Source organism: Triplophysa dalaica, chromosome 4 (assembly GCF_015846415.1).
Source record: "Triplophysa dalaica isolate WHDGS20190420 chromosome 4, ASM1584641v1, whole genome shotgun sequence".
NCBI classification, from domain to species: domain Eukaryota; kingdom Metazoa; phylum Chordata; class Actinopteri; order Cypriniformes; family Nemacheilidae; genus Triplophysa; species Triplophysa dalaica.
The window spans coordinates 24,573,272-24,714,438 of record NC_079545.1 but is presented as its reverse complement, the minus strand read 5'-3'; the positions used below and the strand labels follow the sequence as shown (position 1 = coordinate 24,714,438).

The 141,167-nt window shown below is 38.4% G+C and overlaps 12 protein-coding genes across 40 annotated transcripts; 5 read left to right on the top strand and 7 right to left on the bottom strand.

The window, feature by feature from the left end:
• Positions 1–2,106: 2,106 nt before the first annotated feature.
• On the top strand, positions 2,107–9,340 carry pias2 (protein inhibitor of activated STAT, 2). Its single transcript, XM_056745066.1, has 14 exons — positions 2,107–2,490; positions 3,690–4,143; positions 4,617–4,704; positions 4,791–4,841; positions 4,918–5,008; positions 5,197–5,331; positions 5,441–5,546; positions 5,755–5,828; positions 5,949–6,109; positions 6,551–6,684; positions 7,987–8,149; positions 8,273–8,412; positions 8,509–8,546; positions 8,685–9,340. The coding sequence occupies exons 2-14, from the start codon at positions 3,693–3,695 to the stop codon at positions 8,862–8,864; spliced, it is 1,812 nt and encodes a 603-aa protein (XP_056601044.1). The 5' UTR covers positions 2,107–2,490; positions 3,690–3,692; the 3' UTR covers positions 8,865–9,340.
• Positions 9,341–9,969: 629 nt separating this feature from the next.
• Positions 9,970–18,852, bottom strand: eef2l2 (eukaryotic translation elongation factor 2, like 2). Its single transcript, XM_056745061.1, has 15 exons — positions 18,722–18,852; positions 17,562–17,776; positions 17,211–17,392; positions 16,823–17,034; positions 15,958–16,145; positions 15,165–15,270; positions 14,967–15,080; positions 14,665–14,803; positions 14,389–14,584; positions 14,043–14,301; positions 13,862–13,969; positions 13,440–13,793; positions 13,148–13,330; positions 11,245–11,377; positions 9,970–10,519 (listed from the first exon to the last, which is right to left on the bottom strand). The coding sequence occupies exons 1-15, from the start codon at positions 18,722–18,724 to the stop codon at positions 10,326–10,328; spliced, it is 2,586 nt and encodes an 861-aa protein (XP_056601039.1). The 5' UTR covers positions 18,725–18,852; the 3' UTR covers positions 9,970–10,325.
• On the top strand, positions 18,040–25,691 carry fancg (FA complementation group G). 4 transcript variants are annotated; one of them, XM_056745063.1, is made up of 15 exons: positions 18,040–18,796; positions 19,416–19,462; positions 19,559–19,643; positions 19,746–19,871; positions 19,951–20,141; positions 20,243–20,384; positions 20,626–20,756; positions 21,010–21,156; positions 21,630–21,784; positions 21,929–21,995; positions 22,091–22,422; positions 23,104–23,144; positions 23,298–23,465; positions 23,608–23,722; positions 25,277–25,691. In XM_056745063.1, exons 1-15 carry the CDS (start codon positions 18,733–18,735, stop codon positions 25,383–25,385), a joined length of 1,920 nt encoding a protein of 639 aa, XP_056601041.1. In that variant the 5' UTR covers positions 18,040–18,732; the 3' UTR covers positions 25,386–25,691. The 4 variants fall into 4 exon arrangements, with proteins under 4 accessions (XP_056601041.1, XP_056601040.1, XP_056601043.1 ...); XM_056745062.1 differs by having other exon boundaries at positions 23,286–23,465; XM_056745065.1 differs by lacking the exon at positions 18,040–18,796 and having other exon boundaries at positions 18,905–19,462.
• A 450-nt stretch (positions 25,692–26,141) lies between these two features.
• On the top strand, positions 26,142–35,314 carry vcp (valosin containing protein). Its single transcript, XM_056746547.1, is given in 18 exon segments — positions 26,142–26,298; positions 27,626–27,737; positions 27,818–27,990; positions 28,151–28,293; positions 31,324–31,454; positions 31,611–31,742; positions 31,830–31,932; positions 32,034–32,167; positions 32,261–32,396; positions 32,544–32,656; positions 32,743–32,791; positions 32,794–32,906; positions 33,021–33,143; positions 33,248–33,460; positions 33,551–33,859; positions 33,939–34,094; positions 34,498–34,652; positions 34,736–35,314. Coding segments are annotated over 18 exon segments (2,418 nt in total). The 5' UTR covers positions 26,142–26,281; the 3' UTR covers positions 34,842–35,314.
• Positions 35,315–41,615: 6,301 nt separating this feature from the next.
• Positions 41,616–62,068, bottom strand: dnajb5 (DnaJ heat shock protein family (Hsp40) member B5). The gene is made up of 5 exons (XM_056747029.1): positions 59,645–62,068; positions 58,514–58,607; positions 56,481–56,736; positions 51,944–52,581; positions 41,616–43,921 (listed from the first exon to the last, which is right to left on the bottom strand). The coding sequence occupies exons 3-5, from the start codon at positions 56,689–56,691 to the stop codon at positions 43,688–43,690; spliced, it is 1,083 nt and encodes a 360-aa protein (XP_056603007.1). The 5' UTR covers positions 56,692–56,736; positions 58,514–58,607; positions 59,645–62,068; the 3' UTR covers positions 41,616–43,687.
• A 2,733-nt stretch (positions 62,069–64,801) lies between these two features.
• On the bottom strand, positions 64,802–85,569 carry epg5 (ectopic P-granules autophagy protein 5 homolog (C. elegans)). Of its 4 annotated transcripts, none has more exons than XM_056745827.1 (46): positions 85,446–85,569; positions 85,263–85,312; positions 85,039–85,154; positions 84,097–84,954; positions 83,637–83,880; positions 83,098–83,228; positions 82,745–82,852; positions 82,555–82,628; positions 82,263–82,374; positions 80,574–80,688; positions 80,238–80,388; positions 79,805–79,966; positions 79,156–79,313; positions 78,609–78,763; positions 78,106–78,246; positions 77,743–77,904; positions 77,314–77,436; positions 76,908–77,173; positions 76,446–76,586; positions 75,543–75,684; positions 75,055–75,252; positions 74,855–74,965; positions 74,616–74,738; positions 74,332–74,498; positions 73,426–73,656; positions 73,140–73,263; positions 72,824–72,971; positions 72,330–72,501; positions 71,744–71,906; positions 71,205–71,347; positions 70,967–71,123; positions 70,630–70,824; positions 70,022–70,235; positions 69,681–69,802; positions 69,397–69,604; positions 69,239–69,314; positions 69,047–69,150; positions 68,729–68,904; positions 68,390–68,575; positions 68,105–68,314; positions 67,859–68,003; positions 67,521–67,763; positions 67,060–67,279; positions 66,661–66,876; positions 66,405–66,519; positions 64,802–66,155 (listed from the first exon to the last, which is right to left on the bottom strand). In XM_056745827.1, the coding sequence occupies exons 3-46, from the start codon at positions 85,090–85,092 to the stop codon at positions 65,973–65,975; spliced, it is 7,647 nt and encodes a 2,548-aa protein (XP_056601805.1). In that variant the 5' UTR covers positions 85,093–85,154; positions 85,263–85,312; positions 85,446–85,569; the 3' UTR covers positions 64,802–65,972. The 4 variants fall into 4 exon arrangements, with proteins under 4 accessions (XP_056601805.1, XP_056601804.1, XP_056601806.1 ...); XM_056745826.1 differs by having other exon boundaries at positions 85,039–85,142; XM_056745828.1 differs by lacking the exon at positions 85,263–85,312 and having other exon boundaries at positions 85,039–85,142; positions 85,446–85,542.
• Positions 85,570–85,855: 286 nt separating this feature from the next.
• On the bottom strand, positions 85,856–89,979 carry riok2 (RIO kinase 2 (yeast)). Its single transcript, XM_056746166.1, has 10 exons — positions 89,835–89,979; positions 89,296–89,434; positions 89,082–89,198; positions 88,808–88,983; positions 88,536–88,624; positions 88,201–88,392; positions 88,032–88,124; positions 86,719–87,150; positions 86,416–86,488; positions 85,856–86,247 (listed from the first exon to the last, which is right to left on the bottom strand). The coding sequence occupies exons 1-10, from the start codon at positions 89,898–89,900 to the stop codon at positions 86,086–86,088; spliced, it is 1,539 nt and encodes a 512-aa protein (XP_056602144.1). The 5' UTR covers positions 89,901–89,979; the 3' UTR covers positions 85,856–86,085.
• Positions 89,980–91,184: 1,205 nt separating this feature from the next.
• On the bottom strand, positions 91,185–112,988 carry atxn2 (ataxin 2). 12 transcript variants are annotated; one of them, XM_056745255.1, is made up of 25 exons: positions 112,493–112,988; positions 108,046–108,079; positions 107,849–107,908; positions 107,258–107,329; positions 106,829–106,979; positions 104,172–104,201; positions 102,252–102,376; positions 102,052–102,143; positions 101,444–101,632; positions 101,219–101,364; positions 100,183–100,398; positions 98,662–98,841; positions 98,405–98,578; positions 98,157–98,252; positions 97,598–97,668; positions 97,162–97,517; positions 96,910–96,976; positions 96,522–96,662; positions 95,367–95,384; positions 94,241–94,310; positions 93,525–93,718; positions 93,044–93,170; positions 92,310–92,686; positions 92,013–92,187; positions 91,185–91,883 (listed from the first exon to the last, which is right to left on the bottom strand). In XM_056745255.1, exons 1-25 carry the CDS (start codon positions 112,606–112,608, stop codon positions 91,855–91,857), a joined length of 3,306 nt encoding a protein of 1,101 aa, XP_056601233.1. In that variant the 5' UTR covers positions 112,609–112,988; the 3' UTR covers positions 91,185–91,854. The 12 variants fall into 12 exon arrangements, with proteins under 12 accessions (XP_056601233.1, XP_056601239.1, XP_056601234.1 ...); XM_056745261.1 differs by having other exon boundaries at positions 93,068–93,170; XM_056745256.1 differs by having other exon boundaries at positions 94,247–94,310.
• A 296-nt stretch (positions 112,989–113,284) lies between these two features.
• cfap251 (cilia and flagella associated protein 251) lies at positions 113,285–122,587 on the top strand. 8 transcript variants are annotated; one of them, XR_008906489.1, is made up of 22 exons: positions 113,285–113,614; positions 113,702–114,050; positions 114,747–114,887; positions 115,092–115,201; positions 115,385–115,490; positions 115,808–115,888; positions 116,014–116,091; positions 116,204–116,248; positions 116,341–116,543; positions 116,886–117,074; positions 117,496–117,746; positions 117,962–118,110; positions 118,326–118,499; positions 118,765–118,949; positions 119,913–120,027; positions 120,193–120,356; positions 120,473–120,563; positions 120,679–120,822; positions 121,510–121,530; positions 121,638–121,738; positions 122,021–122,095; positions 122,302–122,364. XR_008906489.1 is itself a non-coding variant. In XM_056746060.1 (21 exons), the coding sequence occupies exons 2-21, from the start codon at positions 113,775–113,777 to the stop codon at positions 122,415–122,417; spliced, it is 2,922 nt and encodes a 973-aa protein (XP_056602038.1). In that variant the 5' UTR covers positions 113,287–113,614; positions 113,702–113,774; the 3' UTR covers positions 122,418–122,587. The 8 variants fall into 8 exon arrangements, 6 of the variants coding, with proteins under 6 accessions (XP_056602043.1, XP_056602042.1, XP_056602038.1 ...); XR_008906490.1 differs by lacking the exon at positions 121,510–121,530; XM_056746060.1 differs by having other exon boundaries at positions 113,287–113,614; positions 121,510–121,738; positions 122,302–122,587.
• A 207-nt stretch (positions 122,588–122,794) lies between these two features.
• On the top strand, positions 122,795–126,243 carry bcl7a (BAF chromatin remodeling complex subunit BCL7A). 2 transcript variants are annotated; one of them, XM_056746071.1, is made up of 6 exons: positions 122,795–122,965; positions 123,783–123,864; positions 124,056–124,155; positions 124,498–124,665; positions 124,756–124,853; positions 124,950–126,243. In XM_056746071.1, the coding sequence occupies exons 1-6, from the start codon at positions 122,874–122,876 to the stop codon at positions 125,013–125,015; spliced, it is 606 nt and encodes a 201-aa protein (XP_056602049.1). In that variant the 5' UTR covers positions 122,795–122,873; the 3' UTR covers positions 125,016–126,243. The 2 variants fall into 2 exon arrangements, with proteins under 2 accessions (XP_056602049.1, XP_056602048.1); XM_056746070.1 differs by having other exon boundaries at positions 122,842–122,965; positions 123,695–123,864.
• A 50-nt stretch (positions 126,244–126,293) lies between these two features.
• Positions 126,294–128,571, bottom strand: alkbh2 (alkB homolog 2, alpha-ketoglutarate dependent dioxygenase). 3 transcript variants are annotated; one of them, XM_056746066.1, is made up of 4 exons: positions 127,686–128,571; positions 127,284–127,538; positions 126,937–127,135; positions 126,294–126,831 (listed from the first exon to the last, which is right to left on the bottom strand). In XM_056746066.1, exons 1-4 carry the CDS (start codon positions 127,921–127,923, stop codon positions 126,504–126,506), a joined length of 1,020 nt encoding a protein of 339 aa, XP_056602044.1. In that variant the 5' UTR covers positions 127,924–128,571; the 3' UTR covers positions 126,294–126,503. The 3 variants fall into 3 exon arrangements, with proteins under 3 accessions (XP_056602044.1, XP_056602045.1, XP_056602047.1); XM_056746067.1 differs by having other exon boundaries at positions 127,284–127,579; positions 127,686–128,570; XM_056746069.1 differs by having other exon boundaries at positions 127,284–128,570.
• Positions 128,572–133,910: 5,339 nt separating this feature from the next.
• Positions 133,911–138,249, bottom strand: si:dkey-65b12.12 (uncharacterized). Of its 2 annotated transcripts, none has more exons than XM_056746803.1 (8): positions 138,154–138,249; positions 137,068–137,439; positions 136,885–136,986; positions 136,565–136,594; positions 136,125–136,169; positions 135,093–135,128; positions 134,690–134,734; positions 133,911–133,998 (listed from the first exon to the last, which is right to left on the bottom strand). In XM_056746803.1, the coding sequence occupies exons 1-8, from the start codon at positions 138,215–138,217 to the stop codon at positions 133,952–133,954; spliced, it is 741 nt and encodes a 246-aa protein (XP_056602781.1). In that variant the 5' UTR covers positions 138,218–138,249; the 3' UTR covers positions 133,911–133,951. The 2 variants fall into 2 exon arrangements, with proteins under 2 accessions (XP_056602781.1, XP_056602782.1); XM_056746804.1 differs by having other exon boundaries at positions 137,068–137,346; positions 138,154–138,244.
• Positions 138,250–141,167: the final 2,918 nt, after the last annotated feature.

The following is a 141,167-nucleotide window of genomic DNA, read 5'->3' as shown; positions in this document are numbered from 1 at the left end:
TTAGATATATTTTGATTTTAAAATTAACCAGTGACTTCCTGTTTGATTCTCCGTTTGTTACTATGTTAGAGGACATTTCTGTTAATGGTTATAAATAAAGTGTTACCACGTGACACAACAAGTGCGTAAAGTAAATAATATTTAAAGTTCGGTCTTAGCTCTGACTACTGAATTCTGCACCTCACAAAAACATCACAACATATTGTTCAATTTGTTGTTTACTTTATAGTGATTGAAGAGTACATGACTAACGCATGAAGCATATATCCAGGGCTAAATGAGATTATAATAATTTATTATAATATCAAATGTTGAATTTGAAGTTTAATATTACAGTTGCCCTGTATTCAAACATATGTATTCACATTGGATGACGCAGGAAATACACTCTATTTAAAAGTATTTTGTATGTAATGCATGTATTTAACTGTATGTTTGTCCAAGTCAGCATTGTAGCTCTATAAATAAAGGCACGTTTAACAACAGAGCAACTGTATCGCTACATGAGATACCTGAACCAGTCAAAATGAAACATCCGGATGTCTCCAATACTGCCTTATTTTATAAAAGATCCAACGCAATGTGACCAGTCATCTACATACATAAGACGATATATCAAATGTGCATGCTGGCTGGAGTTTAAAGGGGTCATAAATTGTATAAGTTGCACATAAATGTATTAGACACGTAAAATTGTTAAAATTAAAGTGTCGGAACAAAATATGCATTCTATCTAAAAGTGAATGCTCACCCTGACCTGCCTGAAACGCCTCGTGTAACCACACCCCCAAAAATCGACGTCAGTTCTTGGTATGAGTTGACTAAGACCGCCCAAATGTATAGCAAAAGGTGGGCGTACAGGTCATTACAATTGCTTTGAAACCTGATAATCCAAATATGGTAAGAGGCGTTACATTTCCGTCACACGCTTGCAGTATTCGACCAATCACTATGCACTGGCCATTCATAGCACACCCCGCTTTTCAGAGCGATGAGCTTTGGACGAAATCCGCGCGTTTCCGAGAGGCAGGGCAAAGAGGAGAACAAACAGATGTATGTGGAAAATACAGCGTTTTTGAACATTATTCGTTTCAGTAGATGTCAATGTCCAACTTCTTATTGTTAGAAACAAAGTTGTTTTTTACGATCTTGGTTAAAAACTCATGCCCGCGCGGTCCCTGTGAAATAATTTAGACACTGCACTTTGACATTATGCTGTTTTAAATGACATAAAAGTATTATAACGTCTTTTAAATGCATTCAAGCTAACCTGGTAACTAGGATGAAGCGGCGACCCGGAAGTATACGCGCATACGCAAGGCATAATGGGTAATTTCGCGCAACGCGAAAAAGGTGGATAACAAATACTTTTTTCTCTCAGAAAAAAAATTCATTTTGCATAGCTGTTGAGAACGTAAAGCAGATATTCAAATGAGTTCTTATTAACACAACACAATTTACAGAATACAAAACAAAACCTAAAGAGATTTACATTAATGATTTAGTCATACAAATAAAATGCAACAGCCAAAAACAAGCTAAAATAAAAAAATCCATCTCATAAATATTTACACTTATAAATGTCTACACTTATGAAATTTAAACTCCAGGCTTTTCATACTTACCATTCTTTTATAGCTACCAAAATAAAGCTGTTGAAATGAAGACCTGCATGTTCAACTGTAAATCTAAACAATTAGGAGGAAATTAGAGGAGAGGAAAATCTTATTTATTGGCCCTCAGCCCCACCTGCTGGACGATAAATCCTAAATTTATAAATGTCTGAATATCAAGTTGTTAATAATAATGACATGGCACATCCATGTTGCAATACTACATATTGTAAGCAAAATTCATGATTTATTATATAATAATTGTTTTAGTTTGGTGATGGGTCAGCATACACCAAACGCTTAAAATAATTTATAACAAAGCGTGTGTACAAGTACAACTATATGCATTTGATAAGGCAAGATATTTATGAATAAAAAATCATGTAAACCGCTATATAATGCTAAATTAAAAATATGTTTTGTATTACGTTACGACCCCTTTAACCCGCTTCGTGTCACGTGAGCCGACATCTCCGGACTTGGCAGCATGAGCGCAGCCAGAAAATGGCGGATATTGAGGAGTTACGGGTAGGGGGAAGTGTGATGATAGCTGGCTACTTCTTTGCGTCTTTAACATCCTGAATTTATTTTACAGTAACATTACCAGTTTTGTTATGGTACATTTTCGACCGATTCGGTGCCCCTTGTTTAGTTTAATAATGATTAAAGATGAAATGTCCCATCACTCTTTTAGACTGATAGTTGTTAGCCTGCTAGCTACCAACAAACGTTAGCTCCTCTTTTAGCTCTGAAGCAGCAACACAAATATTGAAGATTGGCTTCGACATGTCACCGAGACTGCTCTTATATTCCTCTTTCAATGCATGAAAATGCTTTATTGTAATACCTAACTGAGCTTGACAACTGCTCGCAGCAGGTAAAAAGTTTTTTTACGTTACAATTTCTTCACTGCTCGATTTGTTGTGGCTGGTCTTTTGTTAGCTAATTTAGCATCCTACTAGACCGCACTGTAAAGGAGTTTGTACCCACATATATAATTTTGTTTATACCGTTTACCTGCGATGTATACTCGTTTTTCAGACGTGTAAGTTATGTATTAATGCTAATGTAGCCCTTGACGTTTTACATAAATTCACGATTTACACATTAAAGAGTGGCACGTTAGGAATGTTGTTTACAATCCAGCAAAGACCAAATTGATTATTGACCCTCTTCTCACTACATTTCTCTCTAGATGACGAGGATGTTAATACATAAACCGTCTTTCTACAATGCAAAATAATGCATAACACTGCTGAAAATAATTCAGTGTGTTTTGTGTCCTGTTATACATGCATATACACGAGTGAGTTATGCTGTGTTTTAAAGGTTTTAGTGCTTGTATAGAAACACCACTCTTTTTTTGAATCCAACTTTTAAAAATATTTCAGCAAACATCTGTTTTGTCCTTCGTGATGGTCTTAATGCTCATATCTAATGGGTCTTGGAATTATTCTCAACATTTTAGATGCTTTTCGGTCACGTGATTTGTTAAGGATTTGTAAAGAAAAAAGGATTAACACCTTAGAACAATCAATCATGGACCATATTATGAAGGGTCAGTTGTGATGTTCCTATTTCTCTTGTTTTACTGTCTGACATGGGATTTTGGGTGGCTTGTTTTTCTACAGGTTTTCATCATACTGATGTCAGTATTTGGTACTGGCAAGTACACATGTGAAGTCTATAAGTTTTAAAGCATTTTTTGGTTTTAGTCAGCTAAATGGTTTGGTTTTAGTCGGCTTTGCATTTACTTTAGAATTCATACTTGTATTCAATGTGTCTCATGTACAGCTGCTTTGTAACAATGAACATTGTAAAAAGCGCTATATAAATAAAGTTGAGTTGAGTTAAATGAATTGTCACATCCGTAAGGCTATATTCCTCATAAATAAAAAAGTTTTGTTAAAGATCCATCCCTTGGCATTTTGTCGGTTAATTTTGCTTCTAGGTTGCTCATTTTATTCACAGAAATCCTGCAAAATTTTTGTCTCTTAAACACATGCATCCTTTTTTGTCACGTGTATAATGCATAAATCTTTCCCTCTTTTAAAATAGAAAACTCTTGTTTTGCAGAATATGGTATCAAGTTTCCGTGTGTCAGAGCTCCAGGAACTGTTAGGTTTTGCTGAAAGGAATAAGAGCGCTCGCAAGCATGAACTTTTGCTGAGGGCTTTGCATTTACTGAGGAGTGGTTGTAGTCCTGCCGTGCAGATCAAAATAAAGGAACTTTATCGTCGGAGATACCCCAGGACATTTGATGGTCTTGCAGACTTGGCAGCTCTTAATTCGAGCATAAAATCCTATTTTCAAGCAGACGACGGCGCCACGGTTGTAGGCTCTGATCTTACTTCTCACACAGCCCATTCGGACCGGGTGAGCTGTGATTCATCCCTCTTTCATGAATCAAAGCCCATGATGAATATGCAGCAGCCCACGTCACTTATGGCACCTGTCCATCCAGACGTACAGATGAAGTCCCTTCCGTTTTATGATGTACTGGATGTCTTGATTAAACCTTCAAGTTTAGGTAATTTTATAACAAATTCTTAATTTTTCCACTGTTACATGGTGTGCATTATGAATGTTAAAGAGACTGTCCTGTGATAACTAACTCACTCTTAAGTTGTTCTAAAACTGTTTTTGTTTCTTTGTTTTGCTGAACACAGAAGATATTTTGAAGAATGTGGAAAACCAAACAGTTCTCGGGCACTACCATAGTAGTTTTTCCCCTACTATGGTAGTCAATGGAGGCCAAAAACCGTTTGGTTACTAAGATTCTTCCAAATGTCTTTCTCTGTGTTCAGCAGAACAACAAACTGTATTCACATTTGGAACAACTTGAGGGTGAATAAATTATGACAGAATTTGTGGGTGAACCATCCCTTTAAATGGTTTTATATTGAGCCATGAATTTAGCTTATTTCTAAGAAGAAGGTTTTCTAAAGGGAGTTTGGTTATGAGTAGGGTGGAGTAGTCATGTAGTTGTTTTATGTTTTAAAGGGGCCTGTGCTACTCAAAGGTTTTATCAGGAGAAATACTTTATATTTGCTCTGACTCCACAGCAAGTGAGAGAAGTTTGCATTTCTCGGTAAGAAGTTGATTTTGATAAAAAATTATAATATTAATCTATTCCTTGTAAACCTTGGTTGAATTTGATCTTATTGTTTTACATAGGGACTTTCTCCCAGGTGGCAGAAGAGACTACATGGTTCAAATCCAACTACGGTAAGATCCAAAAGAATGTTCTGTATTCTTTTTGCGGGTCTCAAAATTGCTTTAAATTGCTTCTTTTATATGCTAGGTTTTGCCTGTCAGAGACCAGCTGTCCACAAGAGGACAACTTCCCGAACAGCCTGTGCATCAAAGTCAATGGAAAATTGTTTCCTCTGCCTGTACGTACTCCTGTTGTAACTAAACTTCAGTAAGCCTGTTTCATGTTTTTCCAACCTAAAATAGCATGACAATGAATGCACACACATAACAGTTACAGGATAAACATGTTATAGTTAAACATTGGACATTTAATAATGCTGTTGTTACTGCGTTCAAATATAATTGATATGATATGGTTTTCACACAGGGCTTTGCACCTCCCCCTAAAAATGGTGTGGAGCAAAAAAGACCAGGCAGACCCCTAAACATCACATCGCTGGTCAGGTTATCATCCGCTGTACCCAATCAAATATCCGTCACGTGGGCACCTGATATAGGAAAGGTTTGTGCAGTGCAGGTTGTACCTCTTTTTCAAGCATTGAAGTTTCACACCTACCAATGTCAGTTTTATCCGTCGAATGTCTTTTTTTTAAGTCTTTTGTTTTCTGTAGACGTACTCTATGTCGGTTTACTTGGTGCGACAGCTGACCTCGCCACTGTTACTGCAGCGATTGAAAATGAAGGGCATCAGGAACCCTGACCACTCTAGAGCTTTAAGTAAAGCAATTTTTTATTTTTCAGTAGAGAGAAATGGCCTTGTCTTTTTTGCTAATATGAACATTGTCAGAAAGTAAACATTTCTGTAATTTTTTTGTATAATCATTGTGCATGCCATGAATTCTAGAACATGTTCCTTCGTCACATTTGTAAGATAAAAAAATCGTCTGAATGGATTTATTAAATCCACACTCACTTTCTATAACAGTTAAAGAAAAGCTTACTGCGGACCCTGACAGTGAAGTTGCTACAACCAGTTTACGAGTCTCACTTATGTGCCCAGTAAGTCATCACTTATATCTGACTTTAAAGATGTTTTTTATTTAGTATAGTAGTTTAATAATGTTTGTTTGTGTTAAGTGTGTTGTTTTGCATAACTTAATAGTCTCCTCCTTTGTATAGCTTGGCAAGATGCGCCTAACAGTGCCCTGTCGAGCTGTCACCTGTTCGCACCTGCAGTGCTTTGACGCTGCTCTATACTTGCAAATGAATGAGAAGAAGCCCACCTGGATCTGTCCTGTCTGTGACAAGAAGGCCACATACGAGAGTTTGATTATAGATGGGTGAGTTTGTTTTCACTCTGGCCTAAGGGACTTAGTCAACTATAATAACAGTTTTTACTTAATTTTTTATTTATTTAGTTTTATAGAGTTTTATGAATATAGACTTCAGATTTATTTAAAGTGATAGTTAGTTCACCCCAAAATAAAAAAAATTACTCAACCTCATTTTCAAACCTTTCTTCCGCAGAACACATAAGGAGATATTTTGAAGAATGTTGTTAACTGGCCCGCTGTTCGTTTACCAACTTTCTCAAAATATATTTTTCTGTGTTCTGTGGAAGAAAGAAATCCTACAGGTTTGAAATGACAAGAGGGTGAGGAAATGATGACTGAACTTTCATTTTTGGGTGAACTATTCCTTTTACCCTGGCTAATTTTGAACTAGGGTTAAAGCAGCGTGAAAAGCCATTTAGAATAAACTAGGCACTTTCTACTCTTTAGGCTCTTTATGGAAATACTCAACGACTGCACAGATGTTGATGAAATCAAGTTTCAAGAGGATGGAACTTGGTGTCCTATGAGACCAAAGAAGGAGGCATTGAATGTGTCATCTCCATGTATCCCAAAAATCGATTGTAAGTTTGATACAGTACTGAAAATGAGGACTCATTTAAACTAGGGATGGGCATTTAAAACAAAAATACAATATTCGAAGATCGATGAGAACCATTCGAAAATTAGTAGAATTTCGCACCTACACAGAAACGGAGAGAGAGAGAGACCATTTACGCTTTAAATCTGTGATGACACACTGCTTTATGTATTATGGAATGTCAATCTTACATCAAGCTATACATTAAGATAACGTGCTGAAACATTAATATATTAACAACCGAATGACGGCACTTATTAACAGTACGTCATCAGCATCAACCGCTCATAATGCTAGGACATTTCCTTGTAAAATATTAGCATGTACATTTATACCAGCTAAAAAACTTTGTGATTCATCAAGGAAAATAAATTTAAGCCATAAAGATTTTAGATCAGACTTTAAACACGGTTAAACATGTCTACCGAATGACGGCATTTATTAACAGTCCGGAACGATTTCACAAATAAACAGCTCAAAAGGCTTCCATTTCTATTGTCATGAAAAAGTTTTTCCAATCTGGCAGTGATCGTTTTTCTAGACGGAACAGTCAACTCGGGCTGTACAAACTCCATAAGCTTTATAAAACCCTCTCTTTCGAAAAAGCCGATCGGAAGCATATCCTTAGCGATCATCTTAGTAATTAGAGCTGTTATTTGCTCTGGCATCCAAATTGGTTGGTCTGGCCATAAAACTAGCAACTAATTGTTGACCTTTGAATGTACCTGCTGGGTGCTTCACCCTCGAATGATTGTGCATCGTAGTTGTTGTTAAGCCAGCTTTGCATTGCAGAGTTTGCACTGCACTTTATTCTCATTAATTTTATTAAAGGACCCCCACACAGAACTCATTTTTAGCATCGTCTGAATTTACCGTATCCGTTATTCCACGAGGGTCTACAGTGTGCGTAAGTTTGTTAACAAATCTTGTGAGAAAATGTTTTCCTCTACTGTCTCTTGACTGACAGCCTTAAGGTTTTATGTGCGTCGTTATTGGCAGCGCCACCCTTTGGTTACATGAACGTGTTACGTGTGAAAACGCGCCGATTTTTTTAAGATCGCACACACTATTCGAAATTCTTTAATTAAATAAACTTATCGAATATTCAAAATTCATGACTCATCCCTAATTTAAACAAAATTCATATTTTGTTCTTGCAGCTAATGACAGAATGTTGGGAATCTGTCAGGATATTTATTTTCTGTTAAATGACTGTTAAATTAATCTCGTGTATTTCATTGTAAGTTGAATCTCTTACAATTATTTTATGATTCATGACTCTCAGGCGCTGTCTCAGTGCGACAGAGTGCAATGGTGCCGAGCAGTACAAAAAAAGCAGACATTATCGACCTGACACTAGAGAGCTCGTCTGATGATGACGAGAGTGATCCTCCTTTAAAAAAGCGTTGTGTCTATATGTCCAAAGCTGAGGAGATGCACAACACAGGGTTTGTGGACATTTGTTTAATTCAAAAACATTGTCTTGACAAATGTTTATTTGCAGTTCCACCTTCAATATGTCATAAGTGCCATTAGTTACGATGTGTTATTTTAATACTTATCTTTTTTAGGGTTTTGACTTATCAGCCATCAACTGTTCGTGTGCCAAATGTCCAGAAACTGGACACCTCATACCTGACCTCCTCAATAGCAGATTACTCGGTTCCATTCCACCATTCAACCTTATCCACTATTCCCACAGATATGCAAAGTATGTGTCTATCTTATCTTCCATCTAGTAAGATATGCTCTTGGTCATGCTCAAGATTCTACATTAACGTGTTTTCTCATATTTGCCTCCCAAAAGGTCTTGATTTATTTTCTCTGATTCAAGGGGACCCCCAGGTATGCATGAGATATTGTTGCATTGAATGTTTAGTTTCCATTGTGTCGTCAGTACATATTCTCCATTATTTTATTGGCTACATACAGGTCTTACGGTTAAGCAACATGACCATTAGTTTGTCTGTTTTTTTTCGGCAGCATTACCGGCCTCCCATATTTTTAGACAGCCTTTCCAGCAGCCTTCAGGGTGCCAGCACCAGCCTGGTTTCCTCTTCACCTCAGTATGAGACGGCGACTCATAGCAGCAGCTCTAGTCACGAGATGGGGGTCATCACCGGAGGATCTTCAGGCCTTTCAGACATTATATCCTTAGACTGAATCTTTGGGGTTCATTTTTATTGACCAGAATTAACCCAATCACCAAACAAACCACCCTTTGAATCAAGTAAACTGAGCTGCATTTTTATATTGGACTCAGAATTGCTTAGACAAGGACCTAGAAAAGGACTGCAGTGAAAATCTCTGAGGAATATGACTGGATCAGCAGTGATGCTTTTTTTAATTCAGCCCTGACACAAGCCGTTTTTCACAAGCCAAAAGCTATCTCACAATAAAGACTCACATTAATTAGCTTTGTGATTGGAGGAATAGAGCAAAGCAAACAGGGAGTAAATGAGCAGATGGAAATGTTGGGCACCCAGCGACAGCTCTGTTGTGCGTGTTGTGTCTGCAGAAACAAATGCAGATTTTCAGCGGCAGCTCATTTTATGTTGTCCTATTCTATTTCAACAGTGCAATTATTTTTTGTTAAAATTTCAAACTTCGTTTGCAGCAATAAATCCTGTTGTATAGTATATGATGTTTACTCGGTAACTTGTGTAATATGAAGGCAAATGTCAGTTTTTAAAACGGAATCACTTTATTGTGTTTTTATAAATTTGTGATATAATTATTTAAGGGCCATCAGGTTGCTGGAAGCTGTACGCCATTTTTGAATTTGTACTTTTCTGTGGAAGTGTTTCGTTTCGTTTTTGCACCATGACTTAAGTTAACATTCTAATTTTAATGATTTTTAGTCAGCTAAAAAAAGTGAAATGACCTATTCTTAGGCCGTTCATTGAACTTCTAAAATTATGCCTCAAAGTTTATAGTTTTGATATGGGATGGGATCAGCACAATATTGTTTTTGCTAGTGGCTATTCACTTAATTGAATATTTACTTAAATTGAATAAATCTCCCATATAGTCCTACTGAATGGGAGCCATACAATATACTGTGTTATTTTAAAAGCGTGTAAATGGTTCTGTTACACAGGTAGCAGTTCACCTATGTTTCATAAATTGTATGTACTATTTTGAACAAAGGTATCTCATTTCACGATGTAAAAAAGAAAATGGATATTCTGTTAATGTTGATACAGTGCTTTATTTCCTCTCCAAGTCAGGAGTTTATATAATGGATATATCACTCCATAGATGGTGGCACAGGTCATTTTTTTAATTATTTGCCAAAAGGAGGATTTTGGAGGATACTTCTTATGACATATACACCAATCCCAAGTGATTAGATCATTATTTCAAGTTCATCTGAAAATATATATTTTTAAAGGTTAATGATTACCAAGTGCTGATTATTCTTGTTTTACTGAATTGACTGTATTTTTTTATTACATTTGGAAACATTCACACAAATCTAACGTGCTTGGATTTTATTTCCTGCAGACTCTGCAGCTTTGAAAATTCACATTAAGCTCTACCCATGTTTTGTGTAATCATTATTCAAATCATCACTCTGACGTTATTTAACATTGTAAGATAAATAGCGCAATCCAGAGAAAATTAGAGTTTGTCGAGGAAGTTGTCCAATGCTGGGATGCCCTCTTTCAGACCTTTACGCTTACGGGTCTCAGTGACAACTTGGGCAGGTTTGCTGTTCACGTCGTATGGATCACCTGGCAATATCTGCCAGTGATCAAACACACACTGAGGAAATGCTTGACCACCTGTGTTAGACCTCAGGTCTGCTGTGAAACCTGTACGGGAAACAAAAAAAGCAAAATCGGACTGAATCTTTGTTTTAAATGTACAAATGTGACCCTGGACAACTAAACCGGTCTAATGTGTAGAATTTTTACATCATCTGAATAATTAAGCTTTTCATTGTTGTATGGTTTGTTAGGTTCGGATAATATTTGACCAAGATCGAACTATTTAAAACTCTGGAATCTGAGGGTGCAAAAAAATAAAATGCTGAGTAAATCGCCTATAAAATTGTCGAAATGAAATCCTTAGCATAGCATACTACTCACATAAAGTTTTGATATATATTTATGGTAGGTATATTACAAAATATCTTCATTGAACACGATCTTTACTTAAAGGGGTGCTGCAACGATGTGTCATGCATTCTGACTGCTTTACAATGTTAAACGTGCTGTCTTCTCATGGTCGACTTCTCAAAAAACGAGTATGGTGAATAATGTAGTATTTCTGTGCTCAATACACTCCCCCAGCAATCGTTCAGATTTCGGAAAGTTTTTTTCGAACATATAAAACTGTTTTGTAACAATTTTTCATAGTCCCTTATTGGACAATTCTCCCGGAAAAGCAAGTGGCAGCATGGAGAGCAGGAGAAGGAGCATGCGCAGATGTTACTTTCACTTGTGTGCAGGAGAGAGAGAGAGAATATACCCATACATTTGACCCATACAATGTTATCTCGTCATATCGGACAAAGTATTTTGAAGATTAAGCTTACCAAATGATTCATTTACAGGCAGAAATGCCTTCACAACAAATATAGGTGTTCCAGCCACTTGAGCCTCCTCAAAGACATGACCTCTTTTTCTGTTCAGCACACCGTAGATGCCACCAACAACCTGCTCTGGACACTGAAAGGGCAAAGAAAATATTTCAGTACCATCAATTAGGGGCTATAGCCACTACTTTTTCTGTTGGTATTATTATTAGGGCCCAAGCCCTGAAGGTCCAAATACGATCTTTGGACAAAACCGCATAGAATTGATGCTCGAGAATTGAGATTCACGCTGCAAACTTTTCAAAGTTGACCGAAAAATGGATCTTAGGCCGTATCTCAAACATTTGTCGATCTATCGGTACGAAACTTGGTACGCTTCATCGACATCTCGGACTGGGGGTCCTTGCCAAAATGGGAAACAGAGATTTGAATTTTTTTATTTTTGCTTGTAACATGAATTGTTTGTCAGAAAACAGAGATCTCCAGATTCCTCGTGTCATGCCAGATTAACGATTATGATTCTGTCACGATTGGATGATCGGCCTGTACGCCATTTAGAAATGTGTCATTAATCGTGATATATTTTGAACTGTATGATATATCGGCACCAAATTTGACACCGAATTACAGTCCATCACATTACCTTGAAGTTAAGACAGCGACACCTAGCATTCATGAGATATGACGCTTTTTATATAATTTCTTATAACTCTTGAAGGCTTTGTCTGAAATTTGATTTCTTTTTATCATTATTTCTCTTGGTCCGTGCCGATCCATTGATGCATAATTTGTCATTTTCTAACCCTAATTTATTGTCAAAAAACTGTTTATATTCGCTGCTCATATTACAAAAGTGGTCTTTTTTTTAAGCTCAGCTCGTATGATCTTTAAACTGATCCGTAAGGGAAAGGCCAAACAGATTTTTTCAAGAAAAACCTCTGCAAAGTTGACTGTGCCTGTGTCTTTCTCGTATTGCACTATTCTGACTGGATGTAACGTGTTTTGGGTTACTATGCAATATTATCTTGTTGAGTTCCTTCCCACAATACAATTTATTTCTGTTAATTTTGCACTACGCTCTCGATTCAGCCCCTTTGGGGATTGACACATGTCAATGATCGAAGCTATCAAAGCTCTCCATGGGATGCTGGGTCAAGCACATCAACTGAGTGGCACACCTGATAAACAGCAACTTCTGGTCCAAAAGGTTGAGGGTTTGAAGCTTGTGTTGTGCCTTTCTTTACATTACAATTTAAGTGTGCTATATTGGCATGGCAAAAAGTACAATCGAATTGGCAAAGCTTTTTAAGCTGGGCTGCGTGTAAATACTACAAGTAAACAAATGAAAAAAAAGTTAATTTTAGTAATGAAATAAAATAGTATAAAATAAAGTGTGATGTTTGTAGTGCAACTTAAAGAGGTTTATGATATATGTAGCATAGCGGATGGCAGGCTGAGTGAACTACGTCAACCGAGTGGCTCATCAAATAAAGCACACGCTTCAAGACTGCAAGGTCACGGGTCTGATTCCTGAGAGGCAACGTGTGTTGCTTGTATTTATGAAGTGTACATAGTGATTACGTTCTCGACTGTTCTTTAAAAGTATCTGTTTTTCACGTACATACTGTTCTTGTGGCTGTGTGCTCTCATAGCTGCAACTTTGGTTATTGTTCCCTGGTGGAACTGGTGTGGGCTTGCTGTGGGTACACTAGGGGAAGTGTGCGCATCTTGTGGGTACACTGGCGGAAGTGTGGGCTGGGTATTGGCATACTAGGGGAAGTGTTGGCACACCAGAGGGAAGTTTGAGCAAGGTGTAGGCACACTGGGGGAAGTGTGAGCTGGGTGTGGGTTCACAGCTATATTATATTTAAATTGTGTTTCTGTTCAAAGAAGTCTGATATACCTGAATCTCGACCAGGTAAATGGGTTCCATGAGTCTTGGCTGTGCGGTGAGAACCGAAGCATACAGAACTCGACGGGCTGTGGGAATGATCTGACCGCCACCTCTGTGGATAGCATCGGCATGAAGGGTGACATCATGAATGTCAAACCGGACTGCTCGCATGTTCTCTTCACACAGTGCACCCTGGTGAGTTTACAAAAAATATCAAATCTTCAAAAACTTATAATAAAGTGGATCATAATCGAAACTGAACTATGTAGGAATGTCCTACTAATCACAATACAATACACACTTCTTTAGTTGCCCATTGGAAACCAGCCACAGCGCTGTCCTTAATCTCATTCAGGTACTGAACTCCCTTAGTGATGTCCACAAGGAGGTTGGGTCCCGTGCCATCCGGTCCGAAACACCATATCTTACGTGCCTCGGTAACCTCCCACTCATATTTTTCAGCCAGGTAGCGAGCTCTCTGTTTGATCTCCTGTCGTGAGGACACGTCACCCTTATCGATGTCCTCAGCCAAGCCGTCTGGGAAAGGTCGAGCTTTCATGTATAGACGATTGTGCTTGTTGGGGGACTTGGACAAGCAAACCTGGTCCGATTCATCACTGACTGTTTCACGATATGACACGACTGGGTCGGATTTCTGTCGAAAATTAGCTGTTAGTGGAATCACCAGCACTCATCATTGAGGTCATCAAAACCCTACTGTACCTTCAGAGGGATGCCAGCGTGATCTTCTTCTAGATCTTTTAGGCAAATTTCCAGATGCAACTCCCCGGCGCCTGCAACTATATGCTCCCCAGATTCTTCAATGATACACTAGCAAAAGGCAAGTAATGTTAAAAGCACACATTTATATTAGTTATAGGCTAACCCACCCAAGGAATATTACCTGAACCATGGGATCAGATTTAGCCAGACGTTTGAGCCCTTCCACCAGCTTTGGCAGATCAGCTGGGTTCTTGGCCTCCACAGCAACTCTCACAACAGGACTAACGCTGAACTTCATGACACGCATGTTGTGAGCATTTTCAAAGGTGGTAATGGTGCCAGTCTTAATCAGGTACTGATCGACCCCAACCAAGCCGGCAATGTTGCCGCATGGCACATCTTCAATGGGCTCAGTGTACCGACCCATCATCAGAATAGTTCTGAGGAGAACATAACAGGACTACTAATGATCATATGATCAAACCACACAATTTGATTTGCTAATAGTTTAACGGATGGCAACAAACCTTTGGATTGGTTTTAAGAACAAGTCTTCTTTCTTTCCTGGCGTGAAGTTTGGGCCCATGATGCGCACCTTCTGCCCTGTAGCAACAACACCAGAGAAGACACGACCGAAAGCATAGAATCTACCCTTGTCAGTGGTTGGCACCATCTTGGAGATATACATCACGAGAGGAGCTTTGGGATCACAGTTCTTTATACCTGAAAGTTCAGAGGAGGTTGACAAATGATGCCAACACGGCAACCTTGAAATTTGAACACTTTGCAATGTTGGGACTAACCCATAGCAGCCTCATCATCTCCAGGACCCTCGTACAGCAGTTCACAGCGGTATCTCTGGGCTGTAACGGGAGAAGGAAGATGGATGGTAATCATCTGCAGTAGAGCATCACCTGCTGGTAACCAGCGGCGCATCACAGCCTGGAAACATGGGACAACCTTGGGTCAGTCACAACAGCACTGACTTGTTTTCTCTTTGAGTTTCAGAATTATGGAAGATTATCAAAAGGCGATTATTTTTTGAGGTTTAAACTATTTTATGGCTTCTTCCATGGTAAGTGCAAGTTATTTTGAATGGTTCTACCTTAAGTAAAGGTTTTCCCTCTTTTTCTTTGTCATCAGCATCAAGTTTTACTTCCAGCTTCTCAATCAATTTCTGGGTCTCTTCTTTCTTAAAGTTCATAATGGCATCAAAAACCTGTGGATAAGATTAAACTGGAAGTATTATTTCAAATGCATTTTCTACTAATGAGGCAGTACAAGATATGATATCAACAAACACCTTAAAGATTGGATCCAGGACAAGCTGGCAGAAAGTACGTGGCAGCTTTTTGCCATCCGCATTGGTTGCTGATTTGCTGAATTTCCCACAGGCTGGATCAAAGTACCTGAAAAAGATGATTTACTGTTTCAAGTACATGTACGATTTCATGTACATAGACACGATTAATATTTGATATCACATTTGTAAATTGTATCTTCTACCATCTACAGTCGTGGCTAAAATTATAGGCACTTACATAAATTTTGAGTTTTGCAAAGTTTGCTTCCGTAGATTTGTAGATTATTTTTCCACATGTTTCTACGGTATACTGGATATCTTAAGTTAGCATATTTTAATGTTAAGGTTTAAAGGTGTCTATTGGCAAAAGCATAATATATGCACAGAGGAATCCATGACTGATAAGGATATTTTTTGTCTTTTTACTGCTTCAAGATGATCAAGATTTTTGGGCTTCTGCTTGTCCACTCACTTTTTGAGGACTGACCAGGTTCTCTATATGGGATTGTCTTTTGGGGAGTTTTTTTTTGTGCAATTATTGAAAATGCGTTGTATCACTCTGCGTAATAATCTTTAAACAGTGTGAATTAACATCACAATAGCTTAAACCTATCCAGGCTACCCAAAAAGGAAAATTCTGTCATCATTTACTCTCCCTGAGTGATGATGTCCCAGAACTGAAAATTGCTAACATTCTTCCAAATATCTTTCTCTGTGTTTATTGGAGAATGCACTGAAACTGCAAATACTTCTGGCCATGACTGTACTATATTTTAGAACGCAAGATACTTACTTATCTCCCCAAAGTTTTTTCATCATCTCCTCCACTTTCTTAGCCCGTTCTTCTGAAGGAAGATCTGCTTTTTTCTTATCTCCTTTGGCAGCAAACTTAGCCACATACATTTCAGCAAACTGCTTGAGAGTAAAAGCCCAGCCATGGAGGCCTGACCCAAATCCTACAGTCCCAACCACAGGATCCACCTAGGGTACACCCCGAAACCAGAAATAACCTTCAGTCAAAGTTTATTTTTCCTTAAACTGTGGTAAATCAAATCTCTTAATGGGGTCATATGATGCCAACGAATGTTTTTCTGTGTCTTTGGTGTGTTATAAGTTGTAAATGCACGAATTAGACACGTAAAATTGCACATTTAAAGTGTCGGAACAAAAGATGCATTCTATCTAAAAGCGAATGCTCACCCAGACCTGCCTGAAACGCCTCGTGTAACCACACCCCCACAAATCTACGTCAGTTCATGGTATGAGTTGTCTAAGACCACCCAAATGTATACACAAGAGGTGGGCATACCTGTCAGTACAATTGCTTTGAAACCTGATGTTCCAAATATGGTAAGAAGCATTACATTACAGTCACAAGCTTGTAATATTCGACCAATCACTACCCACTGGTTAACTGGCCAATCATAGCACCCCTTGCTTTTTAGAGTGATGAGCTTTGTTAAAAATCTGCGTGTTTCAGAGAGGCGGAGCAAAGAAGATATACAAACATGCACAGTATGTGGCAAATTCAGCATTCGTTAACCTTAAATCATATGTACACATTGCATTACATCTAAAACGATCAATAATATTCGTTTTAGCCGTGTCATATGACTTCTTTAAATGTACTGTAGATGTCGTCCGGAATGATCAATTACCATAATGTTTCCCATTGGTCCATGTTCTCCTTCACCGTAGGTTGAGATGATGACATTAACGTTCTCCACTATCCGCTGGAAAGTTTGGAAAAGCTCATCGGGCTTAAGCTGTAGCTCAAGGAGGGCACGGTCCATCTTATTCATCATCAAGACAGGCTTGATGCGCTCTGCAATGGCTTGACGCAAGACGGTCTCAGTCTGCACACACACACCTGTGGATAGAGCAAATCGTAAATCATTTGGTTATTTTGTGCCTTGAATAGTCATATTAGAAAAACATCTCATTCATGTCTGTAAATATATTGCATGCTTTATCTACTGAAATTTTGAATTTGACATTCTGAAATAAGACTTTTTGAGAATAATATGCATGCCAGCTTTGCCTTACCTGATACACAGTCTACCACTACAAGGGCACCATCTGTAACTCTAAGAGCAGCTGTAACCTCAGAAGAGAAGTCAACGTGTCCTGGTGAGTCGATCAGGTTTATAAGAAATCCAGGACCATCCTTGCTCTGCTTAATGAAGGCCAAATCATTTTCATCGAGCTCATAATACAGAGAAATAGCGCTGTGGGGGGATACACATAACATTTGAATGTGCACATTTGCTCATCTATTTTGCATGCTATTTAACTATTCAATAATAATAATCAATAAACATATTGTTTTCAAATTAATTTCCACTACACAAGAGTACAGTATAATGTTATTTTCACTATTAAAACAGGAATACGTACGTGGACTTTATGGTGATGCATCTCTCCTGTTCATCTTTTCTGGTGTCAGTGAATCTTGTCTCTCCTGCACGAGCAGATGCGATAATACCAGCTTTGCAGACCAAGGAATCAGTCAGAGTAGATTTACCATGGTCCACGTGTGCGATCACAGACATGTTCCTGATGTTGGACTTTTTGTCCATGATCTCCCGTATCTGGTTTACTGTGAAGTTCACCTGAGGGACAAAATCAAGTTTATCAAGTGTTGTTTGTGAAACAAATGATAGAGTTTGTGTATGGGGGAATATATGAAATGTCATGCTCGTAACAAATGGATGCCTTCAGCTCAAAGGATACTAAAAGTGACAGGGTTTAACTTCTCAATACAGTGTTAATACTTCAAATATGCCCAACAACCTCACAGCAATTAAATAATGTTTTTAATGCTTAAGATGTACCATAACTGCGTAGCTACTGTGCGCTGCAACATCTTCAGCACCAACAGCGCTGCCCAGTGACACACTTAGCCAAAAACACGCTTGTTTTGACCGATAACAAGTGCTGGGTATTTCGACCATCAAAACAAATAACACGCTTGGTCATTCTAACCATCCATCGCCCTTCAGAGTGACGGTTCAATGCGCACTAAACTTTAATAACCGCCTAGAACAGTGGGCGTTAACGCGCTATTTATAACTGCGTAATGTTATTTCAATATGCCCGTGTGTCCTGGGCCATATCCCTAAAATAACGCATCTTACCGACGGTTAGAAACACAGATCGCATTAACCGCATTCGGCTTTGCATCGCGTTCTTGTCATATAGCAAACTTACAGAATTCGTGACATTTTTATTACGACCCTCCTTCAAATCAAACAAGCTCTATATGTGCGCCAATATTTCAGTGCGCCAATATTTCAGTGCGTCACTCCATTACGTTACCTGACGAGGTTATTATAGAGACGTATTAAAATGCTCAGAGTTAAATCTATAAGTTCCATGTTGACGTAAACTCGAGAATCGTCTAGGCAGGTTGTCATTACGTCATATAATAACAACACAAGATAAAACAAATGGCTGGAAAATGCGGAGGTACAGACTCGAATGTAGGAAAACAATTTAATATAATAGTTGAGTCGTTATAATACATCCTGGCTGATTGTCATGGAGAAATGTCGTACCATTTTGGCGAATGCAGGCTCCCCTAGGACGGCCTCGTCTGCGGTCGGTGGTGCTCTCCGGTGGAAGACTTGGGGGTAAAGACTGAGAGACAATATGACGTAGAATCTTAGTTTATGCTGCTACGGATAGCACTGCGGAGTCATGTGGAAGAAGTAATATGGCCTCAGATGACCTCAATACAGTGATGTGGAGGAATTAAGATTTATTCCTAAATAAATCCACTACTGGTGACATTTATGATCTGTAGAATAAAAAATATTTTAATATTATAACTATGACAGAAAAGGAAAAACGGTTCGTCTTGTTTAGAATTAGCATAAATGACTTATTTTATTTGTATATTTCCTCAATAACAAATTCAATAAAAAATTCTAATTTGTTGAAGGAGTCGCTATTGAATAAGTTTAAATGTTTTTAATTATACATTACAAAAATCACGACATAGCTTTGCTTGTCTTGCGAAGACTATTGCGTTAATATTCATATTTCCAGTGTGTCAGACGTTATGTATTTTCATTTTTTGTAATACATCCTGAACAGCAGATGGCGCCGTATCATCAAACAATTGTTTTAACGCAGCGGAGGGAAAGTTCGAATTACACAGAGGAAGCGGTTGATTTATACATTAGAAATAATGTTTTTATTTCGGTTTCTGAAAGCTGAACTTTGACATGTCTGTCTCTCCGTGTTTAGTTGACAGATGGACAGAAGAGAACAACGCCATAATTGTCAGGTGGAAGGTAACGTTACTGTAATAAAATAAATAATAATTGTTAAATAGTTTGACGCTGTTATGTGAACGTTACTTTACGATCAAACACTCATTTCTATTTAAGCAATATGAACGAGAACTTCAACCGATGCAGGATGTTTGGAAACGATGCTATTCAGAAAGCTTTAAACTGCTTCGGAAAATTCAAGGTACTATCCTGTTACTTTTGATTTATTTTGTGTAATATTTATTATTATTAAGTTAGTGTGTTACTGTGAGAAACGCATACGATCGCTTGTGCGTGTACACAGGTATACCAGCAGCTTCAGAACGACTCAAACTTGAAATGACAGTCTCATACAACACGTTTTTATTCTCTCTGAGTCTCACCCACCCAAGTGAGATAGAGAAGAATCTCACCTGCACTTTATTAAGAGGTGATGCCCAACATCTTTCATTTGTTTTTTATTCAGTATTGTGGGTCATAATCTTGCTTTATAATCATTATTTCCCCAGTATTGGAGGCTGCTGGATCTCAGGTCCTCAGCTCTGATCCGTTTAAGTTGTGGCAGGTTGGTCTGCAGACTTTCGGCACATCGGTCTATGCACCGTATCTCCACAAGCTTCTGTTGATCCAGTGGATGTTATGGCTAATGGAGGGTCAGCTAGAGAGAATTCTTACTCTTCTGGCACAGACAAATCACAAGGTAATTATACTTCTAAGTGGCTGAATGTGACTAGAATTCAGACAATGGGATTTTGGAACGTGTTAGACTGCTGTTTGCTTATCATTCTTGTGTCCTCGTAGGGAGAGCTTTTAGCACCTGTGAATCTACAGACAGAGATCAGAAACCTTGCACTGAGCATGGAGGAGGATTCCTTGCTAATGGTTGCCAGGGCTGCAAGAGACCTCAAGGATCTTTTGCACATCTGCACTGTTATTGCTCATGGTACAGTATGTCTGAAGATATTACATAAACAACAGTTTAATAATACTTTCACTATATTGAAAAGGTCAAGTTTATATACATACCCAGAAATTCTAAACAGTACAACTTAAGTTACTTCAAAATTTACTATATAATAAAACTCTTTATTTAAAAAAGATCAAATATACTTGCACTGCACTTATATTATCTTTATGCTTAATCATTGTTCAAGACAAACAATAAGCTGCGTTTGTTGGTTTAGGGGTGGAACAGATGAACAAGGAGAAATATTCGGAGGCTCTTGAAGCTTTTCAGGAGGCTAAAGACCTGCCAAGTCCCAGAAGACTCATGGCACAGATCCACACTCTTACAGGCCAAAGTTTGTCTAAGCTGGTACAAAGCTGTTATAAGATTTTCCCCATCCATTAAAACCGTTACGATAGCAAGAAAGATTAAACTTAACAACCCTCTAGAAAAAGGACGGGTTAGTTAAAACTTTTTCTAGAGGGTTGTTTAGTGATGTAATTAGATGTAATTATAAGATTGTTTGCTACAAATGATTCATTTTCCTAGATCAAGATTTAAACTCTTTATATCTTGAGTTTTCTGGACACTCTTAACTTCTCTTTTTATTGTGTCCTTGCAGGATCAGCCCCATTGTGCTCTTCACTTTTATAGGAAGGCTTTGGAAGTAGACGTTTCTTGCCACAGTGCGCTCTATCAAAGTGCACTGGTATTCAGAAAGCTTTGTAATCCAAAAGCAGAAATAGAGGCGCTACGTCTTCTTTATTCTGTAAGTGTTTCAGTACACAAGGATGCTTCACATGGTTACTTCAAACTACAATTAATTAATTTACACATTGTATATATAGTGTTGTTTTTAAAGGGATGGTTCACCCAAAAATAAAATTTCTGTCATGAATTACTCACTCTATAGTTGTTCCAAACCTGTATAAATCTTTTTGTTTGGTTGAACACAGAAAGATATTTGGACGAATGCTTGTAACCAAACAGTTCTTGGACCCCATTGACCACCATTGACAATGACAATGGAAGTTGAAAGTGCCCCGGAACTGTTTGCTATCCTACATTCTTCAAAATATCTTCTTTTGTGTTCGACAGAAAATATGGTAGTCAATGGGGTCCAATAACTGTTTGGTAATAAGCATTCTTCCAAATATATTTCCGAAGTGTTCTTCAGAACTACGACATTTATACAGATTTACATGTATGGTTAATTAATATTTTTTCTCTCTTTGTGTACAGGCTGTACAGCAACAGTCTGATAAATGTCCATCTAGTGCTTCACTGGTCTCTCCAGATTTACTGCTGGGAGGGGAACAGATGACCTTTATTAACAGAGTCCCCTCCCCCTCTCTGATTTTGTACACTTTGGCACATGCATGTGTCCTCAATGGCTGGCAAGTACACCGACAAGGCCAATTGCAGGACTTGACAGTTGAAAACGAATAAAGCATCTGCATTTTTCACTACTCTGCCTCACTGATACAACATGATAAAAACACGTACTTATTTTCTTTTAACCTGTATTATGTCTCAATCAGTTTTTCAGATGGTGTTGAGTATTATCTGGATCTCTTGGCATCATTTCAATCGGACAGCAAAGATCTTGTAAGTTTATAGAATGTATTGCTAGTTCAAGCACCTTAAACAGTGTATCTATCTAGTCATATGAGACTGATTCTTAAACTGTCTGTGTATTGCAGGTACCTACAGGGGTTGGCACTTCTTTTCCCAGAATCCCAGTGGTCTACCTTGAAGCCGGATTTGCTTTGTTAAAAGCTCAGAAATATAGGGAGGTTCTTGTGATCTGTGAAGAGGTCATTACCAGTACTGTGGACTTCATCCCTGACAGACTGCTGCTTGATCTGCACATGGAAAATCAGCAAACAGGTGGACCAACAGCTGTGAGTCCAGATTCTAATGCTGTGTTAGAAAATGTGGACTTTGTGTCATGGGCTGGTGCAGCCCATCTTCTTCAAGCACAAACTTACTGGAAGCTGAAGGATACCAAAGAGGCAATTACAAATTTTACAAGGTACAAAATGATAAAGGTTTACCTTTGCATTCATTCATTTAGAACATTGGTTCTCAACCAGGGGGGTGCAGAGGAACTGCAGGTGGGGCGTGACGGTTCCCCGAATACCCCAACCTTTTAAACTCTATCGATTTCAGAATAAGTGCAAGTCTTGTGGCGTGTTAATAAAGTGCCATGTCATACATTTATGAACTTGGACAGCTGTTAATGATGTAAAGCGCTATTTTTGACAGGCACATGACACCACACATTCAAAATCACTGAAACAGATTAATGTCTAAAAACACTACAATTTTGTAATGGTTTCAATGCAAAAAGCTAATGGTTCACAATGGAATTTAAATGGAAACCATTAATTTCTGTGATGGTTTCTTTGTTTTTATCACCAGGGTATGTTACATTTATAATCTGATCAATCTGTCATATACATGATGCTTCTTTATATATACAGTATATATAAACTATATCTAACATATTTTACACATTATCTTATCTATCCTCAATGTACAGAATGGGGGAGGCGTTCTTTAAATGGTTTACAGGGGGGCGCGACCATGAAAAGGTTTTAGAACCACTGATTTAGCAGATGCTTTTATCCAAAGGAACCTACAAATAAGAGAGCATTTACATTTTGTCAATGATCTTACAATAACGTTTATTTTGTTTTTTCTTTCCTTTCAGAGCTATCAATCAACTTGTGAAGGTGTTTATAACGCAGAAAGGCAAGATTATTATTTTTTTTGAATATGGGGACTTCATCTTCTATGTATGATTGAATATGGAAGATGCAGAAAGCCTCTTTTTATTGGGGACGCAGTTATATTGCATGCTTGCCTCATTGTCTATTTACTCACATATTCTAGTTAAACCTACAGACTGGAAACAAAGAAATCTTGGAAACACTGAAGAAATGGTCAATAGAATGTTGACTTTAGAAGCAGCAAAAGGACAATCTCTAGCTGGTAGGGGGCTTTGCTTCCTGGAAAAAGGTCAATTGAAAGAGGCATTGAGAGATCTTCATCTCAGTCTACAGATTTTTCCAGGTATGTAAAAACAGCTGGATCTGCTTTTACTAGTTAAAAAAAAGACTTTTTATAGCCAAGTCAGAGATATTCAAAGGTACAATCATTATCACATCTGTTTTAATTGCCTTAATAAATTGCATCTGGAATCAAATTCTACTAGGTTGCAGGAACACTGAGATGTGGCTTACTGAAGTCTTATGGAGGCTTGATCGCAGAGAAGAAGCTTCAGTACACTGGAGAGAGAGCTATAATTCTACAGATACCACTAAGTCAAAGTAAGCTATCTGACAAGTCATATAGCTAGTTTACTTAAGTCCCAATATATGTTATATCGTACATATTATACATGTATATACAGTGCCTTGCAAAATAATTCATCCTCCTTCATTTTATTCACATTTTGCTGCTGCCTTTAAATTATTATTTTTCATTAATCTATTCTCCATGCAGAATGATTACAAAACAAAAGACAGCTTTGAAAATGTATTGAAAAAAAAACGAAAATATGTACATTGCATAATGTCCTTAACTGAGAAGATGATTAAAGCAGCATCTGCATTTGGCAATTTTCTGCCATTCTTCTCCTCGGATCCTCTCAAACTCTGTAAGGTTGGATGGAGATCATCAGTAGACAGACATTTTCAGGTTTATGTAGAGATGGTATGTAGAGGTTTCAAGCTCAAGCACTAGCTGGGCCACTCAAGGACATGGACAGAGTTGTCCATAAGCCACTCTTGCATTGTTTTAGGTGTGTGTTTAGGATCAATGTCATGTTGGAGAATGAACCTTCTGCCTTGTCTGAAGTTCTTAACGTACTAGGCTAGGTCATCATCATCATCTTTTTTTTTGTGCCGTTGAGCTTTTCTTCTATTCACACAAATGGCCCTGTAGCTGAAAAACACCCTCACATATGATGCTTTTCCACCACCACTTTACAGTTGAGAAGGTTTTGCGCAGGTGTTGAGTAGTGCCTGGTTTTCTCCAGACGTGATGCATGAAACTGAGATTCATCAGACCAGAGAATCTTGTTTCTGAATGTTTGAAAGATTTGTTGAAGTACGTTTTCACTTGTCTTCACTGAGCAAAGGCTTGAGTCTGACCACTCGTCCATAAAGCCCAGATTGGAGGAGCATTGCAGTGATGTTTGTCCTTGCAAGTTTCTACCATCTCCATATTAGATCATGGAGTTCAACCGGAGTGATCATCAGCTTCTTGGTCACCGCTCTAACCAAGACCCTTCCCTATGGATGGCTCAGTTTGAACAGGAGGTCAGCTCAAGTAAGAAATCTGGTGGTTCCAAACCTCTTTCTTTAGGATTATTGGAGGCTGGATGCTTCTGGGAACCTTCAATACATCTTTTTTTCAGAATTCTTCCCCAGATCTGTGTCTTGGTGCAATCCTGTCTCAGAGCTCTACTGGCAGTTCTTTTGACCTCATGTCCTGGTTTTTACTTTGACATGCATTTATAGCTGTTGCACCTTTTATTGAGAGGTATGTGCCGCTCCAAATATATTTATTCAATTAAATTTGCCACAGGTTAATACCACTCGAAGTGTAGAAACATTTCAAGTGTCCCAGAAAAGCAATGAATACTAATATTTATGCAATGTACTTATTTCAGATTTTTTATAAATTTGCAAAGTTGTCACAAACCTTTTTTTGTTTGGTAAGTACTGTGCATGGAGTGTAGATTAATGGGATATTTTTAATTTATTTAAAGTAGGATAAGTCAGCAACATAACAAAATGTGAATAAAATGAAGGGGGATGCATACTTTTGCAAGGCACTGTATATGGTATATAGATGAATGTTCTTTTGTTGTGTTTCAGAAACCTACCACTATATTTGCAAGCATGGCAAGATGATTCAGCTTTTGACTTCTGTGGCCTTAAGAAGAAAATAGAGGAGCACGTTCAAGCCGGCAATGTAATAACATAGGGAAACAAGATGATGCTTTATAAAATAGTCCTTGTTTGGGTGTTGTGATATAGTATAAAGTATCTTTTAATTTCTGTTTTATTCAGTAACTATGTACGTTGCTTTTGTTAATTGCTTTGACATTTTTTCAACCAGTGTCAGTTATATATCATTCCATTCTTGGTTTGAACTTTGGTTAAAGCATATATGTTTGTCTGAATAAATTAATGTCTGTCATAGTGTAAATCATCTATCACATTGTATATAATGAGAATAAACACCATTCATAATCTTAAATTAAATTTATACATTAAAAGGGTGTTTCAAGGAAATCCTACAACATTGTTATATGGTTTGGTGCATATGTGTCTAATGTACATACATGTACATTTAAACATAATATTAACACTTACTTTAGCATTCATCATATCAGACTAGTTTGTTTCAATTATTTCACACTATTACCTAGAAAAACGTGTCTTTTGTTGTCCATTAGCGATTGACAAAATATTGGGCAACAAGGCCTATTTGGCAAAGCTTGTCAGTAGCATAATGACACTCCAACTCAGCTGAGCAACAGTTAACCAGACTGCCTGAGCCAATCGTAAAGAGACTATTCACAACGCAGCAGAAAATAAACCAATCAATGTGAATGCTGAAAGCCACTCAGACCAATGATGGCTAAGCTCTTGCGCGTTCGCCACGTGATTGGCCATACGACGAGCGCAAAAAAGATGCGAGGCGTCCTCTAATTGGTTCAGCATTCCATGGGCGAGGAAACTTTTTTCCCCGCAGAGTTGATGTTAGCAAGCTAATCCAGTGCAGAGGTAAAAGCTACTGTGAAGGTTGGAGACGGTCACTCTAAAGAGCTACTCAGTTCCATTCACTATTTATATCTTTTTTGTGGGAGAAGCAATATGGCTTCGGGTGGAGAGTAAGTATAATATTTGTCATTTCGTGTTTAAATTAAGTATGGACGTTTTGTTGTCTGTTGAGTGGAAGTTAGCTTTAAAGCTAAGTGACATGAGCGCATCGTAAATGGCGATCGGTAAAACGAGTTAGTTTTAATGTTGTGTGTTTGTCCTCGGATGGTATATGTAAAATGAAGTAATATAACTTAGATTTAGTTTGATATTCGGGTTCTCGCCGCCTAGTAAAACTTTTAATTGAGTTTAAAGGAAACTGCTTGATCAGGTGTGTTTAGCATTTGAGCTAACCCGACTGAGTCATTCTCCTCAGATGATGGAGGCTTTCGGCCCACCGGCATCACAGGTTAACGTACTGCCCGAAAATACACATTGTCAAACGAACAGTATGCTACATAAACAATTACATAAACAAACCCGCATTTAATTCTTTACAAAAGTAAACTGTGTAATAAATAACAGCGTGAGGTTAAGCGTCAACCCGGCTTTGTGTAAATTTGAGTAGCAACAGATGACTCGTCAAACCCGTGATTTTGGCACTTTAACCATGAAGCGCAAAACATCACACAAGATGCGACATTAACATGTTATATATAAATGTGTATATCTGCCGGTTCCTTTGCATTCATAATTTACAAACTGCTTGTACTGCAGCGTTTTTTGTTTCACATGTCACAGCAGCATTTGCTGTGTCATTGGGCCAGTGTAGACGGCTAACTGCTAGTAGCTCACACGACACCGAGTGGAAAATAACACGTACATCCATCTAGTTAAACAATATATGCGCAATTTGTATGGCGAAAACAAACAATTTTATAAGGAAGCTAATTGTAGAGTTCAGTCATACTACTCGTAGTGCGTACTGTCGTTTAGCTACGAGGATATTGTGTTCGCTAACCTACGCAAGCGCAGTTGTCGTCTCGGTTTTGACGTTTGTTTGATAACCTTTCAATAACGCACTTTTGTACACGTGTCTGTCAAAAAATATGTATGTTCTATCATACGTTATATTCCAATAGCTCCGCTACACTGAGGCCTTGCTACCGGCCCCATCCTGGCCTAAATCTAACGGATCGTTACGTCTATCCGGTGTTTTGTAGAAAGCTCAAGACTAGAGTAACTTGAGCTCGGCTTTTACAAATTTGCATTATGGCCAGAAGTGCACTTATCGTCTCGATCCCTTAATTCTTTGAGAACAGACAGGCTAATACAAGTTTATTTTCTGTCAAGTGTTATTTAATCTGTAATGTACCTTTCTTTGTTGTTCAGTGATACTGGTAATATTACACGGCTCTTATATGGACATTAAAGTGTTGTTTCTCAATCTCCACACAGATCCAAAAACGATGATCTTTCCACTGCCATCCTAAAGCAGAAGCACAGGCCGAATAGGTTGATTGTTGATGAGTCCATCAATGAAGACAACAGTGTAGTGTCTCTCTCTCAGGTACAGTCCTCACATGTGACGAAAAATTACATTTTGTCCATCATCTGTCCCTTGTGGTAATCACATTTATGCTCTTTTAGGCAAAGATGGATGAGCTGCAGCTCTTTAGAGGAGACACAGTTCTGTTGAAGGGCAAGAAGAGACGGGAGACAGTCTGCATTGTCTTGTCTGATGACACCTGCTCTGATGAGAAGGTGCGCATGAACAGGGTGGTCCGCAACAACCTACGTGTGCGCCTTGGTGATGTCATCAGGTGGGCTATATGAACTCTATTTACACTTCAGTAATTATCCCAACAAAATTATTCTAGCTGTTTGTATCCGATTAGAAAGATCTGACTTTCTGGATAATGTTTTGTTAAAGAAACCTTTTATGGTCAAAAAGTGCATTGTTTATTTTGTTTTGGCTTTCAGCATTCAGCCATGCCCAGATGTGAAATATGGAAAGCGCATTCATGTTCTGCCCATCGATGACACAGTTGAAGGCATCACTGGTAACCTGTTTGAGGTCTATCTCAAGCCCTACTTTCTGGAGGCTTACCGCCCTATCCGTAAAGGTAAATCATTTCACAGCTTTTTGTTAGACGTGAGTACAAGTTTAACAATGCTTTGAATATAGTTTGAGCTTTAAAATACAAACTTTAAAGCATTTCTGTCGAGCAGTGAAGTTGGCTTCAAAAAGTTCACAAACATCTGTGTGCAACCTCAAACCTTTTGTGTTTAATTTAGATAGAATTGTGGAAGTTGGTGATGGACCGAGATTGTAATTCTGAGCTGAAACCGATACTGAAAATTCAGGGTGCCAATAACCAAAACTTAAAAAGACTTTAATACACTTGTAGAAATACCATTTTCATGTTAAAGTGTAAAACACAATTGGACCAAAAGTATTTAAAACGATGCTACATTTTTAGAGTTTTAGAGAACCTGTATTAATTGCATAAGGGTAGACGGGTTAAAACTTAGTAAAACTTGTTATTATATATTTATGCTACACAATCATTTTAATGAAAACTGTTAAACGTAAACGTGCTAGAAATGAGCATTACAGCAATGTCTCCACGCCCCAGAATGATATTGTAATTAACCATCCGAGCACGCTTTCATCATTACGATGTGAATGCTTTGAAGTGAACCTAAACAAAGTGATCTCTCCAAGCACGACGGAATCTATCATAATCTTCAGTTTGTGGCTTATTGGTTGTGTTTTACTCCATGTGCGCACTGCACAGACAGATCCGCTTATGATATCATAGAAGCATAATGAGCAGTTTACTCCTGTATCCCTCTCGTATGACTAAATCACCTTGCATACTCTATTATCACAAAGCCGATTGTTACACACTGCATTGCACTATGTTTGACAAACCCAATAGTACTTTAGGCTGCAGTGATGCATACCCGCACGTGTAAATGCGATGACGGTGACCGTTGAATCTCAGGGTAGAATTTTAACAGTCTCGTAATTTATCATACATTCAGTTCCATGCTCTGGGTGCAGTTCGTTTGGGACAGTGTGTGTAGGTCCTAAAATTATCAGTGTTAAAAATGTTGGTACATCCCTAATGGAAATCTTACTTAAGCTTTAGATAATGCACTTAAGGGATTGATATAATCAATTAGGGGTGTCACAATATACTGATGTTGACAAGAACCATGATATATAAAAAACTATGATTATTGATATTGTGTTAAATCTACATATTGTAATGCTGGAAATTATTCAGCATCCATTCAAAATTCTGCCATTTGTCACAATGGTTGCAATCTCTCTCTCCCTCAATACACGTGTATGACGAGAGTGATTTGTTGACCAATTAAGACAAAATTAGGGGTGTAACGATACTTCGGAGCGATGAAAAAAAAAAGTTACGATGCACATCGAAGAGAGAGGTGGGGATATTTTATTAAAGGATGTTGACACGGACCAATTATAAATGCAACACTTTTGTTTTTGTCCTCATTTTCTATGTACACAAAAGGCCTATTTCTCAAATATTGTTGACAAATCTCTTCTCCTTTGGCGAGTTAATCCATCCACCTCACAGGTGTGGCATATCAAGATGCAGGTTAGACAGCAAGATTATTGCACAGGTGTGCCTAAACTGGGCACAACAAAGGTCTACTCTAAAATGTGCAGTTTTACTGTACTGGGGGTCCAATAACCAGTCAGTATCTGGTGTGACCACCATTTGCCTCACCCAGTGCAACACATCTCCTTCGCATAGAGTAGATAGATGTTGGTCCACTCCTCTTCAATGGCTGTGTGAAGTTGCTGGATATTGACAGGAACTGGAACATCATAAACGCAGATCCAGAGCATAACAAACATGCTCAATGGGTGACATGTCCGCTGAGTTTGAGGCCATGCAAGAACTGGGATTTTTTTCAGCTTCCAAGAATTGTGTACAGATCCTTGCAACATGGGGCCCTGCATTATCATGCTGCAGTAGCTGTCGGGTGGCCGCTCTCAGATGATCTTGGAGGTGAAGATGCTAGATGTGGAGGTCCTGGGCTTTGTGGTTACAGTGGTCTGCGGTTGTGAGGCCGGTTGGATGTAGTGCCAAATTCCATGAAACGCCTTTGGAGACGGTTTATGGTCTTGAAATGAACATTCAATTCACAGGCAACAGATCTGGTGGACATTCCTGCAGTCAGAATGCCAATTGCACACTCCCTCAAAATTCGCACCATCTGTGGCATTGTGCTGTGTGATGAAACTTCACATTTTAGAGTGGCCTTTTATTGTGGCCAGCCTAAGGCATACCTGTGCAAAAATAGTCCTGTCTAATCTGCATCTTGATAATCCATTCACCTCCCAGGTGTGGCATATCTCGGCAAAGGAGAAGTACTCACTAGCACACATTTGAGAACAATATTTGAGAGAAGTAGGCCTTTTGTGTACATACAAAAAGTCTTAGATCTTTGAGTTCAGCTCATGAAAAATGACAAGTGTTGCGTTTAAGATTTTGGTCAGTGTTATTCTATTCATTGAGCTGTCAAGATGCAACTAACTCTGCGCCAGCGCATCACGTGTGCTTATCTCACAAATGCGGTTGAGGTATAAGTCTCTGGGAGAAGGGGAAGCAGAAGACCCAATCTGTGACTCTGCGTGGTTTACAAAGCATCTTATTTTCCTTCTCAATCGGTGGTAAAACGCAGCAAACTTGAAGTGTGACTGCGGTTACTGATGTTAATATTTTAAAAATAAATGTTATCTTGATATTTTGAACAAAATTAAAAAATGAAACCAATTCAAATGTTTCATATCGTAAACTCTGCATAGAGATATGTACCGAATCGTGAGCTGAGTGTATCATTACACTCATAGACAAACAGAAAGTGAAAGAGAAATTTCACTGAGCTCATATTTCTTTTTAAAAAAATGCAATAAATATTGTAATAAAACCGCAAAGATGTCTGACCATGATAACCATGCAGGGAATTAATGTGCCGCTAATTTTTTTGCTTTCGCTCCTGAAAATTTCAGTCAGGGGCTACAGTGCTCAAAGTAAAAAGAAGTTAGTCTGGAGCCCTGGATATCGTCACAGCCCTATTAACAATATTGTGCCCCTTGATTTCCGTAGGTGACATTTTTCTGGTGAGAGGTGGCATGCGTGCTGTGGAGTTCAAAGTGGTGGAGACTGACCCCAGCCCATACTGTATTGTGGCCCCAGACACGGTTATCCACTGTGAGGGAGAGCCCATCAAGAGAGAGGTATGTGGATTATGGGATATTAATCGTTTCCTACAACTGTGGTCTTTAGGAAAAATAGGCCTTGAGTATAGGTTTTTTCTGTTGAGCTGACATTGATTTATGGAGTAAAGTTTGAGGCAGTTTGTGATTCTTTTATGTTTTGAATCTTGATTTCAGGATGAGGAAGAGTCTCTGAATGAAGTGGGTTATGATGACATAGGAGGTGTAAGGAAACAGCTCGCCCAGATTAAAGAAATGGTGGAGCTTCCTTTGAGACACCCAGCTCTCTTCAAGGCTATTGGAGTCAAGGTAATGATCAAGAACTGTGGGATTGTATATTAAGATATACATTTGTAGTTAGAGGTGCATATAAGAACATCATGTCCTGTTGTTCAGCCTCCCCGTGGAATTCTGCTGTATGGACCCCCTGGAACTGGAAAGACTCTTATTGCTCGTGCCGTGGCTAATGAAACTGGAGCATTCTTCTTCCTCATCAATGGTGCGGATGAAAGATCACATTTGATCATATTTTAATAACATTTTAGGGGTTCTTGCTTTTTTTGTGTATGATCCTGATGTTGGTTCCTGTTATGTTCCTAGGCCCAGAAATTATGAGCAAACTGGCAGGAGAATCTGAAAGCAATCTGCGTAAAGCTTTTGAAGAAGCAGAGAAGAACGCTCCAGCCATCATTTTCATTGATGAACTCGATGCCATTGCACCCAAAAGAGAGAAGGTAAGATGTTTTAGATTCTAGTGCAATCTTTTCCCAAAATGGTTGTTTGAATTGCAAGGGTTGTTTCATATAAATGGATCTCCATTTTGTCAGACTCATGGTGAGGTGGAGAGGCGTATTGTGTCTCAACTGCTCACTCTGATGGACGGGCTGAAGCAGAGGGCTCATGTCATCGTCATGGCAGCCACTAACAGACCAAACAGCATCGACCCAGCTCTCAGGCGATTTGGTAAGATCACTTCTTTCAATTGTTCCTCTGTAAGGGATTCTGAACACAATATTAGACCTTTGAGTCTTTTTGACCAATAAGTATCACGTTTGTCATTTGTCCCTGTACTGGAAATGTTTTATACTGATGTGGTTGCTCTGATTTCAGGGCGCTTTGACAGAGAGGTGGACATCGGCATTCCAGATGCTACTGGGAGACTTGAGATCCTTCAGATCCACACCAAAAACATGAAGCTTGCTGATGATGTTGATCTTGAGCAGGTATGTTTCTGAGAACATTTGTATGTCAACTGATCCCTGTGCATTTACATATGATTCAGAGTTTTTACTCCTGATTTTTGGTTCAGGTGGCAAATGAGACCCATGGCCATGTGGGTGCTGATCTGGCTGCCCTTTGCTCGAGGCTGCCCTGCAAGCCATCCGTAAGAAAATGGACCTTATTGATCTGGAGGATGAGACCATTGATGCTGAGGTCATGAACTCCTTGGCTGTTACTATGGATGACTTTAGGGTGAGCAATCTGCATCTCAACATGCATTTAACTGTGACTTGTACCTCTTACACCTAAAGTTGGGAGCAAGTAGTGTTCAAATATTTTGCTTATGCGTTCTCTTCTACCTAAAAGTGGGCGCTTAGCCAGAGCAACCCCTCTGCCCTGCGTGAGACTATTGTGGAGGTGCCCAACATCACTTGGGAGGATATTGGGGGTCTTGATGATGTCAAGAGAGAGCTGCAGGAGCTTGTGCAGGTACTGGGGACGAAGAACTCAAATTCATAATGTGCTTGAATGGCTTCGTTTTCAAACTTTGTCTATGCTGACTCTCAATTTGCCTCATCTTTCTACCCTTTAAGTACCCAGTGGAGCATCCAGAAAAATTCCTCAAGTTTGGCATGACCCCATCCAAGGGTGTGCTGTTCTACGGGCCACCAGGTTGCGGTAAAACCCTGCTGGCCAAGGCCATCGCCAACGAGTGCCAGGCCAACTTCATCTCAATCAAGGGACCAGAACTTCTCACCATGTGGTTTGGAGAGTCAGAGGCTAATGTCAGAGAGATCTTTGACAAGGTATTTCTTTTCTTCCACCAGCTGTTTCTAAAGGCAGTCCAGGTTCTAGTTTCACTTGGATGTGTCCTCACTGTCCGCTTTGTCCTCCAGGCTCGTCAAGCTGCCCCATGTGTGCTGTTCTTTGATGAACTGGACTCCATCGCTAAGGCTCGTGGTGGAAATGTTGGTGACGGAGGCGGTGCCGCTGACAGAGTCATTAACCAGATTCTCACAGAAATGGACGGTATGTCCAGCAAGAAGAACGTCTTCATCATCGGTGCTACCAACAGACCAGACATCATTGACCCTGCCATCCTCAGGCCTGGCCGACTGGACCAGCTCATCTACATCCCACTGCCCGATGAGAAGTCCCGCATTGCGATTCTCAAAGCCAACCTCAGGAAGTCTCCAATCGCTAAGGTGAGCACGACTCGGATCCATGTCTGTTTTCTAAAATAAGTTGCAGTGATTTAATTGCATTTGTGTTTTCATTTTGTAGGATGTGGACGTGGACTTTTTAGCCAAGATGACCAATGGCTTTTCAGGTGCTGACTTGACTGAGATTTGTCAGAGAGCCTGTAAACTGGCAATCCGTGAGTCCATTGAGAATGAGATCAGACGGGAACGTGAGAGGCAGACCAACCCTTCTGCAATGGTGAGATTTGATGGTTTGGTTCTCACTTTTCAGGCACTACTGAGACATCTAAATGCAAGTCTAAGTATGTTGCTGAGCATAGGTTGAATAAGCTGGAGAGTCATTGGCCTAATGTTTGGGGGTAAAATCTGTTGTTGTCACTTTGATTATTGAGTTCAGGCGGATACAAAAAGCCGTATTTTAAATTTGCCAATTCCAGCACATATGTTTTTGTGCCTCCGCTGTCATTGGGGAAGATTTTACATGTTCATCACAAAGTAGATGAATAAGAGACCCAGTGTAAGAGACCCAATTATCAGAACCGCTGATAATTTGGATTACTTCACATGGGTTGATGTGTTTTTCATAAACTGCAATGGCAGGATTAGTCTATTCCTCTTCTTGATGACTGTTGCTTCTTCAGGAGGTGGAGGAGGATGACCCTGTGCCTGAGATCAGGAAGGATCATTTTGAGGAGGCCATGCGCTTTGCTCGCCGCTCCGTCAGTGACAATGACATCCGCAAATATGAGATGTTCGCACAGACCCTGCAACAAAGCAGAGGCTTTGGCAGTTTCAGGTGAGAGCTCTCATTTAATGCCAACTCTCATTGGTTTTCACAGCAAGCATTCAGTATTTAAAATGGCCTTCGTTTATTTTTAGATTCCCAACCAGTAACCAAGGAGGAACTGGACCAAGTCAGGGTTCCACTGGCAGTGGAGGAGGCAACATCTTCAATGAGGACAACGATGATGACCTTTATGGATAAATGTGACCGTGTGGTTTACCCTCAAAGGCCTCTCTTCATACTGGCCATCGTGTACAAAAGACAAAAAATAAAAAATTCCACTTTTTAGGACTGTGCTTTTTTTTTTTTCGCTTATGTCCATTCCCTCTGTTTTTTATTCGCCTCTTATTCCCCCTCTGTCCACCTCCCTTGTTGATAGAGAAAAGCATGTTGCTGCTTGTGTTTTGCTCTGGATTGTGAAAGGATAATTTCAGAGAACTTTGATCTTAACATTCTGTGGGTGGGGTTGCATTTAAAATGAAAACATACACAATATTTGAGGAATTCATTAACTTTTCACAACCTGTTTGAGCAGCTTTAGTGTTGGGTTTAATGCTAGGCTATTGGAAGGATTCAAAAACGAAAAGAAATTGCTAATGAATTCATTTTTTTATGAATGTAGCATATAATGTATTACAAGTTTGAAAAATGTTAAATAAAATTCACGAAATGGACCCAACTTTGTAATTGCGTGTTTACATTTGTCTACGATCCCAAATGAAAGATATTGAGAATTTGACTTGGTTGTTTCTTTAAAAATGTAATTTTCACAGTTGTACTCTCTTGGTTGGCAACGTTCTATTTTATTAAATCTATATCAACTGTATGTTTAAAACGTGTCTATAAAAGTACATTCAACTATTGAACTTGTTTTTTAAGCAATTTTTTCTGAGTTTTTTACAGTTTTTAATTGTATGTTAACATGTCGTAAAAAAAGGAAAATGTGGATGGTAGGCCGCTCTCCAAACCTTTCCATCTTTCTGTAAAGTGGACAAAAAAATTTAGGTCAATATACTGCAATATTTCTTTTGAAAGAATTCTTAGTTACTTCTATAGTCGGAATGATCAGCCTCATGTTCCTTTTAAAGGTTTCAAACTTCATCAGATTATTTAAAATCAAACATCTGTGTGCCAGGAAGAAAACGGACAAAATCTTTTAGAATAATGATTAAAAGTCCATTAAACCAAATCCATTTTTACATGCGTTTTAGACCATCGTTTGTGTGCTTCACACCTGTCTGTGATAGATTTTGTTATAAATAGATTTTTATTTTAAATAAAATATAAAAATCATCATGCCTTTTGGTGAAATTCAAATGTTAACATGTCATGTGATTTGTATTTTAGTCATCTATAATGTACTAATAACTGCTGCCAAAGTGTACATTTTAATTTCACTAAATGAGCTCAAAATATTGTCAAAAATCTCTTAAACACGTTTTGCTTCAATGCACATTATGGTGGTTCAACCTTGACACAGAAGAAAATAAATGGTTGAAGTTTTAACATTTTTTTATTTGTGCACAAAGGTTTCATAAAATTAAGGTTGAACCGTTGCAGTCGCATGAATATTTGAACAATGTCTATTTTAATGCACTAACTTTCTAAACCGTGAGAGTAACATACATGCGATGTAGCATGAGAGTGAGAGTTCATGATTAAATGAACTAATCCTTTATTTCTTGTCTGTCTGTCTGTCATTACTGTCCTGCAGGGGTCTCTGCAGGTATTGCTTATCTTCTGTTGACTTTCTATATCTAATACATGATCATAATGATGATTGACCTCCATGCACAAGTGTCTCTCAAGCTTTATTTAAACCTTCGGATTTAAATCCTAGATCATACTGGTGCTGGTGCTTGAGTCATAAAGGATAAGTATCAACGTTGTAATTGGTCTGCAATTTCAACCTTCCTCAATATTTTGCTTGATCCTGGATGGCGTGACGCTTTTGGGGATGCCAATGACACCTCTCTGTACATGCCATCTATGAGACAATAATAACATTATGAGACAACAATAATAATAATAACATAAAACTGCCATAGTTTTGCACCAGGCGTGAACCCTTTCTCACCTGATGATGACATGTGCGGGAGTATAATTGTTGTGCCTGGCCATATCCAACACCCTTGGATCAAGCAGTAAGGCTTCTCCAGGTGTACATCAAGGCCGATCAGGAGAACCCAGAGGACTAATGGCTGTTACTCCCAGCCCTCGACTCCAAAAGTGAGTCTTGATCATTTATTAACAATAATAATAACAACAACTACATGATTAAAATTAATGAATTATTAATAAATAAACAGCATACTACAATTACCTTAATTTATTAATAATAATATTATATTGTGTAAAATAAACAGTACATGAATAGAATATAACAATTCATTTAATAATAATTATTATTATGAAGGTTTCATAAAATAAAGGTTGAACCATTGTAGTCACATGCCTATTTTAATGCTCTAACAATGTGTCTACAGCGGCCGCGGTGCGGCGGGTGTGGACAGAATTTTGTCATGATAATGGGTTCTAATGCGTTCTATTGTCTCTTGTCGCGTTGTATCGCGCCGTGTAGACACGGTGTAACTTTCTGCCCCGTGAGAGTGGTAGTTGCATTGCTGTGTTTGGGGGTCAGAAAGTTTTCAGAGTTAATTAAAAATATCTTAATATTATATAATAATGAAATAAAACTAAAAAATACTTTAAACGTCTTTCTCAATGCAAATGACAGTTGCATCTGATTCAGAATAAAGAAACCCTAAACAAGTTACTGTGTTGTATTTATGTACATTTATATGTTGTCCTAACACCTCTCAAATTCTAAAGGATGAACACAAGCAAAAAGATTTTATGTGTTTATGTGTCAGGTGATAACTGGCGATAACTGCAGGCATAAAGTACCCTGGAGAAACAAACCAGCAGTACACAGCATGGAAAGAACATGCAGAAAAGCTGAGAGTATGCGGCGAAAAACAAAACTTGAAGTTCACTATAACATCTATTAAGACAGTCTGCATGCCTTCAATGTTGACTTAGGCAAAACTAGACAGAACTTTTTCTCTAACATTATAAACGGCAAAATAAATTTCTTTTAAAAAATAAAAAATCTTTTTGCAACTGTAGAGAGACTAACAAATCCCCCGTGTCAAGTTCCCATGGAAATGCTGTCTGATGACAAATGCAATGAATTTGCAAGTTTTTTCCTTTTGAGAAGATCAATAATATCAGAATGGGAATCAGTAAAGCTCCATGCGGCAGCCAGGTCAGTCTGAGTTCAGTACATCAGAAATTAGTAACTCTGTCTGAATTTCAGACAATTGATCCCAAAAACTGGAGGAAACGGTACAGCATCTTATGGAAGCAGATCTCCTAAAAATAGTAAATACCTCACTGCTCTCAAAGTCTCATAGTCCCTAAAAACTGCAGTTGTCAAACCTCTACTGAAAAGAGCAATCTAGACAAAACCTTACTGACTATCTACAGACCAATATCAAATCTTCCTTTTATAGGCAAGATCATTGAAAAGGTTGTCTTTTATCAGCTGACCAAATTCTTGAACTCAAATAGCTACCTGGACAATTATCAGTCTGGTTTCCGTCAGCATCATAGCACAGAGACAGTTCTGATAAAGATAATAAATTATATTCAATTAAATTCTGATTCAGGCAAAATATCAGTTCTGGTTTTACTAGATCTCAGTTCTGCATTTGACACGGTAGATCACACCATACTCCTACATAGGCTGGAAAACTGGGTAGGGATTTCTGGGTTTGTACTTAAATGGTTTGGGTCATACCTTAAAGGGAGAGGTTACTATGTGAACATAGGGAACCACAAATCTGACTGGACACTCATGACTTGTGGTGTTCCACAGGGCTCAATTCTTGCTCTGCTCCTCTTCAATTTGCATATGCTCCCAATTGGCCAAATAATGAAAGAGTACCAAATTGCCTACCACAGCTATGCAGATGACACTCAGATCTACCTATCCCTCTCACCCAATGACTACAAGCCTATTGACTCTCTTTGCCAATGCATTGATGAAATTAACAGCTGGATGTGTCAAAACTTCCTTCAGTTAAATAAAAACAAAACTGAAGTCATTGTTTTTGGTAACAAGAATGAAACTAATAAGGTAAACTCATACCTTGACTTAAGAGGTATAAAGACACAAAGTAAGGTCAAAATCTTGGTGTCATTTTAGAGGTGTACTCCTTACAGGTCTTCCCAAAAAGACCATCAGACAGCTGCAGCTCATACAGAACGCTGCTGCCAGGATTCTGACCAGAACCAAAAAATCTGAGCATATCACTCCAACTGCACTTCTAGTTCTAATTTATATTTCTTTTGCTCTTATTCTTTATATATATACAGTACACTCACATTTTTTATCAATTTTATAGATATTTTTATATATTATATATATATATAAATATATATTGATTTATATAAAGTATTGATTTACAGAATGCATGAAACATCATTGCCGGGCCGTTTTAAAAGAATATGCATGTTAACCAACACATATTCCACACAATAATCTTTCCGTACTTTAAATTTTGTTAAATCTTTTCTTTTGACAAAATTGACATCAATAAACAAAAATCTGAGTTACAGTGAGAAAAGTTAAATCATTATAATACTGGAAATAAGACATCTTACCTTTGAAAATACTTCAGCATACAGATTTAAACAGACAGTGTCAGAGCTTGTACTCACTTTAGGGCAAAATCTTTGTTTACTCATTTGCTTAAAAGACAGAAACCAACATGTCAATCTCAAAGAAGATTGTTTTAAATTAAACTAATACATTTTGGAACGAAATTCTACACTGTAAAAATGTCTGTGAATATCAATGGCAAAATACTTTTATGTTTTAAAACGGTTTAATCATGTTAATTTACATTCATTTATCCGTAAATTAATTGATAATAAAATGAGAGAATTTAACCATAAATCTGTTTACGGCACTCAACAGTCAACAGCTGTGGTAAAGCAAAGAAGTGCAATCCCAGTTCATTTTAATCTGGATTGACATTTAAACTAAGTAATATGAAACTATATAACATAAAACACTGCCACTTGTTGTTTTCATAAAAAAATACATTATTTAATTTGTGAGTGTAAGTATAAGAGATTCGCACAAGAAATGGGCTACACAAGCAAATAATTAGGTCAAAAAAAGCACAAGCAAGAAAGCACTCCAGTACAATAAATGACTGTAAAATAAAACAATCCATGCTCAGCTTTACTTGGGTCAAAAAATATAATTTAGACCTCTCACTATTGTTTTCATGCTAAACAGAAATGAATGTCATTGTTGCTCATCACTGTGGCATTATAGGGGAAATGGAGTTAATGAAATGGCATGGTTTGGGAAGTGGCATGTGTTTATTCTGGCTGTAATCACAATGTACTCAAAACAGTTAAACAAAGTCAAAGTCTGACATGCTCAACTCAGCTGTCGGGTCTCTCCCGTCGGTCAAATATAGACAGAGCAAATTATTCCTGTCTTTCTCACGACTCTTCAGGGAGTTTTGTCAACGCAACATGTGTGACTCAAGGTCCACTCCACTAGCCTTATGTGGTCAGGCAGACTTGTTGTGTTAGTCATCTTACAGAGGGGAAGACACCCAGAAGAACATTCCTGATTGTAGAGACACTGGTGCTCTAATAATACTCCTGGCTCATTACAGTTGTATATCATTTGTTTAGGTGTTTTCACATTATTAGTTTGCATTTAAATAAAGGTATGTAATGTTATATTACACAGAACTCAAGCTGTAATATGATTTCATATAAATCAGATTCTTTACTGCTTGTAAAGTTTTGAAACATGTGGGTCAAACATTTTAAATCAAAAAACACCATGAACCCCCAAAAAATGCTTCATAGAAACAATGCTAATTTTTATATTTGATTTTATATTAAACTCCTCAAAGTATGTATGTGTGATTCATAGAATCATTCAAAGTGCATTTTTAATGTGGTTTAATAGTGGTCTCAGAACTTTAGATCCTAGATATGTTGAACTCTATGTAAAACTTTCTCAAATTGCAGTCACTGTCAGATATTCATTTAGATGAAGACAATGAAGATATTGGAGATGTCATGCATGAGACAGAGATCACAGTTAGTCACATCAAGAGATGCAATACCCCGTTAAATGTTTTATTAGGCATTTTAAATCAAAAGAGATTTTATACTATGTTCTCAGTGCATCTATCAGATCGATGTTATAAAGAAATTTACCCAATATTTCTTCAGTTTGCTTAATTATAAAACACATGAAAAGCAATTCTTTTAGCATTAAAGAAAGATGAACTACTTTCGGCAAAGGAGGACGGCAAACAGTTCTGGGACACTTTTGACTACCATTATTTTTTCCTACAATAGTACTCAGTGGGTGTTGAGATTTGTTTGTTTATAAGCCTTATTCCAAATTCAACTTCATCAGAACAAATAAATGTATACACATTTGTAACAACTCGAAGGTGAGTAAATGATGACAGAATTTTCGTTTTTGTGTGAAGTATCCCTTTAACTGTGAGGTTAAAATTTGCAACCAACGGCTCACCTTATCCCTCCACGTTGAAGCGCTACAGTGGCTGACAAAGAATTAAGATGTCGTCACGTTTTCTCTTCGTTGGCGAAGGAGATAACATATTTACGAAACGCTCTTTAGAGTAGTTTGTCCATTAGGGCTACTATAGATACTATAGGGGAATTCAGTGCATGTAGATTGAAACAGATCATTCTAAGTTAATTAAAACTTTGTGTAAGGTCTTTATACAGCTCACATTGGACCTTTAAATAAAAATCCTTAAAAAAGGATCTTGCAGTTTTTTAGTTTTCAGTGTTTGAGAGTCAGAGTTTGCTCCACTGTGCCTTTTTTTACAGCCGACAGTGTGAGGTCGATATTTCTTCAGCCTGAAACACAACACACCTTATTATCTTTTTTGTCAAGATTTGTGGTTTATTTCTCATTCTTGTAAACCTTTTATAAAGAACCTAAAAATATACTGTTACATGGAAGATTCCACAGGCATTCATACCTTCATACATTATTCCATTGCCAGCACAGAAGATTCAGAATCACAATAAACTAACACACTGTTTGCTTTCTGCATCGCTTAATCCTAACTGTGGGCACTGAGCTAAATTCAATACTTTCTCATACAATACACACGATGGACAGTGACAAAAATGAGACATTTCAAATCTGACATTCTTATTCAAACAAAAGTACCCAAACCTTTAAAAGCCATGTGTGTATAATGGTATAACAATCAAGGACATAACAAATCAGTCATAAAAACACCTACTTGAAACTTTTTGGCAACCACAGTAATGATAAAATTACCATGTTGTGGGAATCAGTTGTGATTGTATATAAGCGATACCCGGGTGCCACCTTGGAAAAGGCAAATTACAGTTTATTCGTAGAAAATTAGCTTTTTAAACAGAATAGTACATCTCAAATCTACTGAATATGAGTATTTGTCACTAAAGTACAAGAGACTAAGTGTAAATGCAGCATATTGAAAGTGTCGTATTCAAAAGCTGGAAATTTTAAAACTGTAAATCAGTCTTAAACATTTAAAAAACAATTGATAATAGTCCTCATTCAACAGCGAAGATCTCTAAGCATAAACATGTATCTTTCCACATCAGAGTTATCTGTTCGCAGCACTGAGACATATATGTGTCACAGATCTTCAAACAGTTCAGTCAACATACACAGATCCTTCATTTACAAAGTTAGCATTCTCTCTACACACACGGGGTGGTGTGTATGCAAATTTGTATGATTTTTTTAATAGCTTTTCAAAGATTTTTAAAGTAAAAAAATACAATTCTGCTGAATACTCATTGTGGCTGCTGTAACATTTCAGAAGGTAAACAAAAGTACTGATAAAGTATCACATTTGACGTGATTTATATTAATACTGTATGTAATATAGATATAAATATATTAATATTTCAAGTCTCCTTAAGCCATACAATAGCATTGCTGGAGGAACAGACCTGGCTTATAAAGCGGCACTGAAGAAGGTCGATACGGAGTTATTTTAGTTATCTAAAAGAAACACATATTTGTGGGATTTGAGACAAATTTGAGCAAAATATGACTTGTTCTGCTTATGCGAGGCCAAGTGTGGTCTTTATCTCTCTTTAAGAGTTTTGTGAATTGTGAGACACAACGTCCTCAATATTCTAAATAATTATTTTAAATTCGGTCCATACACAGATATTGTTTGGCTTAAGGAGAGGTCCTGAAGACTGGAGTCATGTGAACAACTCTGATGTTACAGTACCTTTTCAAGGTTTATCACTATCCTTTTCATCTAGTATGAAACAATTGTTTGGAGATTTGCGGCTAAAGCATCTTCATGTTTACAAAGCCATAAGAAAAAACATTAAATTACAGATTTTTGTATTTTAGGGTAAATTATCCCCATAAAGATGGCTACTGCATTACATTATTGAGGGTAAACTAAAAGCAATTGAAAATATCTCAACAGTTTGAGTTGTAATACTACACACTTGTAACATTACAACTATAATGAAATTAAGAGGTTGATTTGAGCCACATTAAGGCACTCAACATTTCTGTGATCTCAAAATCTTTGAGAAAAGGGCAGCACCTGGTAATACGAAAGTGACCAGAAAAGCACCTGTAGACTTCTGAGGTGTGTCAGGGAGAGGAAATCTATCAAGTGATAGTTATCAAACAAGTTATGCTATGCTGGTGCTCACGTATCCCCAAAACAACACTTTAGTTTTTAATTTAGATACTTCAATGAGTGTATAGATATTACAATGGAAAGTACTTCAATCGGCTACAAAACAATGAAGATCCAAATCCAGAATAAATAACATGTGATCGTTGGATTGTCCATCCCAAACACAGAGCCAAAAATATCGACCTTTCATCCAACAAATGAGTCATTTTGTCTTTCTTGCATCCTTTTGCTTTCAACCGAAAGGAAACAATTTGATTATTCCTAAAGTATGGAAGGGAATCCACAGAAATTCCTCTAAGACTGGGGTAGATGCTGTTTGATGATCTCTCTGGACTGGGGTGGTATTCTGTCTGGGAATCGCACCTGGAACTCCACTATTAAATCCCCGCGCTGTGATGGGTTTTTGGGGAAAGGCAGACCTTCTCCACGCAGTCTTTTCACTGTACCTGGTTTGATGATATCGCTGCAGGGCAATGTGATCATTCGGTTGTCAATGGTGGGAATGTTCACCGTGCAGCCACATAACGCCTATGAAAAGAACGAACACAAATTTACGCGAATTATTGAAAAAATTATGATTCTGTTTCACAGAAATGAATGACATCAAGTACATTTTGCGTTCATAGTAGGACTGGTTATTTACAAAATGTATATTTACAGACATAAATATAATATATTTATATAACAAAGCATTCCAGAGTGCTTTCTAATAATACGTTGTCACTAACATATTTGATATTAGTTTTACATTGCAATGTCCAGTGTTATGCTGGAAAGGGGGTCGCTGAGTATACTTAAAGCTAATTTTGGCCACAGTTCTCCTTTTACAAAGGTTAAGACACTGAAAATTGTTAGGAGTCTTAAGGATTGTACCAGCAAACTAAAATTACATTCCAGATAAAACATTTATATTTATTTACTTTTCCAGACAAATGAGACACACAGCAAACTGAAGTTAACAACAACTATAATATTGAGCTGCAAAACAACAGAAATGCAGTAGACCACTTGGGGGCAGATGCTCAAATGATCTCCACAATATGCCTGAATGAATTTCTACAAAATAATGTTTTTTCTCTGTGCAATATGCATCAGATGATCTGTGGCACAGACTGTGGACTTAAATTACTTCTTTTCATTAAGACAATAAATTTAAGTTTCTCACTGATACAAAACCTGGATATTAAACAGGTTTTGTATTCAGGTTTAAATGTATTCATTTAAAATGTAAAAGAATTTGGTTTAAAATTGATATAGCCATTGCATGTGAGCTTATGATGCAGAACGTGTTTCATGAACTTTCTGTGAATACTAAGCACAAACATTCCCAGGCAGCTTTGCTTGGCAGCTGCCACAGGGGACAAGAAAATGTGTTAGCAATGAGATCAGCTTCTTCCTACAGACAGCAGCAGTGGGGGCACTGGGGTGGAGGCAGCAGGATTTATGGAAACAAGGCACTACCTGATACTCTCATAAACAGTTGACCACGACACCTCAACTCAACCCAATCCTGAACTTTAGCTTATGATGTTGTTACCCAAACAATTAGTTTGACAGTTTGTAACAGTTTGTTTCTCATTCCAGAGTTACATGAAACCGCAAATGGTTTGCGGTTAATGTTGATGAGCTAATTTTCTACCTGGAACCAACAAAGTGTATTAACGTTTTACCCCTTCAGTCCCACAGTCCCACTGAAACATGAGGAAAAAATGTTCACTGAATTGCCATGGTTTGTCAGTATAGTGGCATAAAATGAGCTGCATAACAAACCAAGACTTTTGGCTGCTAACACAATACTATTAAAAATATTCCAATTAATTATTTCTTTATTTATTAAATTAAACATTTTTCAATAAAGTGTTCAAAGCAGCTTTACATTAAAAAGACAACTCAGAAATCAGGAAAACTATTAAATATAAACATGCATAAAGAATATGTCACAGATACATATAAACATACAGACCTTCCTTTATTCATATTTTAAATCATTAGTTAACCAATCAGAACCATGGAGTAACACAAATTGTAACTGTTGGAATAATGTTGTTACTACAAGCATTCAAAATAAATGAACTAGTCAATGTTTTATTTTATCATCTTCAGAGTTGTCCTCCTTTGCTATCCATCCATTTTCTACCGCTTATCCGGGGCCGGGTCGCGGGGGCAGCAGTCTAAGCAGGGATGCCCAGACTTCCCTCTCCATAGACACTTCCTCCAGCTCTTCCGGGGGGACACCGAGGCGTTCCCAGGCCAGCCGGGAGACATAGTCCCTCCAGCGTGTCCTAGATCTTCCTCGGGGTCTCCTCCGGGTGGGAAATGCCCGGAACACCTTCCCGGGAAGGCGTCCAGGGGGCATCCGGAAAAGATGCCCGAGCTACCTCAGCTGGCCCCTCTCGACGTGGAGGAGCAGCGGATCTTCTCTGAGCTCCTCCCGAGTGACCTCCTCCTTTGCTAGATATTTATAAATCATATACTTGGCATTTCATCATCCAGCTTCTTGAGTTCTCAATCTGGGAAGCTTTTTAAGAAGTATTGAAGGAATATTAATCTATGCTACAATCTTATTGGCTGCTATTTAGTCATTATTTGGTCCAAGTATGTCAAAAATAGTTTTACTAATGAATACAATTAATATGTTGGCACAGTCATATTATTACTACAAAATAATTTTTAAACATTGAAACAAACACCTTCAGATTATGAAATCGTGAGAAACATTTTTATCAAGTGATCCTGAACTTTAACCGATAGCAATAAACCCCCCAAAGAAGGGTTACAGTGTATTTTAGAACAGCTGAGGGCGTTTTTAAAAGCCCCTTAGCTGTAACAAAAAGCACTGTCTGTTACCCAGTGCTTCGCAGGGCTTATTGATATTTAGGCTATGTAATGTGGTCAGATATTATAAATCGGGGGTATTTTATAGCGTCCTAGAACTTGGCTCAGCAAATCAGAATCAAGGACCAGAACTGATCATTATATAAATGTATTTCAATACTAACTATACTAAAACCAAACTGAGCTAACGACAGCTGTACAGACTACAGCTTTCCTGTAGCTCAGTGGTAATAGCAAGGTTGTGGGTTCAAACCCAGGGGATTGCAAATACCTGCAAAGAAGTGTCTGCCAAATGCTTAAATGTAAATGTAATGTACAAAAAGTAATGGCAGTGCTATTGTCATGCCCTTGGTCTGATTGACTTCTGTTGTTATTCCCTCATGTGTATGTGTTTTGAAAGTTCCCCATGTGCGCGTCTCTGAACCCCCTCCTTGTAATTCCATACATTACCTTGTTTACGCATACCGGCCACACATTAAGTTCTCACCTGCTCCTTGTTTGGTTAATTGCTCCTCCCTCTATCTTACCACCCCGTGTTCTCTCGTCCTTTGTCAGATCATTGTGTGTTGTTGCACTACATGTTGCTCCCTTGGTAATTCCTAGTTAAGTCTAAATCTTGTCACAGCCCAGTCTTAGTCCTGTCTATCCTAGTAGTTATTCTTTCCCCCAACAATCTCGTCTCAGACTCCATCACTATAGTCTCTTGTTTTTCCTGTCTACTCCTATCTGCTCTAAAAGGGCTCGCCTGCTGACCCTCGTCCCTCAGCCAGAGAATTTACGGCCACCTGCTGTCTCATCCTACCGGGCTCCCACCTCCACCCTGCCGCATCGCTGTGACATTGGTGCGTCACTCCGGTCTCTCCTGTCTAACCAGGGCCTTAATTGGTCTCAGTCTCTCTGTCCAGCTGGTTGGTCACAGCCTCACTGTTCTGCTCTACCGCTGGTTTGGCTCTACTGCAGCACTGGAGTTCATCTGACTTTTACTTCCATATGATTATCTGTTTACTGACTTCCTAATGTGTGATCTCGGTCTGAGTAAAGATTGCTGATTTTCCCCACAGTTGAGTCCGTTCTCATTCATGACAGAATGATCTGAGTGTACTATGGACTCAGTGGGGGCGGATTCGTTCGGCACTCCAGCAACAGGGTCGGACACCAGGCTTCGCGTTTGAACATCAATGCTCAGGAAATTGGAGCCCTCACTGCTCAAGTCTTTGAACTCTTGGTTCAGAGCTTGGGAGTGGGCTGTGGCAGTTTGGAACGCCAAGGCATTCTTGTTGTGCAGTTTGGGGTGTGGCAGTTTGCAACGCCAATGCGTTCTTGTTGTGCGTCCTTCAAGAATTTTCGGCAGGAGATGTCGAGACTCTTCGATCGCTCGGCCCGGGGAGAAGAGGCGGCAGCCAGGTTGTAATGGCTGACTCAGGGCAGGACTTCGGTGATGGACTTCGCCATGGGATTCTGCACCCTGGCGGCTTCCTGCGAGTGGAATGAACCCGCTGAGCCATCCGTCAGCATTTTTGGTCGCCTACTTTCGCCAATGTCAGACTGTTTGTATTAGCCTGCTCTACTTGTGCCCAGTGCAAGCCTGCCCATTGTCCCTCTTCTGGTCTGCTCCACACCCATGCTACCCATACCTTTTCGCCATTGGTCTCACATTGCATTGGATTTTGTAACCGGGCTACCTCCGTCCAATGGCCACACTGTTATCCTCACAGTGGTGGATTGCTTCTCCAAAGCGGTGCACTTTATCCTCTTGCTCAAACTCCCTTCAGCCCAGGAGATGTCTAATGGTGGATCACGTATTCCGGCTCCATGGTTTGCAGATCGACCTGGTTTCTGATTGAGGTCCCCAGTTTATCTTCCGGTTCTGGAAAGAATTCTGTAGACAAATCGGGGCAACAGCGAGTTTGTCTTTAGATTTTCACCTGCAGACCAATGGGCTAATCAGGATCTCAAACGTGCATCCCACAACCTGACGTCTTGGGAGCCAACAACTCTCTTAGGTCAAATATGCAGACAACTCTCTCCCCATCTTTGCATTATGTTTGTCCTCATTTGAATGCTATATTGGTTACTTATCGCTTTTGTTTTCCCTCTCAGGAACTCGATGTGAGGTCCCTTCTAGCCTTGCTTTCCTCCGAAGGTGTCGCCGCATCTGGAAGAGTGCCAGGGAGCTTCTGCCCCGGATCTCAGTAAGGACTAAAGCAGCGGCCGACCGTCACCGGACTCCTCCCCCAGCCTATGTGTGTGGTCAGCGGGTATGGCTCTCCACCAAGGATCTGCCTCTCCAGGTGCCTTCTAGGAAGCTGGCTCAAAGATTCATTGGTCCATACCACATCACAGAGGTGGTTAATCCGGTGGTGGTCCGGCTCAAACTTCCTCCCACCCTCGTTTGAGTTCTACCTGTATTTCATGTCTCCGGGGTTAAACCAGTGTTCTCGTCCCATCTCAACCCCTCCAGCGATTGTCCCGCCCCCCCCCCCTCATCTTGTGGATCGTTCCCCGGTTTACATTGTTAAGAGACTCTTGGACGTTCTGGAGGGTTTCCAGTATTTAGTGGACTGGGAAGGTGCTGGGTTCCACTCGTGATGTGTTGGACCGGTCGTTGATCCAGGATCTCCACCGGAGAGACGAAGTGAGCCTCCTCCTAGGTTGCCTGGTGGCACCTCTGGGGGGGTACTGTCATGCCCAGGGTCTGATCAGGTGACTTCTGTTGTTGATCCCTTGTGTGTGTGTTTATACAGTTCCTCATGTGCGAGTCTCTGCCCCGCCCTCCTTGTCATCCCATACATTACCTCGTTTATGACTGGCCCTTCTCATTCATGACAGCTATATCCACTAAATATAATTTCTGCCCCACAGACAGACAATATTCTATTCTGTTACCCTCTGTGTAAATTTGTGATTTAAGTAAAGTCATATAACTGAAGTCTCCCAACTCACAACATACAAGCATTTATTATGTAAACAGGTAGGACCTTCAGTTATCATCAGCATACAGATCTTTCTGTTGTAATAATCTATGGTCATTAGCATAAGGATAATAAAGATATTTTAATAAGAGCAGGGCATTGAGTGTGGCCTTAAACGAAAACCAATATTAAAAAAGGGCTCGAGGAAAGTCCAGATCCACTCTTAATCTGTCCTGGGAATGTGTCTACAATAAGCAACAAGATTAAAATTTGTGGGGCTTGTTGCCATCAGTATGCATGAGATGCTACCAGATGGCAAATCAGTTTGTGATGTTCACTGGCACCTATCAAGTTTCATTCTGGGCATCTAATGACTGAGACATTTAAAAAGTAAACCACTGATCTGACAACATCCCGGGACCTTAAATGGTGTAGAAACCATTTTTAACCAAGATTAACCAGATTAACAGATGACATGCTAATGGAGATCTATTTTAGGATAGAATAACCAAATACTGTTTAAGGTAAAGGACCCTACTGTAGACACATTCCTTAAAACAGCTGACATCACAAACTGACCTTGCTTTCAAAGTAATATCACAGAAATCAAGAAAATATACCACTAACATTATCACTAATAATGACAGAGGCTCTCTGAAACGCATCAAGTTTACTCATTAAGTCTATTTCTGGTGACAGTCTGAGACTGTCAATATAGAGTATTTACTGACAGTGGTTTTCTAGGTAACTACTAGACAAAAAGCAGTATATGCAGTTAGTAATAATCCTTAGTGGTTCAGTTCATTAAAATTCAATTGCATTTAGTCTACATCCATAAAATCAATAAATAATTGCCCTGATATAAATGCATCGTGTAACACCAAATCGGCCAGATACCTTAAAGGTATATGAAATCACATTTTTAACACAAGGTTTTGTTATATAAGAGGGAATCGTATTCACGCGAACATCATGTACGTGTTAGAACTGAAAACGCCCTTGTTACTGAGATTACGTCTGTTATTGACACCAGGCCCAGCGAACGGCAGATTCTGGAATGCACCTATCTATGACGACATTGATAGGTTGAACACTGCCTCCATAGAAAAATATCAACGACTACTTCTCTAGCCCCGCCCACTGGTTCGCGCATGACAATTCTGAAGTGTCGCGGAACTAGATAGAGCGAGCGAGCAATAAACAAACATGCCTTTAAAGATAGCTAAATACTGTACCACCCCTGGTTGTGGAAGAATACAGTCCCTGCATAACCAGTGTAGAAAATAGACTATTACTTATTGATTCTGATGTTTTTGAATGTAAAAATTCAAACTCATTTAACAGTAGAAAACAATAAACAAGCCCAGTTCATGAGACCTTTAACCCTGTGCTCCAGATCTACATCCCCTCCCGTCATCTTCGGTCTGAAAATGAGTTACGCCTGGTTGTTCCATCACAGTGAGGCACCAAATCGCTTGCAAATACCTTTACTTATTCAGTTCCCTTTTGGTGGAAAGAACTACCGGCCTCCATCCGAACTGCAGCATCCTTAACAAGTTAAAAAAAACAGCTCAAAAACATACCTGTTCTGCATTTATTTTAATAACTAATAACTCTGTATGTCTGTCTGTCTGCCAAAAAAATTAAAATACTTGTTCATTCTCTCCTTTGCTTACTCCAGCTTTAATCCTCCTAGTAGCGTGGCCTTGTACACTAACGGTACTTGTTTAGCGTGTTGACAAAATGTTTATATGCTCTCCTACTTGTAAGTCGTTTTGCATAAAAGCGTCTGCCAAATTAATAAATGTAAATGTATGCCTTCAAACACAAACAGTCTAGCATGCTCCTATTGAATCATGTAAAGTGTAGAGATTTCCATTCTTATAGTTATAGTTCACCCAAAAATGTCATCAGGAAAACTTGCATTCTGTATTAAATGTGCAACTGAATATGCTACACTTACAATTTTTACATGACAATTTTATCTACTGTTCGACTCTTCAATGCAGGTTCAGAGCACGCCTTCTAAAAGCAAAGACATTGTGCTTGGCGTATGACACTGTATTATGACATTCCTGAGCTCTCACACTGAAGTGGGAGTGAGTAAATCAGTATCGACTTTGAGGCGTGGAGGGAGTGGAACTCTACAGTTACTAGATGTGTCCGTGCCCTATCAAGACAGCCAACAAATTTGGGTATACTGTCTCCATATTATTGATCTGTATTATTAATATCCATTCATAATTTATTGTCTATGCGTAGTTGACAAATATACTGTAAATGTGACAGCAAAAATGCTGAAAACTGTAGTATATTATTTTATATTAATAATTAAGAGAGATTTATCTTGAATGTTAGTTTGTTTTCTACATTTTTGCTATGTTAAACCATTGGACACATGTACAGTATATTTGTCAAGTACCATATATTTAATTTACATTAAGTCATATTAAATATTATAATATTAATTATATATGGAAAAATAGTACTGAAAAATGTAGCGGCTAAGGAGGTTAACAAGGTTGGCATTTATTTATTTGAGGACCTATAATTCACCATTAAATCCATGTTAATGATGGCACAAAGGCCAAAGGGTGGTCCGGTGTTGAGACTCCGGTAAACCTGTCTAATCTAAGTCTGGGTCTGTCTATTCTTAGGATACGGCAGCCAACTGATAAAACAACCAGGTCTGCTTGACCACCAGTCAGAGACTGTCAGGGGTAGGAATATGGAAAGTCCACAGTTTCAAATAAATGCATGACAATGTATGCTGAAAATGCAAACAAAATTTCAAATCACATACCTCCTTAAGACTGATCTTGACTGTGTAAATCATGTTGGAGCCATCTCTTCTGAAAAGTGGGTGGCCCTTGTCTTTAAGCACAAATGCAATATCAGCAGGAATGTTCTCCGGCGTCTCATCACCCTCTTTGGGAAAAGTGATCTTGGTCCCCTCCTTCCAACCTCTCTTGATGACAATATTAAGGATCTTGTCCTCTGTCCTCATTGTCCTTCTGTCCGGGTTCAGTCGTCGCCGAGTGATTCTCATCCTCTTGGTACATCCGTGGAAGATCTCCTCCAGGGACACTTTAAGCTCGTGTACCACCGGAGGGTCCTGCACTTTCCTCCTGCCACCATGCAAAGGCTCTGTGCGATGCCTTCGACCTCCACCATGATGAAAACCGTTGATGCCATTGAAGCCAAAGTGGCTGAAGGAACTGAATGGATCGTCGTCTCCATCCAAGTCAATGTCCATGTCATGATCGGCATGATCTGCAAAGCCATTTGTGCTTCCCCGCTGACGCCCAGGGCCAAAGAAAATATCAAAAGGGTTGGAGCCTCCAAAGAAAGAAGCAAAGGTGGCATGTGGGTCTCCGTGGAAGGTGTAGTGGTATGTAGTCCCCTGGCCACTTGAGGAGCCTGTCCCACCTGTTTTCAAACCTGGGTGGATAAAAGAGAGAGGTCAATGTAAAATGGATTTTATATGGATTAAGTTGCAGTTATTTGAGATTTTGCTCATCTGCAACACACTGATGAGAATATTCTGATATAGTATCACTGAAGGCCAGAGTTTGCTATTTTTGAAGGTTTTTCAAAATCTTTAACAAAGTTTTACGACTATTAGCCTAAGGCTGACTCAGTGGTCTACGAAATGTATATTTATTACTGAAGCGGCCTTAAAGACTCAAATTATTAATCAATTACATTTGTATAAATGTGGGACATTAACATATACATTATTATTTAAATTAATAATAGAAAATGAATTGTTTAACTAAATTGATGAATTATGGTAACAACCCAACATAGGCTCACCATAAAATTTTTATTTCGAAGTCCAGATCACCAATTACCAAGTAATAACCGACTCCATATGTAGCATTTGATTTAATATTCAGCATTTTGAGGCGCAAAGCTCAACCAAAAACCTGCCAAGTCTCGCCCTCTGGTTTTGGAAGAAATACACTGGAAAGAACATTCAGCTCTAATTCTTGGGAACAGAAGATAATGTCTTCTCGTAAGCAAGGATTTAAATACACAATTAAATTCAGCGAATCTAGGACAAAACTAATATGAGTGGGCTTATACCACAGAGGACCTGAGTAAACTTTCATCACAGGGAAGAAAACAACATTTTTCTTTTTGCATTGTGAAAAAGTCTTAAAACATGACCGTTACAACAACTTGCTCTTCCTGTATTTCAGAAATGAAAGGCAATTAGAAGGAAACATAAATTGTCCTGTCTTGTTGTATACATTAACACCTCTTTGTTATGATGGATGATTGAGAGCTTGTAATAAATGCACTCCTTCTAAAGATCATGACACAAGTTGACTCATCAAACCTTAAATCTTCTGTCCTTGCTCGGCAAACTTGTAGGAAACATCTTAAAAGATTTAGTTATTTAAAAGACGCCCTTATCTAAAGCGTTCAAGGAGCAATGAGCAATATGTCAAACAGGAGCAATAATACAAAGTTACTAATTTCCACAAAAGCTAGACTAATACCTGTTGAGAATGAGAGAGGGTTAGTTTCTTTTCTCATTTGTCCATCAAGTATTCAGAGAAGAGATGGGTTTTAAGTAGTTTTTTTAATGTTGTGAGAGATGTGGTTGACCGGACTGAATTAGGAAGAATTTTCCACCAGGACGGAGTTGTGAAGGAGAATGAGCAGGAAAGCGATTTACTGCCCTTTTGCGAAGGTATTACAAGACACATCTCGTTTGCTGCACGCAGGGATTTTGATGGGGAGTAGGAGTGTAGGAGGGTGAGAAAGTATGCCGGTGCAGATCCAGTGATAGTCCTGTAGGCAAGCATTAGTGACTTGAATCGGATACGGGCTTCAACCGGTAGCCAGTGGAGCAAGATGAAAAGGGGTGTCATATGAGCCCTTTTGGGCTTTCGGAAGACGAGGCGTGCTGCTGCATTTTGCATGCTGTAATGCTAGGTATACTGTAATGATACAGTGGTATCGTCTGGGTGAAATGAGATATAAATCTTGGTGTCAGCATTACAGTGATAGGAGGAGCTATGTGCCCATATGATGGGTCCCAAGGATGTTGTGTATGGAAAAAGGCAGCGGTCCAAGCACCGATCCCTGAGGGACCTCAGTGATCATGTGGTGAGCAGTGGACAGTGAGCCCCTCCATGACAGCCTTAAGGATCTACTGGAGAGGTAGCATTTGAACCAGCGAAGAGGAGTGATTGAGATTCCTAGAGATGACAGGATTGCTAGCAGTATCTTACAAAACATGCTTCTGACTCCTTTTTTCCTTAAAAAAAATATGTGTCATGTGAAAGTAACAGCTCCATTTAGCTCACAACTTAGATCCTGAAGTTGTGTTTTAAAGTCGCTTGAGCAATGAACACATCAATATTTGACAAACAACAGTTGGGCTTCACCGATGCGTCAGAAGCTTGTGTTAGATTGCAGTTCCATATCAAACATGTCCTCAATGAAATTATTCCAGGTATAAGGTATTCCAGCTTTCAACCAGCTATACTCACACCTCTAATTAACCGTACATCAGATCGTTTGTGAAAGCACTTCGTAGCAAAGATCTGAGCTGAAACAAAGACTACTGGATGACAGACTAACTGTTACACGGAAAATGATAATTGCAATGGATACATATTTCTAGAAACATCAATTGTTCGATTTACATTCATGCATGTGGCACGCAGATTATTTTAGTTTTAAAGGAACAGTTCACCCAGAAATTTAAATAAGAATAATTTGTTAAAGCGGCCCTGCAACGATGTGTCATGCATTCTAACACTTCTTTACAATGTTAAACGTGCTGACTTCTCATAGTCAACTTGTCAAAAAAATAGTAGGCCGTATTACGTAGTATTTCTGTGCTCCCTCACTCCCTCAACGATCGTACAGGTAAAACTGTTTCGCAACAACTTTTTTTAGTCACTTATTGGACAATTCTCCCGGCAAAGCACGCGGCACGGCCACAGGAGAGCAGGAGACGGAGCATGCGCAGACATCACTTTCACTTGTAAGCAGTAGAGAGAGAGAGAGAGATCATATGTTTGTGAAGTTCAGGTGTTTGTTTGTTCACTGCATTTGGGTGATGAATGTAATATAAACAGTGGATATAACGCTCGATTTGGAGATCGTTTGAAACTGATGGATGGAGCGGTCCGAGTGCTTAAAGATGCGGTTCGCACGACGGTTCGCGAATCGGACAAGGGCACGACTCATTTGAGTGATTCAGAGTTGACTCCCTTTTTTCCAAGCCAATAACTTTGCTATTCATTCATATTCGGCCTTACAACTTGGCAGACTGCTTACATTCACACTTGGCAACATTACACACTGCATGAATTATAATTGACATGATCTCATAATATGAACTCATGCAAAGTTGTTCCAAATCTGTATAAATGTCTTTGTTCTGATGAACAAATGCTTGTAACCAAACAGATCTCATCCCCCATTGATATTTTCCCTACCATGGCAGTAAATAGGGGATAAAATCTGTTTGGTTACTGACAATCTTCCAAATATCTTCCTTTGTGTTCAGCTGAACAAGGCCCTTTATACAGGTTTGGAACGACCTGAGGGTTCGTTTGATTTTTGGGTGAACTAACCCTTTAAGCAACCTAAAGTACATTCATACATTTATATTAGTTTGCCTTTCCTGGAAACTCAAACCTATACATTCTGCATTTCTAGCACCTTGCTTTATCAGTTCCATGTTTTCAAAATTCAGGACCAATACTGGTAATGATGGAACTGTCATTTGTATTCCATCTAAAGATAGCTTTATTATGCTGGCATCTAGCCTGGAGCTGGTATCAGTGGGAACATTTGAAATCCCTCATTGTCTCAACAGACAACATGGTTGCCGTGTTTATAAGCTTCGCATTTGATGTTGAAACTTTTCTGCATCACCTTTCAGCGTTGTTTTGATTGATATGAAAAAGCAGAAGTGGTGCAACTGCATTGACACCGTGTTCCCTCAACAGTGGTCCAGCCATGTGAACAATAACAAAAATCATTTTAAGATCTGTCCTATCTTCTATAAACAGAACAGCACTTGAGTATACGGAGTCTCGTTGTTCTTAGCATTTGTAATGTTTTCTTAGTGACATAAGGTCTGGAGACTGAACAGAAGCGTGCAGTATTTTACAAACACACTACTAAAAGACACTTTGTTTTGTGTTTCCAAAGTCAAAAAGCCACATCACACTGACTATACAATAAAAAGATGATAAATTACTGTTGCCCACACAAAAGATTGAGCCCACAGGGTGAGTCAGATAATTTAATAAGATACTGAAATCTTTGGCTGCGGTTCTCGTGTAGGTTAAATCTACCAAACTCACCATCCTCCCCGTATTGGTCATAAATGACTCTCTTCTTTGGGTCACTCAGAACCTCATACGCCTCAGCTATCTCCTTAAACTTGTCTTCAGCGTTAGGATCCTTGTTTTTGTCTGGATGAAACTTCAATGCCATTTTCCTGTAGGCCTTTTTGATTTCATCTTCATTAGACCCTGACGGAATGCCTAGGATCTTATAGTAATCCTTCCCCATGGCTTTGATTTACAGATAGAATCCTTCGAGGACCACCCAAGCTTTCTGCAGAACAAAGGAGAAAAGAAGCAAGGTAAATAAATAAATCACGAAATACATCTGGGTGATATTTAAGATTTTGCTGTCAAATGGATAGATTGATTTGAGCATTGTGATAAAAATGATCTTAAAGGAATAATTCACCCCAAAATGATAATTCAGTCATTAAATCACCCCCTTATTGTCATTTCAAAAATGTATGACCTTCTTATTCCTGCACAACACAAAAGAAGATCTTTTGAAGAATGTTGGTAACCGAACATTGACTGGTTGGTACCCATTGACATTGCATTAGTTTTGTCGCCACACAATAGAAGCAAATTGGAGCCGCCATTGTTCTGTTCCCAGCATTCTTCACATTATCTTCTTCTGTGTTCTGTAAACGAAAGTAAGTCACAAAGGTTTGAACGACAAGGGGTTGAGTAAATGTGACAGTACTTTCATTTTTAGGTGAACTGTCCCTTCAAATAAGAGTCCGACCCACAACATTGCAACATTGGTGTAATATGAATAAAACAGCAGATTTAGAGCTATGTGTTGTACAGCACTGCCTGTATAAACTGACCAGATCAGAACTAACGTATATTAAGATTTAAATCAATATTAATACAGCTCTTGGTCTGGCCAACAGTCAATCCGTGTCGATTATATTGAGATGGCATTTTGCCTGCTCTACCCAGATAGAGATGGCGAATCCCTACACTGCAGGATTATACAATCAGAAATAATTAAAGAATGGTAGAAACCAAGATAGCCTATATGAGATTTTGAATGCATGCGAGTTCAAAAATATCAGATGGATGTGAAAACGAAAACTAAATGTATTGCGTTGAGAGAAGCTTATAATCAACTGAGCCTGTCGTTCGGGCGGCAGTGCAGACAGCTGATCTAGAACACTGTACACAATATTACCGTTAAACACTTATCTTACAATAAATGTACTTGCATTTAGTCTTTTTCTTTGCCGTTCCTTTATTCCAATAACATCTCATTCCGTGAAAATCACGATCAGAAAGCTTCATTGACGTATAATGCCCATGTATCAATATTTGCAGAAAAATGATGACGGTTTGCCGCATCCGACAGGAAATCCTCATCGCTGAATCAAAGCCTCCGAGATCCCCCGGTATTCCTCTCCGGTATTTAATGATGTCACGATGCCCATCAATGGTCAAAATAACGGAGCGAGATGCTGACTGAACGACATCCAACCGACGCCGGTTCAGAGACGCTACCGCTACGTTTGACCTTATTCTGTATTTTCCGCATAAAATACGTTTATTTTACAATGTCGCGGGCATTACCAGTGTATACACATAACCAAACATTAGAAAGACATGCAGACGAGCTTTCTGAAGAAAACCAACAGACCAATGTATGTGGGAATAAACCACATCCCTGACACATGCAGGAATGAAATGATTGTCCCAAAACCTGGTGAGCATTTCCAATAAATATTTTAATGTCAAATGCTGAAAAAATGTAGGCTCTATGTAGTAGTTATTACGTTCTCAATTACCGAAATAGTATTAATTATCGGTGGGTTTATGGCTGCTGTCTAGTTCAGATATAACATATCGGTGCGTAATGAAGTTGCCAAATTCTCTAAGCGGAGCGACAACTATTGGCTAACCGGCAAACGCGGAGCTTTTTGTGTTTAACTGCCACCTAACCCTCAAATTCCTGCCGTGAAATGAAAATGATTAAGACCGACAATCTCACTTTTGATATCAGGTTTTATAAGTGCTTTTAAAGCCGAACAGAATAGAAAACAGAAGCTTACCGTGTGAAAGTATCCTTTTGCGTCTGCCGGTTAGAGCCGCATGACATTCTACTCCATTCCTTTAGACACGCCCAGTAATTTTATGACCCGCCCCCTATTTGAAAATAAATCAGGATTCAAGCCACATCTCGAGATTGATCATTTCCTCCGTTTCATAATCTTCTTTTTACGTTTTATTAATTAACAAAATGCATATGTATACATATGAAGCGTTTGGTTCCAAAATGAGATTTGTAAGAATTTTCTAAAAAAAATATGCCTTTTATTTTTAAAATCATGTTTTATTGTGTTAGTTAACTGCATTGTTTTTAGTTATTCTGACTTAAATCCATACCAACCAACTGCAGTTTGATTGGATTTAATTGGAATGCACAGTACAAAAAATGAAGGAAAAAAGACGGATCTCATTTTGGAAACAAACTCTTCATGTGTATGTCGTTCGTTTTACTTAAGTGTGAGCTACAAAGAGCAAATGGAGATGTATCATACACTTCATCTATGTCAGAGATGAGGAGAGATGAGAGAGCACACGGAGCACTAATAACTTTCGAGAGCATAATTACTTTATTGAAGGCATCAAGCATCAGACACCATTAGCATCACTTGGATATCTGTATAGTTCTTGCAAAATTATCAGTTCTGCTGTACATACATATGAGTAATACATCTCTTGGTTCTGAAAGAATAAATGAATTCTTCATCTTCATTAAATACCTGTAATTATCAGCACGACACAATATTTTTACCTATGATAACTGTAACTTGTAACAATTGCAATAATTATAAATTGAAATGCAATTTTCTTTCATTAAAGGCGTAGTTCACCTTCAAGATAAAAATTCTGTCACCATTTACTCACCCTTTTTTCAAAAACCTGTGTGATTTTCTTTCTTTAGCATAACACAAAAGAAGATATTGTGAAAAACTTTGGAAACCAAAAACCATTGAAGTCTATTGTATGGACACAAAACCAATGCATTCAATGGGGACTAACGTCAGGAACAGCTGAAAGCACACGTATGCAAAAACCACCCGTCTCTCTCTCTCTCTCTCTCTGTTTCAGTTTAGGATAATAGTTATATACTTCAAATGATATATATATATAAATATATCATTTTAAGGAATACGTACTTGGAATTACTTGTGAGTCCGGATCTGTAGACAGCATCACATGGGGTTGGCTGGAGTATCTTTGACTGTGACCACAGGTGGTGAAGAAAATGTTAGGTGGAAAGCCCTAATATGGAGATGGACTGGTTGTGTTTTATGCAAATGACTAAACTTGTGCAAGCGGCCGCTCATTTAGAATACTCCAAATTCAGTAACATTAGGATGAGGTTAAGAACAAATTGTGTGTGTAAGTAATGACATAATTTTAATTTTAAATGTGAACTATCCCTTTAAGAATAAAATCTTGAGCACATTGGCACTATGTTGTCACAAAGTTACATAAAACAAACATTACTAACACTACAACAATATTAACAATTATAATAAAAAATAAGAGATGGTAATAGATAGAAAAACTGTTCACTGTTGAATTAACCTATAAGAATCGTTTAGAAAGAATATTGCTGGTTTTAAATAAATTAAGCTCATTCAAGCGCCCATATTTCTATAACAAAAAAAAGACCTTTGGTTAGAAAAAAATGTGCACAAAATTTTAGCCACAGAGAAGGTCATTAAGTGCAATTAAGTTTCTTACTGACCTCAGTGTAGTTATAGCCAATATACCTTCCCATCACACCAATACCAGCTTAATAGTATCTTGTGGCTACTTTTAAAACAAGGTCATGGGTTTAAAGCCTATACTGGTCAACTATATATGTACATAAAATGCACTCTAAGTAGATTATGCATTAATGTAATGTTAAAAGAGCAAGCAACAGCAGAGACTAATTAAGTAGATGAATAGAGGGAGGGAAGTAAAGCAATACCCACAGTGACATGCAGGCCCAATGTGCTGTTTGCAAAGAACACATAATAACTCTCCATTACTTATGCCCCCATCCACCTCCCAGCAGGCCCTCCTCACACATACAGAGCTGAGAAATCATGTCTGAAGGGATAAGTGGACTCGATACAGCTGTCTGGCCCTGGATCAGTTGTAATATTAGCACAGCAGGGGAGCAGATTCTACACTGATCTCTGGGATCCCGCTCCTCTGAGGTCACTCTTCAGTCTTCTACATTTAGCCTCCTTTATGTGTGATGTATTCGTGAGGATTGTTATATAAGCTTACACCCAAGGCAAACGTTGATTTTTTTACTATTTGAATGGATTACAACATGCTTTTTTGCAGTTGAAAATAGGTTGATTTATAGAATGTTATGCAATGTTATGATCATTGATGAGTTCTGGACTGCTTTTACTCGTAATTGTAATCATAAGAGAATTATTATTTTAATATAAAAGATTTTGTTGATTTTTCGTTTGTAACTTTGGTACGGGTCATGTTAGGGGAGAGTTATGAATGTAAGATATGAAGAGATTTAGAGTCCCATATCAAATCCAAATTCAATCCACAGCATTTTTTTGTATATTGCAATGTAGACTAACTTTTTTTTAAAACAAAGAGTTTTCTAATTATTAATATGCAGTTAAATATTTCAGGAAAATAAGATTCTTCACATGTTACTCTTAAGTTAGCTCACCTCTTCAAATAGCCAGATATGAAGAGAGGAATGAAAGAGGTGAACTGTTGAGAACAAGTGTACCTGAGTCACCAGAGTACATGAGTGTGGAGGAGGAATCCAAATGAATGACTCACGAAAGACAGGAGCATGTTCTCCCCTCCCACAGGAGGCAACTTAAATGCAGTGCCTGCTGCTTTACTGATATTTATTTAACCCCTACAACACCATATGTGAAGAGTTTTGTTTCAGTTAAGAGGTCAAAGAGAAGAAATGGACATGACACTTGTGGATTCATAAGGCTGGTCAAGCTCATTATAAATAAGTGTTTCTTGTAGACCTTATAAGTTTAGGATTTCCCCGAAAACCTAGGTAGAGCAGATAACTTGTGTCTCTATGGAAACCATCTCTACAGTCTGCACTTCTACTGTCCATCTACCTCTTTGGCTCTCTAAATCACTAAACAAATAGATGAACTAATAAATAAATAAAATCCCACTCACATGTCTGAGTGGTAGCATTAAAAAAGGTTTCTCTCTTCAATTTTTTGAGAGCACCTATAATGTATGTGATAAAACAGTGAAAACATTTTCATAAGGGGAGAGAAAAAAAACTTAGACAAAATGTACCTCAACACCAGACAGCCTAATGGTTGCTATGACAACTGGACATAGAGCTAGACAGAGTGTCTGTCTCTCTTTGGACCATGTCTCTGTTAATCTTTCCATTTGATTCAATTAAGCAAAGCTATCACACAAGAACAACACTCTATGAATATAGAACAATATAAATTAAATGTGTATTTTATCAGTGAGATTAGAGATGAAAGTTAATTGTATTGATGACGTTCAGCTCATCTCAGTCAACGAAAGCCAAGCTTTGACCCACAAAAGTTTGTGTCCGGTCCTTTTCTAAATACAAATTTTTTAATTTATATATTTTTTTAAAAAGCTAAATGTTTTTATGTCGTGATAATTATTTATAAATATAATACAATGTATAATACAATACAATGTAATTCGGTTTGGATAAAAGCGTCTGCCAAATGCATAAATGTAAATGTATTTATTTGTAAAAAAATATTTGGTTGAACAACACAAAGAAAGACAAATACATTTGTACGAATGCTTGTAACAAAAGTTCTCGGAGCTCATTGACCCAAAATGATAATGGTAGTCAAAAATGCCCCAGAACTGTGTAGGGTCTACATTCTTTAAAATCTCTACTTACATGTGTTCAAAAGAAGCAACAAATATTATGTAAGTATTTTTTCTACTATGGTAGTCAATGGGATCCAAGAAACGTTTGGTTATAAGCATTCTTTCAAATACCTTTCTCTGTGTTCATCAGAACAAAGAAATGTATACAGGTTTCGAAGGAAAGGAAATTATGAAAAAAAAATTTTTTGGGGTGAACTGTGCCTTTAAAAAAGCTTTTCAAAATTCAAATATGAAAATGCAATTAATCATCAGGGGATTCTATTAATTCTATGAATCTCCAGTCATCAAATAATGGAGAAATACCCCGAATTTAAAGTTCTGCTTTGTGGGGGATTTAAAAAAAATGAATGAGTGCTGTTAGCTTTTTTGGAACTGGTAAAACAAAGTGATTACACAACTATCTGGCAATAAATACATGATGTACATAGTATGTGGGCAGCAGAATATCTGTCTCAGAACACATGTACATAGCATGTGTTCTGTGCCTTGCATATTTGTTCCGAGGGTGTTCCCCACATTTAATAGATCTCAAAAGCCAGAGTCACTGCATTTATATGTTGTTACTTTGTTTAATTTTCTTGTGACTTCTTCATGCCATACTTATTAGGTCATTTTGCTCGGGTTCTATAGAAACTAATGTCAAGTTACTTAGACAACTATTAAAAGAAAATCACTAATGACAAGTGGTGGACAGCTCGTATAGTGCAAGTGGAAATTTTGAGCCATATTTTCATTCAATGGTAAATGACTGCCAGGGTTTTCTCCCTCTGTTAAAACAGTATGATGACTAATATGCACTGGTCATGTTGACATGGGTCAACAGGGACTAACAAGGTTGCAATGCTCTCTGTGAACCTTTGTTCACAACATTCAAGCACAGAGGTTTTAGAAGGAAGATTTTATATATTATTAGGACTTCTCAGACATAATGGAAATATGGCAACTAAAAAGATTAAAAGATATCCATCACTAACAACTGTCAGTTAATCTCCATTAATCATGCATGTGCTTCATTAGTTGTGTATTGCAAATAGGATCTCCCGTCTAAGTGTAATGTACAGTGAGCGCTTGCCCAGTTTTCAACACGGATTTATTGTTTCTTTATAATATTCTGTTCTGTTTTTACCATGGTAAATACAAACTGTATTCTTTAGATGCTTTTGTCTAAAGCAACTTAAAATGTACAAAGAAAGATACTTGGAAGAATGTCACTAGATCTCATCCCCTATTCAATGCCATAGTAGGGAATGAAAACTATGGGAGTCAATGGGGGAAGAGACCTGTAACTGACATTCTTCTAAATATCTTCCTTTCTGTTTAGCAAAACACATACATTTATTCAGGAACAACCTGAGGGTGAGTAAATTATGACAGAATTTCCATTTTTGGGTGAACTATCCCTTTAATTAGTTCTTCAACACTGAGCCAAGATGTGAGGCTACCGCTCATTCCATTCCATTCCATGTTTTTTATTAGAATCTTAAAATAACTATAATCTTATTGTTTCACTTAAAAATCGCTAAAAATAACTAAATAAAAAATAACTAAATATGGTAGACTGTAGGAGAAGTGTCAAAATCCAAGCTGACACTTTATAAGATACTTCCCAAGTTGAAGATACACAGTCATCTTACCATAAGTTTCCATCTGTTTGTTTAAAGAAAACAACTTCACTGGGTATTAACACATATTAGATCAGTCTTTACAGGTTTTAAAATTTTAATTACTCTACAGAACTTTTTGTTTTGTATCACTATTGGGTGTGAAGGATCACAGATCCTCCAGTATGTCTTTTTTACTATGACGTGACAGAACATGAAAACAGCCTAACATATAAAGAAACACTTAAATACCACCTCTCAGTCTCCCATCTGCTGTCTGGGTACCCTGATAACACTCCTGCTGTAGCGTTGATTAAAGTGGATGAGATTTCCATGGCAACCACCAAAGCCTGGGATGTGGTATATTGTTTGGTCACGTCTAAGAACCCTTCATCATTAACTCACCTGTTATTCTTTTATATTCAACAGTGGCCACAAAAGTATCTGAATGCTTAAGACACACACATACACAATTCTTCTGGTTTTAGGATTTGTTGATCTTTGTAATCATTTACATATCCATCTACAAGACAGGTAAGTTGACAGTGTGTTTTGAAGAGTAATTATGGCACAAGAGAAACACACACACCTCACACACAAACAAACATATTGACAAGATATCTTAAGGCAAGTTCTATACAATAATAGTCTGTCCAGTATACATTTATACAACGTGTCCAGGTTGTTCCAAAGTACTTGATTTTTTTCCATTTTTAATTAGGCCTCGTATCATGGCATTGAACAACATTTTTCTTTATGTATTGGGGAAGCCTCTACCCAGTGTTTCAAACAATGAAACTAAGTATTATGGAAACAAATAAAATGTTTTAAAAATGTGTGAAAAAAGACTTTATAAAAGCATGCAAAAATGGCCAGAAGGCTTTAGTTATTAAGCCAGTTAAAATTACAACCAAATATGCTAGGAAACACATTATACAAAGAAGAATATTTTCTTTTAGAATTTAAAGGAATTCTAGAGTAATTTTACAAAGGGGTAAAGGAATGTGTAATGTCAGAAATGTACAAGTTTTTATGGAGGTCATTTGCTTTGTACTGACAAGCATAATAACACTAATAAGTGCACTTAATAGGCACATCTCATATTGTAGCAGGAAACATTATTTGAACAGATCAAAAAAAATTACCCATCCTATTCCATCCACATGATGAAGTGAGAAAGAGGCTCAGGAATTCACTAAATAGGATAAAGTATATGGCCGATCACTATTGGTTTAATTGCATGGGCTCATAACAAATGTACTTTTAATAAAAACACAGTGAACCTCAAGTCGTCACAGTAAAATTGTTTATGATATCTATAATTATTGTAAATTCACCAGCATATTTGTTGTGCAAATCAATAGAAGCATGTGATGAGGTGTGCACACTGAAACTCACTGATAAAACATCACCAAAATTCCCACATCATGCATACTCATAAGCACATTACAACAATAACCCTCCCACTGCGGAAAGATGCTCGATTTGTGCCTGATAGGCTGATAACTGAATCTAACCACTTATCTTTACATGATAGAGTACTGACTGACTGACAGAAACGACTATGGTACTTTCCGTGTTTATGACCATCTTTACCAGCAAAAATGATATAAATATATGCAGTGAGCATTAAAATATAATGACACTGTCAATTCTGTGGACATGTTCGCTGTGTTATCGTTGCGTGTAAAAACCTGTTGTTTGGAACTTTTTAAGAGAAAAAAGAGGGACAAAAATTATATGGATTTGATATGGGAGGACAGAAAATGAGATGAAACTAAACTTTTAATCTTATGTTCTGCTCTGGATTGACTGCTGCATTATCGTATAAGATGATTTTAAAATCACATTCTGTTCAAGCTTCAGCCTGTTACCAGATTCTGGCAGATTGATTGACACGTCACTGCATTTATTTCCGACCAAAGAGCAGCATTCTCTCTCCGGGAGATCTTTGGTGGGTTTCACGGTGCCTGTCCCTTTCACTGACCTCGTTGTTAGTTTCCATCTAACGGATGATGTCCAGGTAATGAAGGTTGGCGTAGAGCGTGTTTACCAGCAGGGTTAGTAGGTGGTTGCTGTCACGCAGGCAGTGACCCGGGTACCTGATGAACTGGCAGGCTTGACTCACAGCTTCTTGCAGTTCTGAATACTGTTTATTACTGGGCATGGCCTCCAACACAGCTAAAGCCTGAAGACAGAGAGTCGTCATTTAAAATTATAAATATTCTAAAAAAAATATATATATATATATATATACAGCTAAAGTCAGAAACAAGAGAATTACACAATTACAAAATTACACAATTTTTTAGAAGATTTTATTTTTATGTTTTCATTGAGATAATTATTTCATCGTTTACATGCCAAACCTGACTTTCTTCTGCAGAAAACAAAAGAAGATACTTCAACGAACATGTTAACTAAACCAAATTCTTACCTGTTGGGCTTTAGATGAGAGCTGCAGCTCCGTGCCTGGACGAAGACGCAGCTGAGTTTCTGAGGGCACCTGCACCAGGAGAAATGCCGACATGCTGCGTGCAACAACTCGAAACCTGAAGCGAAGTTTGAACAATGTGAGACACGCAATCCTCTCATGTGCTTTAATTGAAGATGAATGTCATACATCTGATTTATTAGTTCTCTTAAACCGGACATCAAGCCAAATTTGTAGTTTTTAAAAAAACCTCTATTACCTGCTAGAAAGTGGAGATTTCTTCCCCAGGCCGATGGCACCCAGGATACCAGAGTTCAGTCTTTCCTCACCAAGCTGGGCCAGACGGTTCTGGAACGCCATTAAGGTGATAATCAAAGTGTCAAGCTCACAAGTGTCCTCTTGATCCACTTGGATCTGAAGAAGCTCCAAGACCTTATGCCACCACAAAAACAGCTTTGCCTCATCCGCCGGACCACTGTAGAAACGGAGAAGATAAACGATTTATTAAATACTTAATCTGACGAGAAATCATTCTAGAAGATTTGCTTCTGTGAGTCCTTCAACATCTAAAACAACTCAGTAGTATTAGTAAGTGTGATTATGTGTTCTTGCGTGTGTGGTTCTTCACAACTTTGAAAGGAATATTGCAGCCTGTTACCCTGGGAAGCCCTGGTTGATCCATGTGTTCAGCAGCACTAAGGTCTTCTTCTCATTGAGGAGAGTTTGCTCCAAGTTCAGCCTCTGGAGGATGTATATGTACAAAGTGAGGTAACTGCCCAGATTCAAGCTTTCCTGGATGAAGTCCTCAACAGTCAGCTCAGGAACCTGCAGAGATACCAGGATAGGCCCCCAGCCAGAATACTGATCAGTACATCCACCTTAGAGAAGAGACGCAAGATATTAGGATAATGGTTGAGCTAGATGCTAGCAAAACCAAGACCATGTGTTTGATTTACAGGGAATGCACATGACAATATGCTTGATGCACTTATTTTGGTTATATTTTGGATCAAGTCCATTTACATTGATGTAATTTATTCCTCTTCTGGACATTTAAAATTCCCAAATGGTTACACCAATAAATGACTAAGTACAGGACCAGTATTGCACTATTATTACCATCAGCGAAGTAGGACAGAATACAGGCCTCTGTGGTGCGAGCCATATGACGCACTGAGGCAAGGCATCTACACGCAGCCGTGAGCAGTGGGAGAACCAAAGGACCCCGAGCTCGCTTTTCCACCCAAGAGTGCAGTTTAGTCCCGAGTCCCTCTGCTGTAGAGATCCCAGCTTCATTCAGTAGAGTCAGCAGTTCAGCAAACAGATTGCAGATGGCCATATGTCGCTGCTGGGGGTCTGTCTCTGAATGAGGGACAAAACAGATTCAGATGTTATTTACTGATAACTTCTGTACTGCAGCTTTTTAATCGTGAATAGTAATGAACAAGTTTTCTCACCAGGGGGGTTAAAAAGGACAATGCACTCGAGTAATCTCTCCATTTCAGTCTCTAAAGATGCCAGACTGATGTTCCCATTCTGATCCAGAGAGGTCAGGAACTGCACCATGAGATGAAGGAAGGCTTGGCACTTTGAAGTCATGTCCTAAGAGTGACATCACACATAGCAGATGTGTTCAAATGTTCACCGTTTTTTATTTGAAATGTATCGGAAAATCTTATACCAAACCAAAATGTTCAGCCAACCTTGTGATGTAACGGCTGTGCGGTCATTTCAAATCCAGCAGCCATTCTAAGCAATCTGATGACTTGTTGTGAAGAAGTGTCACGACTGAGAACAAGGGATGCTGGGTAATGTGTGCTAACGTAGAGTGTGACGTTTTGATAAGCAGGAAAATCCACTAAGTGCCAGGGCAGAGAAACTGACTGGCTGAGCAGATTTAAGACAGACGACTCCTGCACAGAGGTGAAACAAGAGATTATTACCTATAGGTAGTCTTGAAGACGTGTCGCAGATCACTGACCACTCACAGGTTTGTTGAGGGGAAGATCCTCTTTTGCCAGGAACACCATCAGATAGAGGAGGGAGACCACCATGGTCTGAGCCGATGGGCTGGGATGGGGGCTGTGAGCATCAATCAATGCACTGACCCAGTTCACCTCACAAAGCAACTCTCCCATAAACAGGAAACAGCTCTTTGGGCTTCCCCTCTCAACCTGAACAGCATGACACGAATTAAATACTGAAATTTGTTAAAATTCCAAGTTCAATACTGTAATACGATTAATTGATTCTATTCACATACCATGCAATATACATGAGACATAGCAGAATGCGATCAATTTAAGTATATTTCAAGGTTTCCTCACATTGAAAAACTGGTTCATTAATGTTTGATCGGGATGGAGGTCCTTCCATGGCAAACGGCTGTACTCGGTGTGGTAGGTGTACAACAGGTACTCTGGCATCTTTGGAGAGGTGCATGTCTCACAGTAATGCATGAGATGAAGCCACAGAGCTCCTCTTTGTCCTGGCAGTAAACGATCTGCAGCAAAAAATAAATAAATAGACAATTATTATGATTTGAATATTGAACAAATGGTCAACAAAAATGTGTTGTACTTTCAGCCAAGAATAGCTATATGAATCATAATGTGAGTATCGTATCCTACTAGCAGTGTGTTTACCTTTGGATTTCTCATGTAAAATCTCTGTCAAGTGTGCATATAAGCGCACTAAGCTGGCCGCAGCTGTGGAATCTGATTCAAGCCATGGAGAACATCGAGGGTGACTGTGACACACACAAGACAGGCTTGATATAAGAATGCTGGTCCTCATCAATTGTCTCGTAATCAAAACCACATAAAAAGAGAACTTACCTTGTGTTGTCAGTTTTAAGATCAAGAATCCATGGTTGGAAAAGTTTGGCCATTTTTGCGTGCAGGTTCTCGAGAACTATTTGCACGACAACGTTTGTATATTAAAAGTTGTATATACACAAACAATCACAGATCTGCATTTTAAAATGTATTTGTACCTTTCACCAGCCTTGGACTTCCAACTGATTCTTTGCTACAGTTATTCAATTCCAGATCAATGACATAAGTGATGAGATTTTCCCAGAAGCCTTTGACTTCCTCAATGTACGGCGCCCATTTTGACAGGAGACCGAAGCTCCTAAAGTCTCCATTGGAAAGTCGAAGCTTCAGGAAGTACTTTGAGAGCCACTCAATTGTCTCGTCCACCTAGAATGATGTACAATTGTTATGGTGTGTCAACACACGTTAATGCTGCAGGTGATATAAACGAAGAGTGTATTACCTGTTGAGCGGAGAGGATGATGGCGCGGGTTTTCTCTGTCTTTAGCTTAGGATGAGAAGTGCAGCCCAACACTTTTAGTGAAGCCCTCCAACAGTCTGGACTGAGAAGCTGTTCAGAGGAGCCTGTGGAAGAGCACAAAATGCATTCAATTATTTTGTAATATGCCTGTTTTTGTATTTATATGAATTTCTTGTGAAATAAATGTAATAATAACATTCAAAAAGGCCCACCACACAAAACTTGCTAAGAAGCTGACAATAATATATCATATCATGTACTGTATCATACTGTTGCTGATATGTTGATGAATTAATCCAAAAGAAAGAAAAGTAGACATTTACTTTGCATTAGTAAACGCAGAAAGTCACTGTAGTGGTCTGGAAATTGATAAAGCAGCAGTTCAGTCCAGTGTTTGCAGAAGATGTTGAAGGGCATGAGGACTTCCGCCTCAGGTTCCAGTCCACAGGTACAAAGAGCCTGATGGATGATTGCCATCAGCTGGCTGCGCTCAGAGAACGCCGGGTGAGTCAATGACAGCCATTGCGTCACATCAAACTATAAACACAGGATAGTACATTTTTGGAGCATATATCATTACGGCTAACAGACTTTTCATGGAAACTTCAAATCAATATTTCTTTATAACACATCAAAAAATTATGAATAGACTTAATTGGAAATAACAATCAATATCAAAACCAATGCAATTGCATGGGGGCCAGTTAATAACATTCTTCAAAATATCTTCTTTTGTGTTATGTGGAAGAAAGAACGTCATAAAGGTTTGAAATGACGAGAGGGTGAGTGAATGATGATGGAATTTAAATTCAGTTTGATATCAGTTTAAGAATTATTGAAAGGCCACATATTTGTTTACATCCCGTATCCAACTTTCAAATGCAACCTGTCAGATGATCATTTACAGCATTATTCAATGAAGCTGCCTTACCTTTGTGAGGAGCATGAAGATGACATCACCGCTGTCACTATGGAGAGTATTGACCACTTCTTCATAGAGAGAGACCAGCTCTTGCGGAGACGCGTTAGGGGTGAAGTAGGGTGACAGCAGGTTACACAGGTGTCTGTTGATTAGGATGGTCTTCAGCATGTGCTTACATTCTGACTGGACATCCCGGATGAAGACCTACAGTCACACATTTAGTTCAAGTCTCCATATTTAATCTAAAAGGTACGTCTTTGTATAGGACACACAAAGCCACAAATGCATCCCGAAAATATAGATTTTTCTTTTCACAAATTCATTTATAATCTCTTAAAAGCAATACCTGACCCAGGATCTCAATACAGGAAGTAAAGAACTGGCGAGTAGGTGGATGTCTCTGTGTGTCCTCACACACAAACGACACAATCTGATAGAAAGCAGCGATGCCCACCTTCAGTATACCAGGTGATGGATTTAGTTTAAAAGCATTGACCAAGGCCCTAAACATGAACACACATATGTGGTTTCCATTTTATGACTAAAATGTAGAATGTACATAAAAGAGTTGAGTGTGTACTGACGTGATGAAGTTCTCGGTGTGTACGGCTGCCTCAGCCAGACTCTGAGGAGGAGGCTTGACTCCATCAGCCTGCAGCTGCTTAATATCATTCTTCAGACACTGGATCTGATTCTCCACTGGATCCAGTTTGTGCATTATTGAGTACTGCATGACACAAAGACAGAAAAAGAGCTCATGGAACTAGATCATCACGGGGCGGAGCTGTGGTATCAAGGTCCCATCTATTACCACAGACTCAATCCCAAAAACACAAATTGTGCCATCAAACCCCATTTTTTTGCATATTATAACTAACTAAAACCAACTTGTTAGAAAAATGGACACTTGAACATACATCAGCATGATATGGTGATACAATTGAACTGAAACAACACACAAAATTGACACAGAATTAAAACTCATATCATGTGGCAATCTTACAGATGGGGAGGCTGAGGATTATGACCTATACTGGAGTCCGACACCAGGGGGCGATCAAAACGTTTAGCTTCACTTAGACACATAGATTGGAAACACACAAGTGACAGGCATTGCATTTACCTTAACAGTGATGTGTGCAGGACCCTGGCAAGCCTGTCCTCCTTTACCACGACATTCTAACTGCATTGAGAGCTGGTCCTCTCGATTGATGTAGAGCTGAGGTAACACCTCCAAAAGTTCATTGTCCAGAGCGACTTGCTGTGTCTCACGCACTGTTGCCAACCTAAAATGATGACAGCATCATTCAGCATGTGCATTAAATGTATAGTGTTGTTGATGTATATTGCTGTTTTTGTATATTCTGTGTATATATATTGTGTATTTTTAGTGTTCATATTGTCGTTCTGTGTTATTTCATTCCAAAAGGACCTGAAATTATATTGACAAGTCGAACAAGTTTTTTTTGTAAGTACAACTAACTATGCAAATGAGAAATTATTCAAAGTCGATATTGAGATGCAGTGGTGCAGCAAAACAGCTTATCAATGACTCATTAGAAAGCTGAAGTCTGTTAATCTTACAACTGGAATGAATATGAATTGAAGACGAGCACTTATGGACTGAATCTGCAGTGAAGCATCCATCGATCCATATAGAGATGTCAGAACTCAATATAAAGGGTAAGTGCTCATGTATTGACTCTTACTTGGCTTGGTGCTGGAGCTTCGCAAGGTCTTTCTGAATTAAAGCTGTGGAGATTTTCTCATCAGACAAACTTTCAGTGGGAATGTCAGGCACTGGGGCTTTAAGTGGGACAAGCAACAGCGTCCCCTGGGGGGCATCATGCTTTCTCAGGTTGGTGAGAATACGCTCTCTCGCTGCAAACATTACATTGATCCATACAGTAAATTGTGACAAATAATAATGATCTTAACCTGATCTCTAAATATTGTCCTAAACATTATTAATAATATTGGATAATATCAAAATATACTTGAAACACTGAAACTTTTGTATTAAACAAAAAATTAATTAATCAACTAAATAATTTCGACACGTAAGCTACTTGCCCAAGGCTATAAGTCACGTGGGTCTTAACTCAATATGCATAAAACAAATAAAAGTGACATCGCTAAAGCTAAATCACATTTCCAAATGATCAGCAATTCAAAAATTCAGTTCATATCTATGGTTCAGTACCTGCCAAAGGGTTGATGAAGTCAGTGAAGATGGAAGAGTTGGTGTTCTGGAAAGGTACGGGTTGACTCTTGACCTTTGACCACAGATTGAGGACTTCCTGCAGCTCATGTTGGACTCGCTCAATGTCAACATGCTCTATCCACACCTCCTACAGACCAGTGCATATTTCTTTTTTTAAAATACCGCAGTCAATATTTAGTACATAAAATTATTTAGTAATTGAAAGAAACGGCAATTATCATCAACAATTTTGGATTATTTTTGCAGATGCCCATAAATGTTTTATGATAATGCAGCTAGAATGATGAACATTCACCTGCTGACGCTGCATGATTGTGGCAAGGCGATGGGTGTCATACTCCTTTGGCAGGGAGGGCAGGTAAATGTCCTGTTTCTGAAGGTTTTCATCATCCAACCACAATGCAAACACATTAAAGAGCCTAAACAACGAAAGTTTGATATTAAATTAAGACATTCAGGTTTTTATTTTTAAATAAAAGCAATTTAAATCCAACAGTAGACAGAATGGTCCGATATTTAATTGTAAACTAGATCTTTTGACAGTAAAGTGTATGAGGAGAGAATAGAACTCTGAAGATTACCGCACAAGCTCTGTGTGCAGCTCAGGAGAGGTCATGAACTGGGTGACGGGCGTCCCTGGAGACAGCAGACCGTCGCTGGATTCACAAGTAAAGCACGGCACCTTCAGAGCTTTGCTAGCAGCGTGATGGAAATCAGAGACCTCAACCATCCGCTGTCTGAGGCTCTTCAACAGAGACAGATGAGCAGCATTCTGAAAATAACGTCTGCCAATACAACCTTTCACCTCCAGCCTGGTAGTGACCAAGAAAACAGAACCAAAATCACAGATATTAAAATATCATCCTTGTAGTTCACAATTCCACATTTATGATGTATATCACACTTAATACAGCTACTTATTGAATAAAAAAAATTCATGATATATTGATTTTAAAATATTCAAATGCAACAAATGACCAATGAGAATCAGGTTCTCCAGGGTGCTATTTAAAACAAACTGGCATTTTGGCAAATGCAAATGATCTATTACTAACAAACCCAACAGCAACATTCTGTTCACACTGTTAAAAGAGAAGTTGTGTAAGAACTCTAACATCAGCCTTGTAACTCAGCAGTAGCCTGAAGTAAAGTCTTGCAAAACATGAAAACTGAGGAAGTATGAGAAGAACGGCATTGCAGCAAGTAAAAAAAAAGGAAGTGAGCAAGAGGGAAAGGAATACAGAGTAGGTGACAGGCAGCACTAAGATGACTTTGCATGCATCACAGATTGTGTAACAACCTCATTTTGCTGAATCATGAATCACAATAAAAAATTATGTTTGAAGGTCTTCTCTTTCAGGTGGTGGCTAAGACCTCGGAGCGATATGACTTTTGGTGCCGAAACACATGTATCATGGTGTATAACAAGCATGCAACGAAGGGCAGTTATGTTCAGTTCACACAAAGGAAAAGATGACTCCGCGTACCCAAACTCTGGTCCAGGTTGACGGAGGTAAAGTTGGAGGAATTTCTGCCACACCAAAGGTATGAGTGGGTGATCTGCAGGAGTAGCGAGAGCTTGTTGAGCCCAGCGGTAGATCATCAGCCTCTGCAGGGAGGGGATCACCTGAAGCTTGAGACGTACCTGGGCTTTCTGATGACCGAATGTTACAAGTAAATAAATTTGACAGCAATATCGCATCAAAACTTTCTCTTGTTCTCTTCTTGAGAGGTGTACTTGAGAAAAGATGAGAGCTGAATGGATATGTACCTTCAGAGCCTGATCTGGTGTGCAGGCAGAGTTGGAGAGAAGCTCATGTTCCACGCAGCGCCGCAGCTGAGAGTCTTCCTCGAACATAGACTCCATGTTTAAAACCAACCAAGCAAACCAAACCTTAAAACAAACCAAACCTTAAAACAAACCAAACGATGTGCAGGGGCACAATGACTAAGATAAATAACAAGATGTTTCTTATGCACTTTGTACACTTTACAGAAGAATTGACATACCTCCCCTGTAACAGCATTGCCTTCAATGAAAGATGGCGTGACATTTCCTGCTACTATCCAGCCCATAAAAGAAGAGAGCAAACCTTTGTCTCCATGGTAACCTAAGGCACTCTAATAGAAAAGAGATTTTCAGAATGACATGTTTTGAATAAACCATGATTGGTTGGAGATGGCTGTTTGTACACTAGCTAGTGACTGACCTTGTGCTGTTGATAGAGAAGTTTCTGGAGACATTCCTCTTGTTGGTGAAGAAATGCAGCACGGCACAGATGGTCCAGAAGGAACAGCACTGCTCTGTCTCGATGCCAGAGGTTCTGCCCGGTCAAAACCTGAAGCCAGAACTCAAGAACAGCTACCACACCAACACGCCCAGGTCTTGAACTTTCCAAAATATGGGCCTAAAGGAGAATAAGCTTTATGTTTTCTTTGCTTGTTAAAATAAATAAATATTTAAAGACTTTTAAAGCTTAACTTGTCTCTAAATGTATAATTTTACATACATTTCTATGTCGGCCAAATTGTCATACCGAAGCTACTGAAACTGTACCGGACAGCTCTAGGTAAGATTTTGAACAATGTATTTGCTCATTCCCTGATTCTTATTTTTATCCAAAGTTAAACATTGCAGCTTTAAAATCCATTTGAAAAGATTTGAGCTAAAACGGTATAGAAACTCTCATGATCTTACCTGGATCACACTATTCAGGAATTTGATGTTCTCACATGTAGAGGTGCCAATAAGATGCTGGGTCACCTTCTGTGTGACCTGCTGGGTCACACCCTGAGTCCAACTATCTATCTGTAAGAAAAGCTGAATACAGCTGAGAAACCTGAACAACATAAGAAAAAGACATACGGTCAGAAAAGCCACAACAGATTTTATATCATGGCAGTAAAGCCCATCTGTGAAAAGCAGAGCCGGACAAGTGCCGTGAGGAACGGGCGAGGCCGAGGCAGCTGGACATTGCACCGGTCTCGCATCTCTCACGGAGGAGCTCGGAAGCATAAAAGGAGGAGCGACAACAGTAAAGGCCGAGAGTGATCCAGGCCTGGACTTTATGTTATGTTTTACTATGTTTGTGTGGCCGGCAGTCGACCGTGAGGGAGCTGTCCTCATTTTACTTTTGTTTTGTTATTTGTTTATTTTATTAAAACTTGGTTAAATGTTCGCCGGTTCCCACCTCCTTCTTCCTTACTTGGAAGTGTGTCACACCATCTTTTCGCTGAAAACTTGACTTCATTTCTCGTACCATTGCCCTCCTATGATGTATCAATTCACTGTTTCCCTTACTCTTGCTAGTTCCTTTTGACAAACGCATCTGCTTAATGCATTAGAATGCAAATGTACAGGTTATCCTGCCTAGGTTTGCTCAGGATAGCTAAAGTTTAATTTCAGCACTTTATTTCATGTTAAATAGCTTTAAAGTTTGTAGCACTTCTCAATAGCTAACTCACAGGAAAATGCTAATGAAGTAACCCTAGATGCATTGGTCTATTACACAGCAGAAACTGCATCACTTTGAAAGCACAATGCAATTTCATTTGCGAGAGTAATAAAATGTTTACAATAGAAAGACAAAAAGTTCCTAACTGTTCGTTTTTGAGCAGGTAGAACTGGCAGTTGTAGACCAGAGGCAGAATGTTTTCCAGTATGTGGACTGCAGCTTTGAGATGTCGAGACTGGACCAGAGTCCTCAGCAGAGGTATCCCATCACTGCAGAATTTCTCCAAACTGTCAAAGATGAAACATGAAAGGTGAAGGTCAATTCATGTTAATAGATATGGATCTTTATGTTGTCGTTTCTGGTAATGTTGCAGTTGTCACAACACAAAAAAAGGCAAATGGTGGGTACTTTGAATATTACTTTTGACATATTTCCCATTTAAGATTTAATAGGCTAAGTATCATTCTGAAATGTGGTAAAGAAAGTAAAAAATTATTTATAAAATTATATATATTTTTTTTAAATAATTAAGAATATGTAAGCAACCCTAAACGTTTAAACTGTAGTGTAAATTGCAGAAAGAAAAAAAAAGGAATGTCATTATGAACCTGTTTCCAATGGTGGTCATCTCAATAGCCAGGAAGCAGCCAATGGGGATGCCCGCTCTGACAGCTTTGAAGACAGGGTGCATGGTGGGAGAATCTGTGATCTCAGGCACACTAGGGATGCTGGAGGAGTTTAGTGGGCACCAGGCATCCTGAGGACTTCTTTCATTGGCATGAAGCTTCAGGTTTAAAACCAGATCCCAGGCCCACTGGTTAAAGGAGGATTCTGGAGTCTGGCCGAGTCGCACAACATTAGCCAGGTAAGACACCTGTGCAGAGTTATGATACAGCGAATGTAAGTAAATGACAGAATTTTCATTTTGAAGGTCATTGGTGTGAATTCCAGGGATAACTTATACTGATAAAAAGTGTCTGGATCAATGAAGATCAAAATAGATACAAGTCAGACCTGTTTAATGCCTTCTGATAGTATCCCAGCATATGGTTTGTCTGTGAGGTTTTTTTGATACGCTTCAATAACCAACAGGGCAATTTCACTCTGCAAAGGAGCTGGTAGAACAAGGCTGCCATTCTGTGGGTCAAACAGAACATTTTACTTTCTACTCTTCTCTCAAACACTCAATAAAAAAGAAAAACACAAGACAATTAGTACAACACAAAAAGTATAATTACCGGCAGTGATATTTACAAGAGCAATTGATTTATGTAAGGCTTATCAAGGACTCTACACAATATCAAAATTTACTTCTAAAGTCGTATACAGGTTTTTAACGACAATTAGGTGAAAAAATGATGACAGAATGTTTATGTTTGGCTGAACTATCCCTTTAAGGCTATTGTGAGAAGTTAATTGTCAATATTAAATATTTAGACTGACAGGCTGAAATCCCCAGTTGAGGCCCTCCAGGATGATGCAGGCGAGTCTGTTCTCCACTGCAGTGAGGCTGAAGTTCAACAGCCAGTCACGGATTAACCCGACTTCTGCTTCAGCTGGTGTCCACATGTGGAGTGGCAACTCCTTAAACAGGTACAATGAAACCTGACCAAAAAACAAACATTACAATGGTCAATATTATAAATAATTTGTTTCTTTACTATCCGATTTTCTGTGTGTTACAAGCGCGCATGTTGATCTTCATAAATGTTTAATGACAGTCATGAATAATGACGTGACAGTGACAATTATTTTTAAGTCAACTTTAGATTTTGGTGGATTGGAGAGCCTTTGTACATCACTCACCATGCCCACTTTCTCTATGGTCTCTCTAAGTCTCTCCAACAACACAGATATGATGTGAGGGTGGGCTGTCGCTATAGCAGCCAGCAACTCCCGCCCTACTTTAGAGAAGATCTCTCGAGTGGCAATACTGACGTAAGATACCTGGGGGAAATAATCACAGGTTCATGGCATTTGGGATGAAATCACTATGAGATAATGAATTAATCAAAATGTCTTCATCCATCCTTTAGACAATTATATAACTCTAAAAAACACTACACCTATAAGTCGCTTTGGATAAAACCGTCTGCTAAATGACTAAATGTAAATGTAAAAAAGCATATCTTGGATATTTTAAGGAAATAGTAACAACATCTTAACTGTTTAAACGTTTTATTAAAAACCTTCTATGATCTCTATTGCTTTAACTCTTTAGTATGAAATATTAACAAGGATAAAAGCATAAAGACTTTTGTACATATGCTAAATTTAAGCGAAGCAAGCAGATGAGGGAGTAAGATCACCTCGTATATCTCTAGCACTATGGTCCTGATGAACTCTGGGTCTACGTCTGTGCGTCTGGGCTGAGCCATGTGTGCAAATGTAGTCAAAAGGCAGATTCCATCTGAGCTGTTGATCTCCGACAGCCAGTTCTCAAATTTCTCCAGGTGGCTTGAATCTGGAAACACAAAAACATACGCTGTAGTTTCAGTTTGGGCAATTTCAGACCTGTTGACTCCTTTTCTTAATATAAGTAATGTCTTATTGGAGACATTACTGAACTTATTGGACAGAGCGCGCACGTTTATTCTTGTAGTGGTCATTTAGGCATTTCACCACTTTAAATGCAACGAACATGATTACAATTTGCCTGGTTTGTTGTTATGTCGGGTTAGATTACTTTCTCAGCACAAGTGACCCATTCCAGAGTTGGTTTTCAAGCAAGCTCGGAATCCGAGAGTGAATGCCATGGTTACATAAAGTGTTGAACAAATTAAAATAAAGAAAATGTTGCAGGTTCTCTGAACTATTGTCTTGTGCGTTTCAGCATAGATGTGCTGAGCGTCTCACCTTTGAGCCCCTGGATACAGTCATCAGCACTTAAGCTACAGCTGAGCCTCTCCAGACCTTCCGCCTCTGCACACTGCATGATATAGAAGATCTTCCACAACATGGAACTGGACAAGGTGCCATATGGCATCTCAGACATGAACAGCCATATACCCAGTCTGTGAATAAATAAAGAGTTACTTACTTTAGTCATTGTTGATAGGAAAAATGACCAAAAAGGGAATGCTTTTAGTCAGTTTAGTTGTGATTTCAAACAGAAAGGCAACATTAGGTGGCTGTTTATATTGTACAAACAACTTACAGCGTAACTGTGTAATTACGAGGTAGCAGCCCTGCACCCAACTTAACACATATTAAGTAAATGCACTTGACAGTATTTTGTCAGGTACACTGCAAGTGCACATACTGTAATGTGAAATAAAGTGTCACCAAAAGTTACAGTATTTAGACAAAAGTCTAATTTGGGAACAGGATTAGGGCAAGTTGCAGATCACACCTCTAATTCTCCCACATGAGCACAGAGGATTAATTGTAAAGCTTGTGTGCTTACAGCTTGATCTTCATTTTTCAAAGTTTAATGTTTCAACACAACATCAAACAGATTGTGAGCAAAAAACGTTATTGATTAAACATAAATGATACACAGTACCTTTTGGCCTTAAGAACATGTAGCACGGCTCTCAAGAAAAGATGATCAAACTCAACCTGCAGCTTCTCCATTGAAAAGGACTGTTCCTGGATTGTGGTTCTGCTCACACCTGTAAGGCTGATGTACTGTGCCCAGTGGTCACTCACATAACACAGCGTCATGCTAGAATCAGTGAAAGAACAAACTGTCAGTAAACACTCAAGATATCAAAACATTGATCTTTAGTTTGAGCTTAACGAGTAGTGTGAGTTTGAGGAAGGATTATGTCCTTCTACTGACCAATAGGAGATGGCCAATTATTTAGAAAACTTTTTGCAATACTATTTGGTAACGCTAGAGGCACATAAATAACACACATCTCCTTTACTTTATTTAAACAGTATAATAATATCAAATGTACTTAGTTTCCTTCTTAAGATTTGGTTTAGCTGACCGTATCATGTGGCCAATCCTCTTTACAAATTGGCGATAACGTGCTCTGTTGTAGGTCTGCAGGCCGACAGCGAGCAACTCGATCAGTGAAGAGGCAAAAGCAAATATCTTCATCATCTTTTGACTGGTGGTGGCTTGAGGCTGATAGTTGCCTATGGGCAAGAATAACATTTGAAATGTCAACTTTACTCACTTTGTTTACTAATATATAAAAAAAAAATGTATTTCAGATGTAATATATAACAGCAAGAGAATACAATAAATCTAATACTGACTATGAAATATGTGAATACGTTTCAGAACATAAGTCATCTATAGGGAATGGTGAGAGCCTCACCTTCAGAGCAAATCCCCAGTAAGTGTTTGAAGAGCTCATCGAAAGGAAACTGAGAGAACAGAGAAATCAGATCGTCCTCAGACAGCAGCATCCAGCTTGTTTCTGGATCTTCATCCTGAGTGAATTCAAAACAAGTGTGACAATGGTCATCATCACACAGGGGTCGGATGGTGACATCAACGATATTACGAAATATCTGGTCTGTCATAGGTTTAAAAATAAAAAAATTACATATAGGGGTGGGAATTTAACACGGTAAACCGGTAAAATTAATTAAACAAAATAATGTCCAGATAGAAAACTTCCAAACACAACTGCTTGTACAATGATTAGAAAATAAATTCAAGATCTACAAAACCACACACATTGTTATACCTATACAGCAGGGCTAGCCTTAACATTTAAATAAGTAGAGAGACTTTAAAGCGGCCCTGCAACGGTGTTTCATGCATTCTGACTTCTTTACAATGTTAAACGTGCTTTCTTATCATGCTTAACATGGTCAACCTCGAGTTGGGTGCATTACGTAATACTTCTGTGCTCAATACACTTCCCCAGCGATCTCACAGGTTTTGTAAAGTTTTTTTTAGAACATATAAAACTGTTTTGTAACAACTTTTCTTTGTCCCTTATTGGACAATTCTCCCAGAAAAGCACGTGGCACGCCCACGCGACAGCAAGGAGAGCAGGAAAGCAGACGTTCGCGAAGTTCAGATGTTTGTTTGTTGACTGCATTTGGGTGATACGTGTTATAAACTGTGGATATTACGCTGGATTTGGAGAACTGATAGATGGAGTGGTCCCAGCGCTAAAAGATGCTGGACATGAGCTGCATGCGGTGAGTGAAACTGATGTCTGTATTTTGTTGACAATGTGCTTTAGTTCAGCCTTGCCCTCCCCTCGCACGCGCCATATGATTTCAGAAACAATCATAAAGCTGTATCTATCTTTTATAAATGTGATCAAACTAAATACTCTTCGAAGATACGAAGTATGCAATACTACTCTATAGGTACTCAAGATTAATATGAGATTGCAGATACCACATGTTACGCCCGCTTTAAGAATGGTGTGCTTAAAGAAATGCATCTTTTGAGACACCACATCAAAGACGCTGCTTCATTCAATACTCAAGAAATTCACGCAGCTCTTAATGATATATTGACGACTTATTGTAACAATTTCTTATTATGTAATTTAAACAGCTACATTTACGAAAAACTGCGTTTTCCCTTCTAAGTACGCAGGACACATGAATGTGTTTGGAATTCACCCGAAGACGTGATAAAACTGTTTTTTTACACAGACAAATTGATTCGCTTTATGTGTCAGTTTACCATCACAAGGGACAGGGATTATATAAATAAGAGGAACACAAAATAACAGAAGAAATGAGGATATAGTAAAAAAACTGTCACACATGCTATTTATACTTTTGGAATCTGGCCCTCAAAGGAAAGTAGTTGAAGACCCCTGCTATACAGTTTTCTTAACATAATCAGTGTTCTGATGCTTCCTTTATGTATAGGCCTTTACTATTTTCATATTAGTATATGAATAATTGCGTTATATATATATATATATATATGGACATAAGTAATTGCCCTGTAGTGTATTATTTAATACTGCAACATATTTTTCAACATGTCAGGATTTTTGTTTCTTAAGGGATACATGATGGACACTCACTTCCTCTCCACCTTCATCCACCAAAGTCCAGTTACCAGATGCAGGTCCTGAAAGACTACTGTTGCCCTTTGTGTCAATGGGCTTCATGTGTCCCAAAAAGTCTGCACGATGCCTGCATGGCCACACACAACAATCAACAAAATGTCCATCTACAGTTTGTTTGCATACATACTGTAGTACAGTTCCTGCCATCCAATGACTGGTCAACATATTTGACTTGGTCCAGCAAAAGATATAAGAACAGACAAAGTGCAATGAAATTAGAGATTAATTCCCAGTGCAGTATTTTTACCTCACAGGAGACATAAGAATAGCCAGAGCCTGCATGAAATGATACACTCCGGGCGGGTTATCCAATACTTTAATCTATAGAAAGAGGACAAAAATAAGACTGTGATTTTAATCATACTCTCATTTTTTACATATTAGTGTGAAAGCCACAGTATTACACAGCAAAATATATTAAAGCTTTGTTTCGGTACCTGTAGGAATGGCACCGCCCATTTCCCCAATCCTGCTGGGCAGCAGAGCAGGTGGTTAAGAATGAACAAATGATCTCCTGCAGAACCAGCCCGATGCAGCACAGACACCTGCGTGGAGAAAAGCTTTTAGGCTTCAATGCAGGATGTAAAAAAATCTAAAGAAAAATGTATAGCAAGTGTATTAATATTTCAAGCTCGCATAAGATGAATTCAAGAACATTAGAATAAAATATTTACACCATCTTACAGCTATTTAGCTAACAATTGTCATGTTTATGTTTCGAATGCTTTGATGATAATAATTTCTCATAATAATAATGGCATCTCATGAGCTTTTGTTTGGGGGTCTTTACCAGCCTCTGTAGCCAGAGATGGATGTCAGCCTGAAACTGGGTGTCATCCAGAACCCTCCTTGTGAAGATGAAAAGGACACTGATGCTCTCTTTCAGTGGTTGCAAAGAGGAGGGTTGAGACTTTGAACCCACTAAGAAGGTCAATGCAAAACAAGAAGATCAATAGACATTTACAGCCAACAAAACACTTCATTATTATTCAATAGGGCATAGAAAATAATAATATGATAATTGCTGTATATTATTTAGAGCAATAATATTTTATCACATTAAATATCTAAAATAAATTAAATTAAATACATTGGAATTAAATAACAAAAGATTTAAAGAAATTTCATGTAATTTAACTGTTTGTAATTCAATTTAATTGTATTTAATTTGACTGTATTCTATTGTATGAATCATTACAGCATCAATTGTGTAAACATTCCATACGGTCCAAAACAACTGACCTCAACGTATTCAGCTCCTATCACAATTCAAAGTAATCGAACCACATGAAAATAGCGTCGGGTCAAGACTTATCAGTATGGGCTTGCCTGTGCTTGTATCTTGTACAGCCACACGTTTGGTGTTGGGGTGGCTGCTGAGCAAGTGGTAGAGATAAGACTCCACTTGCAGACAGGACAGGATGGAGGTGTACGAGTGAAGGGCCACCGTCTGATGGAGGATTTCCGCTTTTGCAGCAAACAGATGTTTCAGGTCAGCTATTGCTGCCTCATTCAACGTCACCTGCTGGTAACAGTGGTAGCCAAACACCTTCACCTGGTCTGCGCACACACCCTGAAAGGCAAACAGATGGGCGTGTGTTTATGAAAGGCACAACAGAGCTATACAGTTTAGAATCAATACATATTGAAAATGCAGGAACAATACGTAGAGCATTATGTTTGTTGTAGAGAACATTGCTACACTTGCCATGTTAAATGTTTCATGCACATTTTCAGTCTTCTCTCCTTTATACTATCTTTGTCATTTCAATACCACAGATAATCTCACCTGTAAAGAAAGCCTTTCGTCCCTGAAGCTCCACAGCCGATTCTGCACATTCTTGCAGTCCGAGTTCGCAGCCTGCAGTTCAGTCTGGGCCTGAGTCAGCTGCTTACGGCACCTCCAGTAGCTCAGAAGCAGCTCATACAGCTCATGTCCTTCTTGGTGAGCTAGACCCTGGAACTCAGCTTCATGCAGCTGCACATTTTCCAGCCAGGAACCCGGTTCCCACAACAGCAGCTGTTCGTTAGTAAAGGGCTTTTCACTCTGGCATGACCATGGAAGCTCTGGGTAAAGCCTCTCCTTGGGCCTTTCCTCATCAGCGACCTCCACGGGAACCAGGCTGGGTGGGGAGGACTCCAGGTTTGCTAGAGGCAGGACGGCTGGAGATATCTGTCTCTGTTCTGATGCCTCAGCGGCTAGTGACAAAAGGGAAGAATCTAGAAGTCCCTCCAGGAGTTGAGGTTCAGAGCAGGCAGCGATGGAGGGATATATAGAAGAGACATGAAATGGCTCAAGTCTAGCACTAAGAGGTTTTTGATCATTCAGGTGGTGTTGGGTAGATACCAAAGTTTGATCTGCTTGAGGTGGCATGGCTTGAGATGATGTAAGCTCTGATTCAACATTGCAAGGGGGTTTCTCCACAACTTTTTTCGTGTTACACAAAAGATCTTTGTTTTGGTCCTTTTCAGCTTTGTCTTTATGCTCTAGTAAGGGGTGAGTGGTTGGTGGGTTTGGATTAGAGGTAGAAGGCAGAAGACTGAGGGGAACATCTGTGAATTCAGCAGTGATCTCAACTGTCTCAGTCAGCTCTGTGGAAGGTCCAGAGGGTTGTCTAACACTTTCCGGCTGTCTTTCTTTTTTGACCTGTTAATGAAGTATGACATCATTTTAAAACTTGATACGTGTATTTGTAAAACTAAGGAGTCATATCAAACTAGGTTCGTTCACCTGTGACTTTCCACTGGATTTGGACTTTGATTTTTTGGGTCTCACAGCCTCCATCTTCACAAAGCTATCCACATCCCTTTAGATCCACAAGACTCCGTGGCACACTGGTCATGAAGCTAATATTAGGTTAAACAATCCAACTAACGTACAATCATTGTCGAATTAAAAAAAAGTATAGATTGACATTGAAAACACATGAGCTCAAACAACAATAAACATCTGACCTGACTCAGAAACTCTGTTTTTAACAGTGGATCCGCATACTGATCGAAGGCTACAGTAATACAACAAGTGAGGTAAAGTTAACGGGTAAATTGATAACACGACTAATGTATTAAAGTAGTATATAATATGTTTTCCAAAACTGAAACAATATCAGATGTTAAAGGAACGTCAGCATTACCCACCTTAATGATATTTCGTGATATTACTCATATGTACAGCTGCTGTCAGTCAGTAATAAAGCTTTAGTGGAGCTGTCAATTCTTGATGTTTTGTTTTGTTCGTGGACGTTATCGCAATACAGGTCACGTGACTCTCCACCCAACAACGGCAAGCGACAAGGGACAAATCGCGAAACAGGATCCGCTACAAAAATAGCTTTACAATGTTATCATGGCTAACAAAAAACTGTTCGTAAAAGATTTAATTTTTAACATCTAATATATATATTTTTGTATTAACAGCTGTAGTAGTAATGATAAGTAGAAAAAAAGCACTGTGTAAATGACACGCTTGCAAAACTTTTTTACTGAAAAGATATCAGAGAACGATGGTTTAATGAGTTAGTCAATAAAAATGTGTGTAAAATAACATGTTCACATTATTATGTTATTTAATTGACTTAAAATGATCAGAGTCAAACGTGTATACAAAGCTATAATCAGAGAATGTACTCATAGATGCCTATTATAAGTCACAAAATCAGACAGACAAAAGACACATTTGCTAAAAGACACATTTTTTTGCAGTCGTTTTATTTTCATACACAATTATCACACAACAAATTGCTCAATAATGTCCCGGGGGGACATTTCTGTGCCATCCTCATCCCCAAAAGTTATCCGCCTCCAGACTGCACTTGATGTTCATGTGATTTTCTCTCCTCTCTTTTGTTACCAGATTGGCCTCACCCTTCTGAAGACGTCGTCTCTGAGCGGCCTTCTGCTGTTTGGTAAGCTGTCGCTTTACTTTTTGCCTGATGATCTCCTGCATTGAAAATAGCCAAATGACAAGTTTCAGAGTACCGAAGTAACAGAAATGCTTTAGTTCATAACATCTGACTTTATGATGCAAGTAAAGATGATTGAATATTGAGTCGACTGTGTCACACGGACTCCGTAAACATAATAATACACGTAAAAGGATTTTACTCACAGGTGGAATGGTTGAACAACTGCCAACACTTCCAATGGTCGTTTCACTTGTTGTTCTTGTCCTAACTTGGTCTCTGTTGAACATAACACCACAATAACTTTATTTCTAGTTGATTCAGTTTATCCAAAATCGACTTGCAGTGCTGTCAAGCTTTCCATGTGATCAGTATGTACGCGTGTTCTCTGGGAATCTAACCCACAACCTTTCGTTCTCAACTGGAACACTAACTTTAACTTGAGCTCTTTTCCTTGTTTTTTGATCTCACAACATTCACCCATCAATTTCTACTTAAAGTTCTTTTACCTGAAAGGTCTGAATTCTTTGTTGCTTGCAGACATGTCAACCAAATCCGGACACTCATCCTCTCTCTCACCCTCTTCATCCCTTCCCAAGTCCTTAATGTCGTACACAGTTTCTTTCTGAATGTCCTCTAAGGGGATCTTGCTCTCACATTCAGCTCCCTCATGCTCCTCCACATCGCTCTCCTCTGATGGGATCTCCTTACTAATTTTCAGACCTTCCAGCTCCAGCATGGCAGTCTTATATTCCTCCATGCTGATAGCCTCCTCCGAAGCCGGCTGACACGTTTCATCATCAGACTCTGGGTGTTCACTGTCTTCATCTTCACTGAGTTCCTCACTTTCTGGACCTTCAGGATGGAGCAAAGAGTCATCCTGCTGCAGCTCCTTGGTGTAGCCACTAGCTGAGATTTCCACATCAAGAGAGCAACCTTTTCTGCAGAGAGGAATATATGACAACTTAGTTTGATCTATTAAAGCCTGCAGGTATTAAAGGGGTCATATGGTGCGAACATGTGTTTTTCTGTCTTTAGTGTTTTATAAGTTGCCCATGCATGTATTAAGACGCGCAAAAAAATAAAGTGGACTTTTGGTCCATTAACAAGTGGGAGGCACATATGCAAACGGTTGTAGTTCCTACACCGTTCACCTGATTTGGATGTAAATACCCTCAAATTAAAGCTGACAGTCTGCAGTTAAAGCACATCTTGTTTGTTTCATTTGAAATCCATTGTGGTGGTGTATAGAGCCAAAAATGTTAGTATTGTGTCCATGTGCCTATATTTATGGACCTGACTGTCTATGATTGTTTGTTTAGAGTCCTTATAAGTTGTATGTAAAAGGTAAAACAGTAAGCTATGGTTTTTAACATAATATTTTTTAATATAACCTTACCAATCCTTAACATCCTGCTCAAGTCGCACTGGCAAAGTTGATGTATCTGCTTGATAATTTTAATTTTCCGTATCAGATTCCGGCTGTCAGTACAATTGCTTGGGAACATGATGTTCCGAATATGGTAAGAGGCGTCACATTTCCCTCCAATCACTACGTATTGGTTAACTGGCCAATCATAGCACACCTTGCTTTTCAGAGCAAAGAGCTTTGTAAAAAATCAGCGGGTTTCACAGAGGAGGGGCATACGAACATGCCCGGTATGTGGAAAATACAGCATGTTTGAACCTTAAATCGTGTATAAACATTGCATTACATCTTAAACAAACGATAATATTCCTTTTAGCCGTGTCGACTCCTTTAAGTGATAATGAAGAAACGGTATTTAAAGCCCTCCGAAAGCGTTTGCTTTCAAATTATTACCTGATATCTTTAAATGTTGGATAGAGTTCGCTTTCGTAGTTGAACCTTTTGATGAAAAAATCTCGAATACACTTGACATCCCGATCATAGTACCTTTAAAAAACAAATACAATTCTCAATATCACAGGCAGTGTCTTCAATGTAATAATTAATATTATAGTTTAGTTACCATTCTGCATTTAGATGGGAGGTGGAGACCATCTGAGGGAAGTCAATCATTGTGACATTGTCGTTGTCATCGAGCATAAGATTAAATTCGTTGAAATCTCCATGGATCAGGCCGTGATTAGCAAGTTTGACTATTAGATCCATGATTTCACTGTAGAGTGTCGCTGGGTCTTGAATCTGTCGAACTTGGCATCTATAAAAACGGATTTAACATCTTTGTATTTTACAGTTCTATACAGTACAAACTAACAAAGTTGGAGCGCAATCCACTAGACTAGTTTTGGATGTATGAAAAAAGTTGTTTGTTTATCTAAAGTAAAGTCGCATTAAACTTACAGAGGGTATCCATTAATGAGCTCCATAACCACTGTATGTCTGTTGTAGTCTAGTGGTTTTGGAACAGGAAATCCTCGATCATATAACGCCTGTAATAAAAAAAAAACAGATATCTAAATACAAACTATAAAATAGGTTTCTGCTCTTTCCTCATTTAAACGTTTGTTTATTATAACATGTTACAATAGAAGCAACAAAGTATTGCACAGAACAGCCATAACTGCAAAAGTAATAGATTGAACAGATCAAGTTTTTTTAAATTTAGATATTACCTTCATGTATGCAAACTCTTTCATTGCAGAGAGCCGGGACAGATACAGCCATGAAATTTTGTTTCTGTGCTTGTGGTAGTCTCTCTGGTTCTTTAGATTTCTGAAGGATGTACGACCCAGTCTGTGAAGCTTCATGGCAAACTGCTCTCCCTCAGCATTTGCAACAATGTAAATATCTATTTATATACATATAAAAATGACATATGGATTATAAGATCCTGACCATAATAATCTTAAATTTAGAAGACTGGCAACAGTAGATTATTTTTCCAACCTGACTCTTTACCAACTCCCATTTGGTTTCCAACAGACACAATAACATCTCTAGCTGAAAGAGTCTTCAGTGCCAGATAATCATAACCACCGTAATTCAGCCGATAACCTTGTACAGCTACAACAACAAAAAAGAGAAATCAACCAAAGTGGAATTAACTCAGGACAAGGTCATGGACAGTATGAACACATGAAAATTCGTGTGGAATGCTTACTTTTACTGCGTTCGTAGGCAAGCAATTTATGTTTGACAAGCTCCCTTAAAATTTTGTTGCATCCACCATGTTTGAGACTGGCAATGGATGAGATGAGACTTGCTGGGACGATTTCGTGATTCTTCATGCCCATCTCCACCTGTTTTCCCAAGAAAAAGTTTGACAAAGTTAGTGACTGGACTTTTCGACTTGACTAATACTTTCAAAGTATCACATACAACACAACTACAGGAGTAAATGTTCTTATTATGTTTAACATAAACGTGATGGCTCAGTTGACGACATGAAGTATCCTATTCTCTCATTTCAAGTTAATGTAAGCAACACATGCCAATTTACAAAAAGCAATCCATATATAAACAGTTACCATATTACAATGTACCTAGCATAATGGGGAACTATATTATATAATATTTCATACATTAAGTCGCGGTCTTCAGTTTAAATGGTTATAATAAATACAGATTGATGTCTTAGTGAATTCAGCTCAATGTGAACAGTTCACGTTAAACGGTCTCTTTTTAAATATATATACTTACCGCTGTAAGGACCCTAAAATCATCTCTTGAGAGATATCTCAGAACAACGACATTTAATTTACCCATAATGACAAAACGCTTTATTCCTTATTTGTTTTATAAACGGGAATGCGTCAAGCCGCCATTCCACATGTTCGAGAAGGAAGAACACATGACTGTGATGTCACTTTAGTCGGCGTGGGTCAGTGCGACTCCAGGCGTCCTGGAGCGGAACTGCAACGTGGCGATTCGAGTGACTTAACGTGCTCTCGAAAATTCTAATACCCACTACAACACGGAAATAGTGTGTGTAACGGTCCTATTTTAATGTTAGCAAATACTTGTATTGTTTTACTGCAACTAAACATGTAGTAACATCGTTTTAGAGGCAGTTGTGGCCTAATGGTTAGAGTTTTAGTCGAGACCAGAAGGTTGTCGGCTCGAATCCCAGGATCGGCGTGTAACGGTGCCCTTGAGCAAGGCTGCTAACCCCTACTTGCTCCCTGGGTGCTACAGCGATGATGTATGTGTGTTCACTACTCCATGGATGGGTTTGACGCCGAGGTCACATTTCGGGTATGGGTCACCATGCCTGACAAAGAGGTCACTTTCACTTAATGTTACTATCCAGACGTTACTTGAAATTGTGTAGTGGGAATTGTCGAATTTCCGAGAGAACGTGAAGGCAGCATGATTAGAGAAAAATATAACGAAAGAGGAAAAAACAAAGCATTGACCTAGATTTTGCTAGTTTTAGTTTTTGTGAATCTTGCAAAAAGTGTAAAGGTCAAGATCAAGAACAGATCTCCTTAAATTCATCATATAGACCCACATTACTCCCTAAAATGTCCTCATAAAAATTTTTTTTCAGACGTTTTGTGTAGTATTATTTGTTTCTTTAAACAATGGTAATGAGTTTAATACATCATTTCATATTTACTTACACATTTAAATACAATCATTCTCAAAGTGCTCCGTTGCTTTGCTTATGTCAGATTTTATAATCATAAAAACTCATCCTCAAGATCTCATACAAGTACTGTCATTATTTCTTAAGTTTTGTGGACATTTATAAAATTAAGAAATAATTTCATAAAGAAGGATTATATACACCCAACCCCATTAATGATGTTAACATCACACAACGCACAGTCAATATAGTCATATATTACATTTACATTACATTACATTTAGTCATTTAGCAGACGCTAATGTGTAGTTGTGGTCATGACCGATGTTATAAACCCTAGTTCAAGACCAAGATGAGACCACAATTGCAGTAAATACTAAACAAACTTAGACCCTCAAAAAATGGTCTCCAGAAACCCACTCTCCAATAACTGACACAGAGCAAAAACAGTCAAACCCATATCAAGTTTTTAAAACTTTTTTTAATGTTTTTATTTTTTTTAATTGGTTTATATTATCTACAAAGTAAAAGTTATTTTAACTGGACAGTTTTACCACGGTCAAGTCTAATGGGGTTTTGCCATCAGATTAAATTAATAAATAATTCATCTGCATGTTTTTGCCAAACATCTTCATTGTTGGAAGTTTTTCATTTGTTTAGTTTGGTTTGAACCATTTCTTTTTATTTTCGATTTACCCCAAGGTCTTGAGCACAGCTATAGCAGCAGCATTTAACAGTAATGTTAATACTGTCAATGTATGGAAGAATTATCATTAACTAAGAAGGTGCAAATGAAATGTTCCAGTTATTTATGCACAGTTTTCTCAAACATCTGGGCTTATCGTTATTGTTAGGACCCACTGCAAGAGTTCTAGTGTCACTGAAACATGTGAAAATTCCTCGTTAAAACTCTTGTTTTCTTTTCTCGTTTTAAAAGCCACAGTTCACTAGATCTTCGCCTGTTAGCTTTTTTTTTTTAAATCACTGTTGGTAGGTTGCAGTAGAGCAGCATGTCTCAAGTTCTTGTGGCCATTTAGGGACTTTTTAAAGAAAGGTAAAGATTGGTTGGCCAAATAGGAGGTGGGTGAGGCCATATGGATCAGGTGCCACTCGACTGCTGTTCATCGTCCTTTACAGCTGCTGCTGATGGTGACCTTGTACTGAACAAGTAGAAACACAAAAATCGTTTTAGTATGAACCATGAAATCTAACAGTTCTTGCAAAACACTCACTATAAAAGGTAAGAAGACATCACCAGTGTGTTTAGTTTAGTTTAAATAGATCATTACCAGGGGTAAGAGTGTAGGGGGGGTATGGTGTGGTCGAGGACACTGAGATAGGGTTAAGTGTGCCTTGGGGAAGTCCAGGCTGGGGGCCACCAGGGGCCTGTGTGGCCATCAACATCATGTGTGGGTGGGAAGGAGTGCCATGATGTTGAGGCACCATCCCTGACTGCATGTGAGCCTTTTAAAGATAAACAGTCAATGAAATACAGAGTAGGAACAACATGCAGTAATAAAAACTCAATGGAACGCTCGTAGTGAGTAAATCAGCTTTATTTTTCTTTTTTTACTGCCACCACTCACCTGCTGTACATGAGCCATATGGTTAGGGTTGTACCCATGCTGTATCTGCTGGGTCTGAATGTATACGGCCTGCTGGGCGGAGGGGAAACTGGCTTGAGGGGACTGAGGGTTAGGGCCTGGGGTCATAGAAGGTGGGGTATGAGCAATGGCAGAGTACATCTGCTGCTGTTGGGGGTTGCCCAAGTGCATGGCTTGGGCTGCGGTGCCCGCCGACTGGTGCTGGGGATGCTGGACGGGACTGGGGGCCGGGTGGCTGCCTCCATGCTGGGAACCCTGCTGGGGTTGTCCTGTCGGGGTGGCAGAGGGTTGAGGGTGCTGCGGGTGGGGGTGCAGGGTGGAGCTTTGGTGGGAAAATTGCTGAATGGAAGCTGGAGACACTGAAACACAGAGAGTGCCAGCAGTTAGCATGTGGTAAAACTGTGGATTTACTAATGCAACAACGTATGAAAGCAAGGGTTAAAACTACAAGGTACACACAAAGTGAGCTAGAATTCTTTTTAAAATGCAACCTATAAGGAATGTTGGCTTTTTTATTTTACAACTGACTTGAATACTTAATAGAATATATTCCATAAAATGATTATTCGAACAACACAGTGACAGTGAGTTCATCTGATCTAATGAATAGATAAGGGAAATGAAATGAGTCCATAGCTTGGCACATATGTTTAGCACTGTACAGTATGACCACAAATTGGGGATGTCAGCTGGGAAGACCTAATGTAAGCTCTTACCATACATAGTATGCGTCTGCTCACCATACTGAGTGGTGGAAGAGGACACCAGGCCAGGCTGAGCGTGGGCAGGTGAGGTGATCATCCTTGCACTGCCCTGGATCATAGGACTGAACATGTGATGGGCCTGAAACATGGGAACCCAACATGACCCTAATTGGTTTTCTTAAAGTTTTAGTTCATTCACCAAATATTATCTTTAAAGTTGTTCTCATGTTGATCCAGATATTAAAAGCAAAGTGCAACTTATTACAGCACAATTGATTAACATATTAATTGACAGTGATGAATAATGCAGTCAAAACGATTAATTGCAACTAATTATAAGTAATCATTATAAATCACGATTAATCAATTTAAAAGCACTATATGAAAAGAGAAACCATTAATAAGTGCAGAACTATTAGTCGCATTTATATTTTGTTTCTGCACAAGTAATTTCTTACTTGAACAGCACAAACGGTTTCTCATATTACAGTACCTGGGACTGGTAGTGGGACATCTGTTGTACCAGAGGTTGGTTAGCAAACTGCTGGGGGCTACAAGTGTAGTACTGGGTGGAGTAGGTAGGGTTTTGTGCCACGATGGGTGGCCCGGCAGCTGTAGCCGGATGCATCATTGTAGACGTGCCAGGTGGGTGATGCTGGTCTGGTCTTTGCTGTTGCATGTTTGGTACTGCAAGTTGACACAGCAAAACAAGAAAATGCAATGGGAAACTTTATTAAGATTGAGTAATGCATCTAAAAAGACAGTTTGCACGGATCTTATTTCCAAGCAATGCCTCCTGATAGCTATGGGCCAAAACACAATACACACAAAATGAACAACAGGACAAAATACAGAAAGGCCAAAACACAATACAAACAAGATGAACAATAAATCACAATAAAGAGAGGAAATAGAGCGGTAAAGGTCTGTAGTCTTAAAACAGAATTAACATTTAGTAATAGATTCCATCAAAAGACTCCAGTTCAGTGTCAAAGAAGAATGGAAAGTGTCTTCAAGGAATGTTAATCACAGACCTTTTTTCGCCCACAAATCAAAAACTTTTCTTAAAACCAATTAAAACCTCCCGAGGGAACCCATGGTGAATTAGCTCTCCCGGACGGCCTAAAATGAGTTTCATGACTGGACAGCACTATACAATACTTAGCACTTCTAAAGGCATGCACCTCTTGGATCTAGAAGCATTCTCACCTTTACCTGGTCTGTAGGTCTTGGTGTGGCTCATCATATGAGGAACTGGAACAGAGTACATGGCTGGAGGCTAAAGGAAAAGGAACAAAAGTTGAAATATAGAACTTAATCTATGTTTTGACATTCTTGACAAACGCTTTTGATAGTAAATGCACTGTACTACTATTATGTGTTACAGGCATTGTAATTTTGTTTTGTTTGTTCAAATGCTTAATGAAATCGAACAAGTTGGATTCTGGACTTTCTCTCTCCCTCACGCCTTAATCCAAAGCAAGGTCGGTAGACAGAATCCATGGTTCACATTGTGAATATTTTGACCTATATTACAGCTGGGTGTGTATGTGCAAAAAAACATGTAGCCGGCTGCCTTTCTTCCCTGACAAGTGTTCCGCACATGCAGCTGACATAAAGGAAAACTCCTGTCCAGTGAGCAAAAGTGTTTTGCTTTCTAACTTCTATCTTTTGCGATGTCCTAACATACTATTGCAATGTCCACTAATGTCAGATTCGCGACGTAATGACTCATTTGAACAAATTCATTTCGTTGAAACAACTCTGAACTCACGAGACTCACTGACTGAACCCATCAAATCAGTCACTCAAAACACAAGCGTGCTGAGACCATTTAACAAGAGTGGTAAGTACGATTTAGTATTTAAAGTTTATCTTTGACAATGTGTGGTAATATATAATATATAACTTGAATATAAAACAAAGTAACAAAGTTTCTTTGCATTTATTTGGGATTTATTGGGCTCGCAAGTGTTAAAGCGCAAATATGAAGCAATCTATAGCCGATTATTTTAAAAGACAGTTACAAATTAACAGAAGGATACATCAACTGAGGTCATTATGCAATGAGGTCTTTTATACTATAAAATAAGTGTGCGACCAAATTGTAAGTTGGTGCGACCAGTGGTTAAAATGAGTCTAGAGCCCCGATACCTTTCAAATAGACTAAAATATAAAACATTTCCGACTTGGAAAATGATGTGAAACAAATAAAGAGGAAATCAAATAAAAAATTCAGATAAAGGATAAATAAATGTGGCAGACCAACATTTGCTGGTCAGATATAAAGGCAAATTTTCATACATGTAGAAAAGAAGCTTAGAATTGCACAAACCTTCCAGATAATGCTTTTCTAATGGAGAGAGAGGAAAGAGGGAAAAGAAACAAAAAGAACGAGTCTTTAGTGTGATTTTCATTTGCTGTATAAATTTTAAATTAAAGATATCCGTGGAAAAAAGGGGTTTTCTATTTACTGAAATCTTTCCATTTGACACAAGAGTATATGCATTAAGCTGTACCAAAATGAAACATTCAAACTTTAATTTTGATCTGAACCTCCAAATTTATTTTTTGCAAATATCAGTGTGGTGTGACTTGGGGCTGGGCTGATGAACCACGATCTCCTTCCGGAGATTGACATGCTGCCAATCCAATATTTCACATTATATTCTGGGCCGTAAAGCCTGTTCACGCCAAGTTGGACTTTCTGCACAAGAATGACAATGCATCCCAAAAAACTCTATATTCAAACAATAATATATCTTTAGAAATGGGTTGTCATTTGCAATACAGCATGTTCATGACATGCCAACGTTTTCAGAATTTAAGTCTTATCTGACAGACGTCAATAATATGCTATGAACATCATTTATTTGTATCAGACTTGGCATGAACAAGCCTTTTCTGACTCGAATCAAAGTGAAATGAAATTGCAGATCTAACAGGCACAATCATGTGGTGGGTTTAGTGATGTGAGGCCAAGTATGGTGTTCCATACTCGGAAATTGCGCTCTGCATTTAACCCATCCAAGTGCACACACACAGCAGTGAGTAACACACACACACACACACCGTGAACACACACCCAGAGCAGCCAGTGGAGCAGTTGGGGGGAACGGTGCCTTGCTCAAGGGTCTCCCCTCTGCCGTCTTATTGAAGGTGGAGGAGACCGCCGAGCATATATTCCCCCCCAACTACAATACCTGCTGGTACTGAGGCTCGAACCGGCAACTTTCAGTTACAAGTCTGAGTCTCTAACCATTACGCCACGACTGCCCCTTACATGCAGATATACAAATCCAGCTGCAAAATGGAAGAAAAGGACGTATGGACTTACTGTTTGTAGGATGAACAAGAACACGTACTTTGGCACATATAAGAAATATATAAAGTATGTATATCTATATGTTTTGAGGGCAGACGTGGACTTCCATGCAGAGAACAAACAAGAGAAGAAACAATCTCAGAATGAGTCATGTTAGTTACTCACCTGTACGCCAGGACTGACGGGAGTCAGAGGATACATCTGGTACATTGCCTGGCTATAGACGGTAGGGGGCTGTTGTACTACAATGGAAGGACTAGGCTGACCCTGGGGCCGAGTCAGGGTGGGAGTTGTTGCTGGTTTGGGCTGACGAACACACAAAGGAAGACAAAGTATAACAATTTACATTTATTTGCACTTTTCCAGTAAGTTCAGAGTCTGAAAGATATGAATCATGCAAATGTCAAAATACAATTTTAAATGTAGTAAAAGGACAACTGAAAGATGACCTAAGAACTTTAAAGGTACAGTGTATTTTAGTCTCATATCATACCAGATAAGACAGTGTTTCCAACACAATTGAAGTAATAAAATAAGCTACTGATATACTTACAGGTGAACAAAACACTCTTGGGTTAAACTCCTTGGCATTGGGATTGAGAGTGGATTTTCTAACACTCCTGAAAACATTATACAAGATTAACAAAAACTTTCTGTAGGTCAATAAAACGACAATACATTTAATTTAAACTTCAAATGTATATTTCCTTTAAACTTGTAATTTATTAAAAACAAATTAAAAGAATATACATAAAAATAACGTATTTGACAATATGTTTGAAAACCGAATCACATTCTGACTCACTCTGCTACAGGGTCATTCTTTTCATCCCTATCGTCTTTATCTTTTGCAGCAGTATTGGCAAGAGGTGAGCTGGTCTGGACGCCCTGAGATGTCACATCAGGCCCTCGTTTCTGTTCCGCTACGGCAGTGGAGGGAGACAGCGAAGGGGTTCCAGTTTTACTTCCTGTTGGTCCGACGTTCGGATGAACAGCAGTGGAGCCCTCTTCACAATTGGTGGACTCCGTGGAGACTTTGGGTCCTGTTGAATCTCCTTCGTTCTTGTCAACTTGTTGATCCTTTGGCTTTTCTCCTAGGTCCCGTGGAGACTTGTTCGCCATGGGCTCAAACACTGGATCTGGATTTGAGCTGGACTGCAACTAAAAAGTATTACACGATTGAAATGAAGATTACTTATTAATGTTTAAGGACGCAAATAATGGGAGAAAAATAAACTTACCCTAAAATTATCACTAAATTGCTTTAAATTATCTAGTTGTTTCCGGTGGTCTGACGCCATGCTGGGAGGTCCTAAAAGTAAAATACAATACATTTACATTTCCCTATTTGGCAGACGCTTTCATCCAAAGCGACTAATATTGAATTATTCTAAACATTTGTATCCGAGAATGTGGAATCCCTGGGATCGAACCCATGCTTTAACCACTGAGCTACAAGTAAGCCTTTTAAGTTCACAAATTTGTTGCACATATCTATCATACATTTGCATTAAAGTTGAATATGATTTATAATAGAAATTCAAGAGTAGCCTTAAGTCTTTGTTTTTCTACTTCACAGTGTCAGCAATTTTGTGGTAAAATATAAATTCTTGCAAAGCCACATCCTTAATTCATTCTGACAGGTTGCAGTTTTTGCTTCTACATGCTTTCTTTTGTTAACTCGGAAAAACTGTGGGCAGCAATACACAAACAAAACAGCTTCAGCAAAAGCTAAAAATTTACACTAAAAACTGCTGTCCAAAGATGATAGATAGCATGACAGTCACTGCAGATATACACCTTTGCTGATGGATCGAGAACTTTCAAGAGGCTTCACATTCTCCTTGTTGGCGTTGGGAGAATTCTGCCTTGCCTCAAGTATTCTTGACTCTTTGGCTATTAAAAAAAATAACTGTTTTAAGATGTTGTACGAAAAAGAACTTAAGTATCGCTGAACAGAATCTAACTCATAAACAACCTTTAAAGCGCAGAAACAATTCCAAGCTTTAATGTTGCATGGGACATATTGTGCAAGGTGGACTTCTCACCCTGTTCTATTGGAGATGCATCCAGGTTGGTGGCTGGGTTTGCTGCTGTGGGTGATGGTGCGGGAGCTGTTACAGAGTCGACTGGCACTGTGCCAGCCTGAGGGGATGACACACAAGAGGGGTTCGGGGCACCTCCGCCAACGCTACTCTGTCGAGGGGAACGAGGACTGTTTGCTGAAAGGAAGACATAAAATTAAATCAGCAGTTTTATTCCTTAGACAGTGTTCACGACATGAGATTTACAGCCCAAGACTTACCACCACTAACAATAGATGACCAGGTTCCTCCAGACGGGCTGCCGCGAGCAGGTGGAGGAGCTGAACCCTCCGCTGCACCTTGAGACATGAAATCCCCAGCAAGAGGCCCAGTGCCCCGACTTGAGGTCACTCTTTGAAGTCTGGGAGTCCGCTGTGACTTGGGAGACATTCGTGGAGGACCTACATTCACAGAGAGATGAGACTTCTTATTTTCCTAATATGAAATAAAGCCAAGTTTGGGGCATTTGTCTAAATGTGGCTATCCTTCAAACCCAGTGCAACCAGTGCTGTTTTAGTGAATCATGACATTCAAAATCCCGTAAATTAAAAAAGATAAGAGTCACCTACCCAAGTAAATAAGTTTTCAAGAGAACATAACATGAGATCATGAAAATTACATTTCATGCAGTGTGTAATGTTGCCATGTTTGAAAGTAAGCAGTCTGCCAAGTTGCAAATCCGAAGGTGAATGAACAACAAAGTTATTGGCTTGGAAAAAAGGGAGTCGACTCTGAATCACGCAAACGAGATGTCTCTGGTCACTACATATAGTCGCCGCCTACGTTTAGCTCAGACTGCCCACGAAAACTACACTCTTCTCCCCCAAACACTGTAACTCGTGAACCTCATTCGTGGTAGACCAATCACAGTGGACTTGACCATCTGACCAAAATCACATCAGACTAGGCTAGCGGATAGAAGGTGATTAATGAATCGAGGAACAAATTATTTGAGAGTGAGTCAAGAAGGTAAGAATAGCTACCTATTATTTAGAAATTAAAGTGTTTTTACACCTATGTACATAACTTTGTTGTAAGACACTCTATAAACCAAAGTTGGACCTTAAAGCAGTCATTCGCAAGAAGTACGTGTTTTTCTTTGTCTTTTGTGTGTTATAAGAAATTGCTAAAATTTAAGTGTCGGAACAAAATATGAACTTTATCTGGAAGCGAATGCTCACCCAAGCCTGCCTGAAACGCCTCATGTAACCTCACCCCCACAACTTGACGTCAGCTCGTGGAGTAATTTGACTAAAACCGCCAAAAAATCTCATTGTACCGTCGATGTTCAGAATATTTGAAAAGGCATTACATTTCCATGCACTATTCAACCAATCACTACGCACTAGTGACCTGGCCAATCATAGCACACCTCACTTTTCAGAGCGATGAGCTTTGTAAAATATCAATATTTAACTGAAGAGGCTGTCACTTAACTGGAAACCAACGTCCCCAATGTCAAAGTGCATCTGTGCAATCCATTGCCAAAATACACACCCAGCACCTAAACGCACACCAAAAATTGTGAGAATAAAACGTGGCCTAAACACACTTCATTCATGCATAGAAAGGCGGGTGGCTATAGAAACTGGAATAGGAGGAGGGGTGAGTTATTTTATTAAACACAAAGAAAGTCCCACAGCGGTTAGTGGAAGCCTTGGATCAGGCATTTGGATTGCAAAACGTGAACTTGAGCAGTGGTGCCAAAACACAATGGCTGCCCAGTCTTGAGTTTCTGGTACCTTCTGAGGACAGGCGTTTTGGGATGGTGGACATTTGCCCCAGGGAGCCATGAGCAGAGGGGTGAGACAGGGGCCTCGAGGGCCTGGATGGGGGTCTGGAGGGAGGCCTGGTGGGCGTGGCCGCCCGGGGCGGGAGAGAGTTGGTGGGGCCTGACTGGTAACGAGACGGAGGGCGAGAGGAGGGAGATGGGCAGCGTGTGGGCCAAGGGTGAGCACCTGATAGAAATTAAATCAGTGGAAATGAGAGGAAAGAAAAAAAATTATTGCGAGGGAAAGAGAGAGGGAGATAGATATAGAGAGACAGAGAGAGTAGGTAGAAAGAAAAGGTAAAATGGACATGAAAATTTTAAAGAAACTTTAAAAACGATAGCTTGAGGTGGTTAAATAAAAAGTGATGGATAAGAAAAGAGTTATGAGAAAGTATAGTGGGGAGATGCAAATTAAAGACTCTAAAGAACAAAAATTGTACTTCACTCAAAGATGATTGAATTAATGTTAAAGGAACTTTAAATTGTTTGCTAACTGGGAAATCAAACAATGGTTTGTCATTAAAATCCTAGAAAGATTAATAGTCACAATAGGAGGTCTAAAAGGAGGCTGTTTGGTATTAGGCTTGGACAAAATCTGACATGGGGGTATAAGTGGGCTCTGTAGTGGTTCCAAGAGAGGCATGGACCACCTATAGGCACCGAACTTAAAAATGTACGCACATAACATGACCTCCGGCAAACATGAAATCAGTCATTTAGGATTACATTAGGCTGTTTTAAATATTATCTGATTCTCACCACATTTGTTCCACATAATGCCAAAACTTTGAAGACAGCAAACTGAAATTTCAAATATTTATTAATATCGCCATGGCTATCTTATTAAATTAAGGGAAACAGAATGTATCCCATATCTTCCATGTGCAATGTGTAATTGAGATCAAATCATATCTTTGGGTCTGATGACCTTGATGTGATTGTTGTGGGTTATGTTCCTAACATTGTAGATCACCAAAATTAATTCAAGCAGCTAAATCATCTTCTACCTCCATTGACTACACGCTGATCTGTGTTGTAGTCGTGAGGTCCAGATCTGGGTACGGGTGGCCCAGCTGGGTGTGGGTGACGGCCAGCTCCCCATGACATTCCTGGTTCTTTGTTCCTCTGAACAGGGGGAATGTATTTATTCTCCCTATTAAAAAAGTAAGTTAATTCAGCAACTAGTATTAAAAAACAGAGACAAGGCAGTGGTAGCGTAATTGAAGGTTCACCTGTTCAGGCTGTGAAGCTCTCTCTCTCCACGCACCACAGCAGTATATTTCTCTTCCTCAGACCGCTCGTCATTCTCAAGGGCTGTGCGGGCCTTGTAGCTGGCGCTGGCCTCAATTTCCTCAGCCAGCTGTGCTGCACGAGCCTCCCGCTTGAGGAACTCCTCCGAGTTGTCTCGCTCCAAGGGCACCCTGGGATGTTAGAGGAAGCCAAAATATCTATCCACGATTTAGAGTAATAGTAAACTCTTCGAATGGACTAAACTTCACTTAAGGCCAAAAATTTTAACATCTTCATTATAGTTTACGGGAATCCTCTGCTTAAAAGGAGCAAAAATGTTCCTCAGGCTTTTTGAGGTCTCACCCAACTCTTTGAGTTGCTCAGCTCTTATGGACTGCTTTTTCATCATTATTCAAAGCCATCCATTTCAAAACCTTGTCATTAATGAAAATGAAGGAAACCTATGTTTGTAGAATTATACTTCCGTCTACAACACTGATTTCAGACATTTAGACACACACCTTCAGATCAAAAGATATGCAGTCGAGCAAAACACTACAATAACCATTTCAAATCATACTGTAGGTGGTCTTCACTGAAAAGAACTTACGTGTATGAAGACAAGCTGCTGTCATAGGTGGACTTCAAACCATAAGTCTCTTCATTGTATTTAAACATTTCATCAGGATCCCAACCGTTACACTGAGGAGAGGGATACAGTTTCAAAATCTCTTATAAAACAAAATTCGAAATCCGATTTGTCATGAAATTGTAAAAAAAAATGTTCACCAATGTCGACTGTCATCTTACCATGTCTGTATCAAGAGATTCCAGACTGCCCGAGATGTGCTGCTCTCCTCCATCCCAGGGCTGCAGATCCTTCTCTTTGTGCTCCCCATTCACACGAGCACTAACTGCACTGTCTGTGAGGTTATCTTTACCATAAATCAAACATACACAAACATAACAGAATTAATATGACTTACTACTTTAGGACGTAAAACCAATCAAGCAACAAGGTACAGAAAACAGCCATGCACATGTGTGATATATGGTGACAATGAAAAAGTGGATTTCAAACATAAAACGGCAATCGTGGTTTATTGCATTACAGCACACACAATAACGCCATGTTCTCAGAAAACATTAAAACAGGGAGGTGAATTTGATTTTGCTGGGTCCAACACATTCTTGGGTCGATCGTAAGTTTCCCTGCCAAGTTTATCAATTCCCTTATCAATCCATTATTCCCTTCTAGTTAAAATATAAGTATTTCTTTGACAAAACTGGACAGAATTTTATTAAAAAAAATAAAAATTGTCCCAGTAGCAACAAAAGACGTTGACCCACGAGTATGTCCTACTCAGCAAAATTTGTAAAGATGAGCTTCATTTCACGACAATGGCTTGTTCATATTGGGTGTTCTCATCCAGTGTGGAAAAAATGTTAAATTATAACGAGTTCTAATACGTTCTTTTGTCTTTTATCGTGTCTTGCTGCAACGCTTCAATATTTAAAAAAACTTTGTAATTGTCAATCAGTGCACGTTACTGGCTAAAATATTACTTTTAAATATTGCTTTAATAATGCAGGTTGACAGCTGGTTGTTAGGTTTTTGCTGCTGTTGTAAAATAACGCTTAATCAGCTTTTTTGATCCTGGATCACTGAAATTTTGTTTCCGGTCTCCCTAATGTTTATTTGCACAGTGTAAGCACATTTTTTCATGATGTTTATGTATTGCTGTATATATATATATTATGTTGTAGATTAGACATTCTGAATTTTTTAATTAGAGTTAATTTAATTATTCATTTAAAACTAAACTTAAAATGATTGCAGATTGACAAAGATTTGCTTGTAAAAATCTAAATGCATCAAAACATGGTTCCCCCTAATTCAGAGAGCAAGATTCCTGAGAACATGGCCTTCAACAGAAAAAGCCAAAGGTTAGAGGTCACAAAGAACATGACGGTACATACAGAAAGATTAGATTAAAAATCAATACATTATATTTTGTATATTTTGTATTTAATGCAGAATTATGTTAGGAAAAAAGAGCTTCTTTTTCCCTTAACGTGATAGTTCATCCAAAAATGAAAATTCTGTCAACATCGACTTTCTTCTGAAGAATACAAAAGACGATATTTTGAAAAATGTTGGGCGGTGCCCAATCACCTATGTTGTATAGACACACAACCAATGCAAGTCAATGGGAACCGCCATGTTTCGGTTAACAACATTCTTCAAATGATCTTCCTTTGTGGTCTGCAGAAGAAAGAACGTCATAGGGGTTTCAGGTTCAAGTAATGTAATGATAATTAAAATGTTTTATTAGCTGCGTGCAGCCATTGAGCTACTTGAAGTGGATTGAGCACTTCTTTTTTATCAGAACACAAATCATAAATAAAAACACTAAATCTGTATATTTGCCGTGTTTTGGAAAGGCTGTGCACCGTGTATTCTGTGGTGCACAAAATGTTAATCAATTAGACAGAAAGTTTCTTTATTTCATTTTTTATGAAAAGTGGAAGACCAGTCTGTTTAACTGATGTACTTACCTAAAAAATTTTGAAATATTGAATGTTTTACCAAGCAACACCACACTTTGCACCAAAACAAACAGAGATTGTAAGACGATATGATTGTATTACCTGCATCAGATGAGACTACAGACATTAAAGAGAAAAGAGACAGAATAAAGAACGGGTCAGTATGAGATAGTCACTTACCAGATTCAACAAAGGCAGTTATTTCAGCATCTACAGCAATAGAGATTTAAGAAGCTGAACTACTGTATGTGTTAGTAAAGAAAATATACACATTTTGTTTGATGTACAACAAAAAAACCTCATCTATATACAATTTAGCAGTAATCCAACACAAAAGTCCTAGGACACTAGGCATGTATTGCCTAAGATTTCTTTACTCTTAAGTGTAAACAGTTGCACATGATTACCCATTTGGCCCAACGTTAAAAACACCCAGCAAAAACATTTCCTTTCATCAACTGGCTCGAGTTGTAACTCAACTATAACAGGCCTTAGGCCAGAAAGATCCTTTCCACAATATATGCAAAAAAAATATGACTGGAATGAGTTATGACTTGAACCCCGAGACATTTCAGAAGACAGCTTTATTGCGTAGAGTTCAATTTGGCCTTTTGTTTTTCAAGAAAAAACTTGAAAAAACGTGACTTGGTAACTGCAGAATTAAACCAGAGGGCTGTTCATTTTCGGGACTGTATTATACGAGTATTAATAGGGGGGTTAAAGCACATTCAATAATGCCTTTTGTAATGCCTCTGTGATGTTCTAATCTACGTAGGGTTGGGTATCGTTTGGGTTTTCCCCGATACCGGTGCCACGATACTTTTAAAACGGTACCCATGCCTAAATCGATACTTTTAAAAAAGAGCCACAAAACACCAGTGGATAACAATAAAGAACAAAATGATGAATTAAAAATATTTATTAAGTAATAAAAATACACAATAAATTCACAATTAAAGTGAATGTGAAATGAGCATGTACTATAACATTGCTAAACACTTATATTGCTAGAAAGATGTTATAGGGTTTACTGTTTACCTTGCTCACCATAGTTGTATTAAATATGGGCAGAAAATACGTTGAATCTGTCACAATTAGTCATTCATCATTTTGCAAACCTTTTTATCCAAAGCGACTTACAGAGAGATCAGGGAAATGCATAAGCGATATGTCATACAGGAGCAATAATACAACAGGTGCTAATACAACGTTACGAGTTTCAACAAAAGCAAGAATCAACTGATTAAGTCCATTTACAGAGACCTCCGGCTACATTATAAAGTATGTGCATTATTTAAAAAACAGAAAGTATATATAATGATATATATATATATATATATATATATATAGTATTTATAGTCAGCATAAAAAGCTTGACAGACTGCATGTCTAGAGATCAAACTAACAGATTCTACGTTTTAGCACTTTCTAGGGATGCACCGATCCGATACTCTGGATAGGAATTGGGGCCGATACGGGTCTTTTTTGCTGGATCGGGTATTGGACTGACGGGTTCCCTTCAATCCGATCCGTTGCGATACCCGTGGATGTCACTCTAAAGCTTCAAAAAGGACTACCTCTCAGGAAATGACGATAAAAGTTGTCATGCATTGTATTCAATGTCATTTATTCCGATAGCTTTATGCGAGGAATAAACCAATATAGCATAATTAAAAAACTCTGACCTCTGCTGGTGCGGTCATCCATCAATCTCCTTTCAGCATGCGTGTGTCCAGGAGCAGTCAGGACGTTACTCGTTCCAAAGTTTTCAATATTCCTCATAACCACTAGATAATAGACTGTGGTTTGTTTAAAATGCATTTTGCCAGAGACGGTACTCGCTGAGTGTAACGTTATTAGATTCAAGAACTGGAAGCGGTCTGTGTTATGCGTCAATTTTTTGAGTGAAGCGGATGCATTAAGTGCATTATTATGCCTCCAATGCGCATGACTTTAAATAACGTAGAGGCGTATGTATTTAGCGCATCATTTTGTGTCCAGGATGTGCAAGAGCGAGTTTGGAGACCTTTATACTGTGATAGTTTTGTGTAATAAACAGAGATTTATTTGTTAAACATTCTGTAAGTATCTGTGCTTTATGAGACCACATTTTTGTTTTGAATGCTTTTTTAAGTTTAATACAGCACTTAATTACTTTTAATTCATATTATATTCATACTTTTAATTCTTAATTTATACTTTTCTTCTTTTAAAAGTAAAAATACTTAAGTAAAGGAAAGTGGTAGATTTTAATGTACTCATGGATTAAAAGTATAAAAACAACATTTATTTATGGACTGTAGTGGAGTAAGTATGATGTGCTTCATACTGTAGGGAGGTATTTTTTGTCCAAGATACTGATAAAGTACAGATATTTTAAAATGTACTTGAAAGTAAACATGCTTAAGAACTATCCACCTCTGGCAATATAAGATAAAATATGCAATGCTACTTTGATCAAGAAAAACAGTCCTAGTATCGGATCAGGATCAGTATCGGCCGATACGTAGAATTCAGGTATCGGAATCCGAATGGCAAGGAAAAAGTAGTATCGGTGCATCCCTAGCACTTTCATTCCTGTGTCTCGATTGTGTTTCTTGTCAAATATGTTACTGTGGTGTGAACGAGCTCCACGGCCCGCTAAAAAGTACGGAACAGTTTTATTGTGATCGGTTGCATACCAGACGCGTCAAATGAAACACGGTACCCAACCCTAAATCTATATACTATAAGTTATGTATATAGTTAAACTGCAATTTCCGATTAGTAAACCTCTAAAGTAGCTGACATAGAGGCAAAAAAAAAGGTGTTACACAGCAGAACCATGCAGGTCTTACCTTTCTTGGCATAGTTCAGGTCCACATCTTTAAAATGCACCACCACTACATCTGAAGACTTAAAGATGATGCTTTCCACAACATCCTCACGACGAGGGCCCACATTTGGCTCTACACTCTTCCTGTGTGCAGCATCCAGTACAATATCACACTGCAAATCCCCAAAAAACAACACAAGAGTGAAAAATGTGCATTAAAGTATGGTGCATCAAATTAATGACATAGTAAAACCAAAGCTTTTTGAAGAGCCCATTGCAGTGTTTATCAAATTCATCTTGTTCAAATAAAATGGAATTCTTCTTATTTAAATATCTTATTTACTTTGTCTGTTTAATCTATAGGGCCAAATAATCTGACTGCATCACTTCTTTGACTCTCACAGTGATGATTTAAAGACATAAGATTAGAGCCATAGACACATCTCCTTACCTCTGGGCCATATGTTTTAAAAACTCCTTCATAGATCAGACCATTTTTGACCTTAAGCTCACATTTGGTTCCCTGTCAAAAGCACAAATCAACATTTTAGTAAGACTTTTGTTTAGGGATGTAACAATATAATCGATATCGTGTTATGGCAATAGCAACATTGTCTCAATATTATCGTGGTCACATGACTGTATGAAACGATAGGTCTTCTGGGCCTAACATAGAGAATGTCAAAAAAAGAATAGATGTTTCCTTTGGCAAGATCCATCTGGTGCAATTCTTTTATTTTATAAAAGTGATTTTTAGGTCATTTGACCCATCTCGTACTATAACAAATACATCTAAGCAACAGCTATAAAAACATGCTTATGGCACGTTCCGGAGTCATAATTAGTCATTTTAAATATTGCAATTTATACCGTACCGTGGGCTTTACACCGAGGGATTATCTTACAGTGAGATTTTCATATTGTTACATCCCTACTTTTGTTGAATAAATACTGGCAATCTGAACAATTTTTTTTTTTAAAACAGCTTATAATCAATAAAAATTATGTAAACAAAAAATGTATCTTCAGTCTTTTGACTCACCACAACTGAAGTCAATACATGAACCATCCTCATGTTTGCATAAACTCCACTGAAGGCCACCTTAAAGACACATAACAAACTCATTGTTTGGCTGATAAAAGTATACATTTAAAAAAAAGTATAAATACAAAAAAATATATTTAAACCAGTTAAGAAGGTCTGTTAAAAATCAGGGCACTGGAAGAAGTGTAACTTACTGCAGTGGAGGGTCCTTTGGCATTGTTGCGTCCTCTGTGAGGAAGAGAGAAAACCAAATTATTGATTAACTTGATAACAGATAAACTACAAATCACAAGCAAAGATATGTTCTTCTCACAATTACAACAACAGCCAATGATGTCTTATATTTAAACAATCCTAGGAGCAAGATTTCATGTGCTACCCAAGTAGCAATAGATAGCACATATACTGGCATACAGCCAAAGCTGTAATGAGAACGAAGTGACCGATAATAATCTCCATTACGCAACTGGGTTGTGACGTTCCTAAAGAACTCATCAAAGTTTGTTGCATTATGGCAAGACAATCTGGCTCATAATAATAAACAGAAAAAGGTAGAATATGGAGAAATGTAAACACAATAACCTATCAATGTTGGGCCGGGACTTGTAAACCAATAGATGTCATGTGTGTGCCAGGGTTTGTGCCAACAGACACACTGACTGTCCTCGGCATTTACTCATTTTTATCAAATGCAACCAGATGTAAAGCATATATAAAAACAGCTGATTCAACACCAAAAAAAGAAAAAATCCTTTTACAGAAAAATCTGCGTTTGGCTTTCATTTGTTAGCGAGCACTAAAGAGCACAACCATAAGGGGCTGTGTTCACTCAGGCATTAAATCCTGCGGCTGACATGTCTTTTTTTTCAATTGTTTCCAACAGAAACAGCACACTTTTAAAAACGCTATCAGCTGACAGTTTTTCTACGCTCATCGCCGGCGCTCAACCAGACAGAGTTGAAAAATGCTCAACTTGGGGAAGAACGCTTAGCTCACATGCGCATTCTGTGCAGCCAGCATTTTAAGGAAAGTGCCTGGCATTTCAGCCGCATAAAAACACGTCAGTTCGACCTTCAAATAATGTCTCTAAAATTATTTCAGTGGCAGAAGTTAGAACAACTCTTGAAATATGGCATATAACGGCATGAAATAGAACTTAATACTGGTGCGCTGTCTGACGGAGTTCACTGAAGCAGCCTTTACCCCGTGACTGCATACACTAGACAGGACCGCTGTCGCGTTGTGCCAGCTAGAAGCTTAGAATTGTGCTTAATTGTTTTAAAGGCCTTAACGAATAAGAGCGTGATTATATCAGTGTTTCGCACACAATTTTGTGAGACTACAGGGGCTAAACACATTTTCCCTGGGGGGTCCGGGGGTCATGCTCCCCGTAAATTGGAAGCGTAACCAGAAGGTCACTGGTTCAAATCCCAGTGCCACCAGGAAATGACTGAAGTGCCCTTGAGCAAGGCACCTTACCCCTGTTTGCTCTGCTGTGATATCTGCCCACTGCACCCAACTTGTAATTCGCTTTAGATAAAAGTGTCTGCCAAATGAATAAATGTAAATGTATCGTGTAGAATAGAATGAAGGTGGACATGTAGTCACATTAACTATTTTATGTATTTACTTTGATATTTCTTTGAAAATTCTGTCATCATTTGCTCTCCCTCATGTCATTTCATACCTTCTTTCACCAGAAAGATATTTGGAAGAATGTTAGCAATTTTCAATTGAGACATAATTGACTGCCATAGTAGGAACATTTAAATGGTAGTCAAAGGTGCCCTAAAATGTTCGTGTTCCTAAATATCTCACTTTGTGTTCAACAGAACAAAAAAATATACAATATATTTTTCCTACTATGGTAGTGGATTTTGTCAGAGAACTGAAAATTGCTAACATTCTTACAAATATATTTCATTATGTTATTTCAAAATACATTTTTATACGTTTAAAACAACCTGAGGGTGAGTAAATGATGACAGAATTTTTGAGTGAACTATCACTTCAAATAAATACATAAATAGTTCATTTGACTACAGTGGTTCCACCTTCATTCTATAAAGCAACGTGAATACTTTTGCTGCACAACTCATCAAAAATAATGATGCATCGCATCATTCATTGCGCAGATTCTTCATCAGGTATATTTTTTTATTACCACTGTAGATAAGCAAATGTTCATGGTACGATGACCGGGCGTGTTATTACCGTGATATAAAGTCAAACAGGTGTACCGTTACAACCCTATGTAAAAAAAAGAAGCTTTGCCAGATGAAGCGATAAGCACAAATCAAATAGTAAGCCTAAGTCAAAGACTCAGAAAAAGTGTTAGTTTCTTAAATTCTTACATCTATGTTTGTAACTGTAAATTCAGTGCTGAAAGTTTGCATGTAAATTCTAGCTAATTTTTTTGTTGCTGGATGTGCCTCTAAAACATTCAAACAATCACTGAAAATCATAAAAAGTGACCTTTAAGCCTCAAATATGTAAGTTTGTTTGGATTTGGACTATATGATTAAATAAGAGATCCTGAGAGTTTAAGAGTTTTAACCACAAGAATCAGAGATAAATAAGAGGTTCCACATACTGGTACAAACAATTTCCTTATATCATAGGCAGAACCCAGAATTTGAATACAAACTGTGAATTATAGCTGTAATTTAGCATCAAGAAAATCAAATGCTGCATAACGGGGAGGGTTATGCTTCACTGCACCACTCAGGATTCCCACAAGTCACAATACTGTTCTTCTGTGTAAACAAGAATTATTCTACACTTTTCTCCATGCAGTGCAACCATGTGTCACCAAAGAACCCATTGCCATACATTATTGAAAATGTGAACTGTAACAATTTAATTCATTACAGATAGGTATGCACGATAAATTATCAGCCATTTCGGTATCGGCTGAAAATAATCATCTATAATGTTATCAGTATTGGGCGATAATACAAATTTGGCCATTATATTATAGCCGATAAATCATTTCCTTGCGTTAAACTTCTTCAGCCGCACGCTGCTTACAGTTAAAATACAGTACAGTACAAGTATCTTTCTGTCGTGATCATTCACTTACTGTTATTAGCAAAACATATTTGATGTAGGCACAGCATGTAAATAAAGTATTTATAAATATGTAAATTATAGGAACAAAAGCATATTGTTTGAATCAAACTGATGTCTGAATGCTTTCTGTTTTGAGACCGGTTAGACATGTAACTATAAAGAAAGATTTTCTGGGTTGCCCTGGAAGAACATCAATAATTTGTTTATTAAATAGAAAATATACCAGAAAACTTTGACGGTTAAAGAATCGTTAACTAGTGAAAAGGAAGCTTGGTACATGATTTTCAGGGGGGGAAAGAGAACTAATGGTTACCTTGTTTTCTGCAGTAAATGTTTTCAATTAAAAGCAGTTTTTGCCATTTGTGTCAGTCTTAGGGAATTTTATATTAATATTTAGATACTGTATATCGGCCTCATATTGGTGCATACCTAATTACAGAGTAGCACAGCATGCTCTAAAGTTAAATACACAAACATCATGTTTCAAGGACAGACTTGTCATGCAACGTCCTGGAAACGTGAAGGTTGAAAGAGATGGTGGATTGACTGTCCCTTCTACTAAATCACTCGCATTTGTAAGCGCACGTTGTCAAGAAATGCGTGCGCCTCAAAAATAGTTTCAACTGTGAAACGTTTGTTTCCCAGCTGATCTGTAACTGGAAACATGCAGATCTCACCTGATGTCCTCACGTTACCTAACGAAAGGGAACTGGACGACGGCATATCATTCTTAAGTGACACAGGCAGCTAACATGTGACTTCTCATACGGGAGGAAAATTCCCATACTGTCAATTCAGTCCACCCTCATTTCACCAATCAAATGACAGCCCTTAAATGTTTTAAAGAACAATAGAGGTAAAAACAGATGTGATATACATGTAATGATCTAAACTTTATTAAAAAAAAAACAGGCTAGCATTCGTGTGGCGATCATGTAACGTTATGGTTTTCCATCATTGTCAACCATTCACGATATCAAGCAACATACGGAGATTTCACGCAGATTAAAGCGACATAACAATATAACCAAATAAATATTGGCTAGTTAGCGGATTTGGCTAACATCACTAAAATAAATCGTTTAAATGACTGAACCATTCCGAATAACCTGTCACTCTATGGGTCTTAGACCATTTTGCGTATGTTCCTAAAATGTTAACTGACTAAAACGTAACAGACTAAAAGACAGAAAATACATAGGGCGATGATAGTACTGCCAAATTATACCGGCAACGCTTTTTATTTTAGATTTGTTCACCACATCAGACAACCAGCCTATCTCCTTTTACACGAGAGACTGTTTTATATTCTGGAACATAATGTTCATTCGCAGCTGCAATGGGCGCAAACCCTTTTCTGCGGCCATTAACGTGTGGATCCCTGTCATGTGAACTTGGCCTATATCGGCCTACTTACTGTACGCTCAGTCCCATTCACTGCTAACGTATTTCACAACCTGCATTTTTAAACTACGACACGAGTGCAGGGATGTCGCATCCCACAATCGTCCCATGCAGGCACATTGTACATATGTACATTAAAAGAAACGTTCCAGGGTGTGCACCCACCTGCCCATGTTCTGGCGTCCGACACCTCCTGCTCCCCCGGTGCCGGAGGCCGCAGCGGCTCCGCTGTTGCTTCCGCCGGGTTTGCGATTACCACCGGCCTGCGGCTTCATGGACATGGTGATCCCATAAACGACGACTTGAGCAGAGTTATCTGGCTGTTTGAAAAACGTTACACACCGCGGACGAGTGCGGAATAAGGTACTTGACGTGTTAGCTGACAGTTGATCTAGTGACAGCCAACGTGTAAAGCGACTCCTCCAGTTATTCGAGTCTCCACTAATGCTGCTAGTTCTGCTAGCTTTGCTGATTTATTTCCTCCTCGAAAGAGACAAATTAGCCTGTTTTAAAATCAAAGCACGGGCGATCCATATGTTTCAGATGTCTACAAAAATACCAACCCGGTAATATCGTTTTTCTATTTTAAAGCGATATTCTGACATACACAGTTCAAGCTAGGCTTCAGCACTGACCGATAGACCTAAACAGTCTGAAAAGCCACAAAAACTGGCGGAAGGATACATGCACATCCCAGGAATGTGGGTGCACCTTTGATCGTTATATTTTTTGGTGAAATTATCATAAGTTATAAATGTGAATATATATTTCGCATGTTATAGGTTAACCCCTTAATATTGGCAATTAGATGAATGTGAGTTATGTATGACGTGCTTTGAAATCTAGCGCACTATTTAACGCAAGTGGACTAATACTTGTGTCTGTGCTTCGACACAATAGGGGACTGGTGTAATAATGCTTATACATTCCCTATTTACTAAACAGTTATTCTCATCGTTCTCATTGATCAATATTTTTTGTTCAAGGTTTGGTTGTCTTTTATTTCGCCGTCAAACAGTGTAATAAATTATGAAAAGTTAACATCAATCCTTAAAAGCGTTGCTGATAGAAGATTTCAAATAATATTGCACATTTCAAATAACGTGCATGTTTCTTGGTTTTGCAAAAAATATGGCGTTTAATTATACAACTTGTTTATTAAAAACATGTAAAAATGTAAAAAAAATGTGTTTATCGTTATCTAAATTTGTAAAACTGGCTGTTCCATTGACACGTGACGGTTTCTTAGCAACCAGATGCGTGTGGTAACGAGGGGCTACTGGATAGGTAAGTTAATTTGACGTATTCGAAAGAAATGTATAATCAAAAAGACGAATATTAGCCAATTGAGCTAACAGAAACAACATTCAACAGGCCTAAAAAGTGTCTTCTGAATCTGCAACATCTTAAATCGGGTCGTGTGTTTACTTCTGGCTGGCAACGAGAAATGTCAACGGCGAACGAGATGTCTAACGTTACTCGAGCCCCATTTGATGTGGCTGAAAAAGAAACACACGATGCCAAAGAACAGGAAAGCACGATGGATAACCAAATGAAGAAAGACTTGTTAGATGACAATAAAGAAAGAAAACGGGAGGATAAAAAGGAAGGAACCGAAAGATCTGAACTATCCATTCAAGAGGGAACTGTGGACTCTCAAGTTTACACCGCAACATCTTTGCCTGCCATTCCTCATGAGGCCAGAACCAAGACTTACCCATTGGTAAATACATCTGAGCATATTTTTGTTTTTCACGTATGTTTTTCACGTTATTGATAAAACAGTAAATGTGATATAAAGATAACATTTTACATTTTATGAAATATAATGTTACCTCGTTAATTTCTGTATTTAAATTGGTTACCTCTGTTTTTCAACATAAACTAACAATAACAATCCACAGCATTTATTTATTGTGAATTATGTTACTTTACATGTCATCATATTAAATTTTGTAATAAAAAATCTGTTAAGGTTAGTTAATGCTCAGTAATCTAACATGAACGACAAACACTAATTTACATGTTGTGAAATATAATGCTTATAAGCTGATGCGTTAAAGGTTGAATGGATAGATTCATCCATTTTTCTCACCCTCAAGTTCCAAATAAATGTACACAACAAACGATATTTTGAAGAATGCGGGAAACCAAACCATTTTTGGGGCACCACGGACTACCATGGTTTTCCTATGCCCCAAAACTGTTTGGGTACAATCATTCTTCCAAAAATCCTTTTTTGTGTTCAGAAGAAAAAATACATTTATACAGAATTGGCAGAATGGTCATTTTTGAGTGAACTATCCCTTTCATGAATAGAAATTTATTGTAAAGTGTTATATACTGAATGAAATAGAGTAAGCTATTACACCTCTTTTACACCACTACTGTTACTATACCTTGGACTTCATGTATGTAGATCCTTGATCGGGCCTATGGGATCAACCAAACTTTACCTGTCTTCAGCCTGCAAGATGAAGACAGGCTTGTCATCCTATATGCTTGTGCTCACGTTGCTGTCATGTTTGATCACACGTCAAACAGTCAGCATCTGTTACAAGTAAGAGAAATACATGAAACAAATGTTTTAAATGTATAGTAAAGCCTATCAAAAACAGTTTGCTTTATTCTTTAATTATTTTAGGAAATGTGTGCATTTCACTTGATTAATTCATGTTTATTTTCTGCATTTCTACAAAAATTGACATCAACCAAATATGTTTTACAATTTGTTTTTATTAAAACTTTTCTTTGGTGTCTATAGGGCCATTGCAGTCCAATCACCAGCTTGTGTGCTAGTGAGGATAGACGCTGGCTTGTGACAGCTGACATGGGCCAAGAGAGTCTTGTTATCATATGGGACTCTTACACAGGGTAACATTTTAACAAATGCATCACAATTTTAGTGTGTTTGATTGTATATTATATTCATTTGGTCATATTTATATTCTTTCAAATTATCTGCCCTTCCTAACAATTGACAGAAAGGGCTTGAAAGACAAGACTTATGAAAAACCTGTTCATGTCCAGTTAACAGCTCATAGCATTGTGTTGTAGAATTCCTGTGCGGACAATGTTTGATTGTCATCCCGAGGGTGGAGTTTCTGCCTTGGCACTATCAAATGATTCAAAATATCTGGCAACTGTAGCTGGAACAGCACAGGTTAGAAACTACAAAGCATTGTGCAAGACAATATTCTACAGTCTGTTGTGATTTTGTAGTGCCCATGTTTCACCTCTTTGTTTTATATTATTTATCATTGTTTTACACACACATACTGTAGATATAATCTTAGACACAGTGTGCGGGAGCCGCGCAGTTTAACTACTTAAGGAGATACCGGATGCCCTTGGAAGAGATTGCTTATCTTTTAATGGGACAAACTTTTATGTTACTTGTAACGATACCTGAAAATTAAATTACAGAATATTATGACTATCCACTAATCTGCCGATCTTGTACTATGTCGGATGAATTAGCAGGTGTGTATTTGGGATTGGACAGATGAAAGCAATAGCCCAAAATGTCGAGCTGACATCAGCCCAAAATATGGTTTTCAGGTATGTTGCAAAACACTTTTATTTTAAATAAGCATTTCAAAATTCATCTTGCTTTTTATAAATAAATAAAAAATGGTCCCAAGTCAACTTTAAATTTGTCTAACTTCCAATCCATGTTTTGTCAGAATCAGATACTTTTCCATCCCTCTGACAGCACACAGTTGCTCAGCAACAGTGAAAGTCAAGTTCTCTTCTACAACTGGGTAGGAATTATTTATCTAACCTTTGTAAGAATTATGTTGAGTTTGCTCTAGGTTTATTATTTTAGCAGTGTTTGCTTCACATGTACAATAATAATTTAATCTGTTGCTGCAGGAAAGGGATTGTTTGGAATACTCAGCTCCTGATATTTCTAAGAAGGTTTGCAAATGAACACCAGTATTTATTGGTCTGAATGTTTGTGATGGTATTCTGCTTTCACACAAAACTCTTAAAAATCTGTCCCCTATAAGACATTTAATGTGGTGTTGGGCTCGCTGAGCCAGTCCATGTTCCTCTGTGATGGTGTGCAGGCTTTAACAGCCACCTCAAAGGGGAATATAGTTATTTGGGACAAGCAAAGTGAATCAGACTCATGTCAACCCCTGATCTGGAAAGCCACCAAAGTCATTCCTCTCCAGAATGCAGGAATCACTGTGTTAACCCTGATCGACAGGTAAATATAAAAATATGGTACATATAGTAATATCTACAGTATATATCATTGCTATCCTTCTGAAACCTTGTATGTCCAAATTAGCTGATTTTCAGGAAATTAAAAATGATTACATACTGTTTTGCCGAAGTTGACAAGCACTTTTTAATACTTTAAATTGGTTAGATATTTGCATAACCCAGTGACAAACAAAACGGTTGACTAACAAGACAACTTTTGGGGATATTTTTTTATATACTTTGTATATGAATATATTTTTCAAATAAAACCACCATCATATAAATCTGAAATTATGATGCCATTGAAGTTACATTTTCATGTGTTATGCTTATTCTTTTATAGTTTCCTGGTCACAGGCGATGTAAATGGACACATCAAATTCTATGATGAAAAACTCAAGCTCATCAGTTTGTACAGTCAATATAGTTTGGATCCTATCAGGTCCATCTCCTTTTCCAAAGAAATACCCTCCACTGATGGTCCAGAATATAAGGAAGACTGCACAATGAATGCCAAACCATTAATTATAAGGCAAGTGACCTTGCATATAATAGAATGCTGTTTTTAGAAGGGTCAGGATTACTTTTATTATTTTATCAAGTATTATGTGTGCCAGAAGGGTTAAAAATTGGTTTCAAAAGAAGCTTTTTCTTCACTGAGTGCTTTGTCACCAAATCGGCTTACAAGAAAGAGCTCATAATGCAGTTTGTGACATACATCAGCAAAAATTGTGAGATACCTTTCAAGTTCCTCAATTAAGCCTGAAACTGCTAATAGGAAAGCAGTGCTTATAAAAGAGCCATCTATCAAACTGAGTTCTAGTCAAGTTTTTTGGTAATTGGAAAAAAGTTCATATTTAGTTATTTCAATATTGAAAGCCAGGGATTTAGAGAACCCACCATCATTGAATTTACTTTTCCAATACTATTTTATATATCCCTTCCATTTATAGAAATTTTGTGGTATCTACAACTCAAGCAACTTTAGTACACGTGAACGCACAGAAAAATGTACTAAAGACTCTTCTGAAGGAACATGCAGAACCTCTGGAAGCAGTTGCTTGTCACCCCAAACAACCACTAGTAGCTATGGGCAGCCACAGCGGCATTATTAAGGTTTGGGATTATGAGCGTAAAGAGGCAGTTTGCAGCCGAGTCTTCCAGGCCCACAAGAAGATCCAGTGTATTACCTATGATCCACAAGGTAAACTACAATTCATTTTTAAATTGGCACAGTCTACTGACACTACAAGATAACATTGAATTATATTTTTCAATCTTTTGACACAATTTATATCATTGCCGTTCATTTCTATACAAAATCCATGGTATCACCGTAGCTTAGCTTTTAGCTTAATAAAGGCTTTTGTCTTACTTATTATATCAACCCTGTATGTTTCTGAAATTGTCGTATCCTAGGTTTTTACTTGGCGGTGGGCTTTGCTAGTGGTGCTTTGCAAATTCTTGATGCCCTTACCCTTCAGAGTGAAGACCAGTTTCTGCACCACAGTCAGGATGCAATAACCCATCTCACTTTCTCCCAAGACTCACTTTACCTGGCAGCTGCGGTAAGTTATATAAATATGTGTGCATGCAAACTTTATTTTATTAAGTGACCCATTCAGTCCATTTGATGATGCAAAACCCATGACCACGACAGTTACTCCTTTTAACAGCCTAAATAAATATTAATTGTTAAAACAAACTGGTGCCACTTAGCCTCTGTAAACATTTTGCTGGCATTTTATTGATAAATCTGTATTTGCCATTGCATTTCTCACAGGACACTGGAAAGGCTGTGACATTGCTGCGCCGGTATAAAGAAAGTACGCCAGAGATTTGGATTTACCAGGGCAGACACCATTCCCATTACAAACCCATTCAAGACCTACTCTTTGGAGTGGATTTAGATAGCAATCAATCTCGTCTCCTCTCCCTGGGCATGGATCGCAAGCTGGTGAGTCCCTCTATACCTGATATGAATTACTTTGTGTAATTGGTTGTTATGAAAGGGGACATGTTTGATGTTATCTTTAAAATGTGTCTTAGCTAGAACTACCACATTAGTAGTGTGACACTTCATGATGTCACCATTAAACCAGTTTACCTGTTTGGTCCATGAACACCACAAAAGTGACTTTTGATTGACTAAAGATTCTTTGTGTAACTAGTTCATGTATTTATTTGTTCCTTTCATAACTATCTGGCCTGTTTGGATATAGGTGGAGTATGATCTTCTGAACAGTGGCCAAAATGAGCTGATGATTTTGAGTTCTGATCGGATCGATCAGAGTGCTGTGCCCACTTGCATGGTGTGGTATCCTCCTCTGACACCTGAGCACTTCCTCCTTACAGCTTCCAACATGTATAAAATAAAGCTCTTTAATGCCACTTCGAAAATGTGCAGGTTTGCAAAAAATGTTCATTTTTATACATTTGGATTATTGTGACCCTGGACCACCGTCTCATAGCACAAAACCAAAACATCTTATCGGTCAAAATGATCCTTGTATGTAAAGATCATGTTTCATGAAGACATTTTGTAAATGTCTTACTGTTAATATATTAAAACTTTATTTTTGTGAGTGAATGGAGCAAAATCACAAATAAAAATGGCAGGAAACACACCTACAAACTTCGCTCGCTGCTGACTGCTATTTGGGAATATCCCACTCAAGATTGGTATCTATGTCAAGCTTAGAATTTCTGCTTTCGGTTTCATCTACTCTCCACAATTTCATTACAGCGGTAAGCGAATAGAAAGCGCTAAAACAACCCTGTTTCTCCACTTTTCTTTAACTATCATTTAATTTTTGCACCCTCCGATTCCAGATTTTCAAATAGTTGTTGTCGTCCTATACTCAATGGAAAGCATATCTGCAGACGAAAAATTTACACTTGTGACTGGTTTTGTGGTCCAGGGTCACCATTATGTTTCTTCTGTACAAAATGTAAAAACTTGCGGAGATCCAAAATGGACAAATATTAAAGATATATCAAAATGGATGGTAAAATGGGAACCTATGTTTATTTATTCGTATAGCCTTCTTGTGGTCAAAAATCGATTCCAATATAGCTATAAATACGTAGATGTGCATTAAACATAGAGAAAATCTTGTTTCATTGGTTGAATTTTGATAAAAATGTATACAGCATATATCGATATACAAATGAAAATGTATATTTTAGGCCTGCATTGTTAAGATAAACTAAATAGAAACTATGCAAAATTCAAATCTTTACAAGCTTTTTCTGTAAGTGAGCTGAAGACAATAACAAGCAGAAAACAAGATACAGCTGTAATATTAGAGGATAAAAAGCAGTTTATGATTTTGTATATCTGTTGATAACAGTGTGCTTGTTTTTGCAGGAAAACAGTCCTTGGGCCCTTGAATGGTTCTTCGGTAAAAAAGATGGCCATCCTACCAGCATCTAAAGATGGAGATCCCAATTCTCGTTACATGGCATATATTACACAAGATAAGGTATAATGTATTTTAACCCACCCAACCTAACCATACATTTACTATTACTGACTCTTCTGTATTATATATAAACTATAAGCCATAATGCCAGATTATTGCCTATTAAAGCTTCACCCTGAGTTTGAGGGGGGACCCTTATATTGTTATTGCCTGTCCCTGATGTAGATTGGCATTCAGATTCTGCCTCTGGATGGAAACCCCCACAAGTCCTTCGCAACTATCTGTCACCCAACAGGCGTCTCTGCTCTGGCCTGTTCTTATGACGGTAGATATGCTTTCACTGCAGGAGGACCAGACTGCACTGTTTTCTCATGGGAGCTGAGTTTATCGTACGTTTGAATGTCAAAATATGCATAAATCATAAAAAGTATATCAAAAGCTAAACTCCATCAGTGTGAATCCGCCAGTTTCTACTGTGTATTCATTACCATAAATCCCTATTTAGATCACTAGAGGCATTGGCTGCTCTAGGAGGTAAAGATATAATGCCCTTCTACAGTCTTCTGGAGGGTGGGAGAGAGGGACAGCTCTTCAAGGTTTGAGCTTTTCTAATTTTTATGTTTTGTGAAGTCAAAAAACTAGTTTAGGAGTGCCATTTATCATTGTGAGTTTATACATTTTTATTTATAAGATGTGTGATGTTTCGAATAGGAAATGGAGGAATATTTTTACTACTGTCAATTACAAAATCAGGATATCAACACCATGGAAACACGGCTCGTGTCCACACGCATCCCTCTATCTGACATCCCCTTCCTAATGAGAACGCTTAACTTCTATCCAACAGAGCAGGAGGTAATTTTGCATTCACAAATTCACTTTATCATTCAGATCTGTCATTGATGGATAGACTAAAGCTGTGTCTGAAACCACTCCCTATCTTCTATATAGTGCACTATATCGGGTGTCCGACATTTTTTAGTGGCGTCCGAAACCTGAGTAAACTCCTTCATTCACTACATTCGTTTACTCTTTTTTTACACGCAATGCACTCTGATTTTGAGTGTACACTCGCTCATTCACTATTTCCCATGATACAACACGAAACGACCTCTTGATTAGAATCAGCTGGAGGACACTGACTGTTATATTTTAAATAATTTTATTAAATGTGATAAATAAGCATGCCTGCAAATAAATGTGACAGTTGTTTTGTTCAATTTTCTATTAAACTAATGCAATAAACATAACAAATAAAGTGAAAATGAATTTTAGTATTTTATAAAACAATCTACAAAGCCACACAGGTGTAATATAAGCTATTTGTTATGTTATTTAACACCTGCGACAGTACTTTCAGATACAGGCTTCATACTGTTTGTCAGTGTCTGAAATCACTCAATCATTTTCATTCACTTCTTCCCCATATAGTGGACTCACATGTCATAAGCTATATAGGGAATAATAAAGGACTGTACGAGGGAGGTGTTTCAGCATAGCTCTCACTTTTATAAAATGTCAACAAATGGTTTCCTGTTAAAGCTGGAAGACATGCAGAACGAGGTGAAGTTTAGCCGCTATGCTGAGACCGGAAATTATGTGACGGACATTGACCTGGAAGACTTTATTAAGCTCTATGTCAACCACCGGCCTGCCTCTGGCATTTTTAGACAGGAGTTGCACAATGCCTTCCAGATGCTTGGAAGGCCAGATGGAAGGGATAGATATACTATTCCCAGAGATGAACTGCTGGAATTACTACAGACTAGAGGTAAATATCTTTTGAACTCTTCTGGGGCTATAAATTGTGATGTGATTTAGAATTATGATAATAAAAAGAAAGAGTTCAAGGGATCCCAAAAAAGGCTGTTTACTATCATCAACAGACATGATAATCATTTCTGCCTGAGAATATCATGTGGCATTATGGACACGATGCAAGTCTTATTCTGTAACAGAAACAGTCTCATTAATTATTTAGTAATGTTCCATCGATGTTAACAAACAAATGATTTATTTTATAAGCTAAAGTAGATTTGTGTGTTGATTTCAGGTGAACATATGACAGAGGATGAGTTGGCTGAATGTTTTACTACTATTCTAGGTATAACATCAGGAAGCTGCACAGGTGTGTAACAGTACTCTGAAACTTTTTGAAATGCATATCATTTTTAAAAACACAACAACATTATTACAGATGTCTTCTATCTATCATCTATATTCTAAAGATAGTATTTTTTATTAACTTGTGAAAATCAAGGACTGTTTAGCTGCAAGAAAGTGAGTTACACAGTGCAGCAGTCTGTTAACATGAACTGTGCATGTTTTTGACAGATTCAGAATCTCAGCTGGACAGTGTGCTTCCCTCTGAAATCAGCATGGAGGCTTTTGCCAAAGATATAATGGGGTTTTCAACAGGCACCCTGGAACTTCATCAAGAGGAAACTTAATCTAATATGTTAAATCTAGTTTTAGTGACATAACTGTTGTTTATAGCTTGTGTAGTGGTGCGATATTACATTTTATGTGATTACTGGTCTGTTGTTTCAGTATAACGTTAATCCTCAGTTACGAGGACGTCATGAGTCCTATAAAAAATAAACTTTATTTAAAAGACTAACATGTATTCAGTCTCTATTTCTTACAAATACATCTGTACACTGTTTTAGGATGTCGTGGTTTCGTGTAGATCGTATCATTATACTTCTCGAGTTGTTAAATTGCCATGTTTTGCTGCTGTTGGCTAACAAAAGAGCGAAGCGCATACCCGCATTGAACGTCTCTCATGCTTTGAGGGCATCCGGCATCAGCGCAGGCGCACAAGCCCCGCCTCACTCCTGAGCTGTGTGCATTCGCATTGTGTCTAAACAGGCAGCGAGCAAAAATATATTTTACCAACAGCAGCTATGTCGGGCAGGTCGGTTCGAGCGGAGACGCGGAGCAGGGCGAAAGATGACATCAAGCGGGTTATGGCTGCAATTGAAAAAGTGCGGAAATGGTAAGAGAGAGCGTCTGCTCGTTAACGGAACAGTCCAGCCAGGCTGTGGGGGAGGAGAGACAACGAGAAACAATGAAATTAAAGGAAAGAGAGTCTTTAATCCACTTCGGTTTCAATCCGATATGCCACTCGGCCGTGCCGTTTCCCATGTTTGTTCGCGGAGTTCGTGATTTGTCGGCCATTTGAAAAGGAGTTTGGGAAAGTGCAGACAGCATTTTTTTCTTGAAATTTTATGTGGGTTGAACCTAGAAGCCATTTCGTTGCAGTCACATGAAGGCAGTGCTGTTTGAACCCGTAATGCCGGCTGAACAGTAACCGAACGGGCCGAGATAAAAGTAACATTTGACTCTCGGTTGTCTCGTTTAAGTGACTCGCGCTTCTGAGCGGTGGCGCGTGAGAAGAGTTTTATTCACACGCGGGCTTTTAAATTAAGCGCGGAGCGTCAGCTTCACCCACACACGAACACTGACCCTGAATTAAGTGTTTGCATTGGACTTCTAAAAACAAAAGCATGTGTTTAACAAGCACCACAACAGTAATTTTGAATAGAAATATTTTAAATACCCTTACATTCGAACTTAAATTTGGCTTTTCAGTGTTCTGTAAACATTGCTGAGCTACACCACATTTCTGAAAATCTCTTAAAAGTGTCTTTTTTTAAATGAAAGGTTCATAATGAATGACAATGAAAAATATAAATATTCAAACAGTTTATTTTCTCTTTTCCAGATTATGTTAAACAGCAGCAGCATCTTTATTTACTGAAACAAAATAAAAAGAAATTGTCTAATGGTGGCATGCATGTGATATTGTCCAGGGAGAAAAAATGGGTGACTGTTGGTGACACTTCATTGCGAATCTACAAGTGGGTACCGGTGACAGAGCCCAAATCAGATGATGTAAGTGAAAGATAATGTCCATATTTGCCTTAAAATATTACGTTCTATCTTTAGACACGTGTCGTGGAGCTGGTGATTACAAAAATACTTTTTAGTTGTTTTTGCATTACACAAAGTCAACATTTTTTAGATGTTATTTGTTGGATTGTTCTTGATGAAGGAAAATGACAATGCTATTTGTTTTTGTAAAGCTGAAAAGTAAAAGCAAGAAGAAGGGCAAAGATGACAAATATGGTTCTGAGGTCACAACCCCTGAGAACAGCTCTTCTCCAGGAATGATGGATATGCATGGTAATACTGTGAAACTTCTCAAAGACTATACTTGTGTTAATATATTTTCAGATATTAGCAGTGATACTTGGTTGTGTGAGCTAGAAGCTTTTGCCATTTGGTGAATGTGTATCCCTTCATTACTTTCAGTCTTTGAAGTCTTTGTATAAAATATGAAGCCCAGAAATGGCTTGCATTTTGTATATACAATATTATCATTAATAACAGAAGTAATGGTTAAAATAGATCAGTTTCCCTTTTAACCAATAGAGGGGGTTGATGAACTGTATGATGTCATTTTCTATTCTGTCTTAACATATGATTGAAGCATTTGCTCACCGTATATCTGTTCATCTCACACAGATGATAACAGTAACCAGAGCTCCATCGCAGATTCATCCCCGTTGAAGCAGGAGACCAGCAACAACACAAGTCCTGCACCTGAACCCACGGCAGCTTCTCATAGTGACAGCAACGACATGAAAAGTGACCAATATCCTTCCAAAACATCTGGTCAAGATCACAAGAATGGTTAGTTTGTGGTTATGTGCAAATGACATTGTCTTTCCGTAATGTTTGTGGTCTTTAGGGGTAAAATACCTACTGTCACTTTATTTTCAGAACAAAATCACTGCTCATCAGAGTCAACAACAGCCAAAAGGGACAGCAAGTCACATGGGGATTCAGAGCTCTTTTTAGACTCTTCAAAATCGGCCCAGGTAAATGCTTAAGGATGTCACATGCATGTTTAAACTCATATCAGAGATATCCAGCAATCTTCTGCTTCATAACGGATTCATGGGTTTCTTTTGAAGGTATTGGAAGATGCCGCTCCTCCAAGCAAAAAAGGGAAACTTGATTCTTCCTCCGAAGAAAGCTAACTGTCTTGACAGCTGTTATGCATTTGCAATCCACATTTCTCATTCCAAAACGCATCACAACAAAATGGAGGTTTTTCTGCAATTATTCACTCTTCCCCACAACCATCAATTCACTTTTACCAAGAAACCATTTGTCTCTTTTAGTCACTTTTTGTGTAGAGGGAATGCCTAGATCTTAAAAGATATTATGAGTAAAGAATCAAGCTGTGAGATTGTACTTATCCTAAAACGGTTGATTTTGCCCTACAGTCACTAGTACTTTTCCTCTGTAAAAGGCATTGGAACTGCCATAGTTCAAAATTGGCTTTAATACCTGCCAATTGCGATTTTAAAAAGTTATATCACTCACCTTTTCTTGTTCACTCAGGAAGGTCGACACACTGTTTTTAAACACGCTGAAAGTAACAGATTTCTGCTGCTGTAGTTTGAATAGTTATATTTCACAGTAAGTAGCTAAATATATTGAAATAAATGGTACTAGTCACGAGTCATTCAAGTTCTCATGTGAAGACCAGAGTTTGTAGCATAGGTCCTGCTTGGTTAAGAGCATTTTTGTAGCTGAAAAGATGGCGTTTTGTTTTTGACTGTCAACATTTCTCCAAAGTGCCCGTGTTTTTGGTTTCTTTGTTCCTGCTCATATTTTACAAATACTTAGTTAAATTCTGGTGTTCAAACCATGCTTTGAAATGCTGGTTGCCATTTCAACAGCACTTCAACCTTCCACAAGGGATGTAAATGTGCATAACTATGATATGTCAAAGCATCGATTACCTTACTTTTAGCAGCAATTGTACTGACTTCATGTGTCGTCGTCCAAGGAAAACGTGACATTGATTAGATTGTAACACAGGCAGGTTATGGGTAGACAGCTGTGTGAATACCTCATACTCAGTCCAGCAGTGCTGGAATGTTAACACTAAGTATGACTTTCTCGAAATTTCTCGGTTACGTCTGCTTGAAAAATAAAATGTATATATTTATATGATTACGTTTTTGCTACCCTCATGTTTTTGCCACAGTATTTCGCCAAACTATTGCCTTCTGTAGTTCAATCTTTGAAAATATTAGCAAAATGTATTCATTGGGACCATATTGTTTTTTTCCAGGTCTGTAATAGAAATGTATTGTACAGAGGTATGGTTGTGTTTAACCTATTTATTCCACATGTAGTTTATTGGTTTTCTAAAAAAAACTGCAAAAACAATAAAAATAAATTATTTCCTTTTAAGTGTTTCTGAAAATGAATTTGTTACCACATATACAATGTCAACATCATGGTCACTGAGATCAAGTACTATTTTATTGGAAATGCTCAACAGCTTTTAGTAAAATAGACTATGCCAAGGCTAACAGAAAGTGATAAACTGTACATATATACAAACCGATGCACACAGACTGTGCAAAATATCAATATCATTCATTTCAGGAACCTTTTGGAAATTTTACACAACTTTTATATATAACTTTGAAAGAGGGTCATGGAAACAGTCACTCCCTTTGAATGCGTTTTCTGTCTGTGGATTTAATTATACTTCTGTAAGTGAGGTTGATGCGTGGTGTTTGGACCTTTTTTCGCACTGGAAGGCTGTGATACCAGAATGTGTTTGTGGGATGGTTCATGAGCAGAAGACTCCCGTGGCCTAGCTCCAGCTTCACAGGCTCAATGTGACGTTTGACCGGACCAGTTATGGCATCCTTGTGTCTGAAAATGAAGTCACGGGCAGCCCCTAGAGATACCGAGGCAATAGGGCAGGCAGGATTGAGTTCCCGTTCATCATCCCGGTGCGCTCCCATGTGATCATCACCATCTTTATACCTGATGTTTAAAGAAGTAAAAAATTCCCCTTAAAAACTATTTCCAGTTTATCTTCTGCAAATGTCATTTACCTTTAGGAGGTATCTGCAAAATCAGTTTTATTACCTGTTAATCAAAACAAAATTGAAGGTATGGCCTGTTGCCTTGGTGACAGCATCTCGAATATATTCTAAGGTGGGAGTCCATGGTCTGGCCATGAGATGGACCCCAGAGAAAGAGTACATCAGTCCCTCATCTCCGTATGTCGCTTGCTTCCTTGGAACATTGTGCATCTTTCCATAAACATGTACCTTTGCTTTGTCACCTTTGTAAAAAAAAAGGAATGGAATTCCAATATTTCAAGAGGTTGGAAAAATATGTGGTGTAAACAGGACAATCACATGTGTTGCATTTTTTCTGTTTCATTTCCTAAAGGTGTTTGCAATGGATAATTAGCACAGTGCCTTCAATACCTGTAAAATACACCACCTCGTCTTCTAACTGTCTGAAAAGACGATCAGCCTCTTCTTTGTGAAACAGCAAACTGTAGTCACAGTCCAGGCCCTCTGATTCGATCTTCTGCCAGGGGATAGGCTGAGAAAACTCACCTTCCTCACCACACACATTCTCTTCGCATTTCTTCATTAGTTTTTCTTTCCTCCATTCATTGTTTCCATCAGATACAGCGGATCTCTTTAAGTGAGTTACAAACTTTTCCATTGAAAAACCTGGTGCAAATTTTACCAACTGTGCTGATTTAGTCAGACAACTGTAAAATCACAGCGTGCACAAAATGAATTCGCGTCAGTAGCGTCACATACAATGTTTCTGGTTATGCGTCTGCACAACGTTACTGTAACAGTGTGGCCCCTTACCTGGGTAGTGCAGATAAAAGCAAGTAGTCCCCGCTGCAGACTGTAGCGCGGTGACGTCATGCATTTCGACGTCCTGCTTGTATATAAGTGCGCAAGCGCAACTTGACGTACTGCATGCCTTTAAACCGCATGCGCCATACAGTCGACGTTTGTTTACTTCGGTATACGCGAAGATGTTCAAACAACAATTGTTAATATGATTGGAATATGTAATACCTCTTGTTGTAATTGCATTCATTTAATAAAGCATTAAAAAAATGTTCAAACAACACGGGGATGGATTCGATTTTAATGTCACTAAGTGATTGAGCATATTTATTTTTATAACACTCTCGGAAGTGTGTGTTGAGTTCCCATGACGTCGCGACTCACGTGACACAACAGTTTACTTTTCAGTTTTTTCTACAGCACAAGTGCGTATCTTTGTGGAGTCAGTAGCAAAACCATAAAAAAATCGTACTGTTAACTAACGGAAACGCAGATTGTAAAACAGACTCAAATTAGTCTCGGTTTTACGATCTTTTTTACATAAAGACTTCCAACGCCATCACTGCTCCAGACAAAGTTAACCCAGCTATCTGTTACTGGCTCTATCTGTCAGTGGACTACCAGCTTTCTGACAGACAGACAACAGTTAGTGAGAAAATTGGCCTTTTTCACACTTCCGGGTTTTTGACTTCCGCATCGTTCGACGTAGGGTGAACGATGTTCCGGTTACACCAGTATCCAATTCTAACAACAGTGTGAGTGTGTGGATTAAATGTCTTCGTATAAATAATCTAAACGAGTTTAATACCTTATGACACCCTGTTTAAAGCTTACATCTTAATTTAAAAACACCTCGCAGCTCAGTATTATTACTGTCTAATTTATTTAGGTTACAGCGCAATGTAATACTTTGTATTTCATGACCTTGGTTAATTTAAAAGTTCTACATTTATTACGTTTTCACAATTTAAGTTTTATCATTTAACATATGGTATTATGAATTACCAAATAATCATAATTTAATTACAATACAAAAAGAAAGCACCTTAGCAGTTTATGATATTTTATTTACTAACAAATATTAACAAGTTTTAATTTTAAAGTAATTTCTTATAAAACAGTGACCTGATCTCTTTTAAATTACACGCAAGCTAGGGTGTATGAACTCAAAACACTTAAATGAATATTTGCAGCCTGTTTGCACAACACAGATAAATGTACAGATATTATTTTTTATGTGTAATATAGATTAAAGTCGCAAAACGAGATAGTTCAGATAATCTCAAGTAGCTTCAAAGGACACAAGTGCATTCTATTACAATGGAATTTGATCTGTAGGGGAAGTTGCTTTACCCTAAGGTGACGTAGTTTCCGATTCATCTGAAAGAGGCTTATGGGGAAACTAACATCCAGCACCCGGACAATCAGCACTGGCGCCACCCATGGGTGCGTTATCTCCCCACTGCTCTTCTTTCTGTACACCAATGACTGCACTGCCAAGGAAACTTCGGTCTGAAGTTCGCAGATGACACCACACTCATTGGCCTCATCCAGGATGGTGATGAGTCTGCGTACAGACAGGAGGTTGAGCAGGTGGCTGTCTGGTGCATTCATAACAACTCAGAGCTGAACATGCTAAAAACAGTGGAGACGATTGTGGAAACCCCCCTGCACTCCCCCCTCTCACCATCATGAACAGCACTGTGGCAGCAGTGCACTCATTGTACCACCATCTCTCAGGACCTGAAGTGGGACAATTGCATTGGCTCCATTGCTAAAAAAGCCCAGCAGAGGTTGTACTTCTTACATCAGCTGGAGAAGTTCAACCTACCACAAACTCTATTAAAACAGTTTTACTCCGCAGTCATAGAGGCTGTCCTCTGCACATCCATCACTATCTGGTTTGGATCAGCCAAAAAGTTAGAGATCAGAAGACTACAGTGGACGGTTTGGACTGCTCATACTTGCTGAGAAGATCATTGGTGCTCCCCTGCCCACCCTCAAAGAACGGTAAATCCAGAGTGAGGAAAAGGACTTTCACCCTCGACCTCTCACATCCAGCCATCATCTCTTCACAATGCTGCCGTCTGGTCGGCGCTACAGAGCACTGAGCACCAAAACAACCAGACACAAAAACAGCTTCTTCCCTCAGGCCATCTACCTCTTGAACAGTTAAATGTTTTTACCCACCATGCAATTAATAACTTTATTATATCCTCCAGATAATACATCTATTTTTTATACAACTTTTTCTGCAAATTATATTTCATTCTGCTGTATATAACAAATACCTTGTACTACAATAGTTTATTCTTATCTTTTACTTGTACATATTTACATACACACATACAGCTTTACTCTCTATATCTTTATCTTATGTTTATTGTAATGTATTTCTTAAATTTTATACCCATAGGCCCTTAATTAAATAATCTGTGTACTGTATTCTATTGTGTTATGTTCTCTGTGTACCATTGTTGCTGATTTTGTGTACTGGATGCGTCTGTCACCAAAACAAATTCCTTGTATGTGCAAACATACTTGCCAATAAAGCAATTTCTCATTCTGACATAATAAATCACTCACGATAACAGATGTCACAGAAAAAATACAGAATTTATCTTGCAGAATTACAAATAATGGACAAATGAAGTGGGTCAGTCACATGTCCCATCAAACATTTTCGTAATCATTGTCAGTGCTGTTTTCATAGTTCTCTGCGTTTGGTGTACTGTTGACATAAATGGCAAGCTTATTTTCCGGTCTGTTGATGTATACGGATGAAAACTGACCTGCAAAGAAAAAACAGTTCACAGTGATATTTTTTTAATTATTTGTATTCATGCATGCTTGTCAATGGGGGGTTTATACTTTAGGTTAATACTTACTCTTTTCTGTATGGGTCTCTTTCCTGAGTTCGTGATCATTTTCTGCAAGAGTATGGAACAGCTTAGCTAATGTCTTGTACAAAATAATGTTAATTCCTTTTACCCTGTTAAGACTTGCTCGCTACCTGTAAAAACTGTTAAAACCAGGCTTATATGGTTGGCTGGTCTATGCTGGTTTAGGCTCCAGCTAGATTTAAATGGTGGATGAGCTGGTCTTCTAGCCTGACCAGGTATTGTTAGACCAGCTTGACAAGCTAAAAATGTTATCAAAACCAGTCTGGGAGACCAACTAAAACCAGCCAATCACCATTAGCTGTTTTAATCAGGGCTTTTCTGTATGTTACTGTATATTAATATAGCCTCTTTGCTTACCCCACCTGTAAGTCGCTTTGGATAAAAGCGTCTGCTAAATGTAAATGTAAAGTGATAGAAATTCTGTCATCATTTACTGACACGCTTGTCATTTCAAACCTTTATGACTTTCTTTCTTCTGCAGAACACAAAAGAAGATATTTTGAAGAATGTTAGAAACCGAACAGCATCAGCCCACATTCACTTCTATATGGACACAAAACCAATGCAAGTGAATGGGGGTCAGTTAACAACATTCTTCTAAATATCTTCTTTTGTGTTCTGCGGAAGAAAGAAAGTCGTAAAGTTTTGAAATAACAACAGCGTGAGTAAATTATTTTTGGGTTAACTTTAAAATGAGAAAATAACCCACCATAGATTGTTTGATCTTTGCTGGAATCTCGAACTGTCAAATGATAAAAAAGCAATGTTAAAACAGAATATAACTGTTCTTTTAAAAAAAGCATGTTTCTGTTTCGATTATTGATAAGTTTACGGGGGCGTTGGTTTGTAAAAATGGTCTCTAGTGTTACCAGGGCCATCTTCAGGATGTGGTGGTGGTGGGAGGGAGGTTCTGAGAAGGTGGGGGCGGAGATGTTCTGAGCCCCGTGAATATAATAATAGCCCTGAATATACTGGATCTGTGAATACAAGTTTGGGGGTGACGGAGTGAAGCTCTTACCCTTCTGGCTCCTTGTATTTGCATAATAAGGTTCCTCTGATGTTTGAAAAAAAAGATTTAAGTTACTTTATTGAACATGTAAATGTTGCGTACTTATTTTTTATTATTGACATAATACACTTACTGTTCCGTTTATGAAAAATGCAACACAATGTGGTCAGAAGAAAAAACAAAATAAATGTTGCTGCTCCTGCTATGTAATACCAAAAAGACATCATAGGGTCATCCAAACTTTCCCTTTCAGCTTGTTCGAAGTTTTGTGTCTGAAGGCATTTTTGTCAAAACAAACACCAAATAAAACATTATTCAAATTTAAGCATAGACATATTTTAACTTAAGATACTTACAATTTTGAATTGCGAACGGACATTATCTCCTTCTAAACTAAAACCAGCTCATCTACAAGTTTGCAAATTTATTGACACATGTGTGACCAACCTCTACAACTATAAATTCTACTCTCAAAGGTGCTCAGTTGTTTTGCACCAAAAATATCTTCATATTCTTGAGTAAAGAGTATTGATGTAAAACAAAATATTGGATTGCAGACAAAGACAGCTGAGTAATATTTTACTCACATGTGTGAAATCCAACTTCCTAAACCAGCTGCAACTTTTGCATGGTTCAAAGGAGAAATTTCTGAGTAGAATCAGTAGGTTGCTGTGTTATCCAAATCCTTTGTATTTCAGAGTGTTCTCCAAATAATTAGATAGAGTTGTGTTTAATACCACAAGCCATTTACATCCACAGACTGATCTTAAAACAAGGTACCAGAGGGTATGTTTGAAGCTCTGTTAAGATGTAGCAAGTGTCACCTCTCTTCTACATTTACTCAGACCTGAGGAAACCACAACAACAGAAATGCATCTGCCTACTGTATTCTGTTTCCGTCTAAACACTTCAAAAGTTCACAGGTTTATCAAATGTTACGCCATGGTATGTTATGTGGGTGTGTATCTGGCGTTCTGTTTTATAATGCATCTTCATAAACACCATATGTAAACATTGTATATGGTGCTGAACTTCTATTAAAAAAGGTTTTGAACATGTTATTTACTGCCCAAAATTAAGGTAACAAGCAACCACCCATTAGCTTAAAATTGCTGATTTAAACCATAAACAAAAAGAACCTTATCATTAGATTAAACATACAGTGTAAGAAGCACTGCAGTCTATCAACGTGTTATGTGTCATTTCTTTGTTTGCTGCACTGGTACTTTCTGTTTGCTCTGCATATGCATTGAGTGAAAGGTTTGTTGGACACATCTATCCTGCCATCATTTCCTGCTACTAGACCAGTTTACTTTTCAGCTCTCTGTTTGTTTGTGTGTTGTATCAAGCCAGACAGATTTGGTTGACATTAATCTTTTTATGATTTGCTTTAATAAGCCACGAGCAACTTATCTAGAATTCAGTAAACTAGACTGTATGTAGAAGTAGATTTTTTGTATTATTTAACTTTTTACACTTAGAGGCACACTATGTAATTCTCGCAGCTAGAGTCATTGATGACACTGTGAAAGATCGTGGAATGACCTTCACTGCCAATGTAAATCAGTATGAGGGAATTACAAACCATATTTATGGAAGACAATGAAATTTATAGTGTTTCAGTTTTATAAAGCATAACGTTTAAATCTGTACGTCAATTTTATTAATTGTACTGAATTAGCTGCAAGAAACGTTTACAGCTAATTTAACATTTGACGCGTTATTTGTGGAATTAAATGGCATGATTGATGTAAGGTGTTCGAACAGTGTTGGCAATAAGGGATTTTGTCTCTTCATTTAACGGTTTTCCTTTCAAGACATTTTTCAGTCATCTAGGTACAAACTTGGACCTTCTTTGACAAACCTTATAGATTCTAAGATTTGTCCACTGTATCGGTATATTTAGCCTACAAAGATCAGTGGTGTTCATCTGTATGACATCATCTATCGAGATTAAGCGACCAGTTGTAGCTACTTTTAATGAAAGATGTTTGCAACATTGTGTTCAAAACAATCATACCAGGCAAGAACATTTCAAGTGTGGTCTATGGCGACTGTGTGAAATAACAACAAAGAGTGGGATAAATTCCATCCAGACGATTTCCCTTATATCTATAACTATACCTTATTTCATGTGATAATGCTGACCACTGAATGCTCACCACTCCTACATGTACCAAAAAAACTACTGTTTCTGTTCAGTACCACTGATAAGAAGTACACAATGAAATATTACTGCTCCCTAATGGCAGAGGTAAGTTGTAGATGTTTGATATTGATGTTATTCTGAGGGCATCCATTAAAACCAGAGTCTTACACTGTTTAGCATTGTTTAATAGTTTTAAAACTGTGATCAATATACACATTTATTGTTGTTCGACTGAACTGTAGATGGGATTGTTGCATGAAGTTCCTTAAAACAACAACAAAATGCAATAATAAAACATCTTCGCCTCAGAAAGAAAATATTGTTTAAAAATAACAAATAACAATTGTTTAAAAAAATAACAATTCATATACAAACATAAAGCACAAAATAATACGTCAGAAGGTCTGTTTTCTCTTAAGATGAACACATTATCTTCTTAAAAGAAATTTGACATTTTGTTTAATAGGTATGCACATGGAGCAATGGCTTTTTCTGCTAAAATATCAGCCCGTTACATCCAGCGGAAATTACAACTCGGTAGCTTCAAGATGCACAAAGGCTTAAAATAAACGACGTGAGTCAAATTCTCAAACACAATGTCATGCATCGACAACAAAAAGGAGAAGCTCTTCAGGCTATCTGCATTAACAAATATAAAAAAAGGCTATGTGAACTTTTGCAATCTTTGACTTGATCACAGAGGCACACAGCAATGCTCAGACATAGTGCTGTCTGTTTGATGAAATGTGAAAGTCTCAAATCATTATCACATTATCAAAAATAACCTCCGCGCTATGAGAGCGGAAGTGGCTTCGCTGGCTGAGATTTTAGCAGAAGTTCCTCATCACCCTGTTGGTAGGCTACATACCCCCATTAATGCTGGTCTGAATACTAATATAACATTAATTTGGATTACACTTTATGGTCTATGTCACAATGGACACAAGGCACTTACTTTCTTTATGGATGGACGCTGTTCTGTGGATGTCTGAGGTGTTCACTACAAAAATTGAACAGTAAATATAAGTTGATATACAATAGCAAGTGGAGAAAAAAGTTGAGAACTATGCATCTCTTTTGTATGTCACTTACAAGCTGAAAGTTAAGCTGCAACACACATTTTGTCATTACAGACTCAAAATGATTCCATTATGCCATACAGGGAGAAAATGTAAACACAATTTTGGGATACTTTGGAGGGTGATGTATGTATTACATCTTTCATGGAATTCATTGATATATGTGTATAGTGTCTACTGTAACCATAAAATCCCTGGTCTCCCATCTAATTTTGTGTGTGGAGTGAAAACTTCTTCAGAGCCAATTCAATGATATTGAATTAAGAGCAAGAAACCTACCATAAGCAGGTTCACTGGTGATATTTTTGACGATACCTGTAACATCATAACACTTTATAATATTACATTGATGACTGTGTTAATGTAAAATTAATAACAAAAAATGTATCCCGGCTTCCCTTAAAAAATTTTTTTTGAAAGAATTAATGATATCATTAACCTGTTAAAATGGTTACATTTTTACGAGGTAAAAAAGTCTTTATCTATTCTAAAAGGGGTGCTGTGAGGGGCCTCCAAAACGCATTTAGCTATAGGGCCTCCAAATGTTCAGAACCTCCCCTGTGTGCATATTTACAAAAGAGAATATCTGTGTATAGGTTGGAACAAGCTACGGATGCACAATAAATTATCGGCCATATCGGTCTCAATAAAATAAATAACCATAAAATTTAGGCTGATATATTATAGCCGATAAATTATAAATCATTTCCTCTGGTCTAAGTTTCTTACAGATAAAATCCAATACATAACTGTCTTTCTGTCATAATCTTTCAATAACTGCTATTAGCAAAACATTGTTGATGTAGTATGCACATGATTTTCAGGGGGAATAAAGAATTCTCAGTCTCAGAAAATGTTATGTTAACATTTAGATACTGTTCATTTTGGAGTATGCCAAGCCTGGTGGTGATGCTGCTGTTTGGTAACTTTAGCTTGAAGTTTATAATTGTATCAGCTACACTAGCCTCTGTTCGGTTTACTTATTTATATGATTTTTGTAAATTGACACGCAGTGTCTAGTTGTTATTAAAACAACAGCAACCAAAACTTAATGTATTGGAAATAAAAAAATTGAAAGGAATTTCTATGTTTTGCATTATTTGTTTACACGGCAATAAAATAAGAATAAATATGATGGTCAAAAATAATAAACAACAAAATAACAATTATAATAAAATAATAAAAACATGTTGGCAAGAATAACGCAACAAATGAGTTATTTCATAACCCAAAATTTAGGTTAAACATGTAACCCAGCATTGGGTTATTTGTTGGGTCAATTTTAATCCAAATGTTTTAGTGAGTACTTACTTTTTTTATTGATCGACTTTGTTTTGCGGATTTCAGAGGTGTTCTCTAAGAAATTCAACAGAAAAAAGAATTTATGTGAGTGTGAAATCAGTAACAGCTGTTTGAATTTAGTTTCTGCATTTTATTATTTTGTTTCCGAATTGCCGAAAACTACTTTTGAACTTATGTGCATTTGAATGTGATTTACAGCAGGCTTGATACTATGCTGGCTCAACTGGGATGCGATATACTGGTTGAGCAATATTGGTCATTGCATGCATAATGTGTTTCTATGTTTAAATTGACGAGTCATAATTTAAATACAATACATTTAATCTTTAGATGGAGATCTTCAAAGGGATCGAAGGAAAAGGGAATGCCCCCCTAAGCCACCAGCTGGATTTCAGCCTTTGAATAAATTTTTGAAACCTAAAATAAGGTTTTATTAACTGAGAGCATACCATACACAACCTCCCTGGTATTTTTCTGACCTGTAACACAGTAGACAACAATATATTAGCAGTGCAGGCATGCTCAGGAAGGAAGTCAGGTCAAAACTATGGCATTCTGACTTGCTATGGAACTACACAATGCAAGTCATAGACTATGGTTTGCTGTGTGCAACACAACTGATTTTAATCAATATTACAATCAAGACAATTTTATGTTGATTCAGATTTACACACATCAAATATAATGTAGAACGTTCAATTTACCATGAGGAGCAGTTGAGTGCATAAAAGGCCAAAACAAAATGTAATGAACTTATAGAGATGCTCACGTTTAACAAGTTTACATATTATGAGTGATACAAGTAGCACAATCCCTCCTCCTGTTGCTGCAGGTAGAATCAGCCAAGTTACTGTGTTATCTGAAACAACAGCTGCATAAAGAAAATAATGTGTTCATCACATTACATAACCATATGCAAAACGCAAGAAAGCGAAAAAAACTGGAACATTACCTTCTTGTAGGTCAATATTTACAAAGGCTAGGAGACAGAAAGTCTCTATATACAGTTTACACCAGTAATGACCTAAATCTGACTGCTGCACATTATGGATTAGGATGGAGAAGTCTGGCAACTCAGACTTTAGTTTTGGGAATGTTTTTATCCGTCCACCTCTGTCATTCCAGAATTTTGATTCACCCTCCAGAGTGATCTCCACAATGTTTGGGTTCGCAGTAGTGTTCTGAATCCACACCACGCTTGTTCCTTCTGTCTTGTTTGACTCTAAGAGGTCTGATGTAAAGGAACAAGGCAGCAATACGTCAGATTGCAGCCCAGTGGTTAAACTTGTGTTGGTTATTAGCTCTACCTGACATGCATGCAAACCTGTGAAAACCATGACAAAAGTTGACATAAATATATTATCTTGTTTCAGTGTTAACCACTAGGTGTTGCAATCATCCTGTGCATCAGTTACAGTTAAAGCAAATAAAATGATCTATTTCATGGTCTATTTCAAAATTTTCTTTCCTTTAAGCAAAACTGAATATACAATGTAAATTGCTGTGTATATCCTCCAACAAGCAATGTCAAATTAAAAAATTCAAAATAAAATAAAAATTGTAATAACACTGACAACAATAGCAGCTTTCTTTAAATGTTTACAGTACCTTCGTCTAACTCAATTTAACGTGTTCACATTTTGAACATTGGTATGTTTGCACCTTCTGTAATACTGCTGTCGTCAATGTAGAAAAATAGGAATTTTAACTGTTAACTTGATTAAAGGCGGTCAAATACACAACACTATCTGCATATTTAACCATTTAGTGACTGTGATGTCAAGATTCAAAGAAAAGCAAAGAAAGTGCAGGAGAATTTTTTGAAGAACAGTTGCCAGTTTATTGGCTCAGTTAAAACAAAGGACTCACAAACAACTATCACCAAACACAAAAACGTCAACAACACACTATTACGAAGCAAGCATACTATTATAAGGTAAACTATTGCTTTGGGTGATTTTTGTGTCAAATAGGTAAATGAATATGTATCTAAATATTTACATGAAAATTATTATAAAATTTAAAGATTTGATCTTACCATGTATATATGTAATATATATAATAAACAGGTGTAAAATCCGCCAAATAATGTTCACACACATGATTCAGTACTGAGCAGCAGCACTGTGCTGAGGTCTGTGCAAACGGCTGTATAGACCGTATTGCTGCCCCTTCCAGGATATGGGTGTGGCCAGTTGATAGAGGATCCAGAGAGTATGTATAGCATGTTTGATATACTTCCAACTTCTTTAAAATGTACAGTTCTGTAAAGCACTACAAAATCAGAGGGCTGGATGGCCAGAAACAACCTCGTGATTCGGGCATTAGTATCTTTCATAAAGCCCGTTCCGGAACCATAATTTTCCGAGGGGCTTCATGTCAGACCAGAAAACTTGTTACGCCTCATTGTTTTGAACACTGCTGCACCCAAAAGCAATGCTTACGTTGTGCGTTTATGCAAAAAAAAAAAACACATCGTAATGGGACTCCCTCTGCTTTTCATCATGAATGCTTGTGCTCAATAAATGGCGGTGTCAGAAGACTAAATTCACTGTGCATGGTTCTTTAACTGGAGTCCAATCCATGTTTACCTGCAATGACACCAAATAAGTGAATATTGGGAAGAACGATCCTACAAGAATTGGTCCTCCAAGCCAGATCATAGCAACCAAAGCAGCATGGATACTTCAGCTGACAACACATCAGAGCCTACTGTTCGACCCAAAAGAACAAATAAACTGCCTTCCCCAGCCAACACAAGCCAGTTGAGGAAAACTTTCCATAGTAAAGTCAGCTCTCATTCAAAATCTAGTGGTTGTTCTGGTATCTCGGACGCTCAGGCTGCATCCTTACTTACAGGCAGAGAGGCAGCCATAGTGGATAAGAGAATAAAACAAAGACAGTATGATGAGCTCCAACAAGAAATTGAGGAAGACCTGCTTGCAGAACTAGAATTTCAGTAACAAGTCTAAGCTAAGGAAGATCACAGGAAGAGGCTTTCACGGCTATGGAAACCTCATCGAACCATTTGCAAAGACATCGTAAGCTGAAAAGAACGGAAGCTGATCTTGAGTAGGCCAAACTGGTGAGTTCTCTGCTCAGCAAAGATACAAGCAGAATGAAGGAAATGAAAACCAGAGGCTATTAATAGATAGCAATGGATGATGCAAGTCTAAATGCAAGTCTGATTCATAAATCCAAACATGAATGCCTGTGTTCCAGCAGTCTCCATCACCCTCTACGGTACCAGCCCCAGAAGTACAAGCCACTGTGAGGGACTTACGTACAGTAAAGTCAATGCCCAAACATCCACAGCTGGCATTGCACGCAACTACGCCTGTATGAGCATCAGCTTCCCCAGGGGCATTATTCCCATGTGGAGAAAACCAACCTATACAAGGGCCTCGAGTCACATATCAGTCCCCAAAGAATTTTGCAGGGATTTTTTTATACATTTTGCAATAAAAATTGCGGGGAGTTAAAAAAAAAGCTACTTGAATTGGCAAAAAGGGTTCTTCTTAAAATCTACCACCTGTGAAAACATTATTTATGCATTACTTATGATAAAAAAGGCATGCAGCAGCAGATTCTTAATGAAGGTCCGGAAAGGTCAAGCAACCAATCACATATCGTAACATGGTGTTTCATGTTTATGGTTGTGGAAATGTCTATACAATGAGTTAATGCCATAAACCCTGAACACTTTTAAGAAATCTGAGTTTAGTTGATTGTGATGAATGTTCATCGACACGGAAATAAACATGATGTTTACAACATTAGGATGTTTCAAGGTGCGTTGTTTAAGAACTTGACCCACACATCTGTAAGGCTGACTTGACCCAAAGCCACTAGCCTGCAACCTTTCGCGAAAAAAAAAAAGCTTATGCTAACGCTTCCAACGGAATGAAGGAAAAGAAAACCAGAGGCTATAAATAGATGGCAATGGACGATGCAAGTCAAAGTGTTACAGACCCTTCTATCTTTTCTATAGTATCTCTCTGCTTGACTTTTGGAGCAGATTTTGACAGAATGCACAATGTGAGGAAGTCACATGGTGAGTCTTTGGCCAAATTATGTGAGAAATCTGAAACAATCTTAAAATTTCACTGACCTGGCGCAACGAGGGACGAAGGTCAGTGGCAGTGCATGCGAGCAGGGTCGGCCTTCCTATCATCCAGGTATTTCAAAGCCTTGGCCTGGAAGACCTGAAGGACCGCCATAGCGTGGAGAGCGGAAGCAGAATTGAGTGCCCTCTGTCGGACGATGTCCACATTGGTGGTCCAAGAATGACATCTGTGGCTAAACCTTGTGCAGATGGGCGATTTTAGGTACTTTGCACATTTAGCCGGTTGTCAAGGTCCTGTGTGCTGCCTGCTACCCAACAGCCCCGCTCCTCCGCGGCGGCCCCTCCGGCATCGACGCCCTCCCAATCGAGGGCCCGCCAGAGGCACTTGCGTAGGAAGGCATCTGCCCCTCGTCAGCAGTCCGTGAGGAAGACCAAGTGGCCCTGATGGGATAGACCCAGGGGCAACTTTCCTGTAGCTCAGTGGTAAGAGCATTGGGTTAACAACACAAGTACACAGTACATATGTAAAATGTATAGGATAAAGCAATCTAAGTCGCTTTGGATAAAAGCCAAATGTAAAATGCCTAAATGTAAATGTAAATGTGACAGCAACATCAGGTCCGACCCCTCCAGCCACCACATCGCTGACGGGTCTTCCGGGTTTTACAGCCCATACTTCATCATCCCCAAAAAAGGTGTGGGCTCCCTGAACAAGCACATCTACAGGTTTCCTTATCCCGGATGCTGACGCAGAAGCTAATCCTAGTGTTGGTTCGTCGTCAGGGTTGGTACGTGGCAATTGACCTAAAGGACGCACACTTCCACATCTCCATCCTCCCTCTTCACCGGCTGTTCCTACGGTTTGTGTTCGAGGGATGGGCGTATCAGTACAGAGTCCTGCCCATCGGTCTGGTACTGTCTCCTGAAACTTTTTCAGAGGCTCCTGGGGCATATGGCGTCCTCGGCAGAGGTATACCGCTCGGGTT

Bases quoted from the DNA above. Each gene is read 5' to 3' on its own strand.
- pias2 (XM_056745066.1), top strand. From the start codon at position 3,693: ATGGTATCAAGTTTCCGTGTGTCAGAGCTCCAGGAACTGTTAGGTTTT. The intron at 6,110-6,550 runs GTGAGTTTGTTT...TCTACTCTTTAG, and splicing joins GAGAGTTTGATTATAGATGG to GCTCTTTATGGAAATACTCA. The intron at 8,547-8,684 runs GTATGCATGAGA...TTTTTTCGGCAG, and splicing joins TGATTCAAGGGGACCCCCAG to CATTACCGGCCTCCCATATT.
- eef2l2 (XM_056745061.1), bottom strand. The intron at 15,081-15,164 runs GTGTTTGTTGAT...TCTTATCCACAG, and splicing joins TCCTGGATCCAATCTTTAAG to GTTTTTGATGCCATTATGAA. The intron at 13,794-13,861 runs GTACAGTAGGGT...AATTTTCGACAG, and splicing joins ACGCTGGCATCCCTCTGAAG to AAATCCGACCCAGTCGTGTC.
- fancg (XM_056745062.1), top strand. From the start codon at position 18,733: ATGCAGGCTCCCCTAGGACGGCCTCGTCTGCGGTCGGTGGTGCTCTCC. The intron at 20,142-20,242 runs GTAATTATACTT...GTGTCCTCGTAG, and splicing joins TGGCACAGACAAATCACAAG to GGAGAGCTTTTAGCACCTGT. The intron at 20,757-21,009 runs GTACAAAGCTGT...GTGTCCTTGCAG, and splicing joins GCCAAAGTTTGTCTAAGCTG to GATCAGCCCCATTGTGCTCT.
- dnajb5 (XM_056747029.1), bottom strand. From the start codon at position 56,691: ATGGGGAAGGATTACTATAAGATCCTAGGCATTCCGTCAGGGTCTAAT. The intron at 52,582-56,480 runs GTGAGTTTGGTA...TTATCCACCCAG, and splicing joins TGACCAATACGGGGAGGATG to GTTTGAAAACAGGTGGGACA. The intron at 43,922-51,943 runs GTATGTGATTTG...TTCTTTTCATAG, and splicing joins TCAAGATCAGTCTTAAGGAG to GCGTTATGTGGCTGCACGGT.
- epg5 (XM_056745827.1), bottom strand. From the start codon at position 85,092: ATGGAGGCTGTGAGACCCAAAAAATCAAAGTCCAAATCCAGTGGAAAG. The intron at 70,825-70,966 runs GTATTGCTTTTA...GTGTGACTGTAG, and splicing joins GTATTGAGATCCTGGGTCAG to GTCTTCATCCGGGATGTCCA. The intron at 69,151-69,238 runs GTAAGTTCTCTT...TGTGTGTCACAG, and splicing joins CTTAAAACTGACAACACAAG to TCACCCTCGATGTTCTCCAT.
- riok2 (XM_056746166.1), bottom strand. From the start codon at position 89,900: ATGGGTAAATTAAATGTCGTTGTTCTGAGATATCTCTCAAGAGATGAT. The intron at 89,199-89,295 runs GTAAGCATTCCA...TTGTTGTTGTAG, and splicing joins TGCCTACGAACGCAGTAAAA to CTGTACAAGGTTATCGGCTG. The intron at 88,984-89,081 runs GTTGGAAAAATA...GTATATAAATAG, and splicing joins GGGAGTTGGTAAAGAGTCAG to ATATTTACATTGTTGCAAAT.
- atxn2 (XM_056745255.1), bottom strand. From the start codon at position 112,608: ATGTCCATGAAGCCGCAGGCCGGTGGTAATCGCAAACCCGGCGGAAGC. The intron at 102,144-102,251 runs GTAAGATGACAG...CCCTCTCCTCAG, and splicing joins AATCTCTTGATACAGACATG to TGTAACGGTTGGGATCCTGA. The intron at 93,171-93,524 runs GTACTGTAATAT...CCCATGTTTCAG, and splicing joins TGTCCCACTACCAGTCCCAG to GCCCATCACATGTTCAGTCC.
- cfap251 (XM_056746060.1), top strand. From the start codon at position 113,775: ATGTCAACGGCGAACGAGATGTCTAACGTTACTCGAGCCCCATTTGAT. The intron at 117,747-117,961 runs GTAAACTACAAT...GTCGTATCCTAG, and splicing joins TATTACCTATGATCCACAAG to GTTTTTACTTGGCGGTGGGC. The intron at 121,739-122,020 runs GTAAATATCTTT...TGTTGATTTCAG, and splicing joins GGAATTACTACAGACTAGAG to GTGAACATATGACAGAGGAT.
- bcl7a (XM_056746070.1), top strand. From the start codon at position 122,920: ATGACATCAAGCGGGTTATGGCTGCAATTGAAAAAGTGCGGAAATG. The intron at 124,156-124,497 runs GTAATACTGTGA...CATCTCACACAG, and splicing joins AGGAATGATGGATATGCATG to ATGATAACAGTAACCAGAGC. The intron at 124,666-124,755 runs GTTAGTTTGTGG...CTTTATTTTCAG, and splicing joins TGGTCAAGATCACAAGAATG to AACAAAATCACTGCTCATCA.
- alkbh2 (XM_056746066.1), bottom strand. From the start codon at position 127,923: ATGAATGCAATTACAACAAGAGGTATTACATATTCCAATCATATTAAC. The intron at 127,539-127,685 runs GTAAGGGGCCAC...AATTTGCACCAG, and splicing joins CTTTTATCTGCACTACCCAG to GTTTTTCAATGGAAAAGTTT. The intron at 126,832-126,936 runs GTAATAAAACTG...TTTAAACATCAG, and splicing joins AATTTTGTTTTGATTAACAG to GTATAAAGATGGTGATGATC.
- si:dkey-65b12.12 (XM_056746803.1), bottom strand. From the start codon at position 138,217: ATGTGTGTGAACATTATTTGGCGGATTTTACACCTGTTTATTATATAT. The intron at 137,440-138,153 runs GTAAGATCAAAT...TGGTTTTCACAG, and splicing joins ATATATTACATATATACATG to GTTTGCATGCATGTCAGGTA. The intron at 135,129-136,124 runs GTAAGTACTCAC...ATGATGTTACAG, and splicing joins AAAGTCGATCAATAAAAAAA to GTATCGTCAAAAATATCACC.